At 38.6% G+C, this 111,104-nt stretch overlaps 7 protein-coding genes across 17 annotated transcripts; 3 read left to right on the top strand and 4 right to left on the bottom strand.

Moving 5' to 3' along the window:
• Window positions 1-1,711: 1,711 nt before the first annotated feature.
• On the bottom strand, window positions 1,712-3,117 carry apoa4a (apolipoprotein A-IV a). The gene is made up of 4 exons (XM_056264212.1): window positions 2,974-3,117; window positions 2,799-2,853; window positions 2,518-2,668; window positions 1,712-2,418 (listed from the first exon to the last, which is right to left on the bottom strand). The coding sequence occupies exons 1-4, from the start codon at window positions 3,109-3,111 to the stop codon at window positions 1,842-1,844; spliced, it is 921 nt and encodes a 306-aa protein (XP_056120187.1). The 5' UTR covers window positions 3,112-3,117; the 3' UTR covers window positions 1,712-1,841.
• A 4,406-nt stretch (window positions 3,118-7,523) lies between these two features.
• On the bottom strand, window positions 7,524-82,251 carry tomm40l (translocase of outer mitochondrial membrane 40 homolog, like). 3 transcript variants are annotated; one of them, XR_008808298.1, is made up of 11 exons: window positions 13,510-13,526; window positions 12,822-13,027; window positions 11,481-11,548; window positions 11,280-11,372; window positions 11,059-11,160; window positions 10,620-10,725; window positions 10,364-10,486; window positions 8,860-8,936; window positions 8,646-8,748; window positions 7,659-8,299; window positions 7,524-7,624 (listed from the first exon to the last, which is right to left on the bottom strand). XR_008808298.1 is itself a non-coding variant. In XM_056264206.1 (10 exons), the coding sequence occupies exons 2-10, from the start codon at window positions 13,024-13,026 to the stop codon at window positions 8,160-8,162; spliced, it is 1,017 nt and encodes a 338-aa protein (XP_056120181.1). In that variant the 5' UTR covers window position 13,027; window positions 82,248-82,251; the 3' UTR covers window positions 7,524-8,159. The 3 variants fall into 3 exon arrangements, 2 of the variants coding, with proteins under 2 accessions (XP_056120181.1, XP_056120182.1); XM_056264206.1 differs by lacking the exon at window positions 13,510-13,526 and adding an exon at window positions 82,248-82,251 and having other exon boundaries at window positions 7,524-8,299; XM_056264207.1 differs by having other exon boundaries at window positions 7,524-8,299; window positions 13,510-13,529.
• Window positions 17,618-20,665, top strand: LOC130097394 (uncharacterized). 4 transcript variants are annotated; one of them, XM_056264209.1, is made up of 9 exons: window positions 17,620-17,719; window positions 17,799-17,846; window positions 17,976-18,044; window positions 19,181-19,241; window positions 19,343-19,393; window positions 19,470-19,514; window positions 19,602-19,666; window positions 19,747-19,858; window positions 20,343-20,665. In XM_056264209.1, the coding sequence occupies exons 5-9, from the start codon at window positions 19,385-19,387 to the stop codon at window positions 20,658-20,660; spliced, it is 549 nt and encodes a 182-aa protein (XP_056120184.1). In that variant the 5' UTR covers window positions 17,620-17,719; window positions 17,799-17,846; window positions 17,976-18,044; window positions 19,181-19,241; window positions 19,343-19,384; the 3' UTR covers window positions 20,661-20,665. The 4 variants fall into 4 exon arrangements, with proteins under 4 accessions (XP_056120183.1, XP_056120184.1, XP_056120185.1 ...); XM_056264210.1 differs by lacking the exon at window positions 17,976-18,044; XM_056264211.1 differs by lacking the exon at window positions 17,620-17,719 and having other exon boundaries at window positions 17,730-17,846.
• On the bottom strand, window positions 25,121-38,002 carry LOC130097392 (probable ATP-dependent RNA helicase DDX6). Of its 3 annotated transcripts, none has more exons than XM_056264205.1 (13): window positions 37,482-38,002; window positions 36,813-36,876; window positions 36,585-36,689; window positions 31,715-31,844; window positions 31,481-31,627; window positions 31,285-31,379; window positions 31,000-31,122; window positions 30,775-30,903; window positions 28,128-28,244; window positions 27,940-28,003; window positions 27,723-27,824; window positions 26,273-26,525; window positions 25,121-26,140 (listed from the first exon to the last, which is right to left on the bottom strand). In XM_056264205.1, the coding sequence occupies exons 1-12, from the start codon at window positions 37,655-37,657 to the stop codon at window positions 26,293-26,295; spliced, it is 1,485 nt and encodes a 494-aa protein (XP_056120180.1). In that variant the 5' UTR covers window positions 37,658-38,002; the 3' UTR covers window positions 25,121-26,140; window positions 26,273-26,292. The 3 variants fall into 3 exon arrangements, with proteins under 3 accessions (XP_056120180.1, XP_056120178.1, XP_056120179.1); XM_056264203.1 differs by having other exon boundaries at window positions 25,121-26,103; XM_056264204.1 differs by having other exon boundaries at window positions 25,121-26,098.
• On the bottom strand, window positions 43,280-55,395 carry lipea (lipase, hormone-sensitive a). 4 transcript variants are annotated; one of them, XM_056264201.1, is made up of 11 exons: window positions 55,185-55,395; window positions 53,454-53,706; window positions 49,422-49,706; window positions 49,175-49,265; window positions 48,532-48,677; window positions 47,816-48,001; window positions 47,458-47,610; window positions 47,213-47,357; window positions 45,500-45,727; window positions 44,090-44,460; window positions 43,280-44,014 (listed from the first exon to the last, which is right to left on the bottom strand). In XM_056264201.1, the coding sequence occupies exons 2-11, from the start codon at window positions 53,694-53,696 to the stop codon at window positions 43,781-43,783; spliced, it is 2,082 nt and encodes a 693-aa protein (XP_056120176.1). In that variant the 5' UTR covers window positions 53,697-53,706; window positions 55,185-55,395; the 3' UTR covers window positions 43,280-43,780. The 4 variants fall into 4 exon arrangements, with proteins under 4 accessions (XP_056120176.1, XP_056120173.1, XP_056120175.1 ...); XM_056264198.1 differs by having other exon boundaries at window positions 53,454-53,698; XM_056264200.1 differs by having other exon boundaries at window positions 55,193-55,395.
• Window positions 81,112-94,784, top strand: slc9a3.2 (solute carrier family 9 member A3, tandem duplicate 2). Its single transcript, XM_056264196.1, has 16 exons — window positions 81,112-81,598; window positions 88,045-88,347; window positions 88,561-88,721; window positions 88,886-88,964; window positions 89,336-89,513; window positions 89,636-89,856; window positions 89,963-90,165; window positions 90,356-90,445; window positions 92,386-92,456; window positions 92,535-92,664; window positions 92,786-92,949; window positions 93,119-93,233; window positions 93,386-93,559; window positions 93,772-93,823; window positions 93,952-94,029; window positions 94,401-94,784. Exons 1-16 carry the CDS (start codon window positions 81,340-81,342, stop codon window positions 94,658-94,660), a joined length of 2,538 nt encoding a protein of 845 aa, XP_056120171.1. The 5' UTR covers window positions 81,112-81,339; the 3' UTR covers window positions 94,661-94,784.
• A 2,257-nt stretch (window positions 94,785-97,041) lies between these two features.
• slc9a3.1 (solute carrier family 9 member A3, tandem duplicate 1) lies at window positions 97,042-105,400 on the top strand. Its single transcript, XM_056264197.1, has 17 exons — window positions 97,042-97,317; window positions 98,323-98,625; window positions 98,885-99,045; window positions 101,126-101,204; window positions 101,308-101,485; window positions 101,630-101,850; window positions 101,999-102,201; window positions 102,309-102,398; window positions 102,882-102,952; window positions 103,039-103,168; window positions 103,340-103,503; window positions 103,729-103,846; window positions 103,940-104,110; window positions 104,191-104,239; window positions 104,850-104,921; window positions 105,037-105,295; window positions 105,382-105,400. The coding sequence occupies exons 1-17, from the start codon at window positions 97,092-97,094 to the stop codon at window positions 105,398-105,400; spliced, it is 2,514 nt and encodes an 837-aa protein (XP_056120172.1). The 5' UTR covers window positions 97,042-97,091.
• Window positions 105,401-111,104: the final 5,704 nt, after the last annotated feature.

Raw genomic sequence — 111,104 nt, 5'->3', positions numbered from 1 at the left:
AAAAAGTATTTTCATGATTTGTCACATTTTTCTTTTGTCAGATCAACTTAGAACGTTTATGTGGTTCAGATAACATAATAGTTTGATTTTCTGTTGATTCAACCAATTTCCTACATTGTATTAACTCAAATTTTGAATTTCAATTAACTCAAAATTTTAAGGCAACAAGGCTTTTTTTTAAGCCAACAATATTTTTTACAGTATTGTTTCCATGTTTTCTTCTCTCCATCTATTATTGGCTTCGTTTTACAGATGGTTTTATTTTCAATGTCCATTTTACAATTACCACTCAATTACTAGAAATATCATTGTATTTAATTAAAATAACTCAAACAAAAGACACCATGTCAGCAAACTGCTATCATCTCACACAAGAGAGAATGAGTCTATTATCTTGAGCATTTCTTACATGAAAACTTTGTGCAAGAAGGCTGTGATAAAGTCATTTTGACTCATGTATCACGCATAGTAAATAGATTAAATAATAGGTTGTTTTGATAAAGGTATCTGTGTAATAGGTCTCAATTGGAGTATAAATATAAATTTGCAGGCAATGATACATTGTCATTTGCACAATTGACATTATAAGGCCTGTTTATCACATTTAGTTTATTATTATTATTGCCTAACATACAGGGGTTGGACAATGAAACTGAAACACTGCCAATATAGTGGTGCAGGCTTCACTATATATGCATGGCCTGATGGCCAATCTTCACTTATTTCACATCCCATCAGTAAGAGCAAGAGTGTGAAGGTTGAATTAGCAAAAACCACATCACAGCTGTACATAACATGTCCTAAAGAATGTCTATGGTGTTTCTGACTTAGTCTTAAGATGGATGCCGGGCAGAAACTGCCTGTAGACCAATGAGAGTTCATATAATTCTCAAGCTTGAGGTGTCTGCCAGTTATCATCCTTATCTAATGGTGTTGGACATTTGTTTGTGCTAGTTTATCAAAATCCAATCAAAATGTAGCAAACCTTTCTCCACTGTTGCAGCCAGAGAGGGGGCCGCCGTAAAACCGGGCCCTGGAATGTACTGGTCACTGCACTATTTGCAAAGTCGGCAAGTCTATGATGATGTGTTGTTATGTGTTGTGAGTTGTGTAGTGTATTCCAGCCTTACGTAATCACACTAGGGGTGAAATAAAAGTTCTGAAGCCTCACACATAAAAAATACTGAACATGACATTAGAAATTAGAGATGTTTAAAAACCTTTCATCCTTGGGATTGTGATAAAATAATGCCTGCTGGAAAGTTTGCAGTGTGTGTGTGCTCCTAATGTATGTGCGCTAACTTGGGTGGGTTAAGTGTAGAGGTCAAATTCCAACTATGGGTTTGCTTCACTTCAAGATTATTGAAAAGACATTTGCATTGTCTCCAAATGTATATCTCTTGATGTATAGTAATTGTTTGCATTTATTTGGCTAAAAACGAAGTGTTATGGTCAACTGCACAGGTACCTTCAGTCAAAATGTGGATGAGTCAAGTTCCTACACTTTTTCCATTAGAAAACCCCACTTATGAGTCTTACATCAAAGGTCTTGTTATGTCCCAATAACCATTGTATGTATTTCATTTTAATTAGTTTTTTCTTCTCTTCTTTATTTCCTTCCTTCCGTGTTTTGGTAAGCTAATGAATGGCTGTGCATGCTATCATGGGATAATATTGTAAGATATCTTTTAAAAAATGTGGACATCAATCATAGTGCTTACATTATTTTATTTAGCAATTTTTTTAAAAAACATACATGAGCAACAAAGAAATATATTAGGTGAACCCCCAATGGTAACAGAAGCACCCTTTTGCGTTTCCAAAAGGTCTCCATAAAGTCTCTAAGGTCTTTCAAGACTGCTGATCTTGTCAAAAGACTCCCAGAGAGCTGTTAACTGGGCCTTCAGGTCCTGTGCGTATGGATCCAGTTTTCTCAGCTCCTCTGAATAGGGAGCCAGATTCTTCTGAAGCTCCTGACTTCCCTGGGTCAGCTGACTCTGAAAGCTTTGGGCTAATGGAGTCATGCTCATCTGAAACTCCAAAAAGTGTTGGTCCAGTTTCTGCTTCAGCTCCTCGGTTTGGGGACCCATTTCCATGAAACTTCTCTCCAGCTTTGCCTTCAGCTCCTCAGCCCCCTGAACCAGAGTAGATTTCAGGGCTTCAGAATTCAGGGTCTCTGCATACGTGGCCACATCCTTTTTCAGCCGCTCAACCTGCTCCTCAATATCAGCTCTGATCTCATCAACATAAGGCTTGAGCTGGGAATGCACAGATGTCATTTCCTGTTCCAGGCGCAGTTTCAACTGATCCGCATCCTGGGAAAGTTTGGCCAGAAGCTTTTGTGTCAGATGAGTTACTTGACTTTGAATGGCCAGGGTGTATCCATTGATGGCATCAGCACTTTTAGAGATCCTGTCACTGTGGAGAAACGGAGATGGATGTTTGTGTTCTTCAAAGTTTTATGACTTGTTTCATAGCCAGTTTATCAGTTCGTCATCTAATTTACTACGTACTTACTTGATTTCTTGACCCAGTTCTGAGTTTCTAATCACCTGCAGTGTGTCCTCAGCTGTAAGAGTTGCCTGAGACACGTAATTCCAGAATGCGTTTTTCACTAGATCCATACTGCCCTCTGGTCGGTCCTGCCACATAACACTGGCATGGCAACCTAATGGATTCACAGTAATTCATAAGAAATGTATGTAAATAAACACATTTAAGCTGATTAACTGATTGTCTGACCAGTTTTGAGAGGGATAAAAACATTAAGAATTTGGTAAAATTATATGAATGCTTACCAGAGAAAGCGGCAATAACAAACACTACAAGGATTTTCATAATTATCGGCCAGCTCTACAAGAAGAAAAAAATCCTTTTGTTAGACAAGGCCAATATGAATATTTTTGTCTAGTTTTCACTTAACTGAAAAGGACATAAGTATGCATTCATTTGAGTTTTTGTCCAGTTCCTTACCTTTCTCTTGTCCTCTTCTGTGTGTAAGTGTTGAGAAGGTATCGGCACTGTATATAAATGGATTGCAGAGCTCTGATAAAGGCAGTAAAGTCCAGAAGGTAGTGCCCTGCTGTCAGTTGTACATGCCATATCACTCATTCCACATCATGAAATCAACTGAACTGAACTGAACTCAGATCTGTGACTAAGTACTGTATAACAAATATGTCTAAAATGTAAATGTAAATATTTAAAAGACACATTTCCTGAAACCTATAACATACTATAAACACAAAACCAAAACTTCAAACTGTAATCAAGATGCATTACTGTATAAAAAAACAACAACAAAATGGTTTTGTGTAACCAGTATTGTTTTGAGAAATTGTAAAGAAAATTATCAAATGAAAAAATAAAAATAAATACAATACAAAACAAAAATAAATTAATTAATGTTTTGATTTTGTGTATACAGATTTAGAATATATAGAATCCCCAAACATTCCACTATATACACTCACCTAAAGGATTATTAGGAACACCTGTTCAATTTCTCATTAATGCAATTATCTAATCAACCAATCACATGGCAGTTGCTTCAATGCATTTAGGGGTGTGGTCCTGGTCAAGACAATCTCCTGAACTCCAAACTGAATGTCAGAATGGGAAAGAAAGGCGATTTAAGCAATTTTGAGCGTGGCATGGTTGTTGGTGCCAGACAGGGCCGGTCTGAGTATTTCACAATCTGCTCAGTTACTGAGATTTTCACGCACAACCATTTCTAGGGTTTACAAAGAATGGTGTGAAAAGGGAAAAACATCCAGTATGCGGCAGTCCTTTGGGCGAAAATGCCTTGTTGATGCTAGAGGTCAGAAGAGAATGGGCCGACTGATTCAAGCTGATAGAAAAGCAACTTTGACTGAAATAACCACTCGTTACAACCGAGGTATGCAGCAAAGCATTTGTGAAGCCACAACACGCACAACCTTGAGGCGGATGGGCTATAACAGCAGAAGACCCCACCGGGTACCACTCATCTCCACTAAAAATAGGAAAAAGTGGCTACAATTTGCAAGAGCTCACCAAAATTGGACAGTTGAAGACTGGAAAAATGTTGCCTGGTCTGATGAGTCTCGATTTCTGTTGAGACATTCAGATGGTAGAGTCAGAATTTGGTGTAAACAGAATGAGAACATGGATCCATCATGCCTTGTTACCACTGTGCAGGCTGGTGGTGGTGGTGTAATGGTGTGGGGGATGTTTTCTTGGCACACTTTAGGCCCCTTAGTGCCAATTTGGCATCGTTTAAATGCCACGGCCTACCTGAGCATTGTTTCTGACCATGTCCATTCCTTTATGGCCACCATGTACCCATCCTCTGATGGCTACTTCCAGCAGGATAATGCACCATGTCACAAAGCTCGAATCATTTCAAATTGGTTTCTTGAACATGACAATGAGTTCACTGTACTAAAATGGCTCCCACAGTCACCAGATCTCAACCCAATAGAGCATCTTTGGGATGTGGTGGAACGGGAGCTTCGTGCCCTGGATGTGCATCCCACAAATCTCCATCAACTGCAAGATGCTATCCTATCAATATGGGCCAACATGTGCTTTCAGCACCTTGTTGAATCAATGTCACGTAGAATTAAGGCAGTTCTGAAGGCGAAAGGGGGTCAAACACCGTATTAGTATGGTGTTCTTAATAATCCTTTAGGTGAGTGTATATGTAAAAATATTTGCATATAGAATTTTTATCATAGAAATCATGTTTATTAACACCTGAAATCTACATATTCACCATAATGCTGTCTACTTTATGTTTCAGAATTCATGGTAACATTCTCACAAGCCACATTTATTGGCTATAGAAGGTTTTCCTGCGCATAAAGATTTCTGTTATATATTTTTCAAAATGAAGCACACATTTAACAAATGAACGCAAAAATAATTTAAAGAGTGTTTCTTAACTGTAAAAAATGATTGCTGTGAACTTAAAATTCAACATTAGAATAATAAATGATGTGTTGTTTCAACTTAAAAAGTATGTGTTCGTGCTTGACTTAAGTCATTAAGCTTAGTTGATTTTAGTTAAGTTAGATATTTAAAGCTGCAGTCCGGCATTTTTCCTCTTTGTCGCCATCTCTGTTCGAAATCTGCAATTGCAGTCATTCGCGGAATTATCAACTTTATGTCGGTTGTAGTTCAACACCCTCGACACAGCACAGCGCGGATGAACACAGTGTTTGAGGAGAGTGTGCAGCTGTCAGTCACCGCGCCGGTGTGGATATTGTCATTCAGAATCACAGATTATTCTTTTTGGAAGTATGACCAACATAAGAATTTTCACCGGGAAATGTCATCTGAACTAGTAAGAAACATTCACTTTTGTTCTGGTTCTGACATTGCAGTAAATTGCGCTGATTAAATCTAACAATTGCTTATAAGTTATCATTTCACGCAAAACCGTGCAAAGTAGCTATACTATGTTCTCAAATTGTTAATGTTAACAACGTCAGCAAGCATTGCGTGACTACATCATGTAATGTCCTTCCGATATTATCCTTGTTTTCTCATGGGTCCGGTTGCAGTCTCTTTTTTTCTGTAGCCACTCCGAAGTCCGAACGAAGTCTTTTGCATGTTACAGCGGGTGAGTCTCTAGTTGTCACTGATGATGATCGTCGTTTGAACCTTTCTGGATCCGCCATCAAATTGATAAGTTTAATTATATCAAGTGCTGTGAGAAAAGGCTATAAATCTCCTCCTCCAGCATCCTCACACGCAATATACTAGCCGAGACTCCTTCTTTATGTGTACAGATGTGACGTAATGACGCAAAGACATGCTCGAATCTCCCGCGGAAATCCACCAGTACCACTAAAATTAAAAACATTATTACAAGCTTACCGTTTTGCATCGAGCTAAGGCAAGCAGATAGTTTTGAACACTGGCTGGTTATGTATTTTATCAAATATGTATTTTGGATAATTTTTAACCCAAAAAAAGCTACGGACAGCAGCTTTAAGTTATCTAAAAAAATTGTAAGTTGTTATAACTAATTGCAGCAACATTTTTTTACAGTGTTGTTTTAAATCATTTTTGTTATAGTTTAAGATGTTTGGCTTATAAAATTGTTTGTAATGTATAAGGAAAAACTGTAAAGGGAATAATTAATGGGAAAACAATAAGCTTACAATAGGGATCTGCAGTTGTCTGTAAATTATTATTATTATTTTAAATTACATGTGAAATGTTGATGAGTACATCTCTGCCCTTTTTAAGCATTTAGTTTGCACATTCAAATTGGCATTTCAGCAATCTCTGCTTGCTATATTAGAGTAAAAGAACAAAGTAAACATTGTTCCACAATCTTGATTTCGTTTTAAACTGATGTGTTTATTGGTTTAAGACACACAGTCTGAAAAAGAACAAATCAGCGGTACATCAGTGAGGTAAAAGGTTACTTTAAGCAATATTGTAACTCGTCTAGGCATTTATCCAATTACACAAAACTGCCATCAAGTCACCAAGACTGTTTGCATCTGCACTTATCAATCAGGTCAAGGAGAACACTGAGAACCTAGCGCTGAGCTTCAGTCATATTGATCTACTTGCAAAATTATGTCTGCATTCCTATGCAGAAAATAGGTTGTGCATTTAATATCACTGTTGCTAAAATCAACAGGGACAGGGTATTTAAAAGTGGAAGTCATCATGGTTAAGTAAACTTTTGGATTCCCACTTGCTCCAATAAATCCATCATAGCGTTTCACGACTTAAAAAGCGGGAAAAATATCGAGAGACTGATTACAGTAGTCAGAAGAAAGAAAGATGTGAAATTTGCCGTCACTCCATCAACTGTTGTATTAGAAACACCCTCGTAGCAGTGTTAATTCATTTTTTGTCAATTACTGCCAAGGTATAGTGTTATAAATGTAGATCAGATTTGATTTTTTATTAATGAATAGAACGGTGGAAACGTCTGTTATACATATTGCTAAATTATAAATTGCTAAATTAACACTGAATATGGACAAAGAGTAAAAACTAATAGTACTCTCTCCCAATTATTCATTTGCAATCATGTGAAGTTATCTTTAAGGTGCAGAGGTACATTTGTGTCTATGCATGTTGGTCTGCACGTATTAACGTATAAGGTTGATGTAATAATGACTGATGTGTCAGGTTTTAAAGAAGATCTTTCTGGACATTGCCCTCTTCATCACAACAGTTATCTGCATTTAAAAGTACCTGGTATCTGCTGAACATACAATAACACAGAATGGTACAAAAGGTTTTTTTTCTATATTCTTTTGTTGCATGTATTCACTTAACTAAATAAAAATCTGTTTGTGATATGTTAGTAAAGTCATATCCTTTACAGACACAATATTATAACCATTAATATGTCTAATATTAAGTAATCTAAGTAGTAATCAGTATTTCACTTAAACCTTTTAATCATACACAATCTATTTTACCACTTTGCAGAAGTCATTAGGTAATATTCAATATACATATTTATAAAGGCACTGCATACAATGTGGGAGATGATGTGGGATTACCGGTAGTTAACAGAATATAACGTGAAAACTTTATTGGCTTAGTTGGATGTTTCTCAACCATTGAACAGAGTTTTAGACAAATGTATAAGAAAAAAACACTACCTCTAAATAATGTATTTTTCACACCCACAAAAATACATCCATAAATATTATACCTACATCTCAGTTTGTTAGATATGTTTTGTTTTAATAATTTATCCATGTTTGTCCAGCAATGCACACATTTTTTTTATTTATGTAGGTGCTTACATGAGTACAGCAACGAATTTTTAAAAGATTTTGACAATGAAATGAAAAACAAACAAGGAAATAATTTATAAAAAGAACTGAACTGACAAACAATAAAAAGATTGACAAATGTATGTGTGTATTTGTATTTCTTCTTGGTTCTTCTAATGCATCAGATGGTGATGTTACTTTTTTGGGGGATATTGGAATTGTCATTGCAAGAATAACAAAATGAAAACCCTGGGGTTGGTCTGATACATGGAACTAACAACAAATATTTATTTGTTTTGCTTCTTAGTTACTGACTGATTTTGTACAAGTGTGGATATGCAAGTGGGTCCAACCTTTACCGTTTCACCAGCAACAGCACTGGTGTGTAAACCGAAGAATTAACCAAGAAAGAAGGTAGGTTTAACCAACGGTGATGCCAAACCCACACTGGAACTGGTTTTTTCTGTGGTTAAGGAAAGCACAGAGGGCCAGTGACAGAGGCAGAGGCAGAAGCTTTTTTTCAAGCGTAGCTCCAACCACCCAGTTACTATCTAAAGAACCTACAGATAGAGTGAGAGATTCTGTAAATCAGGGTTTATCACATACTTTTTAACCATGAATTTCCATGCAGATTTTTTTTTTAATCATTTGAGGATTTTGGGATGGATTTAAGTTTAAATATTAGACAACAATCTTTGGAATGACTAGTTAATGATGACACTATTTTAGTGTAGAAATCTTTCAAATAGGAAGATTGGATTGGAATGCTGCTCAAAGAATGATTTGGCTTTCTGATATGGCCTTTTGAAATATTACAACAAAGGCAATTGTTGAATACATCATAACTTTACAAAATGATGAAATCTCGATGAATGCTTGCATGCATTTGTAAGTATGTGTACCAACCTTTAAAGAGCAGGTTGGATTTGGGGACGTCCAGTTGGTACCCAAATGATGCACTAGTGTCCTGCATACGGGTGCTCGCTTCAAACTCCACGCCAACCTGCAACTGATACAAAAAATACAAAACAACAACAACAAAACAAAGGTCATTATAAAGCAATAAAACAGCATAAATTAATGCATAAAGACACGAATCATTCTGCTGAAGAACATTTACCTGATCATTGGCTTTGTGGTAATATGACCCGTGAACTCCAGCTCCTCCTAGTGTCAATGTGGCGATAAAGTTGCTGCCTGTTTTCAAAAAGCCATTATTAAACCAAATTTTTACTATTTTAATCTGGGTTAAAACATGCCAGCCCAGAAAAGATTTCTAGACATTGGCTGAAAATGATCAGATCTTTATTATAATTTCAATATAGTTGTGTACTGTCACACTTCTAACTAAAATCTGATTACATGATACATTTTTATTGTGTACTGTCTTTTTGTTATTTGAAGAAGAAAAAAATTCAACTTGTTATTAAAGTGCCCCTATTATGCCAATTTAAAGGTCCCTAGTTTTGTTCCTAGGTTTACATACTGTACATCCAAGGTCAAAAGCACTTTAATTTTCTCATTGCAGCATCACCTCTTTTCTCAGTGTCTGAAATGGTTTGACGAAGGATTCAGCCTCTCTAAACCCCTCCTTTCCGAGAGCCTACTCTGCTCTTATTGGTCAGTTGTCCTAGTCTGTTATGATTGGTCAATAGAACATGTCAGAAGCGAAACGGCCATTACCATTATCCAGGCCTCAGCTACAACTCCAGAGTTTGAGGGTCAAAATACATGTTCTTCGCGAGCAGCCAATGGAGACCACAGGCTGGCATTAAGCCTTTTTTTTTTTTTTTTTACAAACCTTCATGCAGGAAACAAGATTGGAATTACTGTGACTTGTTTCAGGCAGTTCAGAATCAGTTCTTTATTTAGGGAGACAATAAAAGTAGCCTAGAAATCTAGACGCACCCTAGCGGCAGCAAAAATTATTTTGCAGCAAAGTGTGGTCTACCAACTCTCTATAGACTTTTGAGCTAGAAAAACCAAAAACTGGTCCGGCCAATCACATCGTGTATAGAGTCGGCGGGCGGGCATAATGACGACAGAGTTGTGACGGTTCCGTGTGATTTCCATAGGTGATTTCCCTCTGCTTGAAAACAAAGAAGATGCTGCTGGCGAACAGCGGTCTTTCGAATCAGCTTTGGCCGCGACTCTGGAGGACTTGGAGTTAAGAGAACGTCACTTAAGTCATTCCTAAAACAGGAAGATGAGTTTTGACAACCGGATACGGCAAAAGTTTAATATACCAACTAGCTGGTTCACTGGTGGAAAAACGCATGGGACTCACTCAGCCACAGCCGTTCGTTGCTCTGGTTGGTTGTAGCGCTGTCCTATTGCGTGCCGAGTGATATTGAAACACAACCGTTTATCCCGCCCTTCGGATTGATATGCCAATTGTGAGTTCCCAGACCTAACATCTAGATGTAGGTCTGGCTTGCCAGGCTACAATAAAAGCGTTTATCATCCACTTTGATCTTTTTCAAAATTTGCAGACCTTTTACATTCCCAAACAGCAACATAAATACATGAAATGTAATATCTGAAAAAGCCTAATAGGGGCACATTAACATATAACATTTGATACTCGCATGCCTAAGTACTACTCTTTCTTTATATGCGTTTACCTGTATATCTGCCTGCCAGAGACATGACTGTGCCCTCGTCTCCTGGCCGGCGGTGGTACACCAACTCTCCTCCTAATGCCAGCGACGAAGTGACAGACTGGAGATAATGAGCTACAACAATTCCTGAGAGAGATGCGAGGGATGAGAGGTAAGAAAAAAAACGGAAAGGAAATACATTAACTAAAGAAAGGACATGACTTGACTAAAAACAAATACAGCAACTAAAATAAACACGGATGAAAAAGAAGACAATTACCAGACCCCACCAACACATCTGGGTTGCCAAAGGTCACAGCGGCAGTGAAATCTTCCCCTTTTAATTCAGCATCTCCTTGCCAGTTAACAAACTTCTGCTGCTGCGTCTGATTGACAACAAGTGTTTCAGTACGTCCAGCGATGCTTTCATATTTGATCATAATTAATCAAAAATAAACACATATGGAGCTGGTTTCACAGACAGGGATTAGATTAAGCCAGGATTAGACCTGAGTTCAATTAGCTTTTATAAAATGTTCCTTAGAAAAAGAAAAAAAAACTTTACTAGTGTGCATCTTGAGAGAAAACATTGGCACTGACAATATTTTAAGATATGCCAGAGCAAGTTACTTTGAGTTTTAACAGCTCAAACACGCAGTTTAGTCTGGAAGCCTTGTCTGTGAAACCAGGGGAAAGGTTCTTTTTTCACAAATACACACCTGGAAGGCAAATTTAGAGCGCACTCTGTCTGTGATCTGATGAATAACCTGTGCATTTAGGCTCCCTGTGTTGTCCATGTCACCAACAATGACAGGAAAGGCCTGGCAAAAAAATAAATAAAAATAAAGTAAACTATACATATTAGGGTAAACAGCACAAATTAATTTTTCAAATCAAAAAGTACATTTGTATATTTATTTATACTGCATGCAAAATGTACCTCTGCTGGTCCTATTTGTTTGGTCCCCACGTAGGTAGCTCCAAACCTGTAACTGGAATCTGCTTGAGTGCTTAACAACACTGTGTGGTTCACCTAGGAATTAAAACAGGAGTTGATGGCTACAACCAGGGACCGACAGACTTTCTTCAACAACATGACTCCAGAAACGTTCAACACAAACGTTGAACACACTGGACTAACCTGGAAGTGGTTGCTCAAGCCCTTGTTCACTGTTAATCTAACACCCTCCATCTGCATGGGAAAAACCTCTGAGGGACAAACAGACATTACCATGAATTTGTAATCAACCTAAATTCAAAGCAAAAGGTACAACTGAAATGAGAAGGCCTTTTCAAATTCAAATGGAATACCTGAATTTGAATTGATTTTGAACTGGGGAAGCAGGATATAAAATACAGTTGAAACGGTTTATATTTACTGGCTGTAATTTTTTCCAACGTTTAAAAAAAAGTTTCTTATGCTCACCAAGGCTGCATTTAATTAATACAAAATACAGTAAAAACAGCAACATTGTGAAATGAAAAATACAGTTTTCTATTTTAATATATTTTGACATTTCATTTATTTCTATGATGGCAAAACTGAATTTTCAGCATCATTACTGCAGGCTTCAGTCACATGATCCTTCAGAAATTGTTCTAAAATGCTTTTTATATTTTTATAAACGTTTTGAAAGAAGTCTCTTATGCTAATCAAGTCTGCATTTATTTGATCAAAAATACTGAAAAAAAAACAAGTAATATTGTGACATATTGTTACAATTTAAAATAATGGTTTTCTATTTTAATACACTTTAAAATATAATTTATTTCTGTGATGCAAAGCTGGAATTTCATCAGCCATCAGTACTCCAGTCTTCACATGATCCTTCAGAAATCATTCTAATATGCTGATTTGATACTCAGTAGTGTATATTGTTAGAAAATATTTCTATTTCAAATAAATGCAGTTCTTTTAAAATGTATTATTCATCAAAGAATCTTTTTTTTTTTAAAGTATCACAGGTTACAAAAAATATATTAAGCAGCACAACTGTTTCAAACATTGATAATAAATCAGCATATTAGAATATTTCTGAAAGATCGACACTGAAGACTGGACTGAAAATTCTGTTTTGCATCACACAAATAAATTATATTTTAAAGTATAATTTATATTAAAAAAAAAACATTTTAAACTGTAAACTTTTCTGTATTTTTGATCAAATAAATGCAGGCTTGATGAGCAAGAGACTTTTTTCAAAAACATTAAAAATAGTAATGTTTCCAAACTTTTGACCTGCACCATATGTACACACACACACACACACACACACACACACACACACACACACACACACACACACACACACAATATAATTTTAATATTTTTGTACAGTTGTTTGAAAACAATGTTATACACATGAACGTGGTACAATTGAAATGGCTTAGTTAAAAGTGTTGATTCCCTGATTAATCTTAGTTTACCAGGGACTATACATAATCTATTTATTTATTTTATGAAGTAATTAATTATGTTTACCTTTGCATTTGCGATGACACTCTTCAAAGCCACCGGGGTTCGGAAGGGGAGGCTCGGTCTCCTGGAGCCCAGCTGAAGAACTCCCCGGGACAGAGACGGGTGAGACGGACGGCATCGTGAAACCTGGGGGCATTGACACCAAACCCGCTCCACCTGGCCCTGGTGCAGGCGGGCTGGGGGCGCTGGCAGCCAAAACACTGCCCATTCTGAAACAGGACACGAGAAAACAGAGATGGAGAGCACATTCTTTGCTCAAATGATGAGCTGTAATCAGTAATTTGGGTCTAAACTCAGTAGTATTTATGTGTGGACAATAAACAATGCATGCATGTACGTTAGGGTTAGGCAATAAAATAGTCCTTGAAGGTCTTTTGTATAAGAAAATGACTGAACACAATTGGATTAAAACGATTAGTAGCTCCTGCTGTTTCGTGAAGCATCCAGCTCAAAATGCAACACACTGTAACGTAACGTTAACTTACTTCAACCAGTACGGCAACTTAATTCATTGATAAATTAGCTCGAAAGCTAAGTTAAATGCCACATGCTTTTTGTTATTCGTCAGACACTACATCTATTGGCGATATAAATACCGTTTAGATGTGACAAATAAAAGTGTTTCTAGCCGAGTTATAAATAAGGAGTACTGTAGAATTAATAATAAAAAAGAAGCTCAATGACAACTCACGTTGAGCTTCGCAGAGGACGGTGTCGGTACACGATCCGTTCCACCTGCACGATCCGTTCTACGCATGCGTAGTAGACGCAGTAGAAAACGCACATGCGCAAATTATAATTCTGTTTTGCGATGCTGATTTTGATTTACGACACTGCACGATCTGTTCCACGCATGCGCATATTTGTACCGCGAAACTTTCATTCACTCACAGCAAAAGAAAATGGAGTTCAGTGGAAGAAATGAGCGAAATGAGAAGTTTGCCCTTTACGCTGCCGTTAGACAATATTTGGTTGACGGGTTGGTGGATGCAGCGTTGAAGAAGAAGGTCTCACGAATGGCTGCAAATTTTGTTATAAGAGGTACGTGAGTGCATAGACATCATTATTGATAGACGCCCTATCAACCGCTAAGTTACTGCCAGTGTCCCATCTTAGACCGGTCACCCGCTGTAATCTGTTTGGCAGGTGCAATGAGCTGTCAGCGCATTAAATTAATTATACCTCACTGAATATCAAACTGATTTTCGCGCGGTTTTTTTTGCTGCAAATGTCATTCATGTAGCTATGATACAGGACACATGGTTCGGCGTATTTTAATATTCACAGTAGGCTTACAGTAATATAATATTCTGATATAAGATATACAGTGACCAGACACAATATATGATGTATGTGATGTAGGATATAAGGTATTTTATAAATCACACACTATAAATATGATAAAGAAGCAGAAACAGATAGTTGCAGTAAAGTAAGATATTTAAATAAGTTGACACAAACAAACACGAACAGACACTCTCTCACACACAAACTCACACACAAACAAACAAACCGGAACAGACACAAACATACTCCCTCTCACACACAAACACACTCTCTCACACACACAAACTCACTCTCTCACACAAACACAGACACTCTCTCACTCATACAAACAAACACGAACAGACACAAACAGACCATTCAAGTTGAATTATGATTTGTGACACACACACTCACACACAAACAAACACGAACAGACACTCTCTCACACACAAACTCACTCACTCACACACAAACAAACAGGAACAGATACAAACAGACACCCTCTCACACACAAACACACTCTCTCTCACACACAAACTCACTCGCACACTCTCTCACACAAACAGACACTCTCTCACACACAAACACACACTCTCTCACTCACACACAAACAAACAGGAACCGACACCCTCTCACAAACAAACAGACACACACACTCTCTCTCTCTCTCTCTCTCTCTCTCTCTCTCTCTCTCTCTCTCTCTCTCTCTCTCTCTCTCTCTCTCTCTCTCTCTCTCTCTCTCTCTCTCTCTCTCTCTCTCTCTCTCTCTCACACAAACACGAACAGACACACACACACACACACACTCTCTCTCTCTCTCTCTCTCTCTCTCTCTCTCTCTCTCTCTCTCTCTCTCTCTCTCTCTCTCTCTCTCTCTCTCTCTCTCTCAAAAAGCAAGACTATGTAAACAAAAACACAGCCACTGTACAAAAGTGGCAATTATAGAATAACGGACACAGCAATGCATCATGTTCTATAAGATCATCATGTTTTTAGCATAATCCAGGGGATTAAAACGTACAAAATATATTTCAGGCCTAGTGAAGTTGGTAACTAACTAATAATAGTAGTAATTGTGTAAAGTTGCATAAAATGGTAATACTCACTAATGCAAGAAAAAACTACCTCAAAAAACTGTTATCTGTGCTGTTGTCCAGTAACTCCAGTTGGAAACTTCACCCCAAAATGGCGGGCTACCGAAACGCCACCTAGTGGCTGTTACCAAAAAAAGCATCAGAGTTTCGCCTCTTGTTCTTCTATACTCTGGTATTTGAAAATAATATTTCGCATTGTTTTAGTTAACACGTGTGAGCATGTCAGTAACGTTCCATCTAGTCAGACATAGTAACCGCCAACATTTTTCACCACACGTGTTTGCATCCCTGAACAGACACATGTGCACATACGTGCTGTATTGTAATACCAAACAAAGCAGCAAAATCATTACGTTACAAACATTGTTTGTCTATCACAGAAAGTAAATTATTCTACATTGGCCCCAGTGCACAATTCATGAGGCTGGTTGTGCTGTCTGATGAGCAGAGGCGGGCTGTCCTGGAGGAGTGCCACAACAACCCTGGAACAGGGAACCATGGGGGCGTGAGGGCGACCATGGACAGGGTTGCTGTGGGGTACTACTGGGATAACATAAAGGCAGATGTGGCAGATTGGGTACTTTTTTGGAACTTTAATGGAATTTGACACTATGGCTCTCAGGCAATGAATTGATTTAGTGGCTTTGTTTGACTTCAGATAATTATTTTGTCTAAATAATATAATTATTTTGTCTAAATAATAAATGTATCCATCAGGTCAAAAGCTGTCACAGATGCCAAAAGAACGACCCCATAAAGACTGTGTCTCCTGCCCTTCACCCTATTAAGGTAGAGCTTACCTTGGTGTACCACTTAAAGCAACAAGTTAGGTGATGTGGTAATATTACATATCTCCACAGGTGAAAGAGCCGTGGGAGGTGGTCGGTATGGACCTCATTGGTCCACTGAAAAAAACCATGAAAGACCATCAATACGTCCTCACGGTGACAGACCTGTTCACCAAGTGGGTTATCGCTGAGCCTTTGAAGTGTGGCTCTAGCACTGAGGTGGCTGAGGCACTTGTGTCAAAGCTCTACACATTTGGTATGGTCCGGAAAATCATCACTGACAGGGGCCGTGCATTTGTTAACGAGGTATGTGTCCTTATTACCCTCTCCCTTCACACAGGGCATATGGCATCATCACAATTCATTGGTCATTTCTGAGACCAATAAATATTGAAAATAACCATGTGTGTCTGATGTACAGCTTAATGCACACATATTTGCGGCGTTGAACATCAAGCATGCCATCACAAGTGCATACCATCCCCAGTCAAACGGCCAAGTAAGTGTGCCCTCATGACATCCCGCAAAACAGTAAAGTCCATTTTAGCCAATGTACACTAAAGTGCATGTAACAATTCCTTTCTATGTTGAAGGATGAGAGAACTAATCAAAATATAAAGAGGACTCTCAGAAAATATGTTAATCAGCACCATGATGATTGGGACATCCACTTACAGGCCATAGTTTATGGAATAAACACTGCAAAACAGGTTATTATTCAAAATGACTAGATAACATATGTTGCATACATGTTTTAAGAGTTTTATTTTGTGATTTGATGCAAAACATTTTGTTTCAAATTAGAGATCCACCAAGTACAGCCCGTACTTTTTAATGTACAATAGGCACCCCCGTCTACCACAGGCATTAAATGTCTGTGAGACAGACGCTGCCTTTGAATTGGCGGACCCAGAGGAGGAGCTGGAGCTAAAACTAGCTGGAGTCAAGGCCCTCAATGAAACGGTTTGTTCAGAGTTGTGTGAATGGCATGTTCAATTTGAATAAGAATGTTCGCATAGTAATATATTCTTATCTTTAAGGTACGGAAAAACATTGAAAAGGCACAGGGGAAACAAAAAAAGGCTTTTGAGGCAAAGAAAAGGAAAGGGGTTCGCCAGTGCTCAGTTAAGGCAGGGGACGAGGTCCTAATTGGGGAGCCCAAAAAGAAGGTGAAGAAGGGAAATTGTTTACAGGATCTCCACCAAGGGCCATTCACCCTCACATCCCTGACAGAGAAGGGTGTGGCAAGTGTGGCTATGTTAGGAAAAATACAGAAAATGAATGTTGCACAGCTAAGGCCCTACTTTCGGCCACAAGGTATTGTAATAATCCTACTTGGTGACATAGCAAATATAAACATGACACTTGGCAATGCTGATTACTATTTACTTTCCTGTTGTGTAGATCATAGCCATGAATCGGAGGGCAGCCAAAACAATGCAGAAGACATTGGACTGGTGGACCACCAGTATGCCAATAAAGGTCCACTGTGGCACAAGAGGTTGTGTCCTCAACAAGAACAAGTGGTGAGTGCCAAACTAAACTGGATAGTTCACATGCACAGCTTGTTGGTGTGCTTTAAATAATAAATGCATGATTGCTTATTCCTAACAGGGATATTTTTTATTTCTAGCTGACCTATGTGCTGGATAGAACACGTCCAGCAAAAGAAATTGTTGTTCTGGATGGCCCAGTTTGTCTTCAAAGGGAAGACTTTTGGAGCCTGGGGCTAGATGAACAGGTGGAGAGCAGTGTAAGTGGATATTGCTGTAAAGAGTTTGGATGGTTCTAATGCCTTTATTGTAATTATGCAAAACATTCTGTGCTTTCAGATTGGGAATGCGTGCTTCAGGCTGGTAGAGGAGGCAGGCAGGAGACATGTATGTATTTGTATTTACCTTGATGACTTACACATAAGTTTGTGCAAAAGTGAGTGCACCTCTCACATTTTTACTACTCACTTTTGTGAGATGTATGTATATGAAATGCAGACATACAATTTTATTCAGGGAATGGATGTCCACATTGCTGACCTATTTGAAGTCCCTAAATGGAAACTAAGCGAACCTAGTTTGCCGGTAAGTTGTATAATGTGTTGATAAGTCCCGCAGATACACCTCTTTAAGTGAAGATTATGTCCAAGGAGATCTGAACATAGTTTTTTTTTCATAGGACAATGTGGAATCTAAAGATATCATCATTTTGCCAGCATGGTCTAGGGGGTCACAAACAGCAAGCCACTACATGCTTTGTGTACAGTTACATTGTTTTTTAGTTTTTCCTCTATTTTTAAACCAGTTGGTGCCCCTATAGCTGACATTAATAGGGTATGTTCTTCACAGGTGTTATTAGTTGCTAAGAAGGAGGCTATTTTTCTGGACTCATTATGTCCAAATGGGTTTGGAGATGAGAAATACCGAACCATATTTAGGTTTGAAATGCATAAGCAGAGGACATTAGCAAGGTTTGACCTGTGACCGATTAAGGCTAACAAAGAACATAAAGTGCATGTAGTTACGTGCTACTATGGGAATTAAAGTTAATACATGATAGGGGGTGTTTTCTACTTTTTTTTTCATCCAGTTAAGCCTGAACAGCACTCTGAAAATCTTCAATCTGATGACATTGTGTAACAGCCTTAACAAATACAGATCAAACTGAGTGAAATGGACTGATATCCTGTTCAGGCAAAGCCTTGTTCTCTGGCTTTAGGTTTGATTAAAAGCCTTGTTCTCTGGCTTTAGGATTGAGTAAAAGCCTTGTTCTCTGGCTTTAGGATTGAGTAAAAACCTTGTTCTCTGGCTTTAGGTTTGATTAAAAGCCTTGTTCTTTGGCTTTAGGATTGAGTAAAAGCCTTGTTCTCTGGCTTTAGGTTTGATTAAAAGCCTTGTTCTTTGGCTTTAGGATTGAGTAAAAGCCTTGTTCTCTGGCTTTAGGATTGAGTAAAAGCCTTGTTCTCTGGCTTTAGGATTGAGTAAAAGCCTTGTTCTCTGGCTTTAGGATTGAGTAAAAGCCTTGTTCTCTGGCTTTAGGATTGAGTAAAAGCCTTGTTCTCTGGCTTTAGGATTGAGTAAAAGCCTTGTTCTCTGGCTTTAGGATTGAGTAAAAACCTTGTTCTCTGGCTTTAGGATTGAGTAAAAGCCTTGTTCTCTGGCTTTAGGATTAAGGAAAAAACCTTGTTCTATGGATTCAGTTTTGCATAATGTTTTTCCAGACAACTTGCAGGAGCAGTGGCTAATGGACCGTGGGTGGAGAAGACGGGCAAAGATTTTGATGTAACTTTACTTACTATGTAAATTTGCCATTTCATTTTGCTCAGCGGACACTATATATGGTTGTCAACATTACATCTGAGTAACTGTATATTACTTTTCAGCCATTTCCAGTTCAGTCAGATGGACAGAGCTGTGGGATATTCATGCTTATGGTAAACTTATACAATTTCTACTCAATTTTTCCTGTTTGTCCTAAATCTCCATAGTAATTATTTTTCTCTTTAACAGTATGCCCTCTGCATCTGTACTGGTGCCATGTTTCACTTTTTGGATGTAAGTTGTAATTCATGGAATGTATATGTATCAAAGAATGTTAAAAAACAAACAATGCAAGACTCCAATATTACATGTGTATTACAGACTGACATACCATCTATTCGGAAGTGGTGGTGTCTCCAGATTCTGGAGAAATTCTCGATCGCAAGGTAGGGCATATATTTCAAGCAGTAAAACATTGGTCTGCTTTACAATTATGCTACATTAAAAGTACCATACTTTTGAATAGGCATGGGCAGAACTTCGGGCAGCGCTTTGCCTTCTGGACAGAGGAGGCAGAACAGCTGATGGCAGGCACCCTACCACCTATTTATAGGATTTCTCGACCCCAAATAGTCAAGGTATGGCCAAACTAACCAGACAACCATTTTCACGTACGCATTCTAAATGTTAAATTAACACCGGTAACACCGACTACCGTAGCAAGCCAAGTTACTACCCGAACCCCGAAGTTCCGTAGTGCCAGTAAAAGCGATACAGACCCCGTCAGGCAATGGCAGAAGTGCCTTTCACCCTGTTATGACTTGATGAACCACTGATAAGATTTTGGAAACATTATTTTAAGGTAAAAATGTTACATAGTGTTGCTTTAAGTATTGTGTTTACATGAGGTAAAATATAATTGCAATATTGCTAAAATCCCATTATAATCGCATTATGAGGGTGCATGTAAACGTTGTCAATCTTTCACCCTTAGTTACATTGCAGCCATCTCCAAGAGACATTTGTTAATTTTTTTGCTGAAAAGATGTCTTTAGGCCCCGTTTGAAAGACCAAAACATTTTATGTTGTAGTCTTAATTTATGGTATTTTACTTTATCATAGGAGGAACAGGTAGAAGTGGAGGAGCTGCCCCTCACATTGAAACATATGTACCAGGCAGAATACATCGTGAGGAACAGTATTGGGCTTTTCACTGGCCAGGTGCAAGAACCATCATACATGTTGATGGATCATGATGACCAAATGAAAGCGTGGAGGGTGCTGATGGAGTCGAGGAAGTGCTATGCCATGGAGCCTTTCACGTTCATTTTTGAAAACATTCAGGACATGGAAACCTTCATGATTATTTGCAAAGACACCCTCAACCTGAGAGTAAATGCTGGAGTTGGGGTGCACAGTCACCCCTATACATTTTGTTAGTGTGTGTGTGTGTGTGTGTGTGTGTGTGTGTGTGTGTGTGTTACAGCGGAAAGAGTGTTCGTTTAAATGAACAGAGCTGTTACAGCGGAAAGAGTGTTCGTCTGAAGTGGACTGAGAGCTGTTACAGCGGAAAGAGTGTTCGTCTGAAGTGACTGAGCTGTTACAGCGGAAAGAGTGTTCGTCTGTAGTGGACTGAGAGCTGTTACAGCGGAAAGAGTGTTCGTCTGAAGTGGACTGAGAGCTGTTACAGCGGAAAGAGTGTTCGTCTGAAGTGGACTGAGAGCTGTTACAGCGGAAAGAGTGTTCGTCTGAAGTGGACTGAGAGCTGTTACAGCGGAAAGAGTGTTCGTCTGAAGTGGACTGAGAGCTGTTACAGCGGAAAGAGTGTTCGTCTGAAGTGGACTGAGAGCTGTTACAGCGGAAAGAGTGTTCGTCTGAAGTGGACTGAGCTGTTACAGCGGAAAGAGTGTTCGTCTGAAGTGACTGAGCTGTTACAGCGGAAAGAGTGTTCGTCTGAAGTGGACTGAGAGCTGTTACAGCGGAAAGAGTGTTCGTCTGAAGTGGACTGAGAGCTGTTACAGCGGAAAGAGTGTTCGTCTGAAGTGGACTGAGCTGTTACAGCGGAAAGAGTGTTCGTCTGAAGTGGACTGAGCTGTTACAGCGGAAAGAGTGTTCGTCTGTAGTGACTGAGAGCTGTTACAGCGGAAAGAGTGTTCGTCTGAAGTGACTGAGAGCTGTTACAGCGGAAAGAGTGTTCGTCTGAAGTGGACTGAGAGCTGTTACAGCGGAAAGAGTGTTCGTCTGAAGTGGACTGAGCTGTTACAGCGGAAAGAGTGTTCGTCTGAAGTGGACTGAGAGCTGTTACAGCGGAAAGAGTGTTCGTCTGAAGTGGACTGAGAGCTGTTACAGCGGAAAGAGTGTTCGTCTGAAGTGGACTGAGAGCTGTTACAGCGGAAAGAGTGTTCGTCTGAAGTGGACTGAGCTGTTACAGCGGAAAGAGTGTTCGTCTGAAGTGACTGAGCTGTTACAGCGGAAAGAGTGTTCGTCTGAAGTGACTGAGCTGTTACAGCGGAAAGAGTGTTCGTCTGAAGTGGACTGAGAGCTGTTACAGCGGAAAGAGTGTTCGTCTGAAGTGACTGAGCTGTTACAGCGGAAAGAGTGTTCGTCTGAAGTGGACTGAGAGCTGTTAAAGTGTGTGTGTGTGTGTGTGTGTGTGTGTGTGTGTGTGTGTGTGTGTGTGTGTGTGTGTGTGTGTGTGTGTGTGTGTGTGTGTGTGTGTGTGTGTGTGTGTGTGTGTGTGTGTGTGTGTGTGTGTGTGTGTGTGTGTGTGTGTGTGTGTGTGTGTGTGTGTGTGTGTGTGTGTGTTTTTATAAAGATAAATAAAGATACTCAAAAAGTGTACTTTACTACTGTCCACCACTGGTCCCATGTCACTTCTGTGTGTACACATGCTTCTTTCAAGTCATTTCCATTGTCAGTTTGAAATACTCTATAACGTTTCCCCAGACTTGTTTGTAGTTCTTTTTTCACGTAAGTGCAGATAGTCTAGGCAGAAATGCATATTATGTTCCTTTATTGTCTTTGTAAACAACATTAAAGAGATTATTTTCCGCATTTAGATTATATAGATATATATTAGCCTATATAGACCCATACTAATACAAAATTACTCAACTTAAAAGGTAACTAATAGCCGATTATAAATTAATAATTTATTTAATTTAATAATTAAATTTTAATCAAAAAAAATGACACCAAACCATCTGACAATACTGACCTCAGACCAAAACACGGCAAGTTAAGTCAGTTAAGCCTAATACCATACAGCAATGAATCGCAAAGGAGAGTGGGGGAAATTGATCATGTATGTTCATAACTCACAGTCACAACTCCTTTATTATTTTGGATTGGCAACCACGTAAACACATCGTAATGCAGCGTAAGCTACATTTAAAAACATCAAAATAGACCCGCTGTGAAATGTTAAACAAAATACAACTAAAGTTACACAAACATTGAATGTCTATGTTACACAAATACCGGTATGCCGCAAGTTGTGCCGCCTGGCCGTAAAGTGTTTCATCCACGCATGCGTGGTACCGATAGTGTAGGAAAACCGTGACGTCTTCTACTACGTAATTACGCGCATGCGTAGAACGGATCGTGCAGATGGAACGGATCGTGTACCGACAGACGGTTCTCCTGGTTACAGAACCACGTGTTTCAAGCGATGTCCGATTTGAATCATTCTTTAAGAGTCGAATCTTTTCAATGAATCTGTTCACAATGAATCACAAAACAAGTCTGAGCTACTCACTCATTTACGAGTCGGACTGAATGGTTAAAGAAGCGGAATGACTTATAGCGGTTTTCGAGTCATTTTTATGCATATCATATATCATATGCATAATTTTATGGTTGTAAGCGACTCTATGTTTTAATGACTTGAATCTAGCCGGCAACAAACTTAAAATTAAAACATCTTCCTCATTAATACAATGTAATAGAAAAAAAGGTTCTCAAAAGCGAAATGACGCAATTGCGTCAAGACCATAGACTGTAAGCCCAAGACGTAAAAGAATTGTTCGTTCAGATGACCTGTTCGAAAGAACCGATTCGCAACTGTAGTCCTCCTACTTTCAGCTCGACAAAACCCAAGCTGGATGGCTATTGGTCTGTTTACCTGTCAATCACTACGTAAACATGACGTTGCAGGTTTGAGAGGGGCATTTGCGTGAAGGTCATGAAATGTGCGTTGGAGGTCGCTCATGGTCTTTTGACCAGAACTGTGAGCTTTAATTATAAGTAAAACCAAATAGAAACAATGTTTAGTCATTCGATTTGTGTAATGAATCGCCTTTTAGTGTCGAAATGAAATAAATGTTGACAACCCATGACGAGATGAAAGCTAGTCAGTTCAGTTTAACTAAAATACAGTAATATTGCCTATGACTATATATATATATATATATATATATATATATATATATATATATATATATGCATTTGGCATATAATAATAATAATAATGTAGGAATTTGTATTAACAATTTAATAAGATTTATGAACATATTTGACCACCTTAAAAGACCACCATAAACCACCTTAAAAGACATATTTAGATTCACAAAGAGCATTTAAAATATTTTCATTCATTGTTGACAGTTTAATGTTGAGTTTAATAATTTAGGAGGAGTTGCCTCTGCAAAATACAAAAATACATCCCCCGGTAGATACTTAAATCAATATATGGCATATGTAAAGGAATACATGCAGATAATGGCCTAGGTTTTCACATTGAGTAAAAAAAGTAAAAAGCCTGTATGTTATTTCTAATTCAAATGTATTGAATTTTGGGAGAGATTACACATTCATTCTATTCCAAGTCTATACATATAACCAAGCTATTTAAATGAAATAAACAATAAAGACAAAACATAAATCAATCAGACAGTCAGACACACTGTCATGACCATTAAAGCATTCTTGCATTAATCAGACTCACAAACAGGGTATCATGCATGTCTGCATATTTGTTGGATGGGCATACGGCACATACATATGGTACACACACACACACACACACTTTTGGTTTGCTTTAGTTTTTATCCTGAAATCCAATATTAAGTAAACATTTGTCCCCACAAAATCTGCTCCCCCATTTTTTTATATAACATATACATTTTTATTTTCAGAAACACCCTCACCATAAACAACAGCAACAAAGAAAAAAACACAGCTCATCACTGCAGGATGGATAAAGAATTAAAGTTTGTCCATTTTGAAATATGGTAATAATCTCACAAATTTCTTTTTCAACAGCACAGCATCATCAGCAGATATTTATAATCTGGCTCAAGGTTTCCTAATTTAACTCTGCAATAAACATTTGCCTACACTGTGCTGTTTTAATAGTTAAAGAAACATGCAAACTGAGGTTTCTACACTAAAGCTCCACATATCCCTGCATAGCAATAACTATCTTTCCACAATAAAGAACATCTCTTGGGTGAGAAAAAAAAAAAAATCACAGCTGCCTCTCAGAAGATGCTACAATTTTGCAATACAAAAATACTCTGTCTTGATAAAAAAAAAAATTCATAAATGAAACAAGGTTATGAAAAGTTCCTCTTGCAAACATCCAAATAAAAATAAAACAAGTTACCTCTCCTTACTGCCAAATAATGTGTATATTTATGTACTTATGTCTTTTTTTGTATTTGTATCACTAGACAGAATATGAATCAAAGGCAAAATTCAGTAAAAGATAAAAGCAACCATTTTAGCAAAAAAAAAAGATTTTTTTTTATCTGGAAATAGCATAAAGTCCATTCATTAGCCACTTCATACATTCATTAATATCTAAAGAAATGAAAACTAAAATATGTAACGTAGAGGGAACAACAAAATGCTCTACTGATCAACCTTTGAATAAATGAAAATAAAATGAACCAAACAGCCCCTTTTGACAAATATTTGACGTATTGGTGCATTCAAATGTGAGGATTTGATTTTTAACATCATTTGTGGTGACTTAAATCAGCTTTCATGTAGTAGTCTGACATCTTTTACATTATGCCAGTTTTGGCATGCCCATTTAAATTAGGAATAGCTTATGTAGTAGTTTCAAAATCATATAAAAATAATATCAAAAGATACAAAAATTTCCTCAAATTGTCTACCTGTTTAAAAATCATAATTTACCTCCAAGTTTCTTAATGATTTCCAATGTACAATACTGTCAACCATTTGTCAATGACTGCCAATGAAACTTCAAAAAGCACCAATATTAATGCAAAAGATGTTTTTTTTCTCAGGCAGTTTAGTGCAATGTTAGTGTTGACACCTCAATCCTGAGCTCTGCAATATTTTAATGGATGCTGGTTTCTACAGCTGCCTCAGACTGAATATGAAAATAATTTGAAAAGGTTTCTCATGTTAGAAGTAAATCAATACCAATGATTCTTTCACAGAATCAGGTAGCACCGATGTGCTGCAAAACCCTGCGGTTTAGTCTTTGGGAATACTTCAACATAGCAATGACATATATCAGTCTAAGACAGAGACGATATATATTAAGGCACTTGGGTTAAACAAGTTTTGTTGTAGGGTTTGAGTATAAATTCTCAACTAATGATGCAAGCATGCTATGCTCCATTTTCACCAATACAGTTTTCTATCAAACAGGAACGGTTCTCTGAATGCTTTGTTTTTATTATTGCAAGTCTCAAATGGAATGTGTCATTTATAAAGAGGCATAACTCCCCAAAAATGAACAATGAATGCAAACAAAAGAGCAAAACATAAGCAGGGACAAAAAAAAAAAAAAAAAAAAAAATACTGTGGAGGTGGAAAAGATGAGGAAATATATGAGCCGAGTAGTAACTGGTTTGTGCAATAGGAGATGTTTGTGCAAAAGTCAGGTTCAATTTCTCCAACTGTCCTAGAAAGAGCAGATGGTAAAGTCACTCCAATGATCTCTGATTCAGATGGAAATATAACACATTGCAATATTAGATATCAGATCAATGAAGTAACTTTAGACTTTAATGAATTTCCCCATTACATGTGCATAATGTTCTTAACACGCCCACCCAACTGTATGCCTTCACCTGCTCTCTAATGTTGCTCCCTAAAGGGCGTCAGACCCTCTGGCAGGCTTAAACACCTCCGCTTCCGCCTCTGCTTCTGCTTCATCCTCACAGTCAGGGTCCACCGAGTGAAACTCTGCCACATACAGGCTCTTATCGATGCTGCCGGGAATGGGCTTTATGTCCGTCACCAGCTGGTCCTCAATGGTCTTCAGGTTAAAACGATCCTCAGCAGTAATGAGATTGATTGCCAAACCCAGATGTCCATACCTTCCTATAAATTAAACACAGAGACGGTAAATTATATATTATCAAATAAAAGCGGTTGTTATTTGAAGTGCTGCACCCTAATAGACTAGACAATAGATAGTTGACTAGAAGAGGCTAAGTCGACCAAAATTTAGTAGCAGAAAAAAATAAATAAATATTGCTTATCATTTGAAACATGCAAGTAGCAACTTTCAATGGCTGCTTGCTCTAACGTTAACCTAGATAAATGTGCGCTATTATTAGATGCATATCGAAGTGTTTGTGTGGAGTGTGGAAGCTAAAGTATAGCACGCTTCATGACGCTTCATGCATTTTTTCCTGACAACAGCGGAAAAAAATTAAAATACTCTGTCATTTTTGGTACTACATCATTCGAAACTGTAAAGGGTCTACTTTTATTTGTGCAATCCTAACCCAAACAAGAAAACACTGTGCTTTTGTAAAATAAAGATAACAAACAGGATGCGCTTTCTGACATCTCGGTCTCTGTGAACCGGAGCGCGTCAAAAATGAACCAAACTCAGCATATAGGCTACTTGCCTCACAGACATGAGAAATATATCTATAGAAAGCTTGAAATGTCTACTTTTAAACTAACCAATTCAAAACAAATCGAAAACAAATACTCTCTGCTTATGTAATCCGTACGTACCCCACACAGAAAACACCAGTTTATTAATACATAATTAAAATGTCTCTTTGCTATTTTTTCCGTCACATTCACAATCATTACTTTCGCTGGTGCTTTGCGGCAAGTTTCATGTGCGCTTGAGCTTGGAATATGCTATATTACGGCAATATATATATATATATATATATATATATATATATATATATATATATATATATTAAAGGCTCATTGTGGCTTAGTATTCCCCTCAGTATATATTTAAGTAATTAAATGTATATAATCGTGCGATTAGTCGACTAATGGCTTAAATGAATGACTAGAATTTGACTAGAAAAATCTTTAGCCAGGCACAGCCCTAGTAATTTAATTGTAAGAACACATTGAAAACTAAAATTTTATGTTAAAAATATTAAGTGGTATAAAAAAAAAATATATATATATATATATATATATATATATATATATATATATATATATATATATAATTTATAAAGTGTTCAAATTTTAAATATAAAAATGTAAATAATTTAATCCAAAACACTAAGCATTATTTATGCTTGTCAACTTCACCTGAGCGTCCTATGCGGTGCAGATACGTTTCTGCATTCCTGGGGAAGTCAAAGTTGATGACCACATTTACTGCCTGGATGTCAATGCCTCTAGTGAATAAATCTGTTTCAAGAGCACACATTCACTGAATTAGCAATAACAAAAATATAATATTATTAGGAAAAGAAAATTTTCTTTTTATGGTTGGGGTTATGCAAAAGAAAAGAGATAAACTCACCTGTGCAAACAAGGTTCCTGCAGAGTCCATTTCTGAAGTCGTGGAAAACACGGTTTCTGTATTCCTGCCATGTGAATGAAAGGAAGCACAATATGTTTGCAGCCACAAATAACTGCACAAATAAAGTTTCAAGCATTTGACTGAACAGATTTGAATTAAACTGGAACTAACAACAACAAAAGACGTACCTGCATCATCTTTGCATGAATGTAGAAGCAGGAGTAGCCCAGCTGCGTGATCTTCTTGGCCAAAAGCTCCACTCGCTGAGTAGAGTTACAGAAGATGATGGACTGATTGATTTGCAACTGTGGAGAGAACAAGAGCGTGGGGTCATGTCAGCTGTAGAAACAATGCATTCGGTTGTAATTCACTAAATCACAATACCACAACTGACAAACTTAGTCAGGGTCACACAATATTCAGCAATATTACTGATTATCAGATGAGAACTGAACAGAGCTGGACGATGACATCACTGTTTTGACATCTACAGAGCTACTTTATAGATGAATTGCACTCATTTCATATTTGATGATCTTTACTGTTCAGTGAATGACCTTAGCTGAACCGAGCTACATATTAAGAATATAGCCTTTGATATTAATAGAAACCATCCATATTATGATAGTTATATTATGTTAAGACAGTAGATTAACTATGCACTTTATTGTTGTTATTGATGCACATGCATTATCTGTATATTATTTTTACAGTAATATACAGTAGCGAGCGATGCTTCAAACACTACGATATGCAGTCTAAAATCGACTCAAAATATCAAACATGTTTTGTGCCCATTATACACTACTCGATTTTCTGTGAAATCTGTCAACTCCAAAATCTATTTTGTCTTGTAATTCTGAGAATTAGGGAAAAATCTAGGGCTGTAGTCAACCAAAGAAATCCTTAGTCGACCAAAGTCCTGTCCTGCGCAACGATTAGTCAACTAAAAAAAAAAAAAAAAAAAAAAAAAAAAACACGATGTTTTGATTGAACATTTTTTAACAATTGTCATAGCATTTATAAAACAACAACGAAAAAACATCAAAAATACATAAAACTATAATAATAATACAATTCTTTTAAAATTAAGTGATTTTTTTTTAACTGCAAAGTTAGGAGCTCTGTCCTAGGTCTATAGTAGGCTAACAGTCACAATCGCGCACCTGACCACACCACACGCTACACAAAATATAACTACTATCTGCCACAATGAAAAATCCTAACAAAAGCTCTCGTTTACAGGCTGTAGCCTATATTCTTCTTTACTTGTCTTTCAAAGCTATGGGTTAACTTTTGTCCAGCCGATCTAGGAGTTTTAAAACAAACAGACAAAAAAACCCAAAGAGCCTTAAAAACAATCCTAATAATAATAGGCTGTATTGTAGGACCGCATATAGGTTTATTTTCGTTTTGTTACATTATTTAGGCTATTTTCAAATGCATCAAGTGTACAAATAAAAACAAAAACATATCAAGAAAACACAATCTATTGAGTCAGCATGATAAAGCCGTTAAAGGGACTGCTCACGTCTTTTGCGCGCTCAAGTTCGATTTCAAATGTAGGCGCGCGGTGTGCGCGCTCATGATGGAAGCAACGCGCTCTTTTTTTTTCCAAGTGCGTCCACGCCGCATCGAGATAAAAACATATAGTGTATAAAAACATAAAAACCGAAACAAGTAGCATTCTAACTGAATGAATACAGCTAAACTACCTATATTCCTTACTGAGCACGAAGCAGCAGCGCAGCCAGCCACAGGGGGGAACCGAGTGTTCTATGTGTGTGCGCTAAACTGTGGCGCTGTTACAAAATAGCCTAAATTAAAGCATTTAAAGTTGGGGATAAACCATAGGCTAATTATTTTAGAATACAGTAATATATAACTGCTTATAAAGGAATAAATATCAAGGAGTAAATCATTGAAAATTTCTTTCTATTGGTAAAAAAAAAAAAAAAAAAAAAATACAACTGGTCGACCAATAAGAATGTCAGTCGACCAAGATGGCATCGACCGATTAGTCGACTAAACGACTAAAGTTGACAGCCCTAGAAAAATCTTTGCAAAAGTTTGGTTTGGTTCAATTTAAATGATTGATGTTAGTCCGGTTCATTTGAATAAGTGTAAACACTGTCATCCAATCCTTGGTGCGCACCAATACAGACTTCTGAAAATGTGGGTCTCGATCCGCTTCCAAACTAACTTTGGTGTGTTTTGACTGAAATATGAACGCAACATACATGGACCAAAGAAGGCTAAACGAACAAGAAACAGGACGTAATGTCACAAGATGCGACCCTAAAAAGGACAGAATGCTCAAGCATACTTGGTTTTTCTCGTCGTATTTGCAATATTGCCCACTACAGTTCAGTACTGTTGTCAGAACTGCGTCTTTCTTCTTGCAGCAGAACTTTGTTTGTGTGTGTAACGGAGGAATTTCTGGTGCTGTTTTGACTCCTTTACACATTTTATACACCCTGCACGAGTAAAAACTCCTTATATGTATGCGCATACTAATCCAGCACACAGCAATGGTTTGGAAGTTCGGCCCAGTGCTGTTTTTTTGTATCTATAGGTTCGGTGTTAAAAATGACAGTGTGAACGCTAAGCGAACCAGGACTAAAATGTATAATTCTATTTTTTGTTCCGGACCAAACGAACAGACCTACAAGTGTAAACAGACCCTAAATATATTTAAAGGAAAAAAAATCAAAAATCAAAACCAAGCTACAAAAATGACTCATCAAGGTTGTGACATGACATTTTACCCAGCCTAAATATAACTTGTTCTATTACCTAATTATTAAATGTTCTAAAGTGAAATTCACTATTTACCCTGGAGAACAGTGTGTTGAGGCAGTGGACTTTCTGTCTTTCTGTGACGTAAGCATAGTACTGGGTAATGCCCTTTAGGGTCAGTTCCTCCATCAGATTAATCTCATAGGGCTTCTGCAGGTGCTTTGCCTACAGACACACAAAAGCGAATAAATAGAAAACCTTCAGATGTAAAAAGAGAGAAGCAGAATGTAAGCATAAATGTGTTTAAAAGATTTCTCTGACCATGAATGTCTGTACGCTGATGGGGAACGTGGCCGAATAGAGCAGTATCTGTCTGTTCTTCGCAAGGAAACCAATGATGTCCTCAATGAGAACCACAAAGTCCCGAGAGAGCAGCTTATCAGCCTATAATAAAACAGGCAATGAACAGCTTGAACTTTTATATTGGTGGTATTAACATCTAAACACCTAAATAACTATTGTAAGACGTGCAATTATGATAGTGTGCAACAGGGAATAACATTTTATAAATATTCTGATGGCCATGTAAGCTTGTGCGATGCTCACCTCATCCATAACCATCATCTGAACTTTATCCACTTTGGCTATGCCCTTTTTTATCAAGTCCAAAATTCTGCCAGGTGTTGCTATAACAACATGAACTGCAGAAGAGAGTTTTAAACAACATGTTTTTATTGCAGAAGATGATCACACTGTAATCTCTTTATGATTAGGTATATTTTATGTGATTACTGAGCATTACCTGTCTCATCCAGGCGCATAATATCATCTCGAAGGTTTGTACCACCTGTGGTTGCCATGACTTTGACACCGCCCAGGTGTTTGCTGATCTGAATACTGATCTGACTGACCTGCAGAGCTAGTTCACGAGTGGGAACCATCACGATGGCTGCAGGCAAAGAGAAATATAGCACAGTAAAAAAAAGGGGGATAAAAAATGTACATCTTGGTAAAAAGTTTTGGGAGAGAGCGATACCCTGAATATGATCCTTTTTCATGTCAATTCTCTCCAGTAGGGGGATCAGGTATGCACCACTCTTTCCTGTCCCGTTTTTGGCACGAGCCAGTATATCACGTCCAGAGAGGGCAATAGGAATACTCTCCTCCTAAAATAAAAAATAAAATAAAAAATTAATTAAGCATAAACACTGAAGATACCAATATTTTTCAGAAAGATTGGTAGGTTGATTAAAAGATTAAAAATGATCATTTGTAATAATACAAATAATAAGTTTAAATTTTATGTATAGGGCTGTCAAGTGAATCAAATTTTTTATCTAATGATATGATGTGTCATAGTCTGTATTGAGATGAGAAAAGCATCAAATAGACATTACAAAAAGTAGCTTTAAAAAGACAAGTTGTATTTGATTCGACATAGAATTTATTACACATAAACTTTTAGGCTACAACTGCCATGATTTTTTTTTTTTTTAGAAGCTGCATCTGAATTAGTATTTAGATACATTTACAGACCGTTTATTGCAGCTCAGAGGTGGCATGGATGCATTTACACTGCAATTACAATTAAATAATGCCAATATATTAATGGGTTTCAAATGGATATTTAGGGATAGTTCACTCAAAAATGAAAATCATTTAGAATTTTATTTAAAAAATATGTCTAAGTATTGTTGTTGTTCATACAATAAGTCAATGGTAACCAAAACAGTTTGGTTTCCAACATTCTTCAAAATATATTCTTTTAAAATCCGCATAAGAAAGTCATACAGATTTGAAATGACATGAGGATGAGTAACTGATCTTTTTTTTTTTCAATTAAATTATACCTTAAATAAGAAACTGAAATTGCCAGTAGGTGGTGGTTAATGTCTTAATGAGTGAGTTATAAAGTTATTCATTCATTCGATAGTTCAAAAGGCTGATTCATTCAGGAATTAAGTAAACGGCTCTCTCGTTCAGAACGCGCTTGCTTGGCGACGCACAACAGTTTTGCTCTGGCTTTATAGGTAATATTTCCATTGGCAAAATGGAGCAAAAACAGACAATATTGTGTGTACAAAACACAATATTAACTATTTTATTGAACTGTTGTATAAAATTTATATACAATTTGCACTCGTGCTATTCAGGACAAATATCATACGATATAAATATGAGACAAAAACTCGTACAGGGGAATCTTTTCCCCAATATCTTGAATTTTAGGGGCATTCTATACTCTATAGCAGCCTTTCTCAAAGTGGGTGCCGCGGCACACTGGGGTGCCCCCTGACTTTGTCAGGGGTGCCGCCAAAAAATTACGTAGGCTAAAAATATATATATATATTTGAATTTACATAAATACATTCTTCTTCTTTTTAAACATATGAACGTATTAATAAAATTGTACATATATTTTAGATAAATATATATATATAAAATTAACCATAAAAATCCGTCTCACAAGACCGAAGCAAGACACACACACAACTTGACGCAAGTGACGCAACCCATAGCACCGCGTTATAGCAACAACACTGACCGCGCGAACACGCGTCACACAGCAACTGCAGGCTCTGACAAACACACATACAAACTATACTATACTTCTGCATAACGTGTCTCTTTTTACAACAAAAATGTGAATTCTGCCGGTATTCAGACAGTCCCATGCATACAGATACAGATCCGGCCTACAATCGCCTACGTAGGTGAAATTTGTTTGACATTTCGTCCCCTTGGAATTATAAGGTTCTATCTGACATTTTTGTCAAAATTGAGTTATTCACATATTCTTATTCTGTGACAACTTATTTACATTATGTGATGTGTTTTTTTTTTATTGTGTCCATTGTGGGACTTTTTATTGAAAAAACTAAAAGGTTCTATCTACAAAATCGAACTCTAACTTGGCTCTATAAGGTTCTATCTGCGTGAGCCAATCAGCACTTCGAATGCACAGAAGAGGACCAATCAGAATCAACTTTATATGTCATGTCGCAGGCTTTTTCCTTGAAGACAAAAAGAAACCCCATAAAGGCATAATGCTATACATTTACAGTAAATTAAATATTCACTAAATTGTGTAGTGTTATGAAGTGGCTTCAATTTGACCATTTTCTTTATAGTGTATTGGTTATTATTATTAATTATCAATGAGGTTATTATTAATAACTATTATTATTATAGTTCTTATTATCTGAATTATACAAATATGCAGTGGGTAAATTGAATATAAAAAAAAAAAACATTTAACATGCAAGTGTGTGTGTGTGTGCGCGAGTGTGTGAAAATGTGTGTGTGTGCGAAAGTGTGTGTGTGACTGTGTGTGCGAGTGTGTGAAAGTATGTGTGTGTGTGTGTGTGTGCGCGCGCGTGTGTGTGTGTGTGTGTGTGTGTGTGTGTGAAAGTGTGTGTGTGTGTGTGTGTGTGTGTGTGTGTGTGTGTGTGTGTGTGTGTGTGTGTGTGAAAGTGTGTGACTGTGTGTGTGTGAGTGAGAGAGAGTGTGTGTGTGTGTGTGATTAAAAAATTAGTCTGACATTTTTTGAGATCATAATAGTCAGTGAATAATTTTTCAATGATTATTAAACTTTATGAATTAATTTGCTGAAGCATGTCGATTTTCTTGTAGTTTTTAAAGTCTTGAAATGTCTTAATTTTTACAATTTTAAGCCTTAAAGGTCAAATAGTTAACAATTTCATTGATGGGGTCTTAATTACAACAATAAACGTTAGCATGTTATTTCAGCCATACTGATGTCTAGAGAGAAAGCCATTTCATCTGGCCCACTTTAGCTGGAATAAAGTCCTGCTCAGATGTATTACAGTAGCTGCTTTCTGTCTAAACAAAAGAAAGATTAAAGTAACAATTTCTGCAATAATGTGTTTAATTACCCACCAAATTGGTAACGAAAATTAAGATTCTGCACTGGACAAAATATTTAGACCTACCTTGCTTAATTTGAAATGTCCTAAATACATGGAAGTGCTAAAAAATATGAAATAAATGTCATAGAAAGGATAAAATTTTACTTTCGAACACATGTTGAGACATTGTTACAACATTCATTTTATATTTAATGTTCAAATAATGTTTTGGCAGATAGAACCTTATAATTCTAAGCGAAAAGTGTTTTTTTAGAATTAGAAGGTTCTATCTGCGTTTGACCCATTCCAAAAAAACCCATTTACAAATTTGAGAGGATTTTGATATTGTATATTTAGAATACATTTAGGGTCCCTGTTATTTTCATGTTTGAAAGAAACTTGTTCCCCATATAAATTTTCCTATATGTAATGCAAAAACTTTGAAGCTCAATATCTCAAAACTGCTCAGAACGCAGATAGAACCTTATAATTCCAAGGGGACGATTTCTAATCGTAAACACAGCCATGTTGAAGCCTGCAGTAATGTTTTTCATTGATGTTATGGCAGTCCACTCTGCTTATTGTTTTTCGAGAATCTTGCACTCCTGTTTGTCATTGTGCACGAAACTTCATGCCAATAAATCATCAGAAATATTGCTGACTTGTGCGCGTCTCAAGCGCACTCTTTACGCTCGTGCTAATGCCTGTTAGTTGTCCGTGGATTTGCCTATATTTGGCGCTGAAAATGGAAACGTCTTTAGACATGGAAAATCGATTTTACAATCGATTCAATGAACGTTTATGTCTCAAAAATCGATCAGGATTTTTTCACAAAAGTGATAGCCCTGTAAAGTTGTTATTATTATTGTTATTGTTATTGTTATTTACAGTTCGTATTATGCTCTGTTCATTACTGTTCTGTCTAAATAAACAGGACATTTGCATTTACATTTGGGTTATGCAGTGTTTTTAATTTATATTTTACACTGGGGTGCCTTGAGATTTTATGCACTTTTGAAAGGTGCCCGACTGAAAAAAGTTTGAGAAAGGCTGCTCTATAGGCTCCATCACGCAGTGAGTTGTTGCCCTGCATCATGTTTGTCACCAATCAGGTCTGGGGTGGGGCAGGCATTCTTTTTCCATAACTAATTAAAGCAACACCATGTGATTTTTCCTCAGCGGTCGCCCTACAGGTTGGAAGCAGAATTGTCCATTACTGCTGTCGTAAATAATTTAGCCTTCCGCAGCCGACTGTCGCACGCGCACGCTCGCTGTTTATCCAGCACTGGCTTTGGAATCAACAATGGCAGACATCCCAACCTGCAAGAAGTCATTTCAGGGAGGTATCTTGGTGACTGGATTGTTGACGGGGGGACGGGGGGTGGGGCTGGTGGCGGGTTGACTAGCTTTCGTGAGGCACACTCGCAAGGTCTCTCGCTCTCTCTCTCTCTGCCGTGCTCGCGCTATGTATGTTATGCGCGCAGTATGTTCTGTCTCGCATGCGCGCTCTAGATTCCGGCAGATCTGAACTAATTTGCGGGCATCAGGGAGACGCAGGAGACTCCCGGGAGACTTGGGATGTCTGCAATGGCCACAGACAATTTGAGGAAGTGGTGGGGGAAGTGACGTATGCCGTAAAGCAGTCGAATTTTGTAGTTCTTTTTGTGCACGGGTTCCTACCCGAAACCCGAAGTTACATAGTGCCAGTAAAAGCGATACAGACCACGTCAGGCTATGGCAGACGTGTCATTTAACTTATTTTAAGTCGATGTACCATCACAAGGGTCTTGGAAATATATTATGAAGGTTGAAAAACTACATAGTGTTACTTTAATTCAATTAAGAGCCCTAATAAAAGAGCCCTAAAAAACATGGCACTATTGAATACTTGATTCTGTTTGGATGACAGATGTTCTACAGTGCTTAATAATATTCTAGATAAAGAATTTAAAAAGGGAGGGCACTGGTTTTTATCTAGCATATTCTTATGCAAAAATTGTCTACTAGTCTAGGTTTTGCATTTGCCGCATCTATTACCTGAATGGGGGAGGGCTTTTCCCAACCCATCTCAAAAATGCCCATCAGCAGCTCTCTCTTCAAGCAGTAGTCCTCAAACTCATTTCCTTTGGTTGCAGTCACATCCTTGAGAAAAAGAAAGAGCATGAAATAGTTGGATCAGAAGGAGATTGTATCAGCATTACACTATTTGGGGACTCTGAGTACACTGTTATTTTATTTTATTTTAAATTTCACTAAAAGACTTACGGAAGTTTTGACTCTATTGTCCTTAGAGGGAAGCTGTAGGCTTCTTTTCCAGTCGTCACCAAACCTGTGTGTAAGTAGTGTAAGTGAAGAATTATGAATATATACAGTATACATAAACAGATTGCACACCACCATTTAAAAGTTTATTTCTAAAGAAATTACTACTTTTATTCAGCAAGGACACATTAAATAGGTAAAATTTGACAGTAAAGACATTTATAATGTTACGAAAGATTTCTATTTCGAATAAATGCTGTTTCTTTTAACTTTCTAAAAACAATCCCATCAAAGAATCCTAAAAAAATTGTAGCATAGTTTACTTTCCATGAAACTGCTTTTAACACGGATTAAAAAGAAAGAAAGAAATGTTTCTTGAGCAGCAAATCAGCATATTACAAAGATTTCCGAGAGATCATGTGACACTGAAGAAAATTCCATCACAGAAATAAATTTGATTTTTAAATATATTAAAATAGAAAACAGTTATTTGAAATTGTCTTTACTGTCATTTATCAAATAAATGCAGCCTTAAGAGAGCATAAGAGACTTCTTTTAAAAACATTAAAAAGTAAAAAACTTCAGAAAGGTAGTGTACACAGACATGTTATATATAATGGACACATTCTAGCTAAGCAATCAAGTTTGTTAATGTGACAATGATAAGCTTACCTGATGCCAGGTCCTTCCTGAAATGCATTGGTTTCAGGTTTCTGGGTCCCCATGGGCTGAGGACTTGCAGTTTGGGGTCCTAATTGAGAAGGGGCTTTAGGCTGTCCTACAAACTGCCTGTTGTGTGTGTTCAACCCCATGACAGCTGGGCCAGCATTCTCCATCCTTGTTGCCATTTTATCACTGCTTTGTGGGTATTTTCAGTTTATATTATTTTTCCCACGTCTTTTTCACTTTCGAATGCCTTACCAAGGTCTAATAAGATCTAATGAACCTTCACAGTGTCCACAAGGTCTCAGTAAAACGGTTTCACTAAAGAATCTTTTTTTTTTTTAGATATTTACAAATTCAACATATAGCTTAGGCTCTATTAATAAGAGCAATGCTGCCACCCAAGGTGTTTTACAAGACCTCTTCTAAAAGAAGAGAAATAAATATTTATTTGCATAAATATTGCACACCTGCACGCAGTATAGAAAATTATACCTGGACAGGTGTGATAAATAACTAGTCTGCTAAGGCAATGGGAAGTACAGAAAGACCTAATGCTCCGAAGCCCAGAACTTTCTTTTTGTGTCTACACAATATTTACACTGTGCAAATACAGTGCTTTGTGGTCTTTTGGCTGCCGGTTTTCACTCTTTCTTGTTCAGATGCAGTAAAACTCTCAAATGTCCTGATCAGGGAGACCAGTCTTGGTTCATTTATACATTTGCCTGGCAGGTAGAATTAATTCCAGCACATCTGAGAGTAGAATCACACATTCAAAAAATGAATAGTCAAAGTAACACTTCAGGGTGACGCAGTTCAAAAGTCAAACAGCGCTGAAAACAAGCCAGTTCTATGAATAGCCAGTTGAAAGTCTTGTGTATGTCCTTTCCTCTGTGTTGCCCTCCAGTTGTGTCCACGCCTGTTCCAACTGCAGAAAAACAATATGGAAATCAAAGACATTTCACTCTGCAAATTACAAATTACCTGGAAAATTTCTGGAAGCTTTGAGGGATTCCAAATATATATTTTTTATGCTTTTACAGAAATGAATATATTAACTGTTATTTTTTTTGTGGAACCAATAGTTATTATTGTAACGTTAATTTATTGTAAATGGATTTTTTTTTTAATAAATCTGCGAATGTGATAAAAATGCTAAATGCTTCCCTGACAAAATGCTTCCCTGTTACTGTGGTGGTAACTTACCGTGGTACAGTGATGGTAAATATAAATGGAGATACAATAGTATCTTGATTTGCACCATAATGATGATTCCCATATTAAAAAAAAAACATACGTATTTATGTGATAATTAAAGGAACTACATTGAATTAACACGGTAAAAATAAATAAAAACATTGTAACATTATTGTACTTTTTTTGTCAGCGTCATTAACAGTGCAACTTTCTCCCAGTTAAAATGTCTTACTTTCAAACGGTTGGTAAATCAATGTCACTGGCTTAGAATCATATTTACTTTCCCTTGTTTACAAATAATTACTTTTTAGCACATTCAAATCAAAACTTTTACATTACCACCTTTAAACGGAAAAATACATTAACGGGCAGCGTGTCTCTTCAATAGTTTTCACAACCATCGAATATGAAATAAAAGTCTGGTTTTAACTTTTTAAACACGAGCATCTCAGACGAACAATGAGACAGATTATTGTTTCCAGGACACAAATAATATAAACATCGCTTTACATATTAGTTACTTTAAGGCAAATCATAAAAAATGCCGAACAGACTGACATCAAATTGTTTAGTTAGCAGATGATTTGTGCTAAGCTAGGTGGTTACTGGTTAACCTTACAATATTACTTCATAATACACGACAGTAAAAACCAAACATTTACCTTTATTCGTATCAATATCCTATGCTGCCTTACATATTAGGTAAATTACTTGGTTATCAATGTGGTATTTATTTCTCACGTCGCTACAAGCAGCTCGTCTCTTTGTTGTATTTCTGTCAACACGGTCGACATGTATTGAACGTCATTGGGGTTCATATGAGCACTGCACATGTGAAATGCTGCCATCAACGGTACGGAGGCTCTTATGACCCTAACTATCAACTATTGATTTGTTTACTGCGTTTCTTTCTTTTTCTAATTAAAAAACGACTATGGTAACCATAGAGTATTTTAGGCATTCTTTGTCATAATAAATAATGCAAAATAACAATAAACAAATATAAATATAATATTTATTATATTGAAATACAAAAAATAATATTAATTAATAATGAATGATTTCAGAATCCTACTGTTACTCAAATTTATGGTGACTAATACTTATCAAGTTACCACAGTTTTATTGTAGTAACAATTGCTACATTTGGCCAAATACAGATGCAAAACAGCTCTGGAAACAACAATGCATTAATGAAAATAGTGGATTATTTATTACTGCATTTGACATTCAATTTATAAAAAAAAACAGAACAAACATCTAGTTAGGGGGAAAAAGCATTGAATCTAATTTGGTTATGTTATGAACACCTTTCAGTTGTTTAGTTTACTGCAACAGGAACTGGTAACTAGTCACAGCAAAAGTTTCATGTGCATCTGGCCAGTTCCTTTTGAGGAAATGATGAGGTAACATGGTAATATACAGGTTCAACAGTATGAAAGTCTGGCACATAGAGCACATAACCACATCCTTAAAGGATAGTTCACCCAAAAATGAAAATTTTGTCATCATTTACTTACCCTCAAGTTGTTCCAAACCTGCATGAATTTCTTTCTTCTGCTGAACACAAGCATACATAACTGTAATTCATTATAATTTCATTTTAGAGTAGGGGTGTCAAAGAAATTAGGTCATGAGCCGCATTGGACTAAATGGCACCATTATGTGGGCCAATACATTTTTTTTTTAATTATGTGTAAAACCATGGAGAGTGTATGCGCAATACATGCTCACTAGTAAAGCAACTTTACGCTGCATTAATAAGCAATTTTGAGGAACAAAGCACAATTCAGAATTGACTCATTTAATCAAAAAAAGGTTACGTTCTGGGTGTGTTTGGGTCATTTTGACCCGGAGAGGATTTTCCCCCCAGAAAAATGCTAGTTCTACTACTTCCCCAAACATTTTTGAGAATTTTTGTAATTTTATTTAATAATAAAAAAAACTCGTCCCTGTTGTGTCCTGTGCGCACCTGGACCGAGCACAGGTTTTCAGACAATCTGAACAGCTCTTTGTCTGCTTAGGAGGTCAGCAGAAGGGGAAGGCTATCTCCAAACAGAGAATGGCCCACTGGATTGTGGACGCCATTCTCCGGGCTTATTAAGTCCAAAATCTACTGTGCCCATTAGGAGGGAGAGCTCACTCCATTTAAGGCATTGCTGCCACTTAGGATTTGGCAAACGGTGCTTCACTAGCAGACATATGTAGAGCTGTGGGCTGGGCTATACCCAACATTAATCTCAGAATGGAACCAGTTTCATCTTGAGTTTTTGGTGACATCAGGGAAGTCTTGGACAAACTGTCTGGGTGTAGTGCTTACACTAAAACGTGCGCTCTATCGGTCTAGTTGAGTTCCCCTTGAATGGTGAAACCTTCTCCATCATTTCACACTCTCTAGTCGAGTTTTGTGGAGGAAACCTTAACAACCAGGTGTACGCAGCTTTTTTCCTAAAATTACTTCCAAAATCAGAAACAGGCCCTACAGCTACAGTGACCTCTTTGAGGTGAGTAGGTCCTTGGAAGGGAGACCTGAGGTAATTTACCCTGGGTGTTAGAAGGTTACAAGTGAGCGTTGTTGCACTTGTCATTTGCACGCAGAGGCTTGCTCACATTTGCACCACCTTTTCTCGTGACACAGTACAGCAGTTGTCGTGGCGTTTAGTAGAGGGGCCCCTTAGTGTTGGTTCGACACCACGTTGAACGTGACCATGAGAAAGGTAACGTTTTGGTTATCCTCGTTCTCTGAAGGAGGGATCTCTCCTGACACAACTGATGACTGCTGAATGGCCGAGATGCTACCTCGGCTCCTCAGCACAAATCTGAAAGGTGTATTGCATTCCAGCGGCTTTCTATATGTCAGTTGGCATGGCTTGGCATGCAAATTCCACATGCCAATTCCATTGTCCTGATACTCTCAGTGGTGATTGGGGCTCCCAAGGACGACCCCCTTAGTGTCACTTTGACACATCTCCATTGCCTCCATTAGGGACGAGGGTTACCATTGAACTGAGATGTTCTTATAGACAAACTATTTTGAGTATTACACACTTTTCATAGAGATTAACTTTGTCCTATTCTGAACTGCATCCAATATCCATTCATTATCCAACATTGCCATACACGTGCACACACACACACACACACACACACACACACACACACACACACACACACACACACACACACACACACACACACACACACACACACACACACACACACACACACACACACACACACACACACACACACACACACACACACACACACACACACACACACACACAAACTCTGTTTGCTCCACAATGACCCCACCAAGTCTTTCTTTCTTGTTCTTCATTTCATCACATCTTCCAGACAAAATATTATAACAATGTGTTTTGGGATTTTCATGTTTCACAATAAAGCTGACAAAAGTAATAGCACAGAGAAGATAAATGTCACATAGCACCCTGCTTATTCATTTAGTGTCAGCACAATGGTCAAGAAGCTGTCTGTGTGTGAGCTTCTTGATCAAAGACATTGCAACAAATGATAAGGAACAATCTTCTGATGTTGACATTGAAAGAAGGACTTTTTTGTAGCAGGGTCACTGCAGGGCAAAGACAGTTCAAAAGTGTGTGTGTCCCGACGTTATGGAAAAAAAGTCCCCACATGGATAGAAATGCCAGAAATGTTTGATCTTGTAGGGAAATTTTTTGGTACCCATGAAGAAAACGGCTTATAAATCATACTACCGGTAAATTATGTTTTTTTTAATAACAGAATGTAGAAAGTGAGGGTTGTTTAGGGGTAGGGTTAGGGGATAGAATATATTTTTTATAGAATAAAAATCATAAAGTCCCCATGAAATATGGAAACCCAACAAGTGTGTGTTTGTGCACATGTGTGGTAATGTTGAAAGCATGAATGGATATTGGATGCATTTCAGAATAGGATAAAGTTCATCTCTGTGAAAAGGAAAGAATGTAATACTCAAAATAGTTTGTGTACATGAACATGCGTTTTGTGTGCGCACACGTGCTTGCACTTGTGTGTGCCTACAGGTTTGGTAATGTTGGATGGATGAATGGATATTGGATGCAGCTCAGAATAGGATAAAGTTCATCTCTGTGAAAAGGAATGTGTAATACTCAAAACAGTTTGTGCACAAGAACACGTGTGTGTATGTGCATGTGCGTGGGTGGCAGCTGGTGTGTGTATGTATCCAGGCCTTTATGTTTGCAAGCACACATGTACATATTTGAACATGATTAACATGCTCCTAAATTTTTTTCTTTTAATGGCTGGTCATTTCTGACCGGGAACATAGTGTGACTGTACCATTTTCTACACAATAAAATAATTTCAAAACAAACTTCCTAGTTAAACATTAAAGCACACTAGTGTGATACATTTTTTTCAAATTTTATTCAATATTGCCAAAAATTATCCACAAATAATGCTTTTTTTTCGGTCAAAAATTGAGGTACATAATCTCAGATAAACGAGGCCTACGATCCATCAGATCCAAAAAGAAATGCAAAACCTGTGCCAATTGAAAGAAAACAAGTAGACAAAAGACTGAATCCAATATTTTGTGATAATATAGAGTAATGAGACACTTAGAAGCAGTTTTAAAAGGCTGGTCATATTTGAACAGGGTTTTAAACAGAACAAGGGTTAAATTAAATGAAAGAAAGTAAGGCTGTGTGTTTGACACCCCTACGTTTAAACATTCAAACCACTGGATTTTAGCTAAAAACAAGAAAAACAAGCCACAGTGCAGTTGCTTAAAAAAAAGTGTTGGTTTGCAGTGCAAAAGCAACTTAGATCTTATTGCATCACTACAGGCACAATGGTGAAATTTTGGTGGATGCTTAGACATTCTGTTAGGGCAGAACAGAACAGTGAATGGTCATTGCGAACATCTAAAAATGAATCACTCTGATGCAAGACTGCATATTAAGCCTTAGCAGATATGATGATGATGTTGTTGGTACTGCAAGCTGGATCTACAGTTGTTTCCAGGAGTTGAGCTGGTGGATGGACTCCCCTAATTTAGGGTTTCGAACCTTTCACTTTATTTATTATTTAGATGTATTCACTGTAATTTCTTAGACCTTTGTGGTCTAATTAAGCCCTGGCTGCCTCTTATCAGCAGGTAGTTCCTCTTGCTGGAAGACTTCTCTGATTCGTTTCACACATAGATCTGCTGCTTCCTGGGTTTCTTTGGAGAACTGAAATAGGCTCAGGAAGCCATGAGGGAGATCTTCAACCACAGTGAGCGTCACTGGCTGGTTCATATTCCTCAGCTTTTTGGCAAACATCACTGAATCATCTAACAGGGCATCCAAAGCAGAGGCCTGAGGAAAACAATCAAGGCATTAAAATAAGAGTTACAGCACTATCTCGGGAAATGCAGATTCATCATGTCTTACCACTATATGCACTGGCGGAAGGCCCTTGAGAAGATTGTCAGGAGCAAGTAATGGAGAAACAAATGGGTTCTTCATTATTGGTGTGCGAGGTGTCTGTATATCCGCCAGACATCTAGACCGTAGAGGCTCAAAATTTTCTGGGTAATCTTGGACCTCCTGTGGTCTCTTAACAGGATGTGACTTGGAAGGTGAAGGACCATTTGATGATGTAGTCGCACCATTTGATGATGGTGGTGCCTTTGGATCTATGAAAGTCTGAATCCAATTTGACGCTCCTTGGGCGAAGTTACTCAACATCTTTACAGTGTCCTGTCCCAAAGCAGTCAGGGTGTCTAAATGCTGAGCCGGCTGTACTGACTGACAATTCGCACCTGAATAAGAGAGTGACAGAGACCGAAAAGACGGTGTTATCATGAAGGTGCTGTAAATAAGACAGAAGGTTTAATATTACTTTACATTCTGTATATATAGAGCATTCTAGAATTGTCACGACTAGGTGAAACAGTGGGGTCCAAAAGTCTGAGATGGAAAAAGCCAGTAAATAACCTGTTATAATGAATTAAAAGCTTTAACACTATTTGTCAGTAAGCATGTGAACATGACAACATTGGACCCCATTGACTGCAGAAGAAATAAAAGAAATAAAAGTCGTACAGGTTTGAAACAATATGAGGGTGAGTAAATGATGACAGGGTCAATTGTTCCTTTAAAAAATTGACAACCCAAATACTAAGACATTCTAAAATTCATGTTAATTTTTCAATTCAAACTTTCATTCAACTCCTCAAATTGTACCACTAATAACATAAATTTGAATGAAAATACTTTAGAAAAATATTAAATATTTTGGTAACACTTTACAACAAGGTTTAATTTGTTAACATTGGATAACTACATGAGTAAACGTGAACTAAAAATACTTCTAAAGCATTTATTAATCTTAGTTAATGTTAATCTCAACATTTACCAACACATTACTATTATCAAAAGTTCTATCTGTTAATATTATTTAATGGGCCTGAGCTAACATGAACTAACAATTAACTTGTTTTTTATTAACTAATGTTAACAAAGATGAATAAATATTGTAACAAATGTATTGTTCAACCAATATTTTTGCTCAAGTGGTCTCAGACTTTCGTTACCTTTATAGTTCCTATATTTTTTCTCAAAAAAATAAACTTTTCTTAAAGTGAATTGATTTGACACTATATTGTCTTGTGTAAAACCGCTTTATAGTTGAAACTGAAGTTGTAAATACAACCAAACTTATTGTTTCCTATTTGAAGAATATTGCTACATAGATGCTGTTCTTGTTCCTTTTTATTACTGTAAAGCTGCTTTGAAACTATCTGTACTGTATAAAGCGCTGTATAAATAAACACGACTTGACTTGATCCAAAAGCTCACCAGCATAGGCATCGATGCACTTGTAGAGCACAATCAAAGGCAGCAGAGGGTCGATTAAAGTGAGTAGTCTAGATGGTGAGGCGTCTGTTGTCAGCAGAGTTGCTGGATACGCTGCCACAATCCCATCAGGAACGCGTACACCATGAGACACTGCCCTCATAGAGACGGTTATACACAGGTTACCACCTGCACTGTCTCCCACCAGACAAACCCGCTCTGCAGTCGAGCCTGTGTAGCAAGATCAACATTTAGAGAGTCCTGAGGCATGGTTGGCATGGATTGCTTGTCATGTCCACACCTATTATAATGCTCAAACACCTAAAAATAAAGTTCAAATGGTTCTTTGCAGCACCTTAAGTTATTAAATATATAAAAAATAACTAATTAAGTTATTAAGGTGCTATCCTCTTTTTTAAAAGCATTTAGCTAATTATTTTGTAATTATTATAACTACCATTCAAAAGTTTGGGGTGAGGAAGTTTTTTTTAAAATGTTTTTGAAAGTCTCTTATGGCTCACCAAGATTGCATTTATTCATATCATATGTATAAAAAAATACAGTAAAAACAGTAATGTTGGGAAATATTATTACAAATTAAAATAGATGTTTTTTATTTTAATATATTTAATTTTTTTATTTATTTCTATGATGGCAAAGCAGAATTTTCAGCATCATTACTTATTCAGTGTCACATGATCCTTCAGAAATCATTCTAATATTCTGATTTGGTGCTCAAGAAACATATTATTAACTTATAACTTAAATTATTATTACTACTCAATATTTTGGTGGAAACCATGATATATTTTTTTCAGGATTAGAATAGAAATAGAAAGTTCAACTGAATAGACAGTTCAAAATAACACTATTTATTTGAATCAGAAATCTATTGTAACATTCTAAATGTTCTTACCGTGCGTTCACACCGCCGCCGTGAGAGCGTCAAAGTGGCAAAATTGTTAAGTTTTTTCCATCAATCATTTAAAACATTCCATGAGGTTAACTTATACCCTGCTTGGTCAGTCTGCACAAATAACGATCGACATGCTTGTTTGCTTTGCGGCCCCTTTTTAAAAAAAGTTTTAAAAAAGACCAAGCATTCGATCTACGTCAGAGTCAGAGCGTCCACAAATCTTTCTACGGTGTCATTGGCAGGGCGGCGAGAGCGAATTTGGCCGCTCTCGCCAGCGGCGGTGTGAACGCACGGTTACTGTCACTTGCATCCAGATGGGAAAAAAAATCTTCACCACCACAAATATTTAACCGGTAGTGTACATGCAGGTTTTTAATATTTATATTATCATTTACTATTAACAATATTCTCATATTAATTGAGAAACTGTATGGAATGTTTGTATTTAAGATTTAATTTGTCACGACATAGGACAATTTACAATGAAAATATAAAGACAAAAAGGTGCTTAAAATGGTTTAAAAAAAATCCACTTGTAATCAGATCGACCAAAACGCATCTTAATACCAGGTGTCAACGTGAAAAATGTATGCAACATCAATTCATTGACAGGAACAAGGGAGTTGCAAAGTCAACAGCATAATTAAACAAGGAGAAATACACTAGCATTTCCTATTTAGACAGCACTAAAATCATCGATTAGCACATGTAAATTTCGAAATAACATCATGTCCCCATGTAAAACAATCACTGTCTGCATAATAGTTGATTCTATCTGGTGAGGGGTGTGTGATACAAACCCAGCAAATGGCAATTCTTCAAGGCCCAACAGTAAGCATAGAAACACTCCTCTAGAGCCCGGGGGAACGGGGCCTCTGGAGCCAATGAGTAATCCACAGAGAGAATAGGCACATTCAGATCCTTTGACCAGCTCTTCAAGTAATTCTACAATAAAGACAAAGAGAAAAAGAAGGCATTTAGCAACAACAACAAAAAACGTTTATGTAAAACTTTATACAGGGAGGTAAAACTGCCACAGCCATGCCTCATGTGATTTTGAAGTTTGTGCTACAAAGCCTCCTCCGTGGAAGTGTATGATCAGGCAAGGAGAAAGAGGAGCTGTCTGACGATTGAAACTCCCCGGCAGAGACAGCTGAGGCCCCTCAGGACGAGAAAGTGCTAACAGTTCTGCACTGTCCTGTGGGAAGAGATCAAATATGGAGGAAATTCAGCAGAACTGATTATTCAGTGCTAACTTTAGCAGCCATTCTAACTAATTACAAAAATGTTGAAAACATTTCTCATGCTCACCCTACCTGAAAACATCCCACAGAAACTAAGGTTAGCTGCTTGTCCTAAATGTAATTATTGATTTATTTTTCATAAAAGACACAAACTCAAACCTGTCCTTGTCGGAGTGTGTGTGAGATCAAGCGCACGTTGACTGGCCCAGGGCCCCAGTGTGCAAGTGGAGGGTTCACAGCGACTGAGAGATTGGGGTCAGAGGCCAGTGGCAAACTCAGACCTTCAGCTGGCACAGTTAATGTTACATTCACTTGCACCACACTGGAAGAAATCCTTGTCAAACTCTTTAGAGAAATACAGAAAAAGAAAAGACCATTTGACCTCTTCGGCCTTATTTTGTACACTTCTGTTCAAAAGTTTGGAGTCAGTCAGAAATTAGTATAGGCTTATTTATTCAGTAAAGAAACAATACACTGATCAACAGTGACAGTGAATACATTTATATTCTATTTCAAATAATAATGTTTTCAACATCGATAATAATAAGAAATGTTTCTTATGTTCGTGGTCCTGAGAAGCAAATCAGAATATTAGAATGATTTCTGAAGGATCATGTGACACTGAAGACTGGAGTAATGATGCTGGAAATTCAGCTTTGCCATCACAGATATAAATTACATTTAAATATATATTCAAATAGAAAAACTTACTAGCATAAGAGACATTCAACAACATTAAAAATCATACTGACCCCAAACAGTACTGAAAATATATTTGTGAACCTACAGTTTAACTTCGAGAACAATATAACAAGGTATGGATGTTGTTTTATCGGTTCTCACTTAGAATCATGCATAAACATACATGTACTTACTGATAATAGCTCAGACTCAGTAAGGTTCCAAAAGGTTTTCCAAAACTGCATATCTAAATTTTGAGTGATGCGCTCAAACTCTTCCCCCCTCAACTCAGGGTCCACCACATATTTGCCCGATGTGAAGAAAGAAAGAGCAGCCATGCCTGTAAATAAATCAAACTTTATTGACAAAAGGGATAAGTAATTGTGTAAGAATTGAAAGAGACTCATTTCCTCATTATTTTATGGGAATAGGAAGCCACGGAATAAAAAAATAAATAAAAAAGGTAAATGTGCAAATCTCACAATTTTTTTCCTCTTAGAATTGTGAGATATAATTTCGCAATTGCGAGAATAAAGTCTGAATTTTGAGCTGGCTTTTTCACAATTCTGAGAAAAAAGTAAGATTTGCGACTTAATTTCTTAGAATTGTGACTTTTTTCCTCAGAATTGTGACTTTATACCGTCACAGACTTTTTTCTCTGAATTTTGAGATATAAACTCACAATTCTGAGAAAAAAAGACACAAAGTTAGCTTTTTTATTTAGATTATTTTAGATTATTCCATGGCGAAAATATGCATGAGAAGAATAAATGCATGAGAAGAATAAATCATGTAGCCCTATGAGATTTTGATGCAACCAATCGAGTCTACACTTACCAAGCCCAGTTTGCTGTTTCTTGTAGTTTTCACCAAAGGACACCATACTGATGACCACTGTCTGTAGAAAAGGCCTGAGAGAGGGGGGAAACTTGTAGGAGAGACAAAGAAACAGAGACCTTGTGTTTCTGGAACAAATTTGCATACCTCACAAACTGCGTGCATCAGTGAAACGATAAAAACCAGTTTATGTGTGCTTGTTAGTACTGTAAAAACTTTTGCAAAAGAAATGTTCACATTATCTCACCTGGAAGCCTAAGCAGCGGCCATAGAAACAAGCTTTGTGCATGGAGATGTACTCTTGCACAAACCTCTTGCTTAAACCCCCTTCGTCCTGTGAATAGAGCTCACCGTGGGCATTGTCATTGAGTAATATCTGTGCCAGGTAAAGTAACGCTCGCAGCTGGCACAGGGCACTACAGTATGCTTCCACTTCTGTCACATTATGGTCCAACCGGAAAAACGCTCCAGTACAGTTTGATGCGATGTAACGGGCCTTCTGGATGATGTGGATGACGCAGGAATGGACCACCTATGGAGAAAAGGAAAGTCAATGGCCTCCTTTTGTGGATTTTAAGGCAAATAAATTAGGAATATTCCATGGCTAGCTGTGCATTAAACGATTTAAATGCACAACGTAGACGCAAAGAACCACCTGACGCATAGCTAGCTGTGGATTATCCTGCTCATACCATGGTCATTTGTCAGCTTTGACAAATTAAAGCTGTTATTGATGTTTGAAGAGCAATATTTGACCAGAAGTGTAAAAGTGACTTTTTTTTACATCAGTTATGGCTTGTTAGATCTAGCATTCAGCCCACTTTAAATCAGACGCAGAGATACAGTAATAAATAGAGTTTATTTATTTTTTGTTAATTATTCTAGATTTTTTTGAACACTTAAATGCATACCTCGGGTCTTCAGTGACCCGTGACGTCATTCACTACACTCCTTCTCATTCATTTTTTAAAGTTAGACATCAACCTTCTTAGTATTCCTCAATCAATTCATTACAAACAATATAACAAGAAAAAACGTATACAATTATAAAAGAATGCCTGTTTTCCCATTCATATTTGGTAAAAGTTGTATAGGGTCGCTAACGACCCGAGGTGTACAACAGTGTAAGTATATATTTTTTTGCACAACAATAATTAAATTTTTGGATGACTGAATAAGTGCAATTCACCTTTATTCCACAAGCTGGCAATGTCTGATACACAAGGATGAAGTGAAGTTTCACTCATAGTTACCGCAGGCAGAAAACAAAAGTATAGGAAGTATCATCAGCAAAACTTGAAATGGCTCAACAATTTACTGCAGAGCAAGTACTGAGCGCAATCAAATATTACTGTCACTGTCACTTAATGGTGGATCTGGTGAAGAAGCTGTGAGCAATCAAAATATTGAAGATGTTGAAAATTATAGTTTTGAGAATATTTTTGAGATCGCAAATATGACCCAGATGCTGAATGTACTGGGAAATCAGCTCTAACAAAGACAGTGATGATTGTATAAAACATTTGCTCAAACTGAACCCTTTCAAGCTCCAAAAGGTAACAAAATATGCTTTATTTTATTCTTCTGTAATTGTTACTGTGATACCAGGAGAGTTTTATATTATTGAGACAGGTAGCGAAACATCAGTGTTAGATATAGATACGGGTTGCTAAAGACCCAAATATGCAATAATGATGGGCGAAACATTCATGCATTAAGGGGTTAATTATCAAGAGTGATATGAGAGATGCATGTGTGAATTACCTGCATCTGTGCAGAATCTCTCTTTACTAACAGCAAAGCTGTGAGTTTAATTACCTCAAAACATTGCTGAGAAATATAAGGTAGCGATTCAGTAGCGAAGCTATTTTATTGATAAAAGATGAAAGGCAGCGTTGATATCAAGTTTCTTTGCTCCTGAATGTTTATATGTGTGCGCAGCATGATCTCCAATCTCTGTGGGCAAGTGTTGTGTGTGTGTGTACTTCAATGAAAGAAGCGCATCAATATTGAACTGTGATTAAACTGACCGGAACTACCTGTGCATTAAGTCAGGGATAATGACAGGCATGAAAACTGGTCAGGGGTAAAAAAGGTGAGAAGGATACAGCAGCAAAAAAATCCAATCAACTTTATACATAAAGCACATATATTAGCATCGTATGTAAAATGGAGGTCAGGCTCATTTCTATAAAAGCTAGCAGATAGGAGCTTGCTCCTGCTTGCATTAGCTTACAGATAGCGTGCAACAAGAGAAAGATGCCGACACGTTTTATCCTGTTGTTGCAGGGTTTCTGCACACTTTTTAAAGTCAAATTTAAGGCTTTTTAAGACCCGAAGAAATCAAAATTAATACCTTACATTAGGGATGTGCAATATTGACAATGTCTCGATATTTTCAAAGTTTTGTTGATAATAATTCGATTTTATTTTACTGATTGTGTTTGTGTACTGGTACCATGTCTGGTTTCTGCACAAATCACGTAGGTGACCCATTTTGATTTTAAAACGGCGAATTTCGCTGAAAGGTGAGGAGTTTTCATGCCTGTAATGAACATCTAGCCAGTTGTTATCTCAGAATAAACCCTGACAGGGTGATCAGGTCTTGCATCACCCTGAATGGGGTTTATTCTGAGATAACAACCGGCTGGATGTACATTATCCCGCTTATAACACACCTACTTGCCACATAAGTAAATAATTAGACACAAAATATTGATCTGAGTCTAAATATTTTATTAGGTCTTTAAACGCAAAGCTTCTGCGGAGAGAGCAGTTGCTAGCAAGCGGCAAGTTCAAACTAGACGGACATTTAAGGGATACGGTACAGTCATACCACTTAGTACACAGCATTTCGCCACATAAATAATTATGGGGATATAGCGATCTTGAGAGATGAAACTGTTAAACTTCTAAACTGTTAAAATCGTACCTTTTTGTTATCTTATAACCCAAAAGTGTACAAAACAATAGTCGCAAAATAGCAGTAGCTGCATTTGTATGAAACAAGAGAGAGCGAGTCCACGATACTGGATGACATAATTAAAAAACTGTACACAAAATATTGATTTGACTCAGTTTTAATATTTTATTAGCTTACCAAAGGCAAAACTTCCACAAAGAAAACCGTTCCTAGCAAGCGTATAGCGCTGCTGACTTCTGTAACCCGGATGAGACTCTGTTATCTGTTTTCAGAGGTTGTTATCGGGGAATAACATACCACGGTATGGTGTGATTGACCAATCAGAATCAAGTATTCCACAGAGCCTTGTAATAAATGGTTTGAATGCCTACCTTCCAGCCAATCGTAATAGAGTATTCAGAATTTCAGACAGACCATGGTATAAAGACATATAATTTTATATGAATATTTGTAAAATGATTTATAAAAATACACTGCTGGTAAGATTTTTTTTTTTTTAAAGAAATTAATACTTTATATTCAGTAAGGAAAATTACATAATTTGTACATTACCATTCAAAATTTTGGAGTCAATCAAAAATCAGTATAGGCTTATTTATTCAGCAAAGAAACAATACACTGATCAACAGTGACTGTAAATACATTAATAATGTGACAAAAATATTCTATTTCAAATAGCTGCTGTTCTTTAGAACTTTATATTTATCAAGAATCCTGAAAAAAATGTATCACCATTTCCACAAAAATATTAAGCAGCAATGTCACAATGTTACTGTTTTTACTGTATTTTCGATTAGATAAATGCAGCCTTGGCGACCATAAGAGACTTATTTAAAAGAAATCTTACCAACCCCAAACTTTTGAACTGAAGTGTACATATAGAATTTTATATTTTAATTTAAAAAAAATTAAATGTATTAAATTTAGATTTACATTATAATAATAATAATTAAATACTTTTAATTATTAAAATTATCATTTAATTTAAATGTTTAACAAACAGGACTGGCAGAAAACCTCTTTATTTTAACTCATAATCTAAAAAAAAACCTTAAAGTTATGCTATTGATGCTCTCTTACCATACCATAATTACGGAGCCCCCCTAGTCCCACTTTTGTCAAAAATTTTTTATTATAACTATCTTGTGGCCTCAAGATAGTAACTCGTGGCCTCAAGATACTATCTTGTGGGCTCAAGATAGTAACTCGTATCTACTAAACAACTAAATTACAGCCAAAAGCACTTATCTTGACCGCTAAAAAGAACACCTAAATCGCAAATAAAACATGAGATTTGAAACTTTAAAAATTCCCCTTTTTATCCACTCATCAGTTTTGCAGCCAACTAGCAGTTACCTTGACTAAGGTCCGATATCCATTGCCGGGCGTCTGCGCATCCAAATCAAAATGGTGATAGACAGTAGTAAAGCCAGTGATCAAGGGTTCAACAGCCCGACCATGTTCCTGAACCTGCCTCATCACCCCCAACAGACGGTTCGTAGCGTCCACATGTGAAGGACTGCCGGGGGATCCATTGAGAGCCAAGATAACATCTGAACAGACTGTCTGCAATGCTGCGAATACATCCTTATGGTCCATGTCTGACAAACTGAGAGAGGCGAGAACAGAGATATCAACAATGAAAATGTCAAACAATCCAAAAACACCTTCAAAAATATACAATATCTCTATGAATGTGAATGGAACAGGTATCAAAGCACAAATAAACAAAACACAAACAATAAAACTCTGTCAGGCAAAGGCCAAGCTATCATGAATGTAAACTATTGTGTTCTAGAGAGAGAGCAGAGACCGGCCTTTGTCAACAGACACAAAGACTCAATGTGGGATCACAGCATATTCTTGCAGCATCCAACCCTTGCGTCATCAAAGTCCAAAAGAATGTAAAAATTCAGGCACTCTCTGAAAACACATGCTTGGAGGAACTCCACATTATGGTTGTAATACTTATAAATGATATTTAGTGATGTGTGACAGACTTCAAAGAAAAGCTCCTAAAAGGATTTGATTATCCTCTGCAATAATTATTGGAATAGGAGTTCCACGCAGTGCTAATGGATCATGTTAGTCATGACACTGGATTTCAGTAGCCAAATAAAAGACCCGCTTTATCATTAGATGCAGTAGACTAAGCAGTTGTGACCTGTAATATATAAATTTAAACTCTTTGCCCGAGGAAATGCAAAATTTGTAAAGGAAACCAGACTCAAACACGGCTGGGGAGCATGGCTTAGAAATGAATTATTCACTTACACACTGCAGCCACTGTTACAGTTGAACTGATCCCTATTCATCACTCTACTCAATAAACACTTAAACACTCTGAGATTCCAATTTGCTTTCACTGTTTCACAATTAGATTGTGTGCTGGATGAAACAATCACATCTGATCAATAAAAACAACAACAACAAAAAAAGAAAAACATTGGACTTTGAACCCACCACACATGTAAGAATTTTCCTCATTTAAAGTAGGTCTTATTAGTAGATGACCAGATACGACTGCTGCAGTGAATAGATATGTGATGTGCAAAATAAGGGATTTTGTCAACATTGTAAAAGTCCATGAATAATTATGAAATACTTAAATATTAATCATATATTTAAATAATTAAAATACAATATTAAAATATTTAAACATTCATTTGTATGAATGGCTTGCTTTGATAGACAAGGGGAAGCTGATTTTTTAGAGAAAATGGATGTTGGAGGTTTCACCTAAAGCATTCAACATGTTCATTTCTTGATTGACAAACGGTTTTCAGTTGTGCAGCCCGTTTTCTTCAGTATTTATCAATAAAGGCCTATTATAGTAACCAGTCCTGGAAACAGCATGAAATAGAAAAGGATCTGGCAACCCAATTGGCGCGACGCAGCAGCACTTGCCAAACAGCTCCAGTGTGGGATAGGTTGCTGCTCATTAACTTTCTATGCGATGAAATTGATATCACGAAACGTTTTTGTAACGTGCCCCCCACAAATTTAGGTGACGGAGGCCAAAACGGCAGCCCGCGCACTTAAAAGTTGTACCTAAGCAAACTGAAATGTTTGTAAAACATCGCTTACCTGCTTACCTGTCACTCAATGAACTGCGCGTTTGCAAGTTGCGTCTGAACTGCGAGCGATCGCTGACAGCAGCACCGCATATCGAACATCACACTGTCGCGAAATGCTATCGACACTCGTGCATTTTCATATCCAAATAGTATGGTAGAGGATGTCTTGTGTTTTTGCTTGCTTGTATCCTCTTCCGTGCCTGTCAAAGTTTCGACTGACTCACAGCATCATGGGTACACGAGTTCAGTGCAGAGTCCTATGCGCGAGTGACGCGACGCGACCGCTTCCATGGCAATCAACTGGACTTTGCTATGTGCACTATTCCAGTTAGTCGCGGTAGAGGAATCAAATAATATATAATAGTAAGCCTTTATATAAAAAATATAGTCTTTAGCTAAATACATAGCCTACACACATAGGCCTAAACATAATAATATATATTTTTTTATCGATAAATACAGTGTAGGCCTACTGTTTTCAGCACAAGAGTATTTTTCATTTATTTTTGTTTGGGGTTTTATAATTCTATATCTGCATTTTACATATTTGCTATGCCTAATAATAGGCTGTATGGTAGTTTAACTTAATAAAATGTTATAAATTAATAATAATTTATAAATTATATTAGTAAATAATACACTAATAGTAGCCTACATATACTAATAGCTATATTAACTTTAAGGTATGTGCATAGAGAAACTGACAACAAGAAAATAGGCGCACACTGTGCCTATTCACTAAAGTAAAAACTGTCTTACCTTGCATGGAAAATAAACAGAAAAATTAGTCTACAACTATAGTAAAACATTATTTTTTTAAAGTAATCAATTAGATAATAATACAATTCTTTAAATGGGTTTTAGCCTATACTATTACTGTTGTTATTTTTCCCCCCCACAGTTAAATGGTCACAGTGAGCACAGAGTGGCAGTCATTACCAAGATATTTGATTCCATGTTCAGCCTCATTCTCACATGACACCCTCTGGTGGTCAAAGGGAAAACTGGCTCCTCTCTGGATGATAAACCAGTGTGATCTGAAAGAATCAACATGCAGAAATATATATATTTATGAGAATGTATAGTCTAATTTTGAGCCCATGGATTAAAATACCATGCGAACATAATGTGGTCACATGCATTTCTTACCCAATTATATAGGGGGTCCCTCCCTGTGCATTTTGCTGTAAGACTTTATTTTCTCCAAGGGGATGAATAAAGTGTTATCTTATCTTTCTTATCTCATCTATAAAGAGGCAGCTTCCAGTCTGTGTCTATTTTAGGATTTCTTATAATACTTTCATATCGTATAGCCCTCAATGACTTTCGAATTCTTCACATCTTTAACAGCTTCTTTAACAGACAGAAAATACTTCACAGGGCCATGAAGCACTCAATCTCTTAATGTCCCACTATATATTATATGAAATATTATTATGCAAACCATGTAGTTCTCTAATATACTTCCACTTAAAGCAGAGCTGAAAGAACTGCATGTCACATCTCTGAGCTTTTAGTTGTGATGCCCTGACGTTACACTCTTAACATTTGTATCTATTTACACCTGGCCTAAAGTGCCATTCACCAGCTGTCACCAGCTCAGGGTCTATTCTTTTGTTTCTCATGTTACAATGACAACTCAGTTTTCATATCCAGCATGCTCTGGCCTGGCATCACCAATACTGATGGCTACCTAAAGAGAGCATCAATAGCATCACTTTGCTGTTCCAGACAGTAGCTTACAAGCTAACTGAAGCTTAAGTAGGGGTTTAGTAGCCTGACGTCGTCATACTCAGATTCAAGTCAGAATATGAGTCTGATATTGCTCCATTGGGGTATGATTATGGAGCGTGTTTTTTCAACCGAACCAGGAAAGAAAATGCCTCTGCACTTAATTGGATAGACCTACAACTAATTAGAGCAACGGAGTAAGTGACGCATGTTGAATCCCGTAGGAAGGACGGCAAAAACATCTTTCCGATTGGCAAATGCCTTGATCGCGGTTCTCTGTTCCTCTTTTAAAATGAATGCGCTGTCGATATCTTCTATAACAGACGCGATGGCGGAATCTACACATCTCAATTCTCCAGCGGCAGCCACCTTTGTTGTAAGCGAATTCAATCCAAGCGCTTTTTGGTGACGTGGATGATTACGTTACTGTTGATCATCTGTCCATCATCGTATAAAGCCCGCCCAGACAATATGATTGGTCCGAACAGCTCTGGTTCGAGCATAGTAGGGGATTATCACGCTTCCGGGTTTCATGGGCGGGATTTGTCAACTTTGTGCATGTCCACTTCCGACGCAGTTCAACAATGGCTGAAACGAAGGCTAGATGTCACTGCTCTGTTCCACTTTGTAAATCTAACCAACAACGCTAACCCTACTTAAGTTCTCATGGATTCCCGACTGAATTGAGTATAAGGAAGAAGTGGATTAAAGCGGTTCGCCGGGATTAAGGTCCAAACTTTAAAAATAAAACAAGGTAGCACGTTTGTTTGTAGCCGGCACTTTAGTGAATCAGACTAATTTACCAGGGATGCCGTATAAATAAACTTAGTGTAGTCCGTCATCAGTTCACCAGAGTGATCGGTGATTCAACGGAAGTGGCAGTGCACAAAGATCACTGAATGCGGAAGTACTATGTATCAGCGTGATAATCCCCTGTTGTTCCACAACGGATCAAGTCCAGACCGAACTCACCGACCTCAAGTGTTGTGGTCGGGGCTAAGTTCGGATGGCATCCAGGCTAGGGGTTTAGCTAATAAGAGTTGAAACTTAAAATAAAGAGGTTTTCTGCCAGTCCTGTTTGTTAAACAGTTGGTTTTAAAGTAGAATTTGAGTAAAAAAAAGAAAATGAAATGCAAACTGAACAAAAAAAGATGAGCAAATGATCAGTCAGTGGTGGACATTTCACGAATTCACACTTACATACAATTAAAGGGAATAAAGTATAATGCGTATTTGGCGTGCTGTCCGGGGGAGGGCTCCGAGCTCGGAATTCGGCCCGAACCCAGAGTACTCCCCCCTGTATGTAAAGTGGTTTAGGACTAGAAGAGTGGAGAAGGGGTGGTGGAGGGACCCTGCTAAACTGTCAGAGAAATGAGGTGAGACTGCTGAGTCTATGGGTGCTTCTCAATATCCTCGATCCTCCGTCCCCCATCCTATGACCCGGAAACCGATCGAGCTCAGCCATCTTGAAGGACATCTCAATTCTCTAATTGCACCGCGAGGAGGCGAGGATCGAGGAGTGAGGAGGCTTCCAGAGGAGCTATGAGCGAGGATGTACAGTTGCATGCTTTGCGGAAGCGTTTTACCGACTAAACGTGACGCACGTATTCTCCTCCCCCTTCACGTCGGTCACAATCATTTTAATTTATACTTGACCTTTGCAGTTTATATAAACCACACATCTCACATATTTCAACAGGGTATCTTGCTTTATTATTATTTATTACTAATTTCTTAAATAACCAAACTTCAACAACTTAAGGGCAGATCCTTTGAGTGCTGCTGATGACGCAGTGAAGTGACGCTCGAGTGGTCAAGTATTCCAAAGTATAAGAAAACTTTCATCCGATTCCTCCGTCCTCATTTTCTTTCCTTGCAGCCTTCCCTCGCATCCTGCAGGGGGTGGAGCTGAGACGCGAGGAAAGGAAGCGAGGAAAGGAAACGAGGATGCACAGATAAGAATTGAGAAGCACCCTATATATACACGTTTTAATCATGATTGCTGAGTGCTCTCCACACGTGTTAATTATCTGAACGTGCTTCTCCCGAACTTTGTTAATAAAACATCATTTCACGAGTTCACACTTACATACAATTAAAGGGAATAAAGTATAATGCGGATTTGGCGTGCTGTCCGGGGGGAGGGCTCCGAGCTCGGAATTCGGCCCGAACCCAGAGTACTCCCCCCAAAAGGCTAGAGAGCAGAGGACAGCCGCCGGACTAAAGACCCCCCCAAATGAGTGCCGAGTTTGGCGGGCTGGCATCTCGTGAAAGGGTCTGGGCGCTTGGCCGGGAGGGCCCGTGGTGGCGGCTCACTGCGCTGGACTGACGGGCCCTGCTGACCTGAGAGTAGGGAGCAATTGTAATTTGGAATGGCAAATTTAGGAGAGTTGTGCCTTCTTGATGGGAGCTGTTCGCGCAAATCCCGGACGATAGACCGAGAGGCCCATGTAGCTTCGACAGGGGGGGCTTGCGGTCGTTGGGCTTATCTGCCGACTGATCTAGGCTTACGGGAAAGATTTGCTGCGTGTGCTGTTAGACAAAATGCTTGCTGGAGAAGAGGAAACAGGAAAGAGGAAAATAAGTACTCAACCGGGAGATTTTCTCACACTGCGTCGCTGGACGAAAGAGAAAACATAAGTGCTCTACCGGAAAAGTTATCACTGCGTCCGCTGTGGGACTGAAGCCTGCTGGGCAGACAGAGGAAACGGGAAAGAGGAAAATGAGTACTCGACCGGGAGATTTTCTCACACTGTGTCACTGGACGAAAGAGAAAACATAAGTTCTCTACCGCACAAGTTCTCACTGCGTCCGCTGTGGGACTGAAGCCTGCTGGGCAGAAAGAGGAAACTGTAAAGAGGAAAATGAGTACTCGACCGGGAGATTTTCTCACACTGCGTCGCTGGACGAAAGAGAAAACATAAGTGCTCTACCGGAAGAGTTCTCACTGCGTCCGCTGTGGGACCAAAGCCTGCTGGGCAGAAAGAGAAAACAGGAAAAGAGAAAATGGGTACTTGGCCGGGAGATTTTCTCACACTGCGTCGCTGGACGAAAGAGAATTGAATGAGAGAGCTAGGAAGGGTATAGGCCGGGGCTGTGAGTGTTGGCGGCGGCCTCACGGTTGGATTACCAGCTGGGGCTTGAAAAGGAAAGTTAGTTGTTGGATGAAAAGGAAAGGAAGGGTGGTAGAAAGAAGAGTGGGCTTGTGGTGCAAGCGGAGGCGGGCTCGCACTTGTCTCAGCTGCTGGAGCTGCAGGCCACTGGATGTGGGCGGGGTTGAAACCTGTTGGGTGAAACTGTTGAGAGGGGTGGGCCAGCGAAGCTAGCGGCGGTAGCCTCGCGCTAGCCTCTGCTGCTGGAGCTGGAGGCCACTGAAAAGGAAAAGGGTTAAAAGCAGCGTGAGAATGAAACTGAGAGGCTGTGGAAAAGCCGCTGAGACCGGCTGCATGCAGCTCTGCTACGGCGGGAGCCGTGGTGGAGGGCTGAGCCTCGTCAATGGGTGGGAGTTGGCCTGTAATGGCGGAATCTGGGGCGCGGCCCAGGCTCGCTGAAGGCCTGCGACTCGGTGGGCGAACGCTGCTAAACTGTCAGATAAAATGAGGTGAGACTGCTGAGTCTATACATACACGTTTTAATCATGATTGCTGAGTGCTCTCCACCCGTGTTAATTATCCAAACGTGCTTCTCCCGAACTTTGTTAATAAAACATCATTTTTTATAGGTCCTTTATACTGCTCAAGATGTATAGTAAGAACAAGGAAAATCACACTTTTCTTAAAATTTACATATTATAAAATAAATACATCTGTAAAGTACGGCTGGTGGTAAAATACCTGATTGGATTTCTTCACAGACACTGAAACTCTCTGATGAAAGGAGAGAGTGGAAAACGAGAAGAAGAGAAAGCAAAGAAACGGTAAAACATTACAACTACCTATGCCGACAAGTCAAAAAGAGTGCAAAAACAAACAAAGAACGATTGCAATAACTACAGAGGCATCAGCCTGTTATGCCACAGTAGCAAGATCATCACAACAATAATTATGGAAAGAATAAAGAAGAAAACGAAAGAAATCCTCTCCGAAGAACAGGCGGGCTTCAGAACATCACCGAGCACAATAGACCAAATATTCACACTCCGACAATTAGCTGAGAAGAATACTGACTTCAGCAAGGACTTATTTGTATGCTATGTAGACTTCAAAAAGGCATTCGATAGCGTGTGGAGAGCTGGATTGTGGAATGTGATGAGGAGATTAGGATACCCAGAAAAAGTTGTCAGAATATTAGAGAGCCTATATAAAGGTACATTCAGCGCCAGCCAGTGATGGAGTACGTCCTGGACTCGGACTCGAGTCCGACTCGAGTCCTTATTCTCTGGACTCGAGTACCGACTCGAGACTCCATGCTCTGGACTCGTGACTCGACTTGGACTCGCGGACTGATGACTATACTTGGACTTGGACTCGGACTCGAGAATATATAAAATCGGACTTGAGCATTCATCAAATGAATGACGTTGTTTCTGACTAAATAGGTTATAAAAGTTTGATATAAGATGTTACACTTTTCCTGTTTCGGGGTCCAAGACCGGCCGTGATCTATTTTTTCCCTCACAGACACTGCTACCGCTCGCTCTCCTTGCTTGACAACACACTCACTGACGTCACTCACTGTACGCTGCATTCTCGTGAGAGAGATAACGCAACACTCATTTAACACTAGATAAGTTCCTCTACATCTAATCAGCAATTTCGATTTTGGCACGCTTTGCAGCAGCTGAGCTAACCACTAAGGAGCGAACGTACAGTGACGTGACATCACTGCCAGATTTAAACTGTGCTTTCGTGCTATGGCTGGCGCTGAGCCAAAGTCGGACGCGCTCAGCGCTTAATCCCGCTTATCATACAATAACACAATCATGTTTATTTTAGCTAACAAACTAGACGGCGACCTTGACTATGTCACACATCGCAACCACTCTTTTCCTGCGGAGTTACAACTGCTTATAGCACTGCATTTTCTGGTTTTTTTTTGCCGCAGTTACATTGGGATTTAGTTTGCTTTTCAAATTTTCAAAATTGTTTTTCTTTTACCATATTCGTCAAGAAGAATGCATTTCTTCTCCTCTGTCCAATTAGGCTTTCTTTTTTGTTTTCTTTATCCATTCCAGTTGACTGATCATCCAAAAATGTATTTAAACAATTAAATAAATATAATCGTGCCACAGGTAGTTGACAATGATTTGATAAGGTCAAAGGCAATTCTAGTGATAGGATATCATACACATTTCTAGCTGCAAGAAAGAGTGCCTGAAAAATGTTGCTTGATTTGGCTTAAGTGTATATAATTTCGACTCGGACAACACTGGACTCGAGACTCGACTCGGACTTGAACTCAGGTAATGGTGACTCGACTCGGACTCTTCTTTGGTGACTCGGACTTGGACTCGGACTCGAACACTGGGACTCGAGACTCGACTCGGACTCGACAGTTGGTGACTCGACTACAACATAGTAGGAGTACTACAGGGCGGCATGGTGTCTCCACTTCTCTTTAATATCTTTTTAGAGGTGATCATGGCAAGTGCGCTGAAAGAGGTGAAGGAAGGAGCAGTCATGAATGGACGAATCATCAACAACCTCAGATTCGTGGACGACATCGCAGCTTTGGCAGAAAACCAGGATGACCTTCAAGTAATGATCAACAGAATCGTAGAGGAGAGTTCAAGGATGGGCATGAAGGTCAACACAGGAAAGACAGACGTACAACATATTGGACGGGAAAAGACCAAAGTATTCATCCAAATAGAGAACCAGCAACTTAAGCAGGTCGAAGAATTTGTGTACTTGGGAGGAAATATTAGTGAGGACGCCTCTTCAGAACAGGACCACAGAAGAAGAATTGGACTAGCGTGTGGTGCAATGCAAAACTTGAACTCCATATGGCAATCTAAAGACATTTCCAGATTTACAAAAATAAGAGTTTATGAAGCCTTGGTACTCATCAACATACTATTGTATTATTCAGAAACATGGACACTAAGAGAAGCAGACAAGAATAAACTGAGAGTGTTTGAAATGAATTGCTTACGGAAAATCCAAGGGGTGACAAGAAGAGACCAAATAAGAAACGTCGACATAAGAAGAGAGTTGGGGATGGAAATTGATGTGGTGCAGCGAATTCAGAAAAAGAGGCTTGGATACTTTGGACATGTGGTCCGAATGATAACAGAACGACTTCCAAATGTCGCTCTATTCAGTCACGTCCACGGGACAAGGAGGAGAGGGCGTTATCTGTAAAGTAACAAGTTTTCTTTTTTTGTTTGTCTTAGTCAAACTGTCTTATCTTATCTTTTCTTATCTCATCTTATCTTTAAAAGGGCAGCAATAGTCTATTTTGAGACTTAATACAGTTTCTATTTTTGGCAATTCTTCACTGCTTAAAATAAACTTTCAATTTCTTAATGCAAATTGCTTTAGTACTCTGCTGCTCTCCAATGCAATTGTGAGTGAGAAAGGCCTGTGGTTTACCAGTGTTTAGTATGACTGTATGAGAGTTATTAACACCTCTTGCTCAGGAAGGCAAGTATCCAGTTGCAAAGTGAGGTGGTTATTCCAATTATCTAAAGTTTGTTTCTTAGTGTCTGTGGGATAAATGAGTTCCGATTCCAGGCTTTATTGTCACTTATTGAACCAAAATGCAAATCCTAAACAAGGATTCACAGTTTTGATGGATAGCATGACCCCACTACACCTGGTAAAACATCTACAATAATATAATGACATTTTGACAATTGATATGTTGCTTGCTAAATCAGCCTGGACAAGATATTGGTATAATTACCCTTTTACTATTTAAAGCTACATTTTAGATCCCTTAACCCTACTCCAAAACCCAAACATAACTATTTTTTAGAGGATATCAAAAGAATATATAAAAAATAATGGATGGAAATGAGTAGGAAAATTAAAATTTTAGTAACAATATAGCATTAAAAATATATTTTGAGCTGCTAATCCCCCTCCTACCTCTAAACCTACCCATAATAATAATTCATTACATTTATATAGCGCTTTTCTCTGCACTCAAAGCGCTTTACATGGAAGGTGGAATCTCCTCAACCACCACCAATGTGCAGCATCCACATGGATGATGCGACGGCAGCCATATTGCGCCAGAACGCCCACCACACACCAGCTTATTGGTGGAGAGGAGACAGTGATGAAGCCAATCAGTGTATGGGGATGATTAGGAGGCCATGATGGACAGATGCCAAGGGGCAAATTTGGCCAGGATGACCCATAACCATTTCTTAAAAAATATGTTCAGTTTATAAAGAAAACCATAACAGTGTAAAAGTGTAAAATATAGCCGACTTACCTCTATCCCATGACAGTTTTCCAGCATTTGGCCTTGACCGATTGCTATCATGTCCGAGATCTAAATCTTTACCTTCGCTGACGAGGCTACTATTCCTTCTACTCTGATCCTCCGCCGTAACTCGCTGGCCCGAGGATCACTCTCTGCCTGATTTTGCCCTCGAGCCCCAGGCTTCAGCCTGTTTAAAGATGCCGAGGACTACCCTCGCCCCCACCTGCGAGACATCCACCCCACTCCCCGGCGTCCTCTTATACTTCCGCCATCCCAACAATACCTCCCATCGAAAAAGTGGACAGTACTAGGGTTGAGGCAAGCGTTGATCAGCTCAGAAGTCCATTTCTCATGGAGAATAAATAAAGCTCAGCTTTACAATCTGTATGTCTCCTTGCAATCAGCCTACCTCTCACCTAAATACAGCCTCCAAGGCAGCTTATAGAGCAAGCAAAGCCCACAGGGCCCCGAACTGGCATCTCACTACACCACCATCATCCTCCCGGACAAGATCCAGCCAACCTTGAGTGTCATGCCGCAGCGGCAGGGCTTCAGCAAACATTGCAGCAAAACTTCACTCGCCTCCCTCTTCTGCTTAGCCCTTGACCGCAGCTCCTCCTGTCGTGGTACCATACGTAGCAATGCTCGCCAGCCTCCCATCAGCCTTGCAATTTTTACCTCCCGCTGTCTCTAACCCTCTTCCCTTTCCATGGCCTCCAGCTCCTGCAGCAGATGCTAGCATGTGGCTGTCTCCGCTAGCAGCGTAGGCTCGGGCATTTCAGCATTTTCCCTCAGCTGTCTCTAACCCCTCTCCTTTTTCGTGGCCTACAGCTCCAGCAGCAGAAGCTAGGGTGAGTCTGCCTCCACTTGCGACACAGGCTCACACGTCTTATTTTCCTCTGCCATTTCCCTCATGTGCCTCTCTCTATGTTCCTCCCCAAGCCCCAGGGGACGATTCAAACAATTGCAGCCCTGGCTCCTCACCCTCCTAACCCCCTTCTCCAGTCTGAATCACAGTTTACTCTCTACACTGCTGCCTGTCCCACCCCGTATCAGACCCACCCACAGTGGCTCACAACATCAGACCACAGATTCTTGCTGAGATTCAGGGTGCTGGCTCCAGAGGTGGACCCACCCCCAATTCCAGTTCCTCAATATTCAGAGAGATAATATTCCCGTAACCCACCCGTTAAAACTCCACAACACATCCATCTCTCGTATAACATGTCGTTTCCCGACTTTTCCCTTCTCTACATCACCTCATTTATCTCATACCTCAACAGCATTAAAGACCTCCAAGTTGGGTACATCAAATGTTACCTAAGCGGTATCCAATTTTTCACTAGCTGATCTACGGCACTCCCTCCCCTGATATAAATAATCCACAAACCTTCGTCCTAAACAAAGGCATTCAATGATCCAAACCCACCCGCCACGACCCCAGACAACCCATAACCCTAGAAATATCTCACCAAATGTAGGCCTATCTCCGCTCTCAGATTAGGATACCATTCCATCAATACTGCCTACACTCTTGATGCTATGATTATTTTTCTCAGATGCTAGGAACTATTAGCCACTTTTTAAAAGCTATATCAGATCCAGTCCATGTTTTACGAGACTTCAAACCCACTGTATCTGCCCTCTTCAAACTTCAACGTACTCAGCACACCAAACTCCAATAATAACAACAGCAACCGCAAGCTCCTACGTTCAAAGGCTCCCTCAATTACACCCACGAATCGCTTGTCGAGCCGTCCTATTTGGATGCAATGAGAGCTTGCCCTTTTTTGCCACCAGACACCCCCTTCGCATTGCAGTGTGGGCTCCCTGTTCGGAGGCAACTTTACACATCTGTAAAGTTGTTCATACGCAAATTATTTACGTTTTAGTGCTGTCAATATGCCAATATGTTACATATCAGTGTATATAGAAACGTAAGTAAATGTACGTGTAGTAGAACCAAATACATAAGAATAAAAGGGAACTTTTGAATGGAAAAGCATTTGCCAGCAGCTAACTAGATTATGCTAACTAAACCTTAACCTCTTCTTGAACATGCTCATCAGAGCCATCAAAGCAGTCCTACAGATCTCATCTCACTCCCTTTGGCCATACTTTGATGTTGTTGGTAGTTTTGTATGATTTGTATATGGGTATTAAGAGCACAGTGGTCTGAATGGCCGAGGTGGGGCAAGGGAGTGGCTTTTTAGGTACTGCCCCCGCTAGGTCATTCATCTTTGATCAACTGCACCAAGTTTGCCCATTTGAAGGCAGCACAAAGAGTTGTTGTCTATGATGACCAAATGGAAATTTTCAGTTGCCCATTTGAGTCAGTAGCTTCAGTTTTATCATAATGCTAAAATGCTAGTCATTTAGATCCAGTTTAATCACCGTTCTACATTAATATGCTGCTTTAATTGAAGTGAACACACACACATCACCCGTACACAGAGATCGGAGATCACACTGCAAACATCAATAACAGCTTTAACTTGTCAATGCGGGCAAATGACCACGATACAGCTAGCAGTTCATGAAACGATTTGAATGCACTCCGCTTCGTGTCGATTGGTTCTTTACCTCCACGTATTAGTGCATTAAATAAATATATATATATATACGGTATGTGTGTGTGTGTGTGTGTGTGTGTGTGTGTGTGTGTGTGTGTGTGTGTGTGTGTGTGTGTGTGTGTGCTGTCAACGTTAACACGTTAAAGCATGAGATAAATCTTTTTTCGTTTAACGCGTTAAAATATTTAACGCAATAGGGCTTGGGCGGCGTGACGTCATTACTTGGCGTGGCCGCCATGTTGATTGCCTCCTTTCCTGCTACTCGGACTACTGCGCTCTGTTTATAGACGTACACCCTCTCAGCCGTGTGTCTTAATATGATTAGTTTGGCATTACTATTTCACACCACAAACAAGGTACCGTACCGATACTAAAATATGACGTGAACACACTGCAGATCACTGATTGGTCAGACAGAATCGTCACTACCAGGGTCATTGTATTTGTGAGACATCAAACCCGCTAGATTTAAATAGCCAGTAACAGCCACGCTGTAGCACCTGTTTTAAAACTACTTGCTCGACTTGCTTGAAAAAAAAAGAAAAAGAAAACTTCCAAAAAAGAAATGGCTGAATCGTGGTCAGTGGACGAAGTGCAGACGTTCCTCTCATTGGTTGCCGAGGAGCGCATAAAATATAACGGACAGACTATATAATCCCACCCACTTTGAAGCGGTACTAAGCAAACCGAGCTAAAGCGAACCGAGACGTGCCGTGCCGAGCCGAGTCGTACCACGCAGTGGAAAAGCGAAGCGAGCCGAACCGTGCCGCGCCGAAACGTACTGAGCCGTACCAGCAGTGGAAAAGAGCCATTTGTTGGAAATTTCATATGGATCCAAACCATAAATAGTGCCGATTTTGTCCACATACCGGTCCCTGGCTTCCCTATTTAACTTATCTCGGTAAATTCCACATCCTTTTAGGGATTTTAACATCTTTATTCTTTCTTTTCTTTCTCCCAACTTTGCTTCTTCTCCTCGTTCGACTTGCTGTATGTTTACATTCGCGAGGCCATCAACATGGCCGCCACGTCCCAGAATTCAACGCGGCACCCAAGCCCTATAAGGCAGTAGCCTATCTGTTTTTTCCTGTCATCTTTTGGCTAGCGTTACATTGTATGATCATGCTCTTATTCATGCAAATGCTTTTAAACCATTTAAGAGTGAAAAGACAAAAGAGAACGCGCTGTCTATGAATGTCCCGACTTTTTTATGGTCCTCCTGACACACAGACACGGCGCACAGACCTCTCATAAGAGCAGTCTTAAAGTCCCCGTGAACCGGAAGTTGCAAACGACTTTTCTCCAGTGTTGTGACGTATTTCCGAGAGAAACGGAATACTAAATGAGGCAAAATGGTGGGCGTGGCTTTTTTCCCAACTAGCACCTGATTGGATCTAGAAAAGTAGGTGTTTTCATTCAGCCTGTCTATTGTCAGTTGGAGGGGCGTGATTATGGATGTTAAGAAGACGCCCAAACCGTGAAACCTACGTCATCAGGCAAGGTCCTCCAACGCAGAGGGGACGGGAAATTTCAGATTTTGATTTAAGATTACTAAGCCAAAAATTTTTTTTGTGTGGATTAACTTGCATGGATGAATTGTTCACCACAAAACGATCAATTTAGGCAAACAAAGTAAGTATGGTCAATTTTGAATTCATGGGGACTTGTGCAGTAGCGTGCAGTAGCGGCAGGTCTTAAAGTGACAGCAGCCACTAATTCTATCTGTCATTAATGTTAATCAAAGAACAAAGGTAACAGAGAAAATTACTCACTGCTCTTGACTAAAGAACTTTTGTAGCTTTAATAAAGGTTAATCTATATTTAATTGATAATTTATGCAGTGCAGACTGTTTGATAACTTATTCAATTTCTGTCTATTTCACAGGGCACAGGTAAATATGACATTTATTATGGGTTTATGTGAGGATAGTTTAAAGTTCATTAAATTAAAAGTTGTTATACTTTTTTTGAAGTCTAATAAATGTTAAAAAATGTATAGCTTTCAATTACACTGTGTAGATGTGCGCGTGTTAAATAACAATCTCCGAGTTGAGAACACTATCCTTTATTGTAGCTTAGCACACACAGCTTATACACAACACAGACTCTGGTAACGTCCAACTTCCATTCCCCCGCCCCTTGACGTGATCACGTCATAGCCGTAACCATGATAACTGTCAACACGGTCTACATCCCCCTTCGACTCGCCTTTGTTTGGTTTTCCACAAAGTTGTACCTGTACCTGCTTTCGGGTACTTTTTTTCGTACCACCTCCGGCGAGGTTCTAAGCGAGCTAAGGCGATACTAAAATGTGACGTGAAAACAATGCCGACTGCTGATTGGTCACAGAGAATCTGCGTCATCATTGCACGCGCCAGATGGAGTATCCAGAATAACCCCGCCATTTTTAAATAGTTTGGCCAGAGATAGTTACTAAACTTACTACTATTATTATGGCAACTCGGAAGAATACGCCGTGGTCAAACGAGGAGGTGCAGACATTCCTTTGTTTGGTTGCCGAAGAAAGGATCCAGCGAGAGCTTGATGGGGCAACGAGAAACGAAATGCGTCGCTATGACGACCGGGTACTATTTGTGGCGGTACTTTCTGCAATGGAAAACGGAGCGAAAAGCGAGCCGAGTCGAGGCGAGCCAAGGCGAGTCGAGTCGAGTCGAGTCGAGCTGGTACTGGAAAAAACACACTTGCACAGAGAGAAACTTCAATAAACTGTGGAAGTAAACATATGGGAAACGCATATGAAACGTATGCGCAGGGCATGCAGCACTATATTAAACTTCACATATCCTTCCTATCCTGCATTTATACATATATATATATATATATATATATATGTAGGGGTGTGACGGTTATTATATAACCGTGAGACCGACGGTTATAGTTGAACACCGTCATTAGAACTCTATAACCGCCAAAACCGTGCTATTAAAATATTTTTTACAAACATTTTTTATCATAGAGAATGTTTAAATACTAATATCAGCTTAAGAGGGAAACGGAGGCTGCTACTGCTGGAGATGATTCGGGAGAGGTCTGTGCACCTTTACCGATCAGAGCGCGCGCTGACACGGAGTAAAGCCTTGTTTATACTCGACGCGTCCGCATGATCGCGAAGGTGCGCGCGGCAAAAATGACGCGTTCGGTGCGCAAGACCGGCAAGACCCCATTTGGCTTGGCTGTGTGTTTATATCTATGGGCTGTGTGCATGGCTTTTTTTTTGTAACAGCGCGCGCGGCGCCGCGTCCGAATCATAAGCTGCGTCTCAATGTGTATACTATCCATCCTAAATAGTATGTGACATTAGTAATTGTCAATACTATTTAGGGCAGATAGGGTGGATAGTATGCACATTGGGACGCAGCCATAGACTTCAAGCCGAATCTGCCCGAGCATGCACGTCTCACCGCACCGGCACGCAGTTTGCGCGTCTAAATTGCAAAGTTCATTCCAAAGTTTTTTCGTTAAGGTTTTGTTACTGTGTGTGACTTATAAAAAAAAAGCACGTTCATTGCAACGTTTGTTTGTTTTGTTAGTTAAGGATTTGTTTACTGTGTGATACATTTAATGGAAAGCACATTCACTTCTAGTTGTCTTGCTGTTCATGTTAAGTAAACGTAGAGCCAGTAGCTAATCAGTGTCTGCTTGTTTATTCAAACTAAGTTGTCCTATAACAGACGAACAGTCTGTTGTCCTATAACCCCCCTATAACCCCCCTCCCCCTCCAACGGTTATGTTATGAACCGTCACATTTGACTCACGTCATAACCGTCATCACCAATTCTGAAACCGGCACACCCCTATATATATGTATGTGTTTTTTTTTTTTTTACGGAGGAAGGAGAGAAAAGAAAAGAGAAAGAAAACAGAACCAACAAAACAAACAGTGTCCATAGTCCACATAGCCACCTGAAGAGGCTGTAATACAGGTGAAATGTTAATGCACCTGCATGTCACAGAGCTGGTCTGTGATAAAGTCATCGTAGAGAGAGCTGGGTTTTGATACTCTCCCTGAGCGAGTAACAGTCAGAGGCCACAGCAACATGTTGTGGACTTGGCGGAGGTGCGAGTTCAGTGGCAGCAGGCGGGTCCTCTGCTGAGGGGGCAGAGGCGTAGGTTTCAGGCGTTTGGAGTAGGTGGCGTCTGTTTCTGACATATGTGGCACCTCCGGCCTTGACCTGGTAACTGTTGGGTTACGGTGCCGTTCCTATCACTGTCGCCAGTCTGTCGTAGCCTCTCTGTGTCTGCATTCTCACAGTCTGCCCAGGTCGCAGTGGAGTCAGCGGCCTAGCAGATTTGTCATAGTAGGCTTCTCTTCTCTGTCTCGCCTGTGTCAGGGCCGTCTGAACGTGTACCTCCACTTTAGGTGAATACATGGCCTTGGTCATGGGAATGAAGGCCCTGGTGCGCCGGGAAAGCAGGCGCTGAGCTGGTGATGGCAGTCCCTCTCTGGGTGTGTTACGCAGGCTGAGGAGGGCTGCATCTATGTCTGTTCCGTCTCGTGCAGATTTCTCCAGCAGGTGCTTTGCAGAGCGCACAGCCCTCTCAGCAAGTCCATTTGACTGAGGGTACTGGGGACTGCTGGTGACATGGCAGAAATCCCACTTGCAAGCAAACTCTTGGAACTCTCTACTTGTGAAGTAGGCGGCATTGTCTGTCATGAGCTGCTGTGGCACTCCGTGAGTGGCAAAGTGGTGTTTAAACTTGGCTATCAGTGTGGTACTTGTAGTTCCAGGGAGCCGGTCTATCTCGAACCACCCAGAGTAGGAGTCAACAAGCACCAGATGCTCTTTTCCCTCCCACTCAAACACGTCCGCTGCTGTGAGGGACCACGGTAGGTCAGGGACGACGTGTGGTTGGAGGGGCTCTTTGGGTTGGTGTGGCTTGAGAGCATTGCAGGGGCCACACTTGGAGACCTCTTTTTCAATGTCATTGTGGATGGTGGGCCAGAACATGGTCTCCCTGGCCCTGCGCCTTGTGGCTTCGAGACCAGGGTGTCCCTGGTGCAGCTGCTGCACATAGTAGCGCTGCAGCGAGTGTGGAATGATGAATCGCTGACCACGGAGGAGCAAGCCATCGACAGTTGTGAGCTCCTCTCTCATAGCGTAGAATGGCCTCAGGTCACGTGCCACCTCCTTAAATGTAGTGGGCCAGCCAGCGGTAACAACTTCTGAGAGACGCCGGCAAACAGGATCAGCCAGCGTCTCATGCTTCAGTTCCTCGATCCTGAGCGAGGAGAGGACGTCCACCACCATGACCTCGTAGTCCTCCATTTCCTCAGCCTGGTCAGTGGAGGGCAAATATGCACGGGAAAGAGCGTCTGCGACGTAGAGCTCCCTGCCTCTCTTGTAGGTGAAATTGAGGTTGTAGCGCTGTAGGCGCAGCATCATCCTTTGGATGCGTGCGGAGGCAGTGTGTAGTGGCTTTTTCAGTATGGTGATGAGAGGCTGATGGTCAGTATATGTAATGATGGAATTTGGTGCAGGCATAGACAAGGGCCAGGAGCTCTTTTTCAATTTGAGCGTAGTGCGATTCAGTCTCTGTGAGGGCCCTTGAAGCAAGGCGGACAGCAGCTGTCTTGGCAGGATCAGGTTTAACACCCTGGTCGGTGAGTAGGTGACCGCCATAAGGGACTTCGGTGACCCTGAACAGGCACTTGTCAGGGTTCAATTTGAGGCTGATAGCCCGTATTCTGTCCATGACTTGGCGAAGGCGCAGATCATGCTCCTCTCTTGAGCGGCCCCACACCAAGATGTCGTCGATCACAATTGCACATGGCTGCCCCTCAAAAAGCTGCTCCATGCACCTCTGAAAAACCTCACTCCCTGTGGTGATGCCATAGGGCATTCGGAGGAAGGCATAGCGGCCCACGGGAGTCATGAAGGTGGTGAGTTTTGAGGAGTCTTCGCTGAGCGGCACTTGCCAGAAGCCACACTTGGCATCCAGAATGCTGAACATTTTGGCATCCGGCATGTCGGCGATCACCTCCTCCACGGTCTTCAGGGGGTGGCGGGGCCTGAGGAGGGCTTTGTTGAGGTTGACAGGGTCGATGCATAGTCTGATGCTGCCGTCTCTTTTTTCGCGGCCACCATGGCTGATACCCACTCAGTAGGCTCCTGAATCGGTGTGATAACTCCCAACTTGGTCATTCTGTGGAGCTCTGCCACGATCTTGTCCCTCATGGCCAGCGGCACTCGTCTTTGAGCGCATGTGGTGGGGGGCACAGTATCATCCAGGCGCATGTGGTAGACCACAGGCAGCCTGCCAATGGTGCTGTTGTCGAACAGGTCCTTGTATTCTACCAGCTCAGGCATTTCATGCTGGATGACGGCATGCACTTCTGGAGCGAAAGTTACATAACCAAGTCTGACACTGTCTCTGAGACCCAGCAGCGGTTTAACGTTCCTATCCACGACTTGGAATTGCAGCAAACCACACGTAAAGTTCACGTCTGCTGCACCAAGAGTCTTGATGATGTGACCCCCATAGGCGACGAGGTTTGCTTTCTTGCTGAGATTAATGTGAGCAATAGGATCAGTGTGCTGTAGCAACGCCCTAGATATTACGTTGCATTTGGCCCCAGTGTCAATTTTCACAAGCAGTTGTCTGCCAGTGTTGCATGCAGATAGTTGAGCAAACCTTTCATCTCGCTCACGCACATCCTGTGGTTGGTCTATGCTTTCACAGTAGAAAATTTCTATGCTCTCACAGTGAAACACATCAGTCGGTTCTTGTGTTGGTTGCATGTCCAGTTCACTCACGTGTGCGTATCTGCCCCTACATGCAGTGGGGGGCGGGAGTTGTGCTGGCCTGGTGGCGGTGGATGGTCTTCCTGATCTGCAGCATCTTGAGAAGTGGTTGAGCTTCCCACAGGTGTTGCAGCGCTTGTTGAAAGCTGGACATCTGCTGTGGTCAGGTGCATGTTGCCCACCGCAGTTTGAGCATGGGTTGAATTGCACTGTGCATACCTCTGCTTCCTTCTTTAACTCTCTGTTGCCCTTCTCAGACTGTTCATGTAACATGCAGATTTCAATGGCAGAATTTAATGTCAGCTTCTTCCTTTTAAAAGCTGTGCACGGACAGGGTCACTGTGGATCCCACAGACCAGACGGTCTCTGATCAGTTCATCATTTAGTGCCCCGAACTCACATTTCTTGGCCATTATTTTCAGTGTGGAAACATAAGACTGGACTGACTCATGTTGTTTCTGGTTGGTCGTGTTAAATGCATGTCTGTCCATAATTACGTTTTTTACTGGCAGGCATAGCTGTTCAAACTTCTGTACGAGGACGTCAGGGTCCTCTCGGTCTTCGTCCTCCTCGAAGTCAAACGTGTCGAATTTATCCAGCGCCTCCAGGCCGGCAAGGTTAAGAAACGTATAGGCCTTCACTTTTTTTGTAGCTGTTGATAGTCCGGCGTTGCTGTAAACGCGCCATTCCCGCTTGAACTTCTCCCAGTTGTGAGCGATATCCTTATTGAAAACGAGCGGGTCGATCCGGCGGAGTCCTTGAGCCATTCTGACACCATGTAGATGTGCGCGTGTTAAATAACAATCTCCGAGTTGAGAACACTATCCTTTATTGTAGCTTAGCACACACAGCTTATACACAACACAGACTCTGGTAACGTCCAACTTCCATTCCCCCGCCCCTTGACGTGATCACGTCATGACTCATAGCCGTAACCATGGCAACTGTCAACACGGTCTACACACTGTAATGTTGAATGGCTATAATTCATGTTTTAAAATGGGGGGGGGGGGGGGGGGGGGGGGGGAGATCATTGAGACATCAGTAGCTGTATATATCAGTAATACTGGCCTTCATTCATAAAAAGATGCAATAAACAAGTATTTAAAATATACTGTCTTTATGCTGTTTCTACATTAATTTGGAGATTAACTGTGAAATTATTACATTCTAAAATATTAAAACATATAAAAATGTATATATTAAAAAACTTTGTGTTTTTAATTCCGATTAATTGCGATTAATCACAGAAAAAATGTGTGATTAATCTAGTTAATTTAACACTATATATATATATATATATATATATAAATGAATAATACTTTTATCGTGAGAAAAGAGACAGTATATACTTTGTTACAAAAATAATATATACATAATAATGGTTACATGCATGGTTTCATTGTGTTCTTGGTTCAGTCCTGTGTAACCTGGTTTTCCTGAGTTGTCATCATTAGTCATCCATTTCACCAGTTGTGCCTCAATTATCTCATTAGCTCCCTTTGTTTGATCCGTCTGATTAAGTTCTGCCATTTAATGTCCGTCTTTGTCAATTTATCACCTTTTCCTTGTCGTGCGATTTCTACATTAACACGATTCCTGACAATAATAAAACAACAATGAAATGTAATTCTTTTGAAAAAATCCATCACGGTTTCCACTAAAATAACAGTTTTTAACATTGATAATAAGAATGGTTTCTTTAGGACCAAATAAGCGTATTAGAATAATTTCTGAAGGATTATGTGACACTAAAGTCTGGAGTAATGATGCTGAAAATTCAGATTGGCCAATCATGAATAAATGATATTTTAAAATAGAAAACAGTTATTTTATATTAGTTCACAATATCACACAACCTTGGTAAGCATTAAAGAATTCTATCAGAAAAATCTCTTTAGTGTAGCCTATACATTTAGTTAGGTAGAGAGTGAGTATTAATTAAATTAAACTTTTCATGATTTCCAAGAAAAGGATAGAGGTCAGGTTTCATGTTAACAAATTGACTACCCATAGTTCTACTATGACACTATTGACACAACATGCTTTATTGTGTAAACTTAACTCATCTGATTCACCCCCACACGTCACACTCTTGTGTGCGTTTTCATCCTCAAGTTGTAACTTTTACAATATTTTCTCATCTTAGAAACATCAAAACATTCCCAGTAAGACGTGTGAATGAAATTCTGCAGATGTTAATGTTCAAGTTTGTATCACAATTAAAATGTCCTGATTAGGTCCTGTTTGAGATAAGATTTTAAACTAGGGCTGTCACTTTTTATTCGATATTCGAATATGCATTCGAACATGACGTGAAATATCCGTAATCGAACTATAAATAAACTAACCGGTTTTTAAAATGCCATGTTTAGCGCATTTTTTACAGTCTATGATTTAGACCGTTTGTTTTTTATTTTATTGTTTGCCATCTCATCCAGTAGCTGGCACTCTAAACGTATTGTAGCGTAAGCTCATGACCAAATCAAGCGAATAATAGCCAATAGCCACCCTGTTTTGAAAATGGAAGATATAACGCGCAGAACGGCCAGCCTGAGCGGACAATTTCTACCCCAACTCATCTAAAAAGTAGTGTCTGGAAATGGACAATCGATTGATGAATCCGAACACGGTGTTTACATGAACGATACATATAGTAATGTGCGCGTTATATGTCACAAGATTCAAATCGGAATTGATTTTTTTGACATGCGCGCACACTGCACGAATATGCCGCTGTTCGCGCATAACTATTCTCCTCTATTGGTTCTTTATTTGTTTTAAACAGCAGACTTAATATTTATCCGTCTCTGGTCATGATTTGGAGTCGATGAGCATGAACCGTTTTGCCGTGCTGCTTGTTGATCACGCAGTAAAACCCCGCGCCCAAAACCAGTCGTCTGTGGATGAGAATCTGAAACAAGCACTGGTGGGACGTTGTCCTGCTTAACTTCACAGTGAAATGAGATTTTTTTAATAACGGAACACTCATTTATATGACACTTTATTCAACAGAAAGAACAGCTCGCTCCGTGCGTAAAACGTCATTGCACATGCGCAGTCCTTTTAGTTTCGGTTTTCAATCCGATCAAGTGTTTATGTTCTCTCGATCGGATTACAAAAGGAGTAAACCATCGGATCGATTAAGGTGTTTACATGAAGGTTTTTTAGTCCGATTGAGCCGTCAATCCGATTATAAGGGTCCATGCAAAGACGCGCAAATGTGTGCCAGGCACGTGTGCGCGCTCCGAGCGCGTGTTCTCCACCGCGGAGAACATCGTCAATAAAAGGAGAGCCGCATTTGATCCAGATCAAGTTGATAAATTGGTGTTTCTAGCAAACAATATTAGGAAATGAATTAGGCTAGGCTATATAGGCCTTACTCCTGCTGCTGTTTAAGTTGTCACGTTATTGTTTGTGCCGTGTTGTTCCGCTTCAGTTTTTCCCCATGTAGCGCCTAATTTTGTGATTGGCTATGCATACTGGCACTTCATATAGATTAAGTTGAAAACCTGCTGTTTAAAACATTAAGTCAAAAAAAAAAATTTCAGACAGGCCTGAGTCCTGTTTATGACTGTCAGACTGTTAATAAATGTGTGATCTCCGTTATGGTGGTTTTTTTTTTTTTTTTTTGGTGGGTGTGCGGGGCTCGTAGATATTCGAATATATTCGAATACATTGCTTGATATTCGATATCCGTTCGAATTTGATTTTTCTCAAAAGTGACAGCCCTATTTTAAACTGAGCTCATATTTTGCCAGTGCAATCAAAAGTCAGAGATTTCAATAGGAACTATTGAAACTATAAATAATAGAAATAAAAAATGTCCTTAAATAAGATTCTTAGGAGAAACATCAGAGACTAAATTGTTTAAACAGAGCTGGGTTTTTTTTCAAATATGTATTTTTAAAGCTAACTGGTACAATTTTTTTTACTTATCTGAAAGTCAGCACAACATTGACTGGTTGATAATAAAAATACTGTTGCAGGAACAACAACGGATGTTGATCCAGGAGCATGTCCTGTTTGTGTAAATCACATGAAGCTTCAGGCTTAAATGCCTTAAATTAGTACCTTAAATTACACATCATCATTTACACTTAGACAAAACTGCTCCTTTTTAGACTACAGTGCGAAAAATAGGTTCATTGGTAGAACCGTTTTTGACTCTTTTATGCCAGAAATGTTCTATATAAGGCAGAACGTCTTAAATTGTTTGCATAATCATGTTGTTTAACAGGTTATTTAGTGTTTGTCTAGTTATAAAGTATGTTCACAAGCTGTTTAATTCATAACATTTAATTGAAATTAAATCTTTTTTTTTTTTTTAAAGGTCTTCCTCTCTAATGCAAAATAAATGCATGTTTGTTCTTTAAAACATTTGTACGCTCATGTATTTTCTAAAAGCATACAGGGAGGGAAATGTCTAAAAGGGAAAGTGATACACTATACTCATCCTCGTTAGTCATCCTTTTATAATCCCATCAACGCAAACAGACCGCATTTATTTAGCCAAATCCGAAATCAAACCTAAAACGGAAGGATCAACATTTAGTTAACAGAAACCATGTTTTAAAGCATGACAGCGATGTTTGATTTGATTTTACAATAAAATACACATAACGGGTGTGTCCTCGTGTAAATACAGGTCAATGCAGGTTCATTGTATTCTGACCTTCTTCTAAATCAGCTGTAAAATGTACTTTCCTGCTAGCTGAGAAGTCCTTCACTGGTAACAGTAAATATTAGCAAGCCATTCAAGAGGCTAGTTAATGGCCAAGCCCTCGTTCCTGTGACACAACCAGTTTCACGAGGCCTGTAAAGTCAAAATAATACAGTGTGTTCCACCTTGGGGCTGAACAAAGACATACACTCAGAGTGCATTGGGGAAACTGCTGGTACTGAAAAAGAGATAAAACCTTCAGTTTGTTACTTTCTTGTTTATTATTTGCTGCCCTAACAAAGTTTTAGTATTACAAAGTCCAGTATTACAAAGTAAAAAGAAAGAAAAAAAAAGTATAAAGAGATAGAGAGGGCTTCTTTTGTTTTGTTGAGTCTGTGAAGGAAGTCACAGAATTATCTCTGTGCTAAAAAATAAATGATGCTTTATGTGGGCATGCATGACAAAGCTTTTTCAGGTGCATTTAGCTATCGTAACACTTCATATTCCCGTGGTTTTTGACATACTGTGTGTGTGTTTTTTAAAGCTAATCTGAAACAAGCCTTGAGGTTTATCTGCTTTACGGGTTTGCTACGGGTTGCATGCATATCACAAACTCGGCGGTCTGTCAAAAGGAATGCATGACCTCTCTTAACTGTTAAATAAAATAATTCCTCTATATTAAACAGAACAAAAAACAAAGCAGACAATACTGTCTGTGGCATGCTTTATGATGAACACAAATGTTGTCTGGAACAAGCAAAACAAATGGGAGGATGTCACAAATTGTGCCAAATAGTGCATAAAGGATTGCATCTTTGTGCTTTAATTGCAATAACTTTATGTCAAAATTCATATTTTTTTATATAAGGCATTGTAGTGTAAACCACGCAAAGATTATGTCCTCAAAGCATCTGAACCAGCATGGAACAACATGTTATACTACCCTCAAGCCTTATTATTTATGTAAATGTTTTCTACCTCCATATCATAGCCAAACCAAAACCTTTGTAAACCCTGAACTCTTGGGATCCCTCTTGGTATTTCATTTTGAGGTGGAAAGATGACACTGCAACACATTACATAGCACTTTTGCATAGAAGGATAGACCAGTATATTAATTTTGTCTATGCTGTTTGGATTTCTATTCTCCATGGACAAATTTGAGTTGTGTATTCAGAAAAATTGTGGTTTAGGGACAGAAGTGAACACATTATAGTCAAAATGATGACTTAATCAAAGTTTCTTTAAAATAGACACATCTACTCAATGAATTCATAAATAGATGGAGTGAATGGGAGGATTGTTTTAAACAAATAGCCCTAATTTAATAAACATATTTTAACAATAAATACATTTATTTATTAAATAAACCATGAAATACATATATGTGCAAATGTTTATTTTATTATATATATATATATATATATATATATATTATAGTATATACTCTTTTTTAAGCATTAAAAAGCAAGGATCTAACTTTAGGAACGATTGTACATTTTACTTTGCGATTTGCATTTTGGTCGTAAAAGAAATTATGCTGTTATCAAAAGGTAAATAAAAGTGGCACGAAAAGTGGGGTAATTGTGTGTACTTGTCTTAAATGAAACAAGATTTAGACATACTTTTACATTATGTGACCCATATTAATAGATTTCTTCAAACAGATCAATGCATTAATCTATTATATGTGTCTGTCTTTGTCTGAAATCTGTCTTTGGCACATGACTCATTGTAAAATAGGCCAGAAGAATAATTTAGGAACAGACAATGAGTATGAATTTCTGATAGCACCGAGTCCTATAAACACAGATCCATGGGGGTTATGGAGGCAGGGCATACAGTCAGACGTTTCTTCCGGTGTTATGAGGGGAGAAGGTGGTCTTTACCTCAAACACAAACAAATTAACTGGACAATATGAACTTGCCATTATAATGCAATAATTCCTATTCCATATTGGTCCAAGTCATGAATTGATGTCTTAATAATAACTTATATCGCAACCACTGTTCATTTGTATCAACAATGGTTGCATTTTATAAACAGACAAACTATAGAAATAGAAATTAGGAGCTTAAGATCTTTTGAACGTATTTGCTACAAATAAAAAGTTATAATTTTTTTTTTCAAAATATCAAAATACATTTGGAGGAAAATTGTGTTAAGACTTATTTTTTATAAACGAGATCTTCAATCTTTATTCAAATAATTTTTTTAAATGTTTTACGCAGTTAAATTACGCAGTTGTGCATGCATAACGCAATGAAACATGCCAAATTGTGCAAACATCATTTTTGGCCAGGCTGAAATACAAAGAAATTATGAACAGATGTATAAACAAGAGTGAATGAAATATTAATAACTGATTATGTTGTAGTCAATGTATGCTTTTTCCTGTGAGCTTTTCTATGCATTTTTTTGCATAGTAAAATAAAACCATGTAGTTTGCTTCATCTTTTTTTGCCAAATACATATTAACCAAGTTTAGCGTTTTGTTCTTCCATCATATTTAAAATATTTACAAATATTTTCCTCATATTTTAATGGTTTAATCGAACTTGTAGGGTCATTTTAAACAAATATACCCTCTAGACATCACTTTCGGCCACTACTGTATGTGCACAGTATAGCTTTCAAGACAATCTGATATTTAGGAGACAATGGTTTGACTGTGTCTTTGCCATATACTGTATGTATGGACCTCTGTTATCATCTGACTCTGACCCAAGGTGTTTGAACCCGCCCCCTTCAATACAGAAACATGCTGTACAAATCCTTCAGATGAGTCCCACACAAATAAGTACACACCTGGGAGAGACACCAGGGAGGGGCCACGTACTACCTCAAAAGTGAATCTTTTTTTTGTAAAAGGAGGGACAATAAGAGAAGGAATGGACAGCATATACATGTCAGAGTCAATCTCAGACTGACAGAGCGAGGAGAAAGACACCCTTTGGTGATTGGAGCTTAGAAACGCCAGGATTCAGGATTGACTGCATACAACAGTTACAACATCAATGAGAGCTAATTAATGCAATAGGGATCGAAAAACGTCTGCCATGGCGCTTCTACGACAGTTTGCACTTCCTCTAGCATTATTGGTCGTTTTCAGTACACCATGCAAGGTTGCAGCATTAGATGTAGATATTGCTGAAGTAGGCTCTAACTATTCTTTAAAGTCAACAGACACTGGAAGCTCAACCAACAGTACCACTCCGACCATCACTACATTACCTATTGTCACCTGGAAATGGCATCATGTAGAAACTCCATACCTGGTGGCCCTATGGATATTGACCTGCTGGCTCTGTAAATTAGGTAAGCCGAGCTCATGTTAGTATATTACAAATAGCAAAGGAAAATACGAATCCACCGTAATCATTTTTGTCCGCATATAAAATTTGACTATAAGCAAAATCCAGCTTGAGGAATGCTCGTTAAGTTAAGGTTTGCTCAAATGTTTTCGGTAAAGATAAAGTTAAAGCGAGTCTTTGTGAACATTCTTTCCCGGATAATGCGGATATTTTTCCATGCCATTTGGGAGTCTGTATTGTGATGTTACCCGTTCACCCATTGAGTTTTTAATTCAGAGAATTTAGAAGGGAAATGCACTCCCACTGAATGCCATTATAGTACCACTGAATGTGCACACCTGGCATCTTATTGTCAAATGGGAATCAAATAGGTTATCTGATATCTTCAATATCAGATTACAGATTAACAAACTGAAATAAAGCCCATACAACGTGATAACAAAAATCGCAGTCATTTTACGCCAGACGAAAGCTCCTCCAATTAAACTAATGCAGTCTCGACAAATACAATACAAGCGTTTTTAAACGGATTTAATACTTTGATGCAGTAATTAACATGAAATAACAATAAATATCACTTTTACGGATTGGGTTTATTTTTGTTAATGGTAATTATTAAATTAAAAAAACTGGTAATGTTGAGAAAACAAAGGGGTGAGCTTCAGCTTGTGTCATTTGGCATGAATTCACAATGAAACCTTGCACAGCTCAAAGACACAATGGAGCATATATTCTCACAGTAATAGGGAAGGCCTATTACTGTGAGAATACATGCTCCATTGTGTCTCTTTATGAAGTTTTTACAACGTTTGCGCTCCTCCATCCTCTTCTCACTTATCAGGCGATTTGTTTTTCTATAAAATGCTGCCACAAAGATAAAGCACAACGAATAAAGCTCGCTGGCTTAATTCTTGACACTTTTCTGTTATAAAAGTTAGACATATTTGGATGATTCAGAAGGTGGATATCTTCAAACTGGACAGTTACTCCGTTACTCAGGAATCAGTTTCAAAATAAAGTATGCCTGCTGCCACTTAGAGGCTTCATGGAGGAACTGTAGACTAATACAAATTGAATTCCCTGACACTCATTTTTACATTCATGTTTTTTACTAGAGTGATTGAGTATGTGTGTTGTACTTTTTTTTTTTTTGATGGACCCAGAAGCACGCAACATGAACAAAGTGCCACTAAGAGCTCCACTGAATGGGTGTTAAATCAGGTGTAAGTAGGCGTAGATGGTATTAAGGGATTTTAATGGCAGAGCTTGAATAGCCTTGTCGAAACATAACTGTACAAAGAACTGGGTAAAGATTTGGCTTTTGATACTGGCATAAAATGACGGCAAAGGACCAGAGATTTTCAAGTGTGAAAAAATGACATTTAAAAGGAGACCGAATGGACAAAACATTAGCGAAAAATACAAAGAGCATGGTGTTATGAAGATGATGAGTCAGGTTTAGATATAGTCGAGACAGGCAAAACGTTTTAGAGACGGAAAAGGGAAGTGTTATAGTATTTAAGAAGATTTTAACTTTATCAACCACAAAAATAGAATAAACTGTAAAAATCACACAAACTACAACTTTACACCTGTAATGCATTTCACAATAAAGTAAAATCCTGTTTATCTTGTTTATGTCATAATGACTGACTGACAAAATAAATGATGACTTACAGAACAGTCAATTTATCTTTAGTTTCACAAACTCAACTGTAAAATGTTTGCTATATAGGCCAAAACAAACAATATTGACTGCTAAAGCCACATTTTGTAATGTCTTTTCAATAATGAATTATTTTTGTTTTGTTTAGGCAAATATCGATTTTTGTGATTAACTTCTCCGAATTGATTAATAAATTGTGTATATTATTGTGTAATAATATGTAGGGTTTTTTCGCCACAAGAGGGCGCAGTTTCCAACAATAACAAAGGCGTAGGTTGATGACGCAGTGATGAGCTGAATGATGGGACTTGCTGTCAAGCTGATGGATCTAATAATGTTTATGGATGAGTGCAAACATTCATGTTTTTTAACATTACAGTGGTATGAAGCAGGTCGCGATTGCTAGAGAGACAGATATCGCACGCGAGTCCCGCGGATATAAAGGAATAAGGACATTTAATTCTACCGAACTACCCGCGAGTGCTGGATTACTCACACAGGTCAGTTTATTAGACGAATTAAACTTGTGAGGAAACGCAGCGCTGCTTCGTTACACACTAAACGGGATTTAAATGTGTATTGAAAGTTTTTGCTCACCTGCCTAAAAAAGCTGTCAAGTCGTGACTCGTGAAGCTCTGTCAAGTCCAAGTTAGTCGCGGACGTGGAGCTCTCGGCATCTCAAAAACGCCACGCTGATATTGATCCTCATTTTAGTTCTCCTTGTTTGTCCCAAAGTCTGCTTGGCATGGTCTATGTTTGCAAGAAACAAGAACTGCGTGCCGCTAAACGTTACGCACTATGCAGTTGTCCACGTCTGTCACCATGGTTACGTCAGGGCTATGGCAGTACGAGCGGAAACCGAGCATACCGCGGATATTGCGTCATTGACAGGCGACATTTTTTTAAATTGGAATTTCTCTGAAATAAAAAATCTTTGGAGACTTTTGGGATATTGTAAGTACACAACTGCAGGAAATATATCACACTGTGCAAGTGATTTTGGGATATTTTATTACAAAATTCCTACATATTTGGACCTTTAAATGTTTCATAAATTGACAGCACTATAACTCAAAACATAATGTTAAAGTCTGAAGGTGAGTGATAACTGTATTTATTCAAGTTTCATGTCAATGTGACCTGCAGTTTTATGTTTAAATTCTGCATGTGCAAAGATCCAATGTTCATAAACTCACATAGACTCTGGTAATTGCCTGTTGGCAAGGAGCAAATGAAGTATATAATTCAGATTTAGTTCCAGGACATGATCTGTAACACATGCATTGGCAGTCATGGGTAAAGCTGGAGTGATCTACTCTCTGAGAAATGACAGTGTTGAAACAATACCTTACTGCTAGTTAATTATGTACTACATTAAATAATTAATGGCTCACCTGAATCTTTGACTTTCCTCAAAGGCACAGTCTCAGGACAGCTTTAGTGCATGATATTGAAAATTAGTCTGAGACTTGACATTAACACAGTAGGCTATGTTTTTTTCTATTAGTGCAATAGTCTAAAGTATAATGTTAATTTTTAGATTAAAAAATTGCTGTAAACCAGACTAACTAAAAGACTAAAACATAAAAAATAACTAAATACCAAATTAAGAGTTGTCTTACAGGAAATCAGAGCAGTTTTAACTTCATGTTGTCATTAATACTGTCTCTATTACAAACAAACAAACTAAATAATTTGTTCTCATGTGGAGAATTTATGTAAGAGCCTGGCTCGCAGTTTTCTCAATCTGTCCTGATCACCCCATCATTTCCTGTCGTCCCCACAATTTTTATTATAACAGTGACAAGGCAAAAATATACAATACCTACCTTTCAATTATTAAAATCCTTGTTTACAGTGAATAATTGCATATAAATCTGAGGGTAAGAGAGGATTATGGAATTAAAAAAGATAGTAAATGTGTCCCTTAGTTGAAGTGTGCCGTGCAACAATTGCAGCATGCGTCACAGAGGCAGCATAAATGTATTCATAATCACAGGACATGATGTATCACGTACTCTAAAATGTTGACCATTGATTCGCACAGACAGAAAACAATTTAAATTAAAATTCTGGTGTTGTCGAGTCGGTATGAGGACTGCAGGCTCATCGTACAGGTTGACAATGATTCGAGACATTGAGAAAGAACTGCATCAATCATTACTTCAGATTTCCATAAAAGATGCATGCTACTATTTTAGTATTCACAATTGTTAAATCATTTTAGCGCACTCGTAAAAACATCAAGTCAAGGTCACCCACAACATAGTGGATGTGAACGCCCCCCTGAAGCTGTAACTTTCCTGACTATATTAACAATGGGTGTATTTAGTAGTTACAGAAACATATAGGGGTCAACAAAGTGCAGAACAGTTTACTAGTTAAAGCCAGATCTGTTTAGTAAGCATTACACAGCCATTATTGCCAAAAGGCGACGGGATTTAAACTGTGTAACTACTCCAGACCCAATATTCCACATAAAAATCGAATGGTATAGTCTATAATTGTTTGTTGGTCAAACAATTGCAGGCTATGTCACGGCTGAATGGACCATGATAGAATAACGTGGATCAAAGTGAAATAGTCCTGTTGCATAATATCATTTATATGCTACAAAGACATTGCAAAGTACAGTAATTGTGGACATTCAAAAGCATAATCTCATTGAGATGAAAGCATGACGGGCCATGTCTGGCAGTGGCAACGCTTTTAAATGCTGTAGAAATAAACCAGTAAGTGATCCCATAGGAAAAGACTCTCCACTGTTTTTCCTAGATACCAGTGTTATCAAGCAAACAGAGTGTTTTGCTTAAGTCTTCTGCTTCTCAGATTTGTCTCCTGAGGAAAAGATCCCAGCAATCTCTCATCTCAACGAAAGGTGTAGAATTTATAAAGCTCAGATTGTGAAGATGAACCAAAGTTTAAGATTTCAGTATGAGCTTAAAGAGTGTGGAAGAGAAGATACAAGCAATCCATGAGACATGGTGCACAATATAGAAAATATCTTTAGCCTCACTATATTAAGTAACCTGCCTTAAACATTAAGCAGGATTAATTAATTAATTCATTCATTACATTTTATATAGCGCTTTTCTAGGCACACTAGCGCTTTACATAGAAGGGGGAATCTCCTCAACCACCACCAATGCGCAGCATCCACTTGGATGATGCGACGGCAGCCATATTGCGCCAGAATGCCCACCACACACCAGCTTACTGGTGGAGTGGAGACAGTGATGAAGCCAATCAGTATATGGGGATGATTAGGAGGCCATGATGGACAGAGGCCACTGGGCAAATTTGGCCAGGATGCCGGGGTTACACCCCTACTCTTTCGAAAGACATCCTGGGATTTTTTGTAACCACAGAGAGTCAGGATCTCGGTTTAACGTCTCATCCGAAGGACGGTGCTATTTTGACAGTATAGTGTCCCCGTCACTACACTGGGGCATAAGGACCCACACAGACCACAGGGTGAGCGCCCCCTGCTGGCCTCACTAACACCTCTTCCAGCAGCAACCTGGTTTTCTCAGAAGGTCTCCCATCCAGGTACTAACCAGGCTCAGCTCAGCTTCTAGGATGAGCTCTCCATCTGCCTCTAACTTCCTGTCCTGTGGAAGAAGATGAAACACCAGTCAGTTGCACAGCTTCACACAGTGAGCTTAATATGCTGTAGTGATTTATCGTCTTAAAGGGATAGTTCGGCCAAAAATGGTATTTAAACCATGCATTACTCACCCTCAAGCCGTTCGAGATGCATATGTCAATCTTGTTTCAGACGAACACATTTTCAGTTATTTTAGAAAATGTCTTAGACCCTTCAGTGGATATAATGTGAAGCAATGGGGTCCACCTCCTTCAAGTCCCAAAATGTGCATATATCCTTCACAGAAGTCATCCATCCGGCTCCAGGGGGATAAACGAAGGCCTTATGAGGGTAATCCGTGCGGTTTTGTCGTAAAAATATACATATTTAAAACTTTATAAATGAAAATATCTGACTTCCGGCAACGATCGATGCACGTTCACGGGTGATGTTTTGCTCTGCTCTCTGGCTGCGCGGGCGCGTTCGTTCTACGTCACGACGCTACGTCCTACCTCGTACGCCGACTTCCATCACCCGTGGACGCGCGTCGATCGTTGCCGGAAGTCAGATATTTTCATTTATAAAGTTTTAAATATGTATATTTTTACGACAAAACCGCACGGATTACCCTCATAAGGCCTTCGTTTATCCCCCTGGAGCCGGATGGATGACTTCTGTGAAGGATATATGCACATTTTGGGACTTGAAGGAGGTGGACCCCATTGCTTCACATTATATCCACTGAAGGGTCTAAGACATTTTCTAAAATAACTGAAAATGTGTTCGTCTGAAACAAGATTGACATATGCATCTCGAACGGCTTGAGGGTGAGTAATGCATGGTTTAAATATCATTTTTGGCCGAACTATCCCTTTAAACATCAATAGTAATATTTAGTATTAAATATTAACGTTTGCCTGCTGATCACTACAATGTTTAAAAGGTGTTTCTTCAACTCAAGGCAATTTTGGTGCTGGGGACTTTATTATACATTTATAATGTTATTCTTTTGAACTTTATATTCATCAAAGAATCCCGAAAAGAATGATTCACAGTTCCCTTAAAAATATTATGCAGCACAACATTGATGTATTAGAATTTCTTTTGAAGAATCATGTGACACTGAAGACGGCAGTAATGGCTGCTGAAAATTCAGCTCGTCATCACCTGTTTCTCTATCTCTTCTCTCTTTTTCTAGTGTGTCAACTAAACCATAGTTTTACCAGTGTGATCCCGGAGAGTGGTCTTCTCATCATGATGGGCTTTATTTTGGGAGGAATCGTCTGGGGAGCAGACAAGGCGCAGACTTTCAAACTGATCCCCGTCAATTTCTTCTACTACTTGCTGCCCCAGATCGTCTTGGATGCAAGTTACTGCATGCCAAACAAACTATTCTTCAGCAACCTGGGTGCCATTCTTGTCCATGCCATTATCGGAACGTGTTGGAATGCGGGCACAGTGGGCGTCGCTTTATGGGCTTGCTATGAGTGGGGTGCAATGGGTAAATATGAGATTGCCACCATTGGAATCAATTACATTTTAAAATACATCAAAACAGAAAACTATTATTTTAAATTGTAATAATATTTCACAATATTACTGTTTTTTTTTTTACCGAATAAATGAATAAATGCAGCCTTAGTTAGAAGAAGATACATAAATGGTATGTGAGAGAGTGCCATTTAATAAAACAAACAATTTGGCTTACCCTCAGGGAGCCTGAACATCGGCCCTCTGCAGTTCCTGTTGTTTGGTGCTCTGATGTCCGCCGTGGACCCGGTGGCTGTCATTGCCGTGTTTGAGGAAGTGCATGTGAATGAAGTACTCTACATCCTGGTGTTTGGAGAGTCACTGCTCAATGATGGTGTCACAGTGGTGAGTCTTAGTTTTTCTCAACAACTCTAAATGTCACAGCTCACTTTTTGAGTAACCATGACCTGTTCATTTAGAACTTGACTGTCTTGACTGGTTCAAGAGTCTATTTGATGGCTGTTGCATCCATGTAAAATAACGCCTCTCTCTCGTTCTCTCGGTCACAGGTGCTTTATAACGTGTTTGATGCTTTTGTGTCTCTGGGAGGCCCAAAGATCAATGCTGAAGAGATCATCAAAGGAATAAGTATGGACACAGACCTTGGGGTCCAAAACTCTTTGATCACTAGTGAAAATACTTCTTTTTTCTGCTGTTCCCTAATACATATCTTGTCATGGGTTTTTATTTAATTTAATTTTTTTTTTTTTTTTTTTAAATTGAGCCAACTGATGCAGTGTTACTTTAGGACTTTAAACTAAACTAAACGAAAATGAGAAATGTCGCCTTGGCAACTAGCTGAAATTAAATCAAGTTTTTGTATTTTGTTATATTTCAGTGTGTGCTTATTTTATTTCAAGTAATGAATATGTTTTTTAATGGTTTAAGTTTTCATTTTAGGTAATGATAATAACCTTGATTGATTCCCCCTTCGCAACACACTTTTTTTGCTCTCCTAGTTTCGTTCTTTGTGGTGGCATTCGGAGGCTCGTTTCTTGGCGTTGTGTTTGCCATTCTGATATCCATGCTGACCAGGGTCACCAAGAACGTCCAGGTCATCGAAGCCGGCTTCATCATTGTGCTTGGCTACCTGTCTTACTTGACGGCTGAGATGCTCTCCCTCTCTGCTATACTTTCGTAAGGAACTCAATGCTTTCCTAATAAATGCAGAAAATTAAATACATTATAAAATAGTAAATGAATGTAAACACTTCCTAGTAGGGTTAACAATAATTTGACTGTGGATTTGTGCATTACAGGATCACTTTCTGTGGTGTCTGCTGTCAGAAGTATGTCAACGCCAACATGGATGAGAAATCAGTCACGACGTTACGTTATGCTCTGAAGGTGATGGCCAACGGCTCTGAGACCATGATCTTTGTCTTCCTGGGAGTTTCGGCCATTGATAAAAACATCTGGGTTTGGAACACTGGCTTCATCCTCCTTACAATCCTCTTCATCATTTTATTCAGGTTCATGGGTGAGACATAAATTCCTAGTAAACTCTGCACAAATCTTTTTTGTAAGTATAAACTGATGTTTTTAACTTCTTTTTTGACAGTTTTTATAAATCTTTTTATAAACAGGTGTTTTCTTCCTCAACTGGGTCTTAAATCAGACTCGACTGATTCCTATTGACATCACTGACCAGATTGTAATGAGCTACGGTGGTCTTCGAGGAGCAGTGGCATATGGACTCGCAGCTAGTTTGGATGAGACTAAGATCCCAGAGAAGAATTTGATGCTTGGTACAACACTCATTGTGGTGTATTTCACAGTCGTTCTTCAGGTACGTCCCTTCAACCACTTGTTCTGACTGTAGAGAATGCATGGTAACCCACTGCCATTGCCATCACTCGAATTCATAAGGCCTGCAAGAAAATTATAAAAGTGGGCTTTTTGTGATGTTCCCAGTGGTCCCCATCTGACAACAGACATGGATTAACTAACTTGAAGTCATTGTGTGTGTGTTTTTTTAGGGAATCACCATGAAACCATTTGTTCAGTGGCTGAAGGTTAAAAAGGCAACTATATCAGATCTGACACTCAATGGAAAAATAAACAACAGGGTAAGCAACTGCAATGACACATACTGTATCCCTCTACTGCATAATCAGTATCTTATATATATATATATATATATATATATACAACCCCAAATCAGAAAAAGTTGGGACATTTTGTAAAATGCAATAAAATCAAGACTCTATGATTTGTTCATTCTATTTAACCTTTTATTAGCAGACAAAAAAGTACAAAGAAACGTTTTCCAATGTTTTCACTGACCAACATACCGGTAATTGTATTTTGTAAATATGAACAAATTTTGATTTTGATGGCTGCAACACACCCCAAACAAGTTGGGACAGAGACCAAATAAAATTGAAAAGATTATCCAAATTTGATTATCCAACTATTTTGAAACATTCCACAATGAGCAGATAAATTGGTAATAGTTGAGGGTCTCGTGTTTGGGTGTAAAAGTGCTTCAGTCTTTTTAAGCAAAGATGGGTCATGGCTCGTCACTTTGTGTCAAATATCTTGAGAGAATTGTCAAACAATTAAATAATCGCATTTCTCAATGCAAGATTGCAAAGCATTTATGTATTTTATCATCTTCCATACATAATATTGTCACAAGATTCAGGGAATCCAGAGAAATCTCAGTCTGTGTTGGGTAAGGCAGTAGACCTCTGTTAAATGTGCGTGACTTTTGAGCCCTCAGATGGCATTGCACAAGATACCATCATGCTAATCCGTTAAATACATACACATGTGCTCAGGAGTAATTTGGAAAACCATTTTCACTGAACACAGTCTGACGCTGCATCAAGAAATGCCACTTGAATCTCTGTTACGCAAGGAGAAAGCTTTACATCAGTTCTATTTGGAGATGCCGGCGCGAGTTCTCTGGGCCTGAGCTCATCTCAGATGGTCTAGAAGACAATGGGAATGTGTGCTGTGGTCAGATGAGTCCATGTTTCAGCTTGTTTTTGGGAGAAAATGGACATCGAGTTCTCAGTCCCAAAGACAAAAGGGACCAACCAGACTTTCACCAGCAACAGGTGCAAAAGCAAACATCTGTGCTGGTATTGAGGTGCATCATTGCAAACGGTATGGGTAACTTGCATTATTGTGAAGGTACCATTGACATGGAGGCATGTATTTGGATTGCACAGAGACATAAACTGACATCAAGATGACATCTTTCATGGGACGCCAGACAATGCCAGGCCTCATTCTGCACGTGCTAAAACTGAGTGGTTTCTAGACACTCTGCACCATAGAAGGGATGTGCCTGACTGTCTGCCTGCAGTCCAGATATGTCTCTTATGGAAAATGTATGACCCATCATGAAAAGGAGAATCCGGCAACGATGACCACAGACTGTTGAGCGGCTGTCTTGTATCAGACAAGATTGGGCAAATATTCCACTAGCAAAACTCCAACAATCAGTATCCTCAACTCCCAAATGATTAAAAAGTGTAATTAAAATAAAAGGTGATGAGGAGGGAGGGCGGGGCCTTGATTTCGCGGCTTTACTTCCTGCTCACTACTGCGCATGACTGGTCCCGAAAACGCTACTGCGCAAACTCAAATTCCAATATGTCAGTGCCATATCGGGACACTGGCGGCTTCAGTTCTCTCCAATGGAAAAGAGCGAAGGGGCGTCATCATCTTTTTTACAGTCTATGGTACCGAGTCGACCATTCTCTGCGTTTTCATGATAATTGAATGTACCCAGTTTTATCTTTAATTTTAGTTTTACATAACGCTAGTATATAGGCCATAGAAAAAGTAAAAATAAAAATCGCTAGTTAATACCACTAACAAGGCTCAAAATAGCCCCAAACTAACACGGTAGCATAATTAGGGTCTCTCCCTGCAAACCGAATCATTGAGAACTTTGCTACGTGCTGGTCAATAGTCACAGTTCAGCTCACGTAGCTGTAGTGGTAATTTTCAACATAAAAAAATCAAGTATATCATTGTGTATGTCTCTCTATAGACTTTTGAGCACACACTAACAGCAATGGAGGACATCTGTGGCCGAATGGGAGATAACTGGTGGACCAGACAGTGAGCATTTCACTTTACAATATATATACTTTATATTTGAGCACTTTTACTCATTTTTTTTCTCCTTCTTTTTCTTAGTTGGAAAAATTTTGAAGACAAGTATGTCTGCTGGCTATTAATGAAGAGTGATGCCAGAAAGCACAACGACAATATATTTGGTGCCTTCCACAAACTCAATCTTGAGGACGCCAAAAACTATGTCACTGCGGTGAGGGAGCAAAACTACTAATTCAGCATAGTACCTTCAATTATTTACTTGCTGAATGTTCTGTTTCCATTTTTTGATACTTTAGATACTGAATGTACTCAATAGTGTTTTTCACATTTAGGGTGAACACAAAGGTTCTTTGGCTTTCATTCGTAATGATGACAATGCCTCTGTAGACTTCAAGAAGAAGCTTGCATTAGAGTATGACGATGTTATGCCTGACATCATGTCTGACATGTCAGAATATGACTTTGGCATTGACAATGTCCCAGTGACCTCTGTCATGTAAGTATTTCATCCTGTATGCATTCAACTTTCCCGCCTCACGGATATTGTTGCCCATTCATCATTGTAGTATATTGAATACAATTCAAAGAAAAGTGCAATGGTTTTATGAGTTGAAAACTGCACAAATATCTAGATGGCTAAATGTGTTCTGCTTCTTTCAATCTAGGAAGAATCAGATTCCATCTGTATCCCTGGATATCCATGAGCAAGACAGGAAGAGTATGCCTGATCTCAATGCCCATCATCTACTAGAACAGCACCTGTACAAGAGCAGAAGATATGTAAGAATTGTGCTGCTCACAACATGATTCCCCTTTGTTACATGGAGTATTGTTTCCTTATCAGTATTTGGATAAATATGTCTGCCTAGTGGAAACAATTATCCGAATCTCATTCCATCTGAATCCAATCCATTTCTCCCGTTTCTGAACAGAACCGTCCCACGTACAGTCGCAGTCACTATAAAGCCTCAGAGAATCCAGACGAAATGCAGGAGATCTTCCAGAGAACCATGAGAAGCCGTCTTGAGTCCTTCAAATCAGCTAAGATGGGTGTCAACCCTGCTAAGAAACTCTCCAAACATCCCAAGAAGGATTCGACTCATAAGGTATTAAACTTTAATGTCCTGCTGTCTGCCTTTGGTTAAAGAGTTAAATGTAGGTTTAGTTAAATGTAAATGCAGGTTTTCACAGATTTTTTGTTTTCAGGGAGAAAAAAAAACATGAAAACATGCTAAAAATACTTTAAATTGTATGTTAAATACAGAAAAACTGGGTTAAAAATGTGAGGACTTATTTTTGTTCATAATTGTATGTTTAGCCTAATGGAAAGCCAGCGGACCCAAACAGAACCTATCCATATGGAGATGAAGGTATATTTCTATATTTGATGCATAGCTATCACTTATACATCACTATTTAGTTTTAGCATTTAGCTTACTTTATTCTGAGGGTATGATTTAGTATTAATATATTGATGGAAATGATTTTGTTTTGTCAGATTTTGAGTTTTCTGCAGACAGCGCCTCTAGCAGTGAGATTGGTCATTTCCCCAGGAGAATCACAAACGCACCTGGAGGTAAGAATAATTTTGTGTAGCTACATACTGAATTTACGTGACGTATAAATGTCATAGTGTGGTGGCACGGTGGCTCAGTAGGTTAGGTGGATTGGATATGTCACATTGGCCGTAGGAGTGTGTGTGAGTGTGTCCCATGGTGTAAAACCTGTGCCAAATCCAATGTGTGTGTCTGTGGATCATTCTGATGATGCGGACCCTGCAAAATGAGCGGGACTAATATAACTAATGTAGATATATATATATATATATATATATATATATATTAAAATATAATCTTACATAAAGTTTGCAAGTGTAGAAACTATTTTTTTAGAGGGTTGTTTCCATGGTGTCTCATTTCAACATCATAATTATTCTAATGACTGCAGCTGGTGTAGATAATCCAGCATTCATACCCGAGATGGACACCTCTGCACCCATGCGAAACCCACCCTGGCAAACAGAGACCGGGAACAACACGGCTGTGGCGCCTTCCCAGAGAGGTCCGGGACGACTGCCCTGGGCGCCCACCAACCTGAGACCGCTGAGAAGAAGTACCCGCTCCACAGACTCCATCGCGATGGCTAATGCTTCAGTTGGTGAGGAGGCACCTGAGGAAAAGCCCGGAAAACATCATACTAGATTGTAATCTGATATATTTTCATTCACCATGCCAAAAAAGTGATTAGGTTAATCCTTTCATTTTAGGCTGTTATTATGTCATGAGCCCAGAGATTAGGGAATCATAGTGTTGAATCATAGCATTCCTCGTATATCTATAATGCAGCAGTAACTAAAGCAAGTGACTTGAAGTCATGCTGGTATGGCTTTGGTCTCTGAAATGTTTTACCTAGTTATATATATAATTTAAAAAATCACAAAGGGAAGGAAGAGAATAAATACGGATTTAGCTGAAAAATTGTCACTGAAGTACTTAATATGTTAGTCGTTATGGAATGTTCTTGAGGGGTTCCTTTATACAAACTCACATTTTTGTGGAAGCTATTATGGCACTTAAACCATGTATTTTACACCAATCGTATTTACACCATGCTAGCACATTTGCAAATCTTTCCTCCAATGTGAAACTCAAAATACAAAACCATTATACTCATCTATGCATGATTTGTCAGAGTGCCAAATCAGAACTGTGTAGCAATTGTCTGTCGGTTCTATGTTCAGGTACATCTTGATATTTTTTGACCTCGGACAAGTTGGTCTATATAATGTTAAATTCAACATGTTGTATATGGTTATTTATTATTATATGATTATTCTGTGGGTGCTTCTTTGTAGTATCACAATATCTGTTTCTGCATTTCTTTATCTTACAATGATTTATTTTTGAGTTTGACTCAAAGCTATTAATGTTTTATTAGTAGAATGAAGACCATTAAAATGCAAGTCATTAAAAATAATAGTTTAACAGTAACTTATTCATGTATGAATTTCATGCTTTATGAGAACTGGTGAAATCTGTAACTTGTAATCAGTTAATAGTGTCTGATAAAACTTGTATTTGCACTGTAATGTTGTTTGAGTAATACAATTTGAATTGTTACAAATGAGCAAATAAAAAAATTGCAAAGAGCACAAGAACAAAATGATTGTCATTCCCTTGGATTTATAGCTTATTTGAATGATATCAACATTATATTGACCATATATTATTAATATATTCTGTTATGATTGACAGCAGAAGAGAATTGTTGTAGCCTCAAGCGAAAATGTTTGAGTAATGGTTCAATGAACCCGTTTTGAAACGATACATAATAGTATTATTATGTGTATATTGCAGAAAGCATGTTTTGTAAATCATTACACAGAAATAAAAATGTAAAAATCACAGAGCAGGATTTGAACAAACACACAAAACACCAATAAACCCTTAAAACGAACAATTTCCCATAAACCCTCACTTATTAACACACAGCAGAACATAAAGGAACGCATAAACTAAGCAACAAAAATACTGTATTTACTCAATCTACAACAACTATAAAAGTGGAGAGTTATTGTGTCAATGACCTTTGTAGATATAAAAAAAATGTGCAATAATAATAATACTTTTTATTACATTTTCATTTTACTTTCAATAAGGTTCCAATGGGGAGTTGTGTTGTTTTGCCTGTAGCCTTTCCACTTATTTTTCAGTTCAGTAAGTAGTGCAGCTGTCATCTCAGGATCTATTAAAGCCAACACACGCATGAGCACAGGCCGTACCGATCACTTCCTTTTTTTAACGTCACATTCAGACAGGGACAAATAAAGTAACAGTTTAACTCAAAATGTGTGGAAACTTTTTTTTTTTTTTTAACTGCTGTATACTAGAACCGCAGAAGTCAGCAATATGATTTCACAATGGTTTAACATCCTTATAAATATTACCTTCATTTTGTAAATCTATATAATGGGGGAGGGGGATTTAAATGAGGTCTGTCATCATTTACTCACCTCATGTTGATGCAAACCCGTTTGACTTTCTTTCTTCTGTGGAACACAAAGTGTGTTCCACAGTGCACAAAATGTGCACTAAAAGTGCACTAAATGTGCACTAAAAGTCTTCAACATAACAATGCAGCAGTACGGGCTGTCAAAGTTGGCTGAACACTAACCAGTGTAAAACTTTTCAATGGAAGCAGAAAAAGTAATCATCAAAAACGTGACAGAGTAACAGTCCAGTGACGTAGATCTCAGCCCCCTTTCTATGTAACAAATTAAAGGCTGACTGGAGGTTTCAGCCCTACTCTTATTACGCTCTTACACTACCTAGATTGAACCACTGCTCTCACCAGGACCACAAACGCAGAGGCACAACTGATTAAAAGCACTACCAAGTCACTTAGAGAGGGATAAACTTTGAAAATGACTGCAGATTTAAAAGAAAACTAACTAAAAGGGGAAACTGCAATACTTTGTTTCTCCATGGACTTTTCATTTCAGGACAACCAAGCAGAAAGAGCACACTGGGAACCTTTACTTGGACTGGATTGTGAGATTTTGTGAAGGACAACTATAGTACACACAGTCTGGAGAGGAGAATGATACTGTAAGTGCATCTTTAACAGTCATCCATCAAAATGTCGAACTCTACTTATCTCTGCCTGAGGGCAGTTTTCCTGGTGTGTTTTGTTCACCCTTTAATCCAAGGACTAAGCGCAGATGCAAATGTGGTCCAGAGTCCTCGTCATCGACTGGAACCGAATCTCACTGGACTTCCAATAGTCACATTTGAATGGCATCATGTTCAGACCCCATACCTGGTGATAATTTGGGTATTTGTGGCTGCACTGGCTAAACTATCAGGTATGTATCTTCCCAGGTAACAGGGGACATTCTCTGAATTTTGGCCAACGTTCTGGCAAGGTTCTCTCAAAGTTATGAACAAATGTTCCTCCAGCAAAATTAATAGAATGTTTGTTCAGAGTTATCTGGTCTTTAATAATGTAACAAAAACTATATTTATATTGTTCATGCAACATTTCTTTTTCTAAAACATTTTAACTTGATGTCTTATGTTTTTTTTTTTTTTCATATTCCATAATGTCTACAAAATGATAACATGTCTTCCTTTAATGTTCACATAACCGGAAAACATTTTGAACGCTCAGACAACATTCCGAAATAACATTTTCATTACTAAAGAACGTTATTAAAAAAAAAATCTTAGAACATAATTTTTGTTAGCTGGTTTGAACTATGAAGTAAAAATTGATTGACAGTTACAAGTAAGAAATAAAATCTGTTGTGTAACATATTTGAAGACTTGCGTACAATATAATTAGAGACAGTGGTATTCCTCATGAATGAATTAAAGAGTTTGTTCTACAGTTGATGTCATACTTTAATGAGAGGTTGAATTTCGGTCCAGTTGAGTTCTGAGAAAGGAAGATGATCTCTTGATGAATTCCTTGTACTAGGAAGTATAGAAACAATACGGTGTAACTTGACAAGTCCGGCGAAAACTCAGCGATTCACATGAAATAACAGTTTACGCACATTGTTACTCCTGTAACGGGTTCATAATGTAGCATGAGGCTTGTGAATAATATGGTTAGTACTGGTATTCTTACCCTCCTTCTGTACAGTGTGGAGGGATATAAACTGTCCACAGATGAAATATGTGTTCTTTCCTTATACATGCTGTTCATGTTTGGGATTGGTTTTTCATAGTTGACTAAACGTTATTTCAGAGCATTCATTTGAAGCATATAAGACTTAAAATTTCTCATGACCAAAACATAAGATCATGAGAAATATAAACTTATCATAAAAAATTATATCTGTCATCTGTTCTCTCTCTGTATCTAGTGATTGAACTAAACCATCATGTCACCAATGTGATCCCAGAGAGTGGAATGCTCATCATCGTGGGCTTTATTTTGGGAGGAATGGTCTGGGGTGCAGACAAGGCGCAGACTTTCAAACTGCTTCCTGCCACTTTCTTCTTCTACTTGCTGCCCCAGATCATTTTGGATGCAAGTTACTTCATGCCCAACAAGCTATTTTTCAGCAACCTGGGTGCCATTCTCATTTACGCCATCTTTGGAACCTGCTGGAATGCAGCCACAGTAGGCCTGTCGCTTTGGGGCTGCTATGAGGCCGGAGCGATGGGTAAATTCAATACTGTAATTTTCTGCATTCACTGTTCTGCTAATCTTTATGTAATTTAATGCACATTGTGTGTCTTTTGCACAGATCAAACCCACATAATTCCTCTTTAAACAAAACAAGGATATACTGTAAAGCCCTTGTTGAGCCTGAAGGGCAAATATGCCCTGCATGGTCTGCAATTATCAATTCAGTAGCTTTTAGTATATATACACCATTATAGAGAATATTCAATTAATTTGACAATTTCTGTAATCATCAGGTAACTTGGACATCGGTCTCCTGCAGTTCCTGTTGTTTGGTAGTTTAATAGCGGCGGTGGACCCAGTGGCTGTGATTGCCGTTTTCGAGGAAGTGCATGTGAATGAGGTGCTCTTTATCTTGGTGTTTGGGGAGTCTCTGCTCAATGATGGCGTCACAGTGGTTAGTATTAATTTCCTAAAACGCTTTAAATGTCAGGTGTATGTTTTGTTGCATTGTGTTTGTTCCTGTCTTGACCTGGTTTCTAGTCTGTGTCAGTTTCATTCAGTTCACCTGTTGCTCGTTATTTAATTCATTTGTTCCATCGTTTAGTTCTGTTATAAATACTCCGTTTTGTTCAGTTCTTTGTCCTGTCTCATTATTGTTTCTGTAAGTGGTTGTTTTCTGAGTTTCTCCTGCCTGTTTTCTGAGTGTTTGGATTAAAAGACTATTTCCTAGAATTCTCCTTCATCATGCACTTCCAACAGCCACCTGTGACAGAAGTTTCTTTTTTAACTTTCCCTCATCCTCATTTACCTACCAGCAGTGCCTTGAGCAGAAAGACCGCTAACTGGAGGACCACACCCGGGACTTTTTAGATCTTGCGAGCCCACTACCCGGACCGCTCGCTTTGTGCTTTTTACCACACAAGCCTCAGCGGTCCAAGGCACGCCTTCCAGTGAGCGGACCCAGGGAAGATTTTTCCGTGTTTGTGGAGTGGGTGCTGGTCAATAACTGATCAGCTTTCACCATCGTCCCCGAGGAGCCCACCAGCCCCACTCCACCTGACCCAGAGCCCAGTCAGCCATCACCCAAACAGACGGAGCTGAAGCTGAACTCCACCGCAGACACGGAGCCAGCGTCTGCCACAGAGAACTTGCCAGGAAACAAAGCTGAGCCATATACCGCCCCGGAGCCTCAGCCCAACAATGCGTCTGACCAGGTACGCGAGTAGGCAACAACACCCATCCCCGAGGGAGTTCTGGTGGAATTCGAGGACATGGATGGAAGCCCCGCCCACACTCCCATTGTGGTGAATGTGCTAAGCCTGGCCTCTGGGAATTTAATGTAGGATTTTGGGGAGGTAATTTCCCTGTTTCTCTCGTCCCCTTTGATCCTGCCCAGCCCAGAGTTTCCTGCGTCTCCCAAATTTCCTGTTTCTCCTAAATTTATTGTATCCCTCGAGTTTCTTGTGTCTCCCAAGTTTCCTGTGTCTCCCGAGTTTCCTGAATGCCCACCCAGCCTCGATCGCCCATCTCGCCCCACTCCTATACCAGAGTCAGCCAAGTCCCCAGCTTCGCCTTGGCAAGGGGATCCCCTGTCTCCGCCTCCAGCCACAGAGCCCTGGACTTCACCTTGGTCCTCCAACCCATCGGCTCCACTTTGGCTCAATGCTTCCTCAGCTCCACCATGGCCCGCCATCCCACCAGCTCCACCAGGCTCCCTTGTCCACCCGTCTCTGCCTAGGTCAAACGTCACCCTGGTTCCACCACAGGATTCCAGGCTGCCGGTTGCACCTCTTCCCTCCATCCCTTCGGCTCCACCGGCCTCCGTCTTCCCTATGGCTCCAACGTTGTCCTCGGTCCCAGGCGTCTTCCGGGTTTCCGCGGTCTGATGAACCGTAAGCTCCACCTTGGACCTCCGGACCTGCAGTGTCACCCTGGCTCTGTGTCTCCTCGGCTCCGTTGGGGTCTCCACCTTGGCCGGCTTTATCGCAGGAGATCGTACCCTCCATCGCCCAAGTCCCCACCATGGCTCCTCCCTCTTGCAACTCTGCCCTGGAACATCACGCTGGCTGTGGCCTGGGTCATCATCTGACCCCTTCTGCTTCTGGATCCTCCCTCCATCCACTCCCCCATAGACTCCCTCCATCCACTCCCCTTCCCTCCTCAGTTTGACCTTGTACGACGCGAGGACGCGGCTTTCCAAAGGGCATACTGTCAGGAGTATGTTTTGTTGCATTGTGTTTGTTCCTGTTTTAGTAGGATGTTCGTCTATTGTAAAATGTTATTACTTTGTTTCAAAACGTTCAGAGAACATTAGTAACATTCCCATAAGGTTAAAAAAAAAATTATAAAGTGGAATATTTCCTTAACGAGCGAATAACCAAAAAAAGAAAAAAAGAAAAAAAAACATTTTTAAAACATTTTAAAAACTGGATGTTTTGAACATTCAGAAAACATTTAGAAACAGCGATGTAATAATTTTAGGGAACATTAGCAAAACATTTTCATGTCATGTTTTTTTGGTCTTTCTTTCGTAGGTGCTTTACAATGTATTTGATGCTTTTGTTGCCCTTGGAGGACCAAGGATTGACACCACAGAGATTTTTAAGGGCATATGTATGAACACTCAGCTCCACTCCCCATACATATTTATGAAAACACAATAATATCCTTTCATTTAACTTGAAACTTATTACTGTTCATTTTTATGCTCCTACAGTTTCATTTGTTGTGGTGGCATTTGGAGGCTCGTTTCTTGGCGTTGTGTTTGCCATCCTGCTGTCCCTGCTGACCAGATGCACCAAACACATTCAGATCATCGAAGCCGGCTTTGTCTTTGTGGTGGGATACCTGGCTTACCTGACAGCAGATATGCTCTCTCTCTCTTCTATACTTTCGTAAGAGTCTCTTGAACAATGTAACACATACAGAGAATTTGGGAATATACAGTAAACATCAGTACTGCAGGAATTCAGGTTCAATGCATAATGTTTCAAGCAATTAATTTAGCGCATGAAAAAGATTGGCTTTCTGTGTCACAGGATCACTTTCTGTGGTGTCTGCTGTCAAAAATATGTGAACGCCAACATGGACGAGAAATCAGTCACAACGGTTCGTCATGCCATGAAGGTGCTTGCGAATGGCTCAGAAACCATGATATTTCTATTCTTGGGCATTACAGCCATTGATACGGAGATATGGGTTTGGAACACAGGTTTCATTCTCCTCACTCTCCTCTTCATGTTTATCTACAGGATCATAGGTGAGTTTTTTTATTTATTAATTAAGCTTGAGATAGAACAAAGAATGATGGAACAATTAAAATACAGACAATAATATTAAAAACCCCGTTCCAAAATAGGCAAGGCATCCTTCCTGTTCAGATTTATAGATTTGTTCTATATTTTCAGGTGTTTTCTTGTTTACCTGGTTGTTAAACAAGTTCAGATTGGTTCCCATCGAGGTCATTGACCAGGTTGTAATGAGCTACGGTGGCCTGCGGGGGGCAGTAGCGTACGGATTAGCAGCAATGCTAGACAAAGACAAGATCCCAGAGAAGAATCTGATGATTAGTACCACACTCATTGTGGTGTATTTCACTGTCATTATTCAGGTTAAAAAGACACCCATCACTCTTATAATAATTATGAGACTCCAAATGGTTAGATATATATTTTTTTACTGTCCTGTAGTTAAATAATGTGTGTTGCTTGTTTTTAGGGAATCACAATGAAGCCATTGGTTCAGTGGCTCAAGGTCAAAAGAGCAGCTCATTCGGACTTGAAACTTGTTGAGAAACTGAACAATAGGGTAACTATAACTGGCAATTATAATAATTATGTATATATATAATAATTTTAATTCAAAAAAATATATTTATTAATTTGTTTAAATATGATTTAAACACGTTATTTTTCTTTAAATATGATTAATTTGTTTAAATATGATACATTTAGTTAAATATTTAATTATATATTAATATTTACATGTATTGATTTTTAAATGTGTATGTATATATATTATATCATATTTGATGATAAACTAATAAATTATATATATATATCATGTATTAGTTTGTTTAAATATGATTTAAATATTAAAATTTTGTTTGTTTATTTATTTATTTAAAACTATGTATGTATGTATGTATGTATGTATTTTTATTTATTTATATATATTTTTTTATTTCATGTGTTCATTTTACAAACTAATTGTTCATTTTACAAACTAATTGTTTTAGAATTATTTTTTTTTTTTAATTACCGGTAGTCATGTTTTATGGTTTCTTTGTAGGCATTTGACCACATACTGGCAGCAGTGGAGGACATTTGTGGTCGTATTGGAGATAACTGGTGGACCAGAGGGTATGCTTTCCTCCCTTCTGTGAATAACCTCAAATATTTATATGAATTAAATGTGTTAAATTAAATGTGTTGACACTCGCTCTCAGTTGGAACAGGTTTGAGGAGAAGTATATCTGCAGGATATTGATGAAACCTAAGGCCAGAAAAAACAAAGACTACCTCTTTAATATCTTCCACAAACTCAATCTGGAGGACGCTATGAACTACGTCAGTGAGGTGAGGTCATAGACTGGCTTCATATGTCACATAATATTGCCTTTTTTAAATTGTAATTATGCAATAATTTCATATACAAGCATAGATTGCATTGCAATACACCTTTGCTTCAGTATCAACAATAAAGAAGATCATGAAAAATGTATGTCACCTCTTTCTTTCTTCATGTAGGGTGAACGCCAAGGTTCTCTGGCCTTCATTCGTAGTGATGAAGCAGCCAACATAGATTTCAAAAAACAATATGGTTCAGAATTTGCAGATGTGATGCCTGATATAATGGTTGATATGTCAAATTACGAGTTTGGAATCGAAAATGTGTCAGTAACCTCCATTGTGTAAGTGGACTGACTATGTTGAAAACACATTTAAACAATTGCTTAATCAAAGTTGATCATAAAACAATTATGACTAATGAAGGAGAGGAATAATCAGATCTAGCTACATGTGGGACTGAATCTTTGCCAGGGTTGCAATGCACAAAGAGCTGAAATTTGACAATTAAATTCCCTAGATGGCGAGACGTGACAATAATAAAGATTGTTTTGCCTCTTGTTGATTAGAAAAGACACTATTCCCTCAATATCCCGGGATATCCATGGGCAAGACAGGAAAAATGCGGTGGATGACATCAATGCCCATCATCTTCTACAGCAGCACCTGTACAGGAGCAGAAAGCATGTATGAATCGCTCTTCACCAACACGCATACACACACACACACATGCATATAGTTTGCATCTCATTTGGCCTATCTGTTCCTCTTTCTGAGCAGCACCGTCACAAATACAGCCGCAGTCACTTCGGCATCAACCAGAGTGAAGACGAGGTGCAGGAGATCTTTCAGAGGACCATGAGGAGCCGCCTCGAGTCCTTCAAATCTGCTAAGATGGGTGTCAACCCTGCTAAAAAGATCACTAAGCACCACAAGAAGGAGCTACATCAGGTATTAGACCTCCATTACATCTCTTTCAACCAAATCAGTCAATTATAGGATTGCACCTCAAACTTTATACATATTTTCAGATGTCTAATGGACACCCAGAGGGCAAGGACCATCTATATGGAGATGAAGGTAACAATATTTTATTTATAAGCATCATTTATTAAGACTTATGACACTGAGAAACTGGCTACAATTAATTGTATTTACATATTTTTAAATATATAAATTATACTTAAACAAATAATTATAATTTAAAATATTAATATACATAAATATATTTAAATAATATTTAAACAAACAATAAATCAATTGTAACAATGTATAATATATAAAGATATTTCATTTAAATAATTATATATTAATATACACAAATGTATATATATTAGTATATAAATAAATATATACATATTGAACATATTTAAATTGCAAATATATTGCAATATATATAATTTAAAAAAAATATGTATGTACTTATTTTCAAATAGATGCGCTGGAATATAGTAACATAAACTGACTAAATAAACAAATATATATATTTTTTTTTAAATAAAAAATCTTAATCTTACAAAATACAAAACATAAACATCCTCAACATGGGATTCACTCAAGTAAAAGGTATTCTATATAAGCAATGGCATTTTCCACTATTTATTTGATTATTTATACTTATTTATTAAGTTTTTCTTCTCTATTTTTTTATTTATATATTTAGTTAAAAGCATATTTTTTGTCTTTTTAGTTGACAGTGCTGTGGGTAGTGAGACTGCTGCTGTGAATAGTACTTTTATGAGAGACACATATACATTTGGAGGTATGAAAAGGGTCTGAACAGATGCTGCTTTGTACATAAAGAGCAATAACTCTAATAAACACATTTGCATAAAAAGTTAAAGGTTTGTTTATGTTTCCTCCATATCTCATAAAAGCTGGCATAGAGAATCCAGCATTCATGCCAGATATGGACAGTCCTACTCACAGCCCACCCTGGCTAATGGAGACTGAGATGGACATGGCTGTCGCACCCTCCCAGAGGGCCCAGAGACGCCTGCCCTGGACGCCCAACAGACTGCGGCGTTTAGCACCCATGAGGATCAGCACCTGCTCCACAGACTCCTTCCTGATGGCTGATGTTTCTTTAACTCTAGAAGAGCACGAGGAACCGCCCCAAGGAGACAATGAGGAAATGTGAGTACACATTCACCTGTTTACCAACACTTATCTAAAAAAAATACAGGTGTATTGTTACTGACCATGTTTATTTCTGACTACAGACGACCAGTCTTTGACTAGATACTACAGCACAATTAGGTGGCATGTCACAAAGCACATCCACAGACTTGACTGTTCCTGTACCATCTACAGTAAGGGTGTCTAATTCTGCTCATGGAGGGCCACTGTCCCTCAGAGTTCAGATCCAAATCTAATTAAACACACCTGACCCAGTTAGGCATACTAGAAACTTCCAGACAGGCGTGTTGAGCAACTTGGAGCTGAACTCTGCGGGACAGTTTGGACACCCCTGGTCTACAGATAACAGTCCAATCTAAACGAGGTGGAACAGGAGAATTGCTGCAGGAAATCCCACCGAAACTGCCATACGCCAACGAAATTGCATTGGAAATGGAAAACATGGATTTTTCCAGCATTTTTGTAGAATTCATTTATAATCCATTTAGGGCAATATACTCATGTTGAGTGCATTAAATAGTAGAAAAAAGAACAGCTTTTCAAGTTTCCTACCTGTGTTGACATATTTCCCATTGAAAAAGGAAGTCTGGGTTTAAAGGGGGTCCTATTATGCTTTTCTTTCTTTAGTGTGTAATGTTGCTGTTTAAGCATGAAAAAGGCCTGCAAAGTAACAAAATACAAAGTTCACTCCAAAGGGAGTTATTCTCTGTATCAGTAAGCACAGTTTCTGAACTCCTTGAAATGCCTCGATTGTAGCCTTGAGTTTTATTCCGGAAACGGACACGTCACAATATCCCTAATTTAAATAATACCCGCCAAAATCATATGCAAAAAAGGGGGGCAAGGCCTAGTTGCGTTGCGTTGTTGAAACTTGCGGTTATGGTTAGCGGCATGACATTTCAGAAACTCACTGGAAGTGGTTGACCAATCGCAAAACACTGGTCCAGCCGACCAATCAGAGCACATGCTTTTCGTAAGGATGGGCTTAATTGAGACAGGAGCTAAGAGCGCTGCTGCAACAGTGAAATATGTATTAAAAATAATAATTTAACATTTAAGTATGAAAACCTTCTAGTAGACTCCAAATACAAAATCAAGACTTTGAAACAGGGTATAATAGGTCCCCTTTAAAATAGCCAAAAACCTTCAGTTTACATCATAGCCATGAACATTATTTGCTTGTTACTTAGTCAGTTTTTAAATGCATACTGTATTTCGCTGTAAGGGTATTCTTGTTAACCTTTGCTGTACTACACTAGCCTATAGATGGTCTTAAAGCAAATAAAAACTCCAATTTTGATTTCTTTAGAAAATGGTGTGTGGGGGAAAGGTTGAGAAGACAGGGATGTATTTTGTGCAATAATGCTGATAGTGAGGGCAAAGCCATTTTGTCTTTCTCAAGATCCACCTTGTGGTTTAATTTTTAATGGCACTTTACTACAGTGACGTCATCTCTACAAGGCACATTCTTCCCTGCACCGGAATATGAACGTATATGAATATGGATGGTTTTAAGTAAATAATTATACAAAGCGAGTTTTTCATTCCTCTGGAAACTTGTAGAAATCAGTGGTGATGTTAGTATTTTAGTCTGTATGTGAGTGAATTAAGGTGTAAATTGTTATGTTTGTGCATGGAAAAGGTCATATTTTAAATCAGTTGGTTTTATCTTGTCATTTAAATAATGTATTTCTCTGGGCATTTTACTTTTGTGGGATTAATAAAGAAGTTATCAACATTTCTATGCATCTAATGAATCATACTATACGTTAGCCATTCTTGCTTCACTCATCTTCATCTGTTCGATTACTATGATAGTTTTATTTACATCTATGAAAGAAAGTTACACTGAAAACAATCACACTTCAGCTATTGTTGCTTTACTATTATTTATATATTATTATAGCATTTATAAAAAAATTAACTGAGCTTTTTCAATTTTTAGTTTTCAAATAAATATATTATTCGTTTTAGAATTTGTTATGTGCTTTAATCTTTTTTTTTAAATGTATATTTAGCTTTATTTCTATTCAGATTTAGTAATTGTAGTACTTCAACTTAATTTTCATTTTTTTTTTAAGTTTACGTTTTTCATCTAATATCTATATTTTCTTTTCTTTCAGCCTTAATTCAATTATAGAAAATAATTTAAGTTAATAACAACACTGAGATACACACTCCTTTCTTGCACAGTAAACAGAAATGCATGTACATTCAATATTTATTCATATATATAATTTTTTGTCCAAGACAAACCATTCAAAAGACATCCATCAAAGTTTGCATACATACATTTTAATTGAAATATTGACAATTAAATAGAACAACCAAATAAAAAGACCCAAGGAAAGACCACAATTTGAAGGGTTGAGATCAAACAAAAGAGACAAATATATATTTTAAAACTGGACAGTTCTGTTATCAATCATTAATATTTCATCACACTATAACTAAACCATTACATCAGAGCGTTGAATGTGTGTTGAATCACAATGGAGAGAGTGATAAATAGTAAATAGTATTTATTTATAATACAATGCAAGATTCTTCTCATCTTAAAGAAGCTTGCATAGCATGATAAATCTGGACGCTGACACTCCTGCTCATCTTTAATGTGCTGTATTTAATCACAGACATAAATATCATTTTATAATCACCAACATCAACCTGATTAAACATGTTAGTAAATGTAACCGTTGGATTCATGAAGTTCATTTATGAAAAGGTGTCTAAAATTGGAATTCAGGCCAAATATTAGTGAAATTACCAATTACGTTATTGCTATTTCATCATGTATAGAGAACACAGATTTGACACTGGTTGTTCAAAATGGATTGGAGACAAAAAATAAAGGGAAAACATCACTTGGAATACGTTCCCAGGCTTCATACAGTATAGCTTGATCTGTTAGTTTTGCAGTGCCAAATCTTTATAAAAAGTGTAGAAATTTTGGTCCAGAGACCTTGTAACTGGCAAGCTCTGTGATTTGATGTGTTCTTGGCGAATAAAGAGGCACAATCACACCCACACATACAGTTTTAACACTCTTAAACACACATTATACAGCATATCATATCAATATAACTTCAATATAGGCTTGTTGGGCCCTTAAAAAGGGATTTTTTTTTTCTGTCTGAAAACAGCACCATCAGAAAAGGCACATTCCACTAACTCATCTGCCCAAAGGATGAATCTTCACCTCAACAAAGTCAGGAAAATAAAGTCAAGAAGCAAATACTCTAGGCTTGAAGAAAACAGTATATCACTCATCTATTCAGACACCAATAATATGACGAGATCAAGAGGACTAGTAGCCTACAGGCTATTTTCAAATGTGCTTGTGTGTGAATTGCCATGCTTTTAAATCAACTGAATAGAAATATTTGAGGCGGTACCTTCATGTTTAAGTCAATACAAGTAATGGAGCATAAGAATAAAAAGAGGACTGAAGGTTCATCCCTTTGTGAACAACATCATTTCTGTCATAAATACCGTAGGACGATGCAGAGACACTCACAAACGACTTTCGAAAAAAATATGAGACGAACCTAATAGTCTATTGCATATTAGCCATTTTTTATATTAGTCACTATCATGATTAACATCACTATTTTCATCTTTTGCTAAATATTTCATAGACTTTGTTAGCAAAAATAATTGATGTGCATTATACAGTTACGTTATTTAAAAATATACAAATACACTTCTCTGAATTAAAAATGCTTCAAGGTATCCGCAGTCCAGCTTTAAGCCAAGGGGTGGAGAGTGTCGTGTCACAGTTGTAGTGCGAGGGGCAGTTTAAGCCAAACCCACTAACTAGAATAGCACCACCCCTATGCAATGCCCCACCTACTTTTTTTTTTTTTTGCAATTTATTCCGTGGCAACTTCAAAAGGCTGTATAAGCTGCCATCTAAAGCCAAACATTCATATGGGTGCAGGTTCTACTGATCACTCCCCTTTTTCAAGTAAGTTCAAATGCTGGTAGCGGCAGAGAAGTAACAGTTCTCAGCACATTGAAACAAAAGAAAAAGAGCACCGAAGCAAATTGACATAAGAGCAAGTTTTTTTTTGTTTTGTTTTTTGAACAGACCTAAATTCCAGTTAACTCGCTAAAACAGACATTTTTGTAAGTACAAGTATGTGGGTCTGGTAATTTGCCAAAATGAAGTATTTTTGTTTAGAAAAATGAGTGAGCTAACCGAATATCACACTCTGAAAAAAATACCAAACAAGGCTCTAAAGTCCTGGTGAAACACTCCATGACAAGTATTCACAAGAAAATGTGGAGCAGATAGAGATTAGTGTGGTTAACATCCCCCGAATTACAGCACCACACCTCTTAGCACCTCGGGCATTTCGCCAAATCTGAGACTGTACAGATTTTTAAGTGCAGCAATATATTTGTCAGTCATTTCTCAGAATCTCTCTTGCTCTCTCTACACATATAAAAGCAGATGTAATTTGTTATCATGTAAAATAGCAGCTACACTGGTCAAGACGTATTTGTGGCTATAGGGCAAAAAGACTACAGTGCCATTCACATTAAGGGCGATGTGAAAGTGTGCCAGAGGCCACAGAGTTATAACCCTCCACCTACCCTGCTACAATCCAAATGCCTTTACTCAATACTCCCTGCCACCCCTGTTTTCAGAGGCACATTGGTTTGGTCTGTGTGGAATGCAAGTTGAATACACAGGGACTATGAAAAAGCAGGGACTTTGAAGAAAAGAGATCCAAATAAAGAGAGTTTTAAAGTTCAAACGAAAGTTTAAAAAGTGTGTTTGAAAATTCAGAACAAATGTTTGAAAATTCAAATGTTCAAAAGAAAGTTCAAAAAGCTTTTGAAAGTTCAAAAAGCTTTTGAAAGTTCAAACAAATGTTTGAAAGTTTGAAAATTCAAAAGACAGTTTGAAAGTTTGAAAGAAAGAAAATGACCCGGGACTTTTAGTCAGTTCAACTATTCAAATTGCCCTTAACAACAAAATGACCTTAATAACAACAGTTTCAATAGCTAAATATCTGTCCAACCGTATGTACACGCCACTTACTTTAAATATAGATTTAATTAAAACGTACCCCAATAGAATTGCATTTTAGGGATATTTCCTATAAAACAGGCACTTTGTCTCATTTGACTTTTAACATGAAAGGTCTGTCCAAGATCTTAATAGCAAACTGAGCCTTTTCCATTCAACATATCCATGAGAGTAACCATCTCCGCTGCAAACTCAACCCAGCATTCCAGCCATAAAACACAACATTCATTTCAATAAAACCTGCTGAATCCGTTCGAATGGCGTCCGAGTTCACTTACACAATGCCACATACAACAAAACATTTTTAAAATGAAAGCATTCACTCATAAGGTACTGTTTGCATTGTATATGAAAGTCTACGACAGAGCCGTCAATAATTGGCTTATTGCACTAAAAGGCTTATGGGACAGTTTTTGTCAAAGTTCACAGGGCTAAAATGCTAAATTAAGAAACTGATAAGTTAAATAGATAATTTACAGATGCACTATTGACAATGCAAGTTAAAAGCAACATTATAAATAAGCTCAAAGAACAAATGAGAATGAATGAAATGTCCAACAGCTGTAAAGTGAATAATAAAGGATAACAGGACTCTGAGTTGCCTTGGGTGGAATTATATGTGCACACACATCCATCGAGTGTGTTACAGTCACGCTCTGACTGATTCGAACACTTGCGTTGTAAGCGCGCACAAACCGAACGAGGCACAAAGCGTTCAACGCACATACAATAACATAGGGTTAACTACGTGGAAACTTTTTTTTACCG

The sequence above is a fragment of the Rhinichthys klamathensis genome, unplaced genomic scaffold, assembly GCF_029890125.1.
Source record: "Rhinichthys klamathensis goyatoka isolate OS25496 unplaced genomic scaffold, OSU_Roscu_1.1 h1tg000217l_1, whole genome shotgun sequence".
NCBI lineage: Eukaryota > Metazoa > Chordata > Actinopteri > Cypriniformes > Leuciscidae > Rhinichthys > Rhinichthys klamathensis.
Note: the sequence above shows the minus strand (reverse complement) of the source record. Positions and strands in the feature narration are given on the sequence as shown.

Excerpts from the sequence above, each read along its gene's own strand:
- apoa4a (XM_056264212.1), bottom strand. The coding sequence starts at position 3,111 with ATGAGTGATATGGCATGTACAACTGACAGCAGGGCACTACCTTCTGGA. Across the intron at positions 2,854-2,973 it reads CAGAAGAGGACAAGAGAAAG|AGCTGGCCGATAATTATGAA; the intron begins GTAAGGAACTGG and ends TTCTTCTTGTAG. Across the intron at positions 2,419-2,517 it reads GAACTGGGTCAAGAAATCAA|TGACAGGATCTCTAAAAGTG; the intron begins GTAAGTACGTAG and ends GTTTCTCCACAG.
- tomm40l (XM_056264206.1), bottom strand. The coding sequence starts at position 13,026 with ATGGGCAGTGTTTTGGCTGCCAGCGCCCCCAGCCCGCCTGCACCAGGG. Across the intron at positions 11,549-12,821 it reads GTGTCATCGCAAATGCAAAG|AGGTTTTTCCCATGCAGATG; the intron begins GTAAACATAATT and ends TTTGTCCCTCAG. Across the intron at positions 10,487-10,619 it reads AGATGTGTTGGTGGGGTCTG|GAATTGTTGTAGCTCATTAT; the intron begins GTAATTGTCTTC and ends CATCTCTCTCAG.
- LOC130097394 (XM_056264208.1), top strand. The coding sequence starts at position 17,700 with ATGAACAGGTGGAGAGCAGT. Across the intron at positions 19,394-19,469 it reads GTGGGATATTCATGCTTATG|TATGCCCTCTGCATCTGTAC; the intron begins GTAAACTTATAC and ends TCTCTTTAACAG. Across the intron at positions 19,667-19,746 it reads GAGAAATTCTCGATCGCAAG|GCATGGGCAGAACTTCGGGC; the intron begins GTAGGGCATATA and ends ACTTTTGAATAG.
- LOC130097392 (XM_056264205.1), bottom strand. The coding sequence starts at position 37,657 with ATGGCAACAAGGATGGAGAATGCTGGCCCAGCTGTCATGGGGTTGAAC. Across the intron at positions 31,123-31,284 it reads AGATGATGGTTATGGATGAG|GCTGATAAGCTGCTCTCTCG; the intron begins GTGAGCATCGCA and ends GTTTTATTATAG. Across the intron at positions 28,004-28,127 it reads TTCATGCAAAGATGATGCAG|GAATACAGAAACCGTGTTTT; the intron begins GTACGTCTTTTG and ends TTCACATGGCAG.
- lipea (XM_056264201.1), bottom strand. The coding sequence starts at position 53,696 with ATGGACCATAAGGATGTATTCGCAGCATTGCAGACAGTCTGTTCAGAT. Across the intron at positions 49,266-49,421 it reads GCCGCTGCTTAGGCTTCCAG|TTTCCCCCCTCTCTCAGGCC; the intron begins GTGAGATAATGT and ends CTCTCCTACAAG. Across the intron at positions 48,002-48,531 it reads CTGAGTCTGAGCTATTATCA|AGTTTGACAAGGATTTCTTC; the intron begins GTAAGTACATGT and ends ATTTCTCTAAAG.
- slc9a3.2 (XM_056264196.1), top strand. The coding sequence starts at position 81,340 with ATGGCGCTTCTACGACAGTTTGCACTTCCTCTAGCATTATTGGTCGTT. Across the intron at positions 89,857-89,962 it reads CATTTTATTCAGGTTCATGG|GTGTTTTCTTCCTCAACTGG; the intron begins GTGAGACATAAA and ends TTTTATAAACAG. Across the intron at positions 92,950-93,118 it reads GTCCCAGTGACCTCTGTCAT|GAAGAATCAGATTCCATCTG; the intron begins GTAAGTATTTCA and ends CTTTCAATCTAG.
- slc9a3.1 (XM_056264197.1), top strand. The coding sequence starts at position 97,092 with ATGTCGAACTCTACTTATCTCTGCCTGAGGGCAGTTTTCCTGGTGTGT. Across the intron at positions 101,486-101,629 it reads TCTCTCTCTTCTATACTTTC|GATCACTTTCTGTGGTGTCT; the intron begins GTAAGAGTCTCT and ends TCTGTGTCACAG. Across the intron at positions 102,953-103,038 it reads GATAACTGGTGGACCAGAGG|TTGGAACAGGTTTGAGGAGA; the intron begins GTATGCTTTCCT and ends ACTCGCTCTCAG.